This window comes from Haemaphysalis longicornis, unplaced genomic scaffold (genome assembly GCF_048455015.1).
Source record: "Haemaphysalis longicornis isolate Haplotype H1 unplaced genomic scaffold, Haemaphysalis longicornis Haplotype H1 scaffold_9, whole genome shotgun sequence".
NCBI lineage: Eukaryota > Metazoa > Arthropoda > Arachnida > Ixodida > Ixodidae > Haemaphysalis > Haemaphysalis longicornis.
This window is the reverse complement of record NW_027526460.1, coordinates 49,088,526-49,231,009: the sequence shown is the minus strand read 5'-3', so window position 1 is coordinate 49,231,009 and position 142,484 is coordinate 49,088,526. Positions and strand designations below refer to the sequence as shown.

The window sequence follows — 142,484 nt, the reverse complement described above, 5'->3', positions numbered from 1 at the left end:
ATTCAGCTTCCGTTAATTTAGTAAAAAAAGGTTTCACTCACTGCACAGTGTGATTCCCCGATACAACTCAACCAACCACCATTAGCGAATCATGCAGCGATTAAACCTTAGCCAAGAATACATCTTTGAAGTAATAAAGGGTGTGGTTAAGTGCATTTCACTTGTCTCTGGTTTCACTCTTTGTAGAGCCACGTGTGTGAATTCAGGTGACGTCGCATGGGTAATCGTTGTGGGTGTCGTTTACAGCTTCGCTTTCCAGCCACCTTAACGGGGTGGATTGGCACGCTTTATTTTTTACTTTTCCCTTTTACTTTATTTCTCCCTTCGTTTTCTTTCTTCCGCATCACTTCATACAGCGTCTCTCTCTCTCTCTCTCTCTCTCTCTCTCTCTCTCTCTCTCTCTCTCTCTCTCTCTCTCTCGCTCGCTCGCTCTCACACCCACACACAACCGGGGCATTCTGCATTCGTTTGAAACACAGGCCAAAATGCACCAAATTTTCTTTTCGAACGCAATAATTTACCGTGTGCACGGGAACCTTCCTAAGACATTTTAGCTCAATTCGCGCTTTTTTTTTCGTTTTGCTATTTTTGCGACGGGGGCCGTTTCTAGTAGCATGTGCTGTGTAGGGTCAAAAGCGGTTTGTTGTTTTCCGCACATGGAACTATTATTGTTTTTTTATATGCCCAGTGGGATGCAACAGCAGTAGGAAAGAGTAAAGCGAAAGAAGGTAATCGCGCTTTCATGCAGCGTATCATGTGGCGATCAAATCAAATCAAATCATCTTTATTTTTCCAAAGAACATTTGGAAGGAGGCCCGAACAATAAGTGGAGGCTGGTCCACTTGACAAGGGTTCGGGCACCCTTTACAAGGCACAGCGAGAGTAAAAAATCAACAAGCAAACATACAGCAGAATCAAGTGCACAGAGCAAGATACAGGCGTAACAGCGGAATCAATTACACACAACAAAATGATGACTTATCAACGATAACACTGCCATAAATGAGAAGAAAACATTTCATCAACATATGAATAAATTAAAGTTTTCTCTAAGATATCATTCAGCATGTAAAAGAAAATGTGCGCAGTTTTGCTTTACTGGTATTTTCTATTGTTATTGCCTGTTTGTGCAGGCAATTTATGAGCGTAGGGAGAGAACAGCGAAGCATTTGTTCCCCATAGGGAGTTCTCCAAAAAAGTATTGGGCAAGGTTCGGTGTTACGGGTTTTGTATATGGGCATCCGGTTTGTCAGATCTGCAAGGGACGCTAATAAATTTTCAGGGTTATTAATGTTTTGTTTGTGTCTCATCGCTAGATGATATGAGTAAAGACTGTGAGTAGAAACTAAAATATGAGAGAGGCAAAGAGCATTGTAAAGTTTTAGTTTGATCTGATGCGGTAAAAAGAAACGAAACTTTGCTAAAATGCCAACAAACCTTCCAATACGGGCAATAACATGATTGATATGTAGATCCCATGACATGTTTTCATGAAAATGAACACCAAGAGCATTAACGGAGTCAACTACTTCTACAATTTCGTTACCGAGGAAAAAGAAGACTTCCTTCTAACACAGCGCATGATTGTTTGGGTGAAAATTGAATTGCCTTCGTTTTGTTAACATTTATCTCCAATGAATCTAACTTGCTCCAAGAGTGCATTTGTCAAGACAATCGTTTATTTCGAGGTGAAGTGTCTTTATGCTAGAATTTCGGGACAGTACTGTTTTGTCATCCGCATATATAACAAATGTTGGTTTTGCACTAATTATAATTATGTCATTGATGTAAAATTTAAACAGGAGGGGGCCAAGAATGCTACCTTGGGGAACACCAGCATTCACACTTTTAAACGAAGAGCGGGAATCATCTATTTCTAAGGCTTGTTTACAAAAGTTTAGGCAGGTGCTGAGAAGCTGAAGCGGTATACCCCGTATTTCATACAGCTCTAGTTTTTTTTTTATCAACGTTATGTGAATCAGGCTGTCGAATGCCTTTGAAAAATCCACGTATACACCAACTATAAATTGTTTTTTTCTTCAAAAGCTTTTAAAATTATTTCTTTTTGGTTTAATAAGGCAAGTTCTGCTGATCTGCCTTTACGGAAGACGCGTACTGAGCACTAGTAATTAGATTGAATTTAGAGGCGAAGTTTTCGATTTTTTTCTAAGGCTTTTGAGAACGCAGGAGGAATAGAAATGGGGCGATAGTTAGAAAAAAAATGTTTTAATCACCACCTTTGTGAAGGACAATGACCTTAGAGAGCTGCATCCTTTTAGGGAAGTTGCCAGAAGTAATTGATGGTTATAAATATGGGCTAGTGGTGCTGCGATTATATCGAATGCATACTTAACGGGTTTTAATTGTATGTCGTCCGCGTCACAGACGTTACTAATATTAAGTAGGTTAAACGTCGTTATAACATCATTTTCACTCGTAGGGTTCAAGTAAATACTATTTTTATTACTCTGGATTAGGTTAACAGCCTCGGGATGATGCGATGTGTTCACAAGGTTAACAAATAAATCTTTGAAAGCTTCTGCCAATTCACTGACCTTCTGGAGAATATCATTTACAGTTATCTCAACTACATTGTGAGCCGCGGGAGCAGAATTCAATAATTAATTTACCTTTTTTTTTCATACTACATCCGCCTTTGCATTGCATTCCATGTGAAAAAAATTAAACAAATATTCCCTTTTCGCATTACGAACAAAGGTGTTAGTCTTCTTTCTGTGTTGTTTAAATAATTCCCAGTCAAGAGGACTCCTTGTGGACAAGAACTTTTTAAAGAGCTTGTCTTTCTTTTTTATCAGCTTAAGGCAAAAGTTTGAAATCCAAGGTTTCCGCGATCGACTGTTTTTTTTTATAGTAATTAAAGGCAAAGACTCATGGTAGGCTTTTTTAAACAGGCATAATAATTTGTCGTACGCTTGATCAGGTGTATCCGCGAGATATATACTGACCCAATTAATGTTTTTTAGCTTAGAGCGGAATGTTTCAAGTGTTATTTGATTGATGTTTTTAATCTTTCGATTATCAAAGTTGTACGCCAATCCTCTGGTGAGGGGACCTAGTAAGTAGGAATATAGGCAGGTGATCGCTAATATGGGAGGCGATAACACCGCCTATACTATCATGCGGGGCTTAATTGGTAATGAATAGATCGAGTGATGTGATCGTGTCCAATGTATTGCGCGTTTCTGTTTTAATTACACAGTGCAAACTTTTGGAATCTAAAAGCATCTGGAAAGTGCTCCGCGGAGTGGATGTTTCCAACATGTTAACGTTAAAATCTCCGCCGAGGATAAGTGTCAGTTTGTTTTGATTTACATACATAAACAGATATTCAATGCAAGGAATCAACTTTAGCAAATTCCCATCTGGCGGCGGTACATAACAGCGAACATATGATTATTGGACCGGGCTACAAGACTCAACATCATTCGATATTAATGAAAAGTTTTCCATCAAATCGCACTTAATATCTTTCACGTACATAAGCGATCTTCCACCCTTCCTGTTATCTCTACTCTTTAAAAAAACTACAGTAATTTTCATGTTTCGGAATCTCACATTCTGAGGTAAGCCACGTCTCAGTAAGGAATATTAAGTCAAACTTAAAATTGAAACTCTTTAACAGAATACCTAAATGCTCTTTGTTTCGTAACGACCGTATATTCAAGTGGAAGCATGTGAATCCTTGAATATTTTTCGAGGTGAAAATTCTATTTACTGCATCGGATTTCGGAATGGCCATTCCTTTGTAACCGGAACGAAGAATGCAGTTACGTCGGCTTAGTGGATCATATCGATGTCCCGTGCGTATTTGACTCGGATTACCTACTCGGGAGTCTTTATGTTCATCTTTGCGTGCGAGAATATGCCCATGTTTGACCTACACGAACTTCCAGTTAGACGTCTCTTCTTTTCAATGGGCAAGCCTAGAAGGCACTTCAAAGTTGGGCACAAATGTTCGTTCACAAAAATGGGCGTGTTTGGCGAGTGACCGAGATCTGTCATTGTAGGCCTAGCCTTTTTTTCGCCTTTCCAAGAAGGGCGTCACGCTTGCTGCGGATCTTAAACAGAACGACAATATTTTCAGGCGCCTGCCTGGTCGTTTCGAGTTTTCACTCTGAACGATTTCAATGTCGTCCAGCTTGACATTCTGCTCAAGCGATGTGCCAATTTGGCACGCAGTTTGTACAAGGTCTTCTTCTTTGTTTTTCTCCACTCCCTTGGTTTATACGTTACAGTTCCGGGAATATTGCTAATTAGCTGTAATCCTCAGCTCCTGCTCCTCTAGTTCCCTTTTCATTTTGGTGCATTCAGACATGAGAGCCTCTTTGGACTTCTTTAACTATTGGTTTTCATTTTCTAGGGCTGCAGTCTTTGCCATTACCTCTTCAAACGCGGCGTTGAAGTCCACGCGGCTTTTCTTAAAGTCGCGAAGTTGCTTCCGTACGTCCCGTTCCAGCTTACTCTTAAACTCTTTCATTTCCTTCCGGTACTCCTCTCTTAGCTCCTCGAGACGTAGAGCCATGGCGTTTCACATATAGTCCCAGTAAAACACAATAGAAATTATTGGCAGCAGCGAGTACGACAGGAAAAGCAACAGAAGCAACGGGCTTTAAACTGTAGAAATAAACCAACCTCTAGGGCGAAAACCAGATGAACGCTGAAATCTGTGCTCCTTCCCATCGTCTCGCTGCCGCCAAATGAACGCTTCCAACAACTACGGCTTTTGTAGTCTCCGATGGCGAAGGCGCACGCCCCCCGCCAAGGCACCGACGGTTGCGAGTTCCAACACAGCTGCGGGCCACACTGGTCCGCAGTTGAATTCCTTTCCGGGCTTATCTGGAGGGCGAAAAATAGATGCACGCTCAAATATGTGTTCCTTCCGGTCGTCTCGCTGCCGCCAATGACGATGCTCAATGTGGATCAGCCTCAAGCCATCGATTATGATGGCTCGCAGTAGCAGAAAAGGCATGTCTGAAGGGTCGCTCCGCAGCCGCACGCACATTGAAAGGCTGTTCAAGAACGACCTAACCTAGGTTAACCTAACCTAAACCTAACCTTGCGTAACTGAAACGCAACCTTAAACTAAGCTACACCTAACCTAGATTAATGTGACCTAATTTTACTGGAGTGTTTTTCAATTTAGTTTCACTGAAAACAGCATGATTTGGCGGAACGATTGGCAACAATGCTCTCCTGCATGAGCAGGCTGATGGCGGTCGCTGGCAATAGAATTGTCGTCTCCTGCATGCCTAATCTCCATTAGCCTAATCTGTATTGTATGGTCCACACGTACCCTGCGACACATCGTCATGGACATCGTAATTAGGTCCTCACGACGGCGGATTGATGAAAACGGGATTAAGTTAACAATCAGTGCGTCCAGTCCCCCTCCTCAACAAGTTAGGCGGACATTGAAGAAAGCTCGGCACGAGAGATGAATCCGTGAGCTAGAGTGGTTGTTCCTCGCCATGAGGGCAATGAACCCACAATTTTCGCTAATTAGGCTTCTCCTCCCCACCTTACAACCCAATTACAAAACACTCCTGAGACCCGTTGTACTGCAACGGCGACGACGTGCTTGCGCGCGCGGAACTCTGCGTTAGGCCACCTGAGAGACTCTCTCCGAATTTCTGGGTTATTGGATCTTTCGCAGCGCAGCAATTGGTGCGCACGACCTAAGCACACACAATCCATATAGATGGCTACCATGCAGTGTGCGAGCAAGCTTGGGGACATGTAAGGGTAGCCTTGGGAGGACCTTGGGGAAAACTTGCGCGGACTTAAGGGTGTCCTGCTCCTCGGCGTTTTGCGGCGCTTGCACAGTGTCGGCGTCGAGGCGCGCCAATGCTGTTTTTTACAACGAAACTGTTGACCCCTCGTCTCTGAATGCATCATCTCAATGCGTTCCCAGGGGTGGCTAAGGCGGGAAATGCGCGCAAACGAAAACGTGGTTGGCAGATATAGGGCACGGGAAAAGGGTGCAAACATACACCCTCATTTTCTAAATAAAGTTGAGGGAAGCACCAAAGCTAAAAGTGCGTCCAACCGGTCGTCAAACCTTCGAAGTAACCAAAATCGCAATCCCATGCGACGATTCCTCGCGCACTAAGTAAACGCACTAAGAACAATCTACATGTATGCCAATACGTGGTTTAAGAGATAAAGGTGATGCGTTTATTGTACTATTTGAAACCGCTCCTATTTCGCGATTGTCAAGTAATATTCTGACCCAGAAGAAAAAGACACGTTTTACCTGCACCGTAGGACTGATGGGTCAAGATTTTCAGTATGTTTATTGCCCTGATGCATTTATTCTTTAGTTGGTTATAGTGCCGAATTAAGGTAAGCTTGTCGTCTAGCACAACACCAACAAATTTATGTTCCTTCTTTGCCGGAATGACCGCACTCTTTAGAATAATATCAGGGTCAGGCCTTATACCACGCTTCCTCTACAACAAAACACAGGTACTCTTTTCGGGATTCACTTTAAAGCCATTCTCATCAGCCCACTTGGCAAGCCTGTTCACACCCAGTTGGACCTGCCGCTCACATATGTATAGGTTACAGGTTTCAAAACTTATATGTATATCATCCCCATATACAGAGCAAAAAATTGTTAGCCGCAGTGCCTTTCTGAGAGTGTTCATCTTAATGATAAATAGTGTACAGCTGAGTACCCCGCCCTGCGGAACCCCGTTTTCTTGTGTGTGTCTTTCTGAAAGTGCTGCACCAACTCTTACTCGGAAGTGTGTTAAGCATGTTTCTTGACTCACCGTATGACTTCAGGTCGCGCAGGATACCGCAACGCCAGACAGTGTCGTACACTTTTTCTAATCTAAGAAAATAGACATGCAGTGCTGCCTGTGAACGAATGTATCCTTGATGTACGACTCCAAGTCGTGCATCTGCCCGACCGAAATCTTGCCTGGCAGCTGTTGAGGATTCCGTGATATTCTAGGAAGTACATAAGTCGTCTATTAATCATCTTTTCAAGCAACTTGCTTAGGCAGCTGGTAAGGGCAATGGGACGATATAGATGAAGAGGAAGGATCCTTGCCTTCCTTCAGAATTGGTACTACTATGGACTCTCTCCACGCCCGTGGAAAGCGCCCAAAAGACCAAATTTTATTAAAGAGGTAAAGAAGAGCATCAATTGTGTCCGCGTGGAGGTTTCGTATAAATTTCGTATGAGATTTGATCTGGGCCAGGTGCTAAATTTTTACATGTGGTCAGGGCAGCATGAAGCTCCTGGAGCGAGAATAGGGAGTTGTAAGAGCCCTTCGATGGCTTGTTGTCCCGTATGGGTTTGTGCTCAGCGGAATTTTTATACTGCATGTGCTCGTGTAGTGCGACGAACTTGGTACGTGTTCAAAGTGTTTTGCAAGCGTGTTTGCCTGGAGTAACGCATGCGCAGAACGCTACTGGAAAAAGGTCCATTACGCTCTCCGGTTTTGGGCTGTTATTGTGTGCTCCGTGGAGCATCCGCTCGATGTGCGGAAATTGTACGCTGCTCGCAACGCTGGACGGAAACAAGAAGCAACGCTTCCGGCTTTACGGATGTCCGCTGAATGGGATGCTCGCAGTTAGAGAGTTCGCCGATGGAGAACCAACCAGAAAAAACGTTAACCTGAAGTTAGAAGAAAGCGAGAATGTTTCATTGCTTGCCAAGAACTGTACACGTTGTCAGCCTGTATGCCGCATTTCTGCTCCGCCCGAGTTATTCCTGACACGGTGCCCGCATGTAACGTACGAACTTCGAAAATATATAGGATAGACATCCACTTTATATGGCATCAACCTGTCTTCATACGCGATCGCCAAACTTGAAGCACCTCGCGACAAATTAAAGCAAATGTGAGACCAAAACATTAATGCCCTTCCACTCTGTGAAGAAGGATGACCTGCAAAGCTGGACGCAGTCCACGGAGTACGCGAAACAAACACGTTTATCGTAATTTGCGATGGAGCATATCTCCTAGCCAATTACATGAATGAACCTCTGGTGGATCCAAGCTTTGTTCTTGCAGATAAACATGGATCTGCCTGTGTCCCTCCCGCGTCGTAAGCATCTTACTGTTTGTGTAAGGCCGGGTTTAGACTGTTGCTGCAACAGTCGTAATAACTTTAAAGAATAACGTCATTTCACGTCTCATCCAACCGAACTGCGCGACATGGCATTTTTAAGTTACATAGATTACGATACGGGTTTTGCGTCGGTAATTTGCACATAGCCTAACACACAAACCCAATCCGCTCTACCACTAAGGACTCAGGATAGGTCTCATTGGGCCGTTTAACGTCCACGTTTAAACCACGCACCAGCAGAACGGACATGTCATCCATCGCTGCGGGCATGAAACCTATAGCCGCGGGTGCACGCCTCCCCTCCTCCCTCCCACTATTCTCCACTACAAACCTGCATACTCATAAACCGGCAAGCGGTCATATGCACGTGCTTAGAAGTGACTGACGCCGTCGAAAATATCCCCTGAAAGCCCTCTGAAGTAGCAATTATTGGCTCACGTTGGCGTTCCAAGCGGGCGATTTGCTGTTCACCCGCAAGAGATTCACCACTACTCGACGAGCTGAACTTGAAGCGGTAACGGCGGTGCCAGCAGCTTTCGGTTGATTTTGCATCCATTCGCGCTTGCGTTCGGGCCAACGCTTCAATTCTTGCTCCTCTTCCTCCAAACGAACGGCATGCATCCGTCCCATAATGATTTAAACCTGGAATCCCTTGAGCTCTACTCTCACGTACAAACATGTGGCTGTCCGTTTTCCTTCGCCCTCGGATGCATCTAACTGTGTGTGTATGTCTGTACAACACACCAACCCACATCCGAACCACTCGATGGAGGACAGCCGACTAACCGCATTGAGCCATGTAATTTCGACATGTAATTCTCCCACCAGCACAACGGGCAGTTCATCTGTAGTGGCATGAAGCCTAGCTGTGCGTGCACGCCCATCCTTTTTCTACCCGCAAACCGTGCACGCATAAACCGGAAACCATTGATGGCACATTCTTAGGTGTGAAAGACACCGGCGAAAATGTCGCTAGGAAGACCTTCCAAGCTGAAAAAGAAATATGGGCTCAAGCCAGCGTTCCAACTGGGGAAGTTTCTCTTCTACCGGGAGGGATTCGCAGCTACTTGGTTAAGATAACTTGAGTGGAAATGGCGACGCCGGGTTTCCGTCGTTTTAGGGGGCAGCCCTTTGGCAGCCGTTACATGGGCTTCGCGGGAGCGGCGTCTGTTTATATCCGCGCTACCGAGTGAGCAAACGCGAAAGCGCCGAACGAAAGAAAACGACGAGGAGCGTCTAGCGAAGTGTGAAGGGGAGTACGACACGTGCGGCTACGGCGTCATCTCTCTCACGCCGTTCCCTCACATGTTTCATCTGTCGCCACCTTGGAGCGCCCTCCAACTGACACTTTCCCCACACGCTTCTCCGTGACGTTTGCGCAGGAGGTTCAAACCGGATATGCAACAACATTCTCGCTGCTCCCTTGTGCGGCGATAATCCCAACCACGTGACATTTGCGCGGGAGATTAAAACACGATTTACAACATGCTCGCTGGCCGTGGCGGCGCACTACAAGGTATAGCAGCAGAGAAGCGCACGCCGCCGTACGTTCGCTGATCATGCGAACACTTCCAGACACGCAGCAGAAATGCGCCTCGACCGAGAAGACTGCAGCTCGCGCTGTACACCAATATCATATTAGCGAGGGAATAATTCGCCAATGCAGTTTTTTACGCCCATCCGGGCTTCTGTTTATTTTTCCGCAAATATCTGAAAACCGCACCACCGCCGTTAGCTTCCGACAGCGCAACTTGCCAAAGGGACATCAGTGGAGGCGAGGGGGAAAATAGTTGTGAAAGAGGTGTCAATGGTGGTGAGGAGGAGCCCCGGAGCGGCGCCGAGTAAATCGATGACACCGGAATGATAACTGGGGGGGGGGGGGGGGGGGGGTTAGACATATACTGCGTTGCAGTAAAAAATTATTTTCTGCGCCTCAATCTTCGGATTTGTTCCGACACGTAGACATCACAAGCATTCCTTAACCTAAGCTCGGCCATCTTACGTTTACGGCTGGTTTCCACTTAGCCAATCGCAAGGATATCGATTCTTTTTTTTTTTGCTAGAGTTTGCCTTACGGCGAACAGTTATATATACATCATCACATTGGTTTCACGCAGAAACGTCAGCAGAGGCCGGTACTGAGGGCCCCATATCCACCGCTGTAGATCATGGGGTCTCCCAAGATGGAGCCCGGTGCCCCGGAGGTGTTGCAGGCGAGGTTTGAAGGGCAGGGCAGGTAAATAGAAGGTGGCTCGTGTCGGCTTCGGACGCAGGGACCGTACAAAAGGGACAGGTGTCCGCAAATGGTGCGTGATACCGGGCAGGCCAAGCGTGGGTCAGTGCTGGGTATAAGGCCAACCCAACTCGAAGCCTCCGCAGCAGGACCTCCTCCCAGCGAGCGAGCCCACTGGGGAAGTCAGTTCCACGCAGTGGAAGTAAAGCACGCGTGGCGCGGCGGAGGTTCTCCTTTTCCAGCAGCAGTTCTTCTAGGGTGGATACCGGAAGATGTGGTAGCGGCCGTGGAAGGTGTATACGGGGATCCGCCGCTATGTGGGCAGAAAGCATCTCCCGGCGAACCCACAAAACACGCACAGGGCATGGGTATGTGTCCAGGATCGCGTGAATACGGGCCGACATGCTGGTGCTACACGCAACGCGACGTAGATCACGTATCGCTGTCGTTGAGTCCATGTAATATAAAATTTCCAATTTCACGCCGGTAGTTACTGTCGACGCAAGCGCTCGGAGGCCTTCCCGAATAGCAGTAAGTTATGCCAACAGGCTTGGTAGAGGGTGGAGGATCTCGTCGGCGCAGCACTGGTTTAAGGTTGGGTGAGAGGGACAAGCCAAGACTGTGGTTACGAGGGAGTCGTGTGCCCCGGCGTGCACGAAAGCCTGCATGACTCGTGGCCGCGTCGTAGGAGCCCAGTGACCGACATGAAGGACGGCTGCATCCGGAGGTTGATGAAGGCCAGAGGTTCGAACATGTCGCCTTGCTGTAGCGGCCCTGTTGATGGCCTCAAGCCGAGCACAGTCCGCTTGCGTCATGTGCTGGAACTGTGCCTGATACACAAGCCGTGGCTGTAGTACGGCGCGCACTATAGGAGACGGGCGATCGTCCAGCAGGCCCCGCCAGACTTTTGAGCGATGCGGCGAACGAGGTGTAGCATCTAGCTGTCCAGCTTTCTGTCGAGCAGATCGGAGCCCCTGGTCTGCTGATCCTGATGCCGATATTTCTAGTCCTAGGACCTGAAGACGGTCAACTGTGGGTATGTCGTTCCCATTCAGTTGCAGTGAAATGGGAGACACTGCAAGAAGGCGGCGGCCCCAAGCGTTGGCCACGGGAATAAAGCAGTCTTTTCTTGCGAGAGAGTGAGGCCCGCATACTCGCACCATCTCTGGAAGTCTGTTAGTGCTTGCTGGAGGCACTCGGCTTGTCGTGACAGGTCTGAATGTACTGACCACACCGTAATGTCATCCGCGTACATGAGGCAATATAGATCTCGGATTGAAGCAAGGTGCCAAGCTAGCGGCAACATGACGATGTTGAAAAGAAGCGGAGACAAAACAGACCCTTGTGGTACGCCTCGGACTGGTGTAATGTGACCGAAACTTGCTCCGTTGATGCGGATGGAAAAAGCATGGTGTTGAAGGAAGTATCGGACGAAATCGCAGACTCTGTCCGGAAGGTGGAGACCATATAGAACTTGTAGGATGGCAGCGTGACTACCGTTGTCATACGCCTTGCATATGTCCATGGCGAGAACAGATCTCACACGGTGGGATCGGCCTCCAACTAAAACCATAGATGAGAAGTATTCAAACCCATCCTCAGTACCGAGATAGGGCCTGAATCCAATTTGCGACGGGGGATACAATTTGAAGGTATCAAGTCACCACTGAAGCCGTGTTGCAAGCATTCGCTCTAACAACTTGCACAGCGTCGATGTCAGGGCGATGGGGCGCAAGTTGTGAAGTACATGCGGTGGTTTCCCGGGCTTTGGAATGGGAACAGTATCTGCCCGAAGCCAAAAGTCAGGTAGTTGACCGGAGAGCCACACCTGATTAACCGAGTCCAAAAGCGGCACGAGGGCTGGGTAGTCGATATTCTTGTACACCTCGTAAGTTATGCCGTCGGGACCCGGAGAAGTCCGCTGTTTAGCGTGATCGATCGCTGCCAGGAATTCAGCCCCTGTGAACGGTGCCTGAATTCCCAAAACGGCTTCATGAGTAGGCCGTAATCCAACGTTAGGCAGGGGGAACGGAGAGGGCATTGCCACTGGCACAGCATCAAATCCAGTAACAAGGCCCGAGCAACGTTGGGGGCAAATTGTGCCTGATCCTTGTTTGACGCAATACAAGCGCTGGCAGCTGCACCCGGAGGCCGACTGCCCGATTCTATGGCGCGAAACGTGCGCTAGACAGACGCCGTTGAGGAAGAGAGAGAGAGAGAAAGGACTTTTATTGGTTATCCTGCACTATCGGTGAGGGGGATCGCCACACAGGGTTCCGCCCTCACCGTCGGCTGTTGGTGTTAAGCCGATCCGGAGACGGGGCCACGTCCGGCCGGAGGCGTCGGCGCTGGGGGGTCCGACCATTGACGTGATCGGGAAGCCGCCCGCGCTTCTGCCTGGCCAGAGCTGTCTCCAGCTGCTGGATCACCATGAGTTGGAGCTCCCTAGTCGGGGAGTTCATATTTTGCACGACATGTTGTGGTAGTTCCGGTGGGTAACCCCTCACTCTGTGTTCGTCACACCCCCACATTATGTGAGGCAGGTCCGCGCGCACCACACTACACACACAGCACACGTCACTCTGGTAGAGGTCCGGACAGATGTGTCGCGCCAGAGCTGGCGTGAGCGCTGTACCAGTCTGCAGCTGCCGAAGAAACACTCCCTCACTTCTACTCAGAAGCGAATGAGGCTTCGGTGCTTGTCGGCGTTGTTCGCGATACCAGGCAAGGACTTCACCGAAGCTCAATGCCGGGTGCGGTTCGTTTTCCTCGTCGTTGCCTTCCGATCGCAAGAGAGGGGGCGAGGTGACTGCGCGGTGTGCGAGCTCGCGCGCAGTTCTGTCCGCTTCCTCGTTGCGGTTTGGCGTCCTTCCCAGAGTGGTTTCCATGTGCGCCGGGAACCACCTAATGTGGGCCCGCGCCATTCTATTTGTGGGCAGTAGTCCATGGGCGGGTCGCCCAATGATCCCTCTGCTGTAGCCGACAATGGCGGAGCGTGAGTCACTCAATACTGTGGGAAGACGAAGAAGACGAAGACCGGTTCGGCCGGCTGGTTGTACCGGCTCTGCAAATTCTTCGATTTTTTGTATTTGTTACGGTTTCTGTGCCATCCTCCTTAGCGCTGTCTCCTCCTAACCTTGCGGCGATCACCCGGAGGCGGGCCCACCGCATCAAGCGGCTTACCTGGAGCAGTGATCGGTCCCTGCGGCACAGCGGGGTACCCCCATCGCCTCCGCTCCATGCCGCCATAATGGAAAACCTCGACGGAAGCGTGCCCCACCAGCCTCCACCTGCTGCACCATGCGACCCCGCTATGGACCAACAGTGCCCGCCAGCCCCGAAAAAGCGTGCCGTCGACCAAGCTCCAGAGGACACCACCAGTTCTCCCGAGGACGTGGTTGAAATGGACCAGGTGGCATTCACTCCTGTCACATACAAGAAAAAGCGGACCACCGGAATTCCAGTTGTGTTTCAACCAACAGCAGCAGGATGCTCATTCTGGAAAGTCAACCCCAACATCTTGGCCTCAGAGGTCGTGGCAACCGCACAGGAAAAGGTCCTAACGCATCTGTTGAACAAAGACGGCAGCCTTATGGTCACCGTATCAACTCTTGCTGCTGCGAACCGTCTTCTCCAGACTTCCAGCCTTGCCGGTATAACCACTGAAGCCCGTGTACCTCACTCCTACATAGCGACTTACGGGAGAATCCAAGGTGTGCCCCTCGAGTACACGGACGAGGACCTTGGACGCTACCTCAGCAGTCAGGGTGTCATATCTGCCCGCAGGCAAGTTTCCTATGCCCGTAATGACGACAGTGTTGTGACTGAATCGCGCCGACGATCTGTGATTCTCGAGTTCAAATCTGACTCACCACTGCCAGAACGAGTGTTTCTCGGCTTCTGCAGTTTCCCGGTGACGGAATACATGGGATCAGCAACTCAATGTTTTAAATGTCAGAGACATGGACATATCTCCAAGAATTGCCGAGGACCAGTGCGTTGTAAAATATGCGCTGGATCTCATTCGCACAAGGATTGCACCTCTAAGACCCAACCTCGTTGTAAAATATGCGCTGGATCTCATTCGCACAAGGATTGCACCTCTAAGACCCAACCTCACTGCGCGAACTGCGGAGGTGCGCATCCCGCGTCGTACGGAGCTTGTCCCAAGAAAAAGGCTGCTACTCTTGCTCGCAGCGTCGAGCAAATCCAGGGAAAAGCTCTCAACCGACGTGAACCGCCGCCAAATCCTGAGGTTGTGTTTACACCGGTTACGTCATCAAATGACCCACCGCTTCACAGTTTGCTAACGGACAGGTCTTATGCGAGAGCCGTACAAGAACGGACCGCATCTACAAGTTCTCCAAACACGTCAGATGCTCCTGAGAGAACAACCTCTACGCAGCAGCGACGTACTCGTAGGGACCATAAGACGGCACACCAGCCCACCCAACCAGATGTGAGTTTTCTCATCCCTATGCTCTTTGCGGCTATCAAAGCCCTGCTGCGAGCCAACCCCTCCTCGAAAAGTTATCCTGAAGTCGAGGCCGTCTTGGCTTTGGAGCCCCTGGTTTTCTCATCCTTCAAGGCGTCGCTTCATGGTTGTGAGGTACAACAATGATGACTAATTTGGCGACCCCCCCTCCAACAGTGTCTTTAAACTCCAATCTCAAGAACTGCACAATATTTCAATGGAACGCCCGCGGCTTACGATCAAAACTTGCTGATTTTCACCAACTCGTATACAGACATATCAATTCCCGGTCATCGTAATCTCCGAGTCCCGCGTTGGCGTCCACTTTCGTCTCAAAAATTATTATTTTCTTCATTCGCACCGCCTTACCGGCATCAGTCGACTATTGATTGGTTTTCGAACACAAAAGTAGAAGCTTTGTTTATGTGTTGGCTTTCCTGATGCCGGTGGGCTGCTGTGCTCCCGGCTACGCAAATCATGCGAGCAAAAAATCAGCGGCATCAGGCTCTCCCGCGTCCCCAAAGGTAAATTTGGCTGGTATTATGGATGCGCGCAATGCGGCGAAGAGGCTGGCCGCCAAAGCAGTGACATGGTCTGCTCTTACTCATAACATTTCCCATTCTCGAACTTGTGCCGTTTTTCAAAGTGCAGTCATACCGCACACATTGGCAGTTCACGCTGATTTGTGCCATGAAACGATGCTGTTTGTCAACCATCTGCTATCATGCAGAAATTTGGTCGAGTGAAATAGTGCTGCGTGTAGGGGGCAGAGGGAAATTTTCTTTCTGCGAAATGTTGTCATGTTCTTACTTTACTAGGTAGAGTACTCGTATTAAAAAGACAGTGAATGCCTGACCTGCTTAAGCGACACGAAATAAATGTTTCGACGAGCGATCCACGATAGCCGCCTGTCGCCAGATCAACCACGACAAGTTTGGTCGTATGGGGGATCTGTTCAAGACGAACGAAATTTGTTGCTTGCAAGTGCAATAAATTTTTACCTTGATTAATTCTATTATGCCTTGATGATGTGGTTAAACAGATATGCTTGCCGTGTTCGCATGTAGCATTGTCTTCGCCGAGAGATGGGCCTCATGCTTCTCGAAAAATCAGTTCGCACTAAGTGAACTGACTCAGTGAATGTATTCCTTTGTTGCGGCCTTCCGACGCTGGCGTATGCAGTGGGCGTGCAAGGCCACTAACTTTAACTATCATGAAATAATGACTCCCGATAATTATTTCACTGCCACTGTCGCAAGCTATACATACTAACCATATGTTATTGGGTATAGCCAAACTAACCAAATCGCGAAACGATGAACCGTTTCGCGATTTCACTGGCTGGGGAAAACGGCAGCAAAACAAACGGCCACTTGCATAGAGCCCGACATCATCGCAATATTTTTATTGAAATAATTTTAGATGCAAATCATCTCTTGCTCTCGGCTCCGTCGTCCGCCGTCCGTCGTCCATCCATCCGCCGGCCGAGGAAGACACCAGCAACACTGCCGCTCCAGGAGCCCTTTAAGGGGAAGCGTGCTCGTCTCGTGCCGGCCCAGGAAGACACCGGCAACACTGTCGCTCCAGCATCTCATGGTCGGGGCTATGTCCCTCCCTTGTTGTGGCGCCGTCCACACCCCCACTGCGCATGCTCGACTCATCTCGGGCCGGCCCAGGAAGACACCGGTAACACTGTCGCACAAGGAGCCATTAATGGGTAAGACACCACCGGGCGTTCAGCAAGCCGAGCATGCGCAGTGGGGGTGTGGACGGCACAACAACGACAAGGGAGGGGCATAGCCCCGTAGCATCTAATAAAATTACACCATCTTCCCGTAGGGGAACCCTGAGTAGTATGCGAAACAGCCATGGGCTCAACGCAATTTCCCATTTCGTAGTTCCGGTAAGTGAAAAGTGTGGTTGTTACCATGGAAACCAAACTGTAAATATAACGGTAGCTACGTACCTCAACCTAACGGAAACGACGAACTGAAAACTAATGGGCACTTGAATCGACCCCATGGCTGCTTTGCATACTCTGGGTTCCCCTGCGGGAAGATTGTGTAATTTTTTTGGTTCCGGCTTTTTATATACCTTTCCTTTTTCCCCTTGACATGAAATCGTGCGTACGCCACTGCCTCCGGGCGACGCAAAGAGACCAAGAACAGGGAGCGTTTATGCTGCCTGAGGCACCGCACTCAGCTTAAGCGGACTTTAAAAACAATAAATGAGCTTTCCTTGGTATGGATCCGAACACGGAGCATCTTAAAAAAATCCTTCTTGGAACGCATCGCAACAGCACCAACCTCCAGAATGACTCGCTTAGCTGTTCTGTCGTGCACTGATTATCCGAAAGCGACACTCGTCAGTTGACCGTACGGTACACGAAAGTGCTGTGCAGAAAGCTACATGGAAGTGCGACGTACGGCCGCAGCAAGGATAGCTATAGTTCAAACCACAAGCTAGGTGCAGCACTGTGGAGGCTACAATGTTGTCAACAGTGCGCCCACTGAGGGCGCCTCACTCACCGTGAAGGCACGTGAAGGGGGTCCTGAAAGGACGTTCCCTTTTCCCCTCTCGGCAAGTGGAACCGCAAGGCACCGCGCCTTTTGTCGCTTTCTTTGCGGTGACTTAGGCGCCCTTAGGGGGCGGGCTGTTGACAACAATGTAGCTTTCACAGTGCTGCACCTAGATTGTGGAACGAACTACACACACCCCACCTGCAATGTAGGCGGCCAGCGACGGTCTGAACCAATGGCACATAGTTTCTTTCGGGCGCTGCAATGACGCAGTTGTGTTCTGCCAGTTAGGGGGGGGGGGTGATTTTTTTGGGGGGGAGGGGGGGTGTATAAATCTCTGGGCCTGGTACTCGTTGTTGTGGAACCTTTTCTGGCGGGTGTCGAATTCCTTCTGTGGGGAGGGAGGGGTTGGGTGGGTGTTAGGAGGGTGTGCATAGATCCATGACCAGGAATCGGGGCTTCAAAGAGCTCATGCGTCCACTTCACAAAATTCACACAATTATGAACGGTAAACGCAAAATTGCATATGCGAATACGTGATTCGCACCATTAGACGAAAAAACAAAACCGAACAGAGACACAAACACAGTGCAGCAGATGAGCTAGTCGAGGTAATTGGCGCCAGAAGACGAAGAAACGAAAGCTAAAGACCCGTTCACACATGCGACGAAGAGACACAAATTGTGCCGCAGCAACAAAAATTGGTCAAGACCAAATGACAAAAACAATAGGCGGGAGACTAAAGCGACAGAAATCCCGTCACTTCGCTCGCTTGCGTCGCAAGTGTGCACGGGCCTTAAGAAACATATGCAAATGCACATTTTTGGGCAGATATGAGGCGGCACGCTTTTCGCATCACACATTCGGTGGGGTACGCCCAAAAGAATGCTTACGCATTGAAAATTTTTTACCATTTAGGCGAAGCAGAAGCGTGAAAGGGTAAGGTGACGGTTCGCACTTATCAGAACATCCATGGGTATCGAAAATGACGCGCACTGATTGGCGTTGTTCGCGAGCTAGGTTTTTCTGGTAGCCGAGTTGAGCAGACGACATCACGCTTGGCAATGAATGACCACCTCAGTCAAGATCTTGCTTGTTCGCGAAATGAACTTGAGTTAAGTGTTTCACAGTCTCGCTGTTTAAATATATTGCACAAGTTTTCTTGCTATTTATTATTGTTTTGCTCAAAAATATAAACGTCACTTGTATCACGTGACTTCCGGATTCTAGACCGGAAGTAGAGACCAAAATTTTATGCCTCATACGGAGAAACGCGGGTCGCCGCGAGCAGGTGCGAACACTGCGAAGGCGCATGGAAGCAATGGAAGGCGGCGTACGAGATTTTCCTCCAGCCTTGCGCTCCCAGCCTCTTATGGTGGAAGTACTGCCGCTGTGGCATTTCAAAGCGAGGCGAGACGAAGACCGTATGCTCTGGAAGCACCCTCACTAGCTGCAAGCCGAATTTGATTTCTTAAGTTGGATCGATTGAACTTTGCTCTAACGCGCGGCCGTAACATTCACAAGTACGGAGCGGCCTACGGATGCATGGTGTTTGCCACGTTTGCCGGTTTGGTGCGACAGTTGCATTTGGCATTCTGCTGGGAGTTACCGCGCCATCTTTCTTTTGCATCACAGCGGTGTAACGAGGGTCCTATCAGGTGAGGCGTGGTGCGAAAAAATAAGTTTAGTTTCGCTCGCGTGCGCACTTGCGTTCGCCTTATCGGTGCCCCGGCGTTGTGGCACGTTCTATGTGGCACATTGTCGTGATCACGTTTGTGGTGCGCTGTTGTCTCCTTCAGCGCAATGGAAAACAAAAGGTGCAGAACCACCGATTTTAGGGGTGGGCACGGAAAGAGCGGATCATTCTCGGCCTCGCATCTCGGCTGCTTGTCCGAGGACTACTCAATCCATGCGATTCGTATATATGTGAAAAACGAATGAGAGATTATGCCTGGGAGGGTGAGTTCTGGACTGACTGCAGCCTTGACAATAAACGGTTTATTACCTAGAGCACGACCTGAGAGGCAAAGTCGAAAACATAAAATGATCAGTGCTAAGAAAGTGCACTGTGTGTTTTGTGAAATAAAATACAAGGCGCAGATGTTGCAAAATCTGTCATCTCCACTTTTGCACGGCGGCATGAACTTCGACGGATCCGAAAGCTCAATAAATAAAAATGTTCTCTCTGTCTCTGCCATGCAAAATTTCGATTTTTTTCGTGGGGGGGGGGGGGGGGGGGGGGTGTTTAAGTCCTCCTAGGGGAGTGTTGGGAGTGTGTGCATAAATCCCTGGGAAGCGTGCTAATGGTTGAGGAATTTTTTTGTTTGTTTGTGAGGGGGGGGGGGGGAGGAGGGGGTATCGAAACCGTTCCGAGGGGATGTGTATACATCCCTGCTGCCAACCACCGCCGCATTTTTGCGCCGCCACACGTCGCGCACGTACGCTTCGCAACGTCACCGAGTCTACATACAGGGAGAGGTTCATTAGTATTTGAACTTACGGATAGGCCCTCTCCACACCTGCTATACAGGGTTTTTGAAGACCCAGTGAGCAAGTTTTGTGGTGTTCTTGCTTCTTTCCGGCCGCCCGTGTTTACATTTGGGTTTCGGTTTTCACAGCGCGCGCGCGTGGGGAGGGTGGCGCCATCTGGTTTCTCCGCTAAACACCACAAGTGTGAATGCACGGCCTCCGCGATCGGCTGCCGGCGGCGCGCCGCCGGTAGCCGATCGCGGAGGCCACGGTGAATGTGTCACGTACGCAAGTTGGAAAGGAAGTCGCAACTACTAGCGTCTCTAGGAGTGAAGCCAGTGAAGCGTCCAGTCATACCTCAGCATTGGCCCCGGAAATGGCACACGATCATTCACAGGATTAGAACTGGATCGGCAAGAACCCCACACTTCCGCGCCACAAGATTCGGCAGCCTAGATGACCCCGAGTGTTCGCGGTGCTCAGTCAATAATAACATTGCACAAATCCTGTGGGCCTGTCCTCGTTTTGCCGACTGTCGCGAACAAGCCTTCAAAACCGTAGGTTTGGCAATCCCACCGAGCCTTAATGATTGGCTTTATCCAGGCAGTTCCAATCAGGGAGCCTGCTCGTCGCTCTACGAAACTTCGTCGAGGACTCAGGTCTTCGCCATTTCCTTTAATTCCACACCCAATTGGGTGTACCATTGGATGTATCCTACTTTTTCCCGAACTCATTACCTAATCCCTCTCCCCTAGACACCAAATTCGCTAAAGCGTAACATGACGTCTTTGTATCCCTTGTACGTAAAATAAATGTGTGTTACCACAACCGTGTGGCCCGTGTATCTACCTAAGTGTGGCTTTATAGTGTGCAGTTGTCTGTTTGGCACACATCCCTGGACGCACGCCAGAGACCACCAGAAGACTGCGCAGGACTTCGCACACAATGAATCTCGGCCACTTTGGCCTTTTTTTTTGCATTGGCCGTTATTCCCCACAAGCGTGGGTCACGGCATCCACCATGTTGATTAGCGTATGCCTTGATTGCGTCAGTTCATTATCTAGGGTGTCTGGCGAGTCTCCAGGCATTCTCCACCCCTTTGGTGGGTTGCCTGTGTCCATGCTGTGATGGCTCGCGCCGCCTAAGGTCAGCGGACGAGTGCCGATGCTGCTCAGTCGAGCCCAGAGGCTTGAAAAAGCGGCCGCCGCGAGCCCACTTCTACCTCAGCAAGCGTTGCATTGGCACACACAGGCTAACTGATGCTAAATGCTGCCCGGTTCTAGGATGGGCACATGCCGACGGGTGTTTGCTCCAAGGGCGTAGGTGCATAGTGCCGTGTAGCGTTTTTGTATCGTGGTTGTCCACGTAATAAACCCCTGTACTATGAAAGTTACCGCTTCCTTGCAAGGTGACAGATGCATACACCTGGCGAGAGCCGTGGCTTTCTTGAACCCGTCTTCGGCAATCTCTGAAGTTCAGTGCGGCGCAAGAGTAATGAGAATAACAAGGGAGCGTTATTCTATTCCTTAAGGCAAGGGTGAGCCCACAACGCAAGTTTTGTAGCTGCCGATGCCGGGCCTTACCAAATAGCCACAAGAAAAGACTAAATATTTGCCTTTCTTTCTCTCAGTTTATAAAAAAAATTTATTGCGCGACTCCGTGTCAAAGCAATCTGCAACTTCTTAATTAAATTGCTGCATACACTAATGACTGCATCATTTGCTGAGCTGCTGCTTGAGGTTCTCGGTGACTGCTTCAAGGAAGTCCATTGTGTTCAGGTAGTCGCCCTCCTTGACACTGCAAAAAAGAAAAGGGCCGTGTTACTAGGCACCTTGCTCCTCATGTGCCATCTATTGTATCATATTGTATCATTTTTGGAATGGTCATGCTGAAATGATCTGAAAAATTAGGCAATAGCTATGAAGGCAGTGCTTCTAATTCAAATATTTTAATTCCTGATAGCCAAGTGAATATTCTAGTCCCTGATAACAAACGCTTGAATAGTCAAAGCCTCAAAACATTTTTTTCCTATGCTCAATGCAGAATTATTAAGGGGCTGCATGTTAGCTCTAACTGGTATGGCAGCGTTTGAGCATGGCACATTTAAATAACAGCCTGTTGTTATGCTGGCGTCTGCTGTCTGCATACATACGTATTGTAAACAAGGCACTGTAAAGCCACCTGTTCAGTCCAAAAAGTAATAGCAAGTAGACAAAAAAAAAGAAAGAGAGAGAGCTTGGTTGAGGACCCCTTTGCAAGTGAACCATGGGCTGCCCTTACTTCTTCAGTCCATGAATGCAGCCAGCCAGGTCCTTAGTCATCTTGCCGGACTCCACCGTCTCGATGCAAGCTTTTTCCAGGGATGCACAGAACCTACGGAACAGGTAAAACACGACAGGCCTGCAGCATCGTTTTTTTAACCTTGGGAGAATAACATGCTTTTTCAATGCAACAAAAGCCTCGACTTATGTAGGGGAAAAGTTGTCTGTCTTGTTGCCTGTACAACTTATAACAAGTCATTTTCATTCTGGAGCTTTCAAATGCTCTGAAGAGCTGACCCTGGTGCAGAGATGTGCCAACTTGATGCGCAGACCTTATAGGTACTAACTACACTAAGTTGTTATACAGTCAAACCCCGTGACAATGAAATCCCGCGAGTACAAAATTCCCGCAGCAACGAAATATTCTCGCATCCCTGGTGAATGTCCATAGAAGCACATGTATTCCATATCTCGCGGCAACAAAATGTTTTTGGAAAGCGATTCCACGTTAATGAAATTTCCTGCAAATTTGGTTGGCATTTTATCTACCCATTTGAGGCTAACAGTGTCCAAAAAGTGCAGAAATGCATCCTTTTCAGGTTCAAAGTGCGTAAACTTCTGCCACAGGCTTGCATGGCCGCTGCTATAGCTGTTTTTACATAAAAGATCGCACAACACGAAGTCACGGAGGCAGCCTCGCAATGACACCACCAGGGGGCTACACATGGCACGTCTTTGGCTTGGGCTACACAAGCTGGCTACTGCTGAACAGCGTGCGTGCATTCGTTCTGCGTGAGGCAATTGGCATGTTAGCTCTCAATCAAAAGCGGAAGTTGTTATCGCTACTAGATAAGGCAGCCATCATTGCCAAAGTCAGTGGCCCAAGTGGAAGAAGGGGGGACAGCGCTGACGAATTTGGAACCGCCGGCAGCTCACTCTACCATTTTGAAAAGCAAAGATACACTCTTTAATGGTGCACATGCGCTAAACAAAACCGTGACAGGTGTGGCCTTTCTGGACGTCAACAAAGCGGTGCTCACTAAGTTTCGCGAACAGCATTGGAACAACAAGGTACCACTGTCTGGCAAAGTTCATCAGCAGACGAAACTGGGCTTCGCTTGCATGCTTGGACATACTCAGTGTAGAGGACCAAGAAGAACAACGTGCGTAGGATGTTTTGGATGCATTTGACACGATTCGGTCGTTCTTGGGTGCGCACGACTAGCAATGAGGCACTTCTTGCAGTGCGAGAGCTGAGCTGTGAAGTTACTGCAATGTAAGGTTCGCAAAGTAGTATAACAGACATTCAGAAATAAATTTTCGGTTTGCGGGCGATTTTCCCGCTGTTTGTTTCATTCTCAAGACGACAGTTGCGCAAAAGCAAACCGTTTGGCTTTCCCCGGCGGATTCGTTATTGCAGGTTCAACTGCATACCGCAGCGGCGTCAAGTCATGCTTACTTGTGAAGGTCTTTGTTCTGGTCAAGCTTGGCCCTGTGATCCAAGCCACGGGTCCATGCAAAGATGCTTGCAATGGGGTTTGTGCTGGTCTTCTTGCCCTGGTCGAGGAAGACAAACGAGAGCATGTGCAGATGAAAGACCCGTCGAACTAAGCGGTGGGAACCTGTTTGAATTAGTAAACACTTCAAACAGTAGTCAAATGAAGAATGGGGTGAGGTGCGCTTTAGTGAATGGCTGCCCATAGGATGACCAAGACTACTTAATAAAGGTTGCGTGTGCAAGCGTTCTGATCATGCGCCTCCATTAGAAGGTCAATTTTTACGAACGAGGATGCACTGTTGTTCTTGGTAACTAAATGCACTGGCCACCTGCATAATGCAGTTGCAGTCCTATACAGCTTTTGCAAAAGGTACAAATGTGCGAATTGGGACAAAATATTCTCACAGGAATAATAACAAAAATGGGATGCCGCCACCTGTTGAGTTCTTGACAAAAAGGGGGTGGCAGCAGTTGTGGGTCGCTCACCTTGGCACCATGTTAGCTTCAGCTCTCATCCATGAAGGTCTCAGGTCTTTGAACATTAAGCTAGCTGACCCAAGATTCTGGGATCACAAAATGTGAAGTCCAAACAAGTAAAGCCAGGATGTATGATTCAATTTTGTGTACGATACAGCACCTAGTGCAGTCCACTGTTTCACTTTTAACACTAGTGGCATTCTTTTTGAGCAACTGCTGAAGAGGGCCCGCTGTTCGCTTTTCGTAGCTTTGAGTTAGAGTCTTCCATTCCTGTTGTAACGACATGGGCTTGAGCCCTCGCAATCGTGGAAGTAGCTCTTTTTTCAAGTCTAAATGTTTATCTAAGAACATTCTAAATAGATACCTGTAGCCATTCTTCATTATATAGCGGTTCGGTATGTTTTAGATTGCATTGAACAGCGTGCAGCCTATGACAGTGTTTATTTGATGCTTTGCATTGTGCAGGAAGGGTCACTTCTGTATAGTTGATGAAATGTTAATTCAGAGCCTGAACAAGACGTGAGCAGGTGAGGGGAGGACTTGATGGGCCCACAGGTGCGAACAGGTTCACAGGCATAAGCTGAGAGGGTGACAGGTTGAGAGGATGAGGGTGACGGATAATGGTGACAAAGGAAACTAAAGGCCTGGAAGAATACGGTAGAGTACACATTACCGACTGGAAAATTTAGGTTACATAACATTTTGAAGCAACGCCAGGGTTTACAAACAGATTATTAGTAGCATTGTTTCATTCTTTCTCTAGTACCGTTCCAGTATGTGCGCGCATGGTAAGCAACATTAGATCAGATTGGCCATGTGTCTCGTGCACAACACATATGGGCAAACTCTCCATAGGTGCTTACTAGGCTAGTACACCATTACCGTAGCTTCCCACTGAACGGACCCCGCACGCCATTCCAGGCTTCACAGTTTTAACCGGATAAAAGCTTTCCTGAGAAGTACACTTACGTGCAAGACAATGTGAAATGAAACAGTAAACGAAAGAAACTTATGCAAAGTTATTAATTGAAGTTCCCAGCAGGCCACAAGCAAGTGACGTCTATGTCAATGTGACACTGGGGCCTGCTACCAGTTTCGGTCACCCAAAAGTTACATGATGTATTGCACACAACAGAGAGGGAAGACATGGCACGAATTGTAGTTAAGTACATTTTCAATATAACGGAAACAATTACAACACGAGTCTTCTGACTGGGCACAATTGTCTCCTTTTTAATGCGCACGAGTTTTTGTAAAGGGAGTTGTGGGACTGCACACAGGGCCAACCTTTTGGTGTTCCCTGTAGTGCCTGGTGACTGTTCCGTGAGCTGCCTCTGCTTCAACGGTCTTTCCGTCGGGACAGACCAACACACTTGTCATCAAGCCAAGCGACCCGTAGCCTGTTTGGGACGAGACAGAAAAGGTTGTGGAGGTGAACAGTGCTACACATACGACAAACATACCACAGGCAGAACGCAATGCGGTGCACAGAGTTTCAAGTAGAAACATATAGAGTGCCACCTCAATACAGGTAATCTTCCTATAATTAAAAACAACACCAATGCAATTTACATCCTTTGCGCAAACTTGCCGTTTTTTTTATGAAGCTGAGCTACGTGGACTTCGGATGACACGATCATAGCCGAAATACAAGTTTCGAGACAAATGAAACAAATTCTGAATATTTTCCAGCCTAATTGCATTGCATGGTCTGAATTTCGGCTATTATGAATGCATTGCAGAGCGACTGTAAATGATGCAATGGCGAGTGCTTCTACAGCAAAAATATGGCCATGATAAACAGCTCCAAATTGTGGCCTAATCCATGCATTTCAAAACAAAATTGTAGCACATTTTGCTGCTAAAAATACTATGATTTCACCCAGTTTTGTTTCATTTAATTGTAAAATGAAAGCTTTAAAACAAACGATGTAATGCCACCATTTTCATGCCCATTCAGTGGCTGCCACAGGAGCTCAATAAAACAGCTGCAAACTACGCTGTATTGCCAATTTCCCACAACAGTCTATAATATGTGCGCCCACCTATAGCACAGACTATTTTGGGTCACAGGCGTTGCCCAACACAGCCCGAAAAGGCTACAAAAAGCCTTACTTCGCTTTTTGATGGACACGGGCCTACCTGAAAGATTGCAGAGATATTACAGCAATGCAGCGTCCTATGTTTGATGGCTTCCTATGCATTTCGTGAAGATAGCGGAGCCCTGGCTGCCACTTTCTCGCACAATGAATGCAATGAGTAGGTATGCGAATTTTAATAATTTTGATGCAATGAATGCAGCTCCCACTTTCAATGTAGAAATCTTAGCCAAAAGACTTGTTTGCAGACCACTTCTTCCCTGTTTGCTTGCTGGCACTGCTTCGGCCAGTTTATTATCTGTTATCTGATAACGTTTGACACAGCTCAGCGCGACCTTTGAGTGGCATGATGTGCTAGCTTGCACGAAGACAGTGCAACTCTGCATACTAAGTAGAAACCGAATTTGAATTTGTGGAGAGGCAGTACCAGCAACACTTGCAAGAGAAGTGTCAGAATGGGTCTGATGTGTGAAAATCCACATGCCGGTATTGTGGATTAGAAAAATGGGGGAGAGGAGGGGAAGCAGCACAAAGGAAGACATGCCTCACACACAAAAGTGCAACTAAAATGGTAAGCGAGAAATGAGATGCATTTTCTGAGACTGTTAGTAGCCCTAAGATGAAGAAAAAGTGGCTGAAACTTTCTGTTGGGGAGTCTTCACAGCGTAGCATTCGTAGTTGAACCTTCCTATTGAACTTTCTTTTCAGGCTCTTCTATCCTACAGTTTTCAAGATGAATCAACACCAACTCGCCCAACTTTCCATCCTGTTAAGCTATCCTACAGTGCTGTCATCAGGTGACTGCGCTAGCTGTGGTGGTCGCACATTTCTAAAAATAATCCACCCCAAAACAAGACTTGAAAACGGGAATAAATAAATAATAAAAAAAGAAGAACAAAGGTAAGTCAAACATTTAGATGCAAAGTTGAGCCAGGTAGAAATCAAAAGTGCAGTACCAAGAACACAGTGTTCATTTGTAGGGGCCGTATTAAATGTTGCCTGACCACATTGGTAGTCCTCGTAGGACAGGACGCTTTACGGGTTGCCACAGAATAAGTCAACATTAGTGTAAAGCCATTGTGAAGAGAGAAACTCCCCAGACTGTCCCATTCACTCACAGCAATCACCCACCCCTGAAAGGGTACGTGGTGCTGCAAATTGGGGCCGAGCGAGTAACGTGCCACGCTCGGACGTTGCTTTGTTGCCTGTTACTTTGTTACTTTGTTGCCTTCATTAGTGCTTGCTCCTTCACTATTGGCATTGCCAACAACCCTGCTCGAGATGGGTGCACCCGCGAAGAGACCACTGAACACCTATTGTGCCATTGTAACAGATTTACAATGCCAAGGCAACAGCTCTCCACCACACTTCGCCAACTAGACAACCACCCCTTCACAGCACAGACTATTTTGGGTCACAGGCATTGCCCGTCACAGTCCGAAAGGGCTACAAAAGCTTTACTTTGCTTTTTGAAGGACGCAGGCCTACCTGAAAGATTATCGGGACATTACTACAGTGCAACGTCCTACGTTCACCAATTTTGTCAGTGTACCGCCTTAATTTTGTGCATTTTTTTTTTGAGTGCGTGCTTGGTACAGTATTTGTAGTTACCATGGCCACATCTTGCGTTTTTCTAATTTTCTACTTATTCATTTCTTTTTTATTATGCACCGGGGTCTTTTCATTCCATTTCGATTCCCATATCCCCATCCCCATGTGTAGGGTAGCCACCCGGTCATTTGCCGGTTAACTTCTCCCTGCCTTTCCTGTACTCTTCCTTCCTTCCTTCCATTCCTGAAAAGTGGCAACATTACCTTGAGCGATGATGTCGGACTGCACATCGCCGTCGTAGTTCTTGCAGGCCCAGACAAAGCCGCCGGACGACTTGAGGACCTGCGCCACCATGTCGTCGATGAGCCGGTGCTCGTACCACATTTTCCTCGCTTCAAACTTCTCCTTGTAGTCACTGCAAAATTGAAAACACAGCAACGTTTCAAAAAACGACACAGCTCGCTGTTCATTTGCACAATAATGACAGTGCCCATTTATAAAAAGAATCTCTGACAGCAAGAGCAGCTAAATTCAAAGCATTCCATCGCATAATATGGGTGGTGTGATTAAGATCTATGTATGTTCATCCTTGCTTTTGATCGCTGTCTTTTAAAATAGCTCCACTGATCTGTCGATGACGAATGCCATTACATTCAACATCAAATGCAGGAGATGAAAGGAAAAGAATTTATTCACTTATTCTTAAACTTCCTGTATGCCAGCCTTTGTGCATTCTCAACCTGCGTGCCTGGCAGAGAACCCACATCCACGTTTTCGCTGCTGGATTTACACAACCAGACCAAACCAGTGTGGCCACAGCCTGCTGCATCCCATCTCGCTAAATCATGAAGCCATAGTTCCTGCCTTTCTTTGAGGGTTCTGCAATAACTGCTTTACACCTTGGCTGTGAAGGCCATACATTCCGTGCAAGAAGGTAGCTAGCTGTTCTTGGAGACTCTCGGGCAGTTTTTTTTTCAAGAGCCAGCCTAGCAGAGCAACGTCTGGCCAACAGGCTTCCCAAATTGCAAGAAACTGCGCTTAGCATATGCCTACAGCGACTACCATCCCATGTCGACATCAAGGGCAACCTTCGCCGAGGGTGCTCACAGCCTTCACACCGCACATTTTCCAGGCTTCACCACCCTGGATGCCCCACAACACTTAGTGCATCCCGTCCCACAAGTGAAGAACGTGGCCCTAGGCACCACGAGTTATGGATTTGATTGATTGTAGGGTTTAATGCGCCATAGTGGAGGGCTCCAGATTAATTTTGACCACCTGGGGATCTATAAGGCGAGTTACAGATTTGCTGTAAATTATAGCTTCACACCGGGTAAGACAAACCTTCTCACAAGGACGAGTTTGCCTTTTCTTTTTTTGCATGGTGAGGACTCCAATATACAAGTTTTCAAACTTCCTCCTAAACTGTGCAAACTGTGGAGCACCTCTCGTAGATGCTCTGGAAGATGTCCTTGAAGCGGCCGTCGTACTGCTTGAGGATGGTGTTCTTGGTGGAGAGGTAGAGGGGCCACTCCTTCATGAGGGCGTACTGGAAGCAGGAGTGGGCAAAGCCCTCGATGGACTCGTCCGTGTTGTACATGGCCATGGTGACGCCGCCCGACTTCTTGAAGTCGAACACCGCGTGCCGCTGCTTCTCGCCGCCGTCGGCCGGCGTAAACACCAGCTCCACCTTGCCCATGCTGCTCACCACACGGTCCATCGCCTTGTACTGCACCACGAGAAAGAAAAGAATTCAAAGGACGGGACGAGACCGGCGCCCCTTTTCGAGGACAATTCCCGACAATGCTAAAGGCTTAAAATATCTTGTGTGCCGCTGTGGCCCATCTACCAGAGCCCCATTCCCCCTCAACTCCTCCTCCCTTTTTTACTCCTGGGGTCATGATATACATTTTTAGAATAAAACCCTGCTAAGCTTCACCATTTTGGCCTGTTACACACATACGCATGTACACGCAAACACACAGACAAAGGAGTGTGCAACCGAACTGCAGTGAAAAAAAAAAAAAAGCAGTGCTTTGAAAATATAAAAAGGCCTAAATCTTCTGCCTCATTTTTTTTGGCTTGTCACACAAAAATATTGGCTTTGAAAGAAGCATAGTGCATTGGGTGAACCAGTAAAGTGTTCTTTATATCCAGCTTGCATCTTTCATCCCCTGCCAGAAATTAGCCTCCGCAAGCGTTACAAGTAGACTAAAAACGAACACAATGCGAACACAAAAACAGCACCACGACACGAGCACCTTACACAAGCATGGCTGTACTCTTGCACAAGTGCTGAACCAACATTCACAAAGACTGTTACCAGAAAGCTGTCTAAGCATGGAGTTTCAAGGGCCCTCAACAATGTGCGACGGGATAATGTGAATCATGTACGCACACACAAGCATCAAAGTGCATTGCGTTAGGCTGCAAACATGCGCTGCAGTATCAAACGTCCCGGCTTGATACTGCAGTATAAGGTAAAAACAATTCTAGAGAAAACCTTATGTCTGGCTTGTGGCATTTCTGAGCGGCTACAATATTGTTATGTGGCAGCAGGAAAGATGACATGAACCACGGTTGATGGCGAAGTGATGTATTTACAAGGAGACCCAATCTATTGTATGTGCAAATGACCATGATAGATCCCGCCAAACTGTGAGCTGCCCACTCCTTCATTGTTGGTGATGGGTGAACATGGTGCTAAGGGATCCTTCCTCTTTCTTCTCTTTAGTATATTTAACCATTTATCATTCAGCTATTGCTGCAAAGAGCCACCAATGAGAAAAATCAGCATGAAACGCAGCATCGGGCCAACACTGCGCCAGAACATGCAGCAAGCATTGAGAGCTCACCAATTGTCGTTTCCAAAAGAAACGAACTAATTTACATCTTCACAGTGAAGTACACTTGCTCAAGCAACACTAAAGTTGCTTCAGCACCTTTAGTGGCACTATGATAAACACAGCCAGGCCATACTTAACTCCTGGTCCCTGCAAGAGACCACAGATGAAAGGGGGCAAAAACAAACACACACCTGGTCACCAAAGGCATGCCTTCCAATGACAATTGGCATGGTCCAGCCAGGAACGAGGCGGGGAATGTTCTTGCACAGGATGGGCTCCCGGAACACCGTTCCGCCGAGAATGTTACGGATGGTGCCGTTCGGGCTGGGGTACATCTGCTTGAGGTTGAACTCTGCAGAGACGGAGGATGGCCACAGGGGAGTGAATCTGAACGTATTTATACGCCTCGAGCTTCGCGATCGCTGCGCCGCCTGCCGCCGCTTCTCCGCGGCGTTGACGGGATTTGCGCTGCGTGGCTGATAGGGCCGCGTGCAGTGTTTAGGTTCTGTTTCGCTTCTTTTCGCCTTTCCGCGCCCTGTAAAAAACTTGTTATGGTGACGTCTACAGGCAAAGAGTACGTTTAGGTCACTTAAAAAGCAGCCGCGTCTTCGTAGAGTACGCGATCGCCTGCAAGAGCTACCCGGGGACGCGGTTCTGCGTGCTTCGTCGCCGCTCTTCCGGGCGTCGGCGACGGTAGCAGCATATCACCCCTGTCACCTCCAAAACATCAGGCATAAATGAATTCTACTGTCGCCTCGTTTAGACCTGATACTGGCACAATGAGAGGTTGGCTTCATTTTGCAGCGTCGACAACGAATGCGGCTTCGTTTCGAATATATACGTCGCAGAAAAATGTTTCGGGGATGTGATTACCAAACCCCGGACAATAACTTATGCCTGTTATAAGCATATAAACCATGCGAAAATGTTAAGTATATTCCAAGCCTAGCTGTGCGTCGTTAAATATGTGCCCACAAACCAAGGCAAGTTAATGAAACCACGGAAAAATAAATGCTGTGCAAGTGCGGAATTAAGAAACATAATTCTCTAACGGAAATAAAGAAAACAGTGCAGCTTCTGACATGCTAAAGACGTTCGTCGAAACTTAAGCCAGGTAGGGTTCACTAGACCAACTATACGTGAAATGCACTGCTATTTCGCAAGACATCGTTGATCATTGGGGGGGGGGGGGGGGGGGGGGGGGGGGGGGGGAGAGGGAGGAGGGGGACGCTGTGTACAAATGCGGAGCGGAACCAGGCAATGAACGTTTTAGTAATCACACACACACACACACACACACACACACACACACACACACGCACGCACGCACGCACGCACGCACGCGCGCGCACGCACACACGCACGCACGCACACACACACACACACACAAATATCGCGTTTACTTTCCTTTTCTTTTTCTACTTCAACGAACAGCTGATCATACGGCGGCCGCATTTTTGGAAATATACAGGGTAGGCTGTTCAACAAGCGATGGTGTCGTTGGAAGAGAGTGGTTGTGATAAGGCCCTCTGATTTCAGTTTCTGCTTTATTCTGCTGGCTCCCTGTGCCATGTGACGATATTTCGAAGAAGCATTAGTCGCGGACGCGGATTATATTCTAAGCCCGTCTCCGCGCTGCTCGCAGAGGAGCAGATGAATGTTTGCGGGCGCTCACCTCACGACAAGAAGACTTTGTCGTGTGCTGATCCCCGAGTATAATTACGTATGCATTGTCCATCGCACTTTTGTTGAATATTCCCGAAATTAACACAGACTGGCTTGTAAATGGTGGTGATCAATATCAAAGTTATAATATTGGCAAACGTAACTGGCGTGCTGTCAGGTATGAGAGCCCCGCTGATTATGTAAGCGCACAAAACCAATTTAAATCGTAGTGTATAGCCGTAGAAAGAACATCTGAGGAACCGGTGGTTACGGAGACACTGCTAGTAAATTCAGGTCAGTGTAACTACAATCGGCTCCATCACACGCCGGTTCCGCGTCGCTGGCCTGTGACACACACCTGGCGCTTATACAGATCGAATATACAACACTAAGATCGCGTCAGAAATATTTACACTCTTGAAAACACACCTCATTTGCGAACAGAAAGACTGCTCCACATAAACATGGATTTCAAACGCCCGCACACGGTAAATCTCAGTCGTGGACGTGACGCAAAAGCAGCGGCGGCACTGGGGAGCGGGACGCCGACTCCCGCGCCTGCTTTCGAAACGGGCCGCTAGGGGGATTTCAGTGGCGCCCCTACAGGCCGCGCTCGAGGCGTATAGCCTGGCCATGATGTAGTAGATAAGACGAAGCAGTATTTCACCATGCACATGAAAGTTGAGGACTAGAACGGATGACTGAGATAGGAAGCCAAAAGGCCTGCTGTGGGTGAAGGAAGTAGAGGAAAGTGGTTTAAGTAAAGCCTGTCTGTCTGTTCAATTGCACACTTCATGCTGGTTATGCTTGGTGAGAGTTTGCGAACACGCACTACAGATGATGAGGGTGTCACCCAGGTGTCACAGGTGTCGTTTTGAGAGGCAGAGGGGTGACGATTTAGAATCGTACTGCTTTATACATGCCTTATTTTTGTGATGGAGGTCTGCGAATTTATCTATTTGAAAGTTGTCCCTGACACATTGGACGCATCCTGCAGCTGTTGTTTATTGCCCTGGGGTTGCAAGGTGCTGTTTGCGGCCAGTTGACTGCCATAGTATACTGCCACAGTACTGCGGCCTGCTTGACTGCAGTTGACTGCTACAGTATAAGCACTAAAACCGAGTAGGGCACCTGGGAGTTGTCCATTTGGAGTGTACGTTAAGTCGGGGTTAACTTTATCAATAGAGATTTGTCCTGTTCAGGTAGGGACTGCAGTGGAGCAAGGAAGCCAGGGGATGAGGCCTCGGCAAGCCGTTATCAGCTGAGGGTCACAACTTCGTAGGAAAAGTTACGGAAAAAAAGACTGCCCTGTTGGCATTTCCTACATTTATGGCTGCATTAGCGCAGTTAATAGTTCATGTCGCACCAACTCTAGCCTCTTCTTATGCCCTAGTAAAAGGAGCTCCAGCAATGCTCTTGAACTGCTACTCAATGAACACTGCCCCCAACAATCTACAAAATTAATGCCACTGGGTACTGACCTTCAACCCTGGCCTCATCAGGCGTGATGGTGGCGCACTTGATGCCCACATTGTACTTCTTGATGGCATGTGCTGCATCGTATGTCACCTTGTCGTCTGTTTTGTCACGGCTTGGGAGGCCCAGGTCGTAATATTTACAGTCCAGCTTCAAGAAAGGGAAGATCAACTGCAAAGCAAGGCAGACAGAAAAAAAAGTAACAGAAACAATGTCAGACATCAGCGGGCACAAAGTTCTATAGTGAAACCATAACTTCTCGCCAACATATTGGCCAAATAGAAAAGTAAAAACTGGTCATTAGTGACAGACACTAACCTGACAAAAAAAAATTTGCATGGCTCAAGTTTAAACTTACGAAAACTACTAAACAGAAGCAGGGTTTGCTAAAACGATAAAAAAAGTATCTGGTATGTTACGTAATGTGTTACAGCTGAAGCCGTGCTTTGAGCATGTCACCCAGAGTCGAAGGCAAAAAAAGCTGAGCTAAAGATGAAAAATGTACATAACAAGTACAAAATGCAATAAAGCTCATTGTACAATACTTAGTGAAATTAATCGAAACAACAGCAACCAACAACCGGCGGAGTAGTATAGGCCGCTTGCTGCTACATACACCACAAGCAAAAGCAAGAGTACCTCTTCCTTGATCTTCTCCCATATGATCCGTGTCATCTCATCACCGTCCAGTTCCACCACTGGGTTCTGCACCTCGATCCTCTTGTCTGATCCATCTGTGGGAGGATTAAAGTGCTATACAACAAGGCACATGGGCAGCTATGCTCATTAGCAAAGAGAAATAAACTAATGCTGATGAGAAACTTGTGCTGTAGCAAGGCATGCTGATGACTATGCACCTTATGCAGCTAAGAAAAAATAAAAATCAATTAGCACCGATCAGCAACTACAGTGGAACCCTGCTCGTGCGTTCCCCGGACTTGCGACGACCCGCTTCTTACGACGGCAGCACGCTCGGCAGCGCGCTGTCCGCTTCATACGACGAACCCTGATGCGGACAAACCAGTGTTTTTCCCATATATTACACTGCTGCGCCGCCTCGTCCCGACCTTTTTTATTACAAACCCCGTTTGACACAGCTTGATGTGCAGAAGTCCACATGCAGGCCAAACCTGCTGAACAGACACAAGAAAGTAGGCTGGTACTTGTGAGCGGGAGTTAACCTTCGAAGGCCCCACACAGCAGCAGTACGGCAAATCGCCAACCGCGAGAAGTCGAAGTTTAGGTGGCAGGCGGACCGTGAATCTGAAGCTCCTGTTAGCCGCTGGTGTATGCAAAAACACATACGACGCAACCCCACGGCGATGACGGAACAGCCACTTTCCCAGCTCGCTCGATGGAAGTTTCATCCGTTCACGGCGCTTTCTCTCCCTATATCTCCGCTTTCTGCTTATCAGTGTCCTTCAAAGCCATGTTGTCGCTTTGCTCCTTTCTTTGCTAGGGTGCCTGAATTCACAAGCGTGCGCCTCAAGTGTGGAGACACGTATACGTTGGCACCGCCATTTCGGGTCACTCACTGGCCGCAGCAGCAAGTCACTGTAGCAAGACCGCTCTATAATTTTTGCCGCAATACTGTTTACCCGCGAAGTTTGAATCATCTTATTTATTTCGCGTAGCTGCATCTTTTGTGAAACGAAAACAGCTATGTGTTCAGCACTTTGACCCAATATCGACAGCACAGTACCGTTCAAAGGGTGTCCCTACCATGTGCGGTAATGCCTTTTTTTTTCATCTCCGCCTTGTACTATCGTTCGATTTTGCGTGGCCTTGGCAGTTTCATGCTCTCCTTTTCCCCTCTCGACTTTCTTGGCCACGTCCTCCTTATCTCTCGCGCGCAAGGCGCTGGGCTGGTGGGCTAGCTCAGACGCTGTGGAGGGGAGGGGAACAGCATAGGCGGAGTTTTGTAGCGCAAGCTACACTACGCTACCTCCAGCAGTTTTCGCGGGGTGTCCAGTTTTGCCCTTGAGCGCTGGAGGTCTAACCACGCCCTCTTCCGCAAGCGCCTGGCACGGAGCGGCGGCCCCATAACGGGGAGAGATGGGCGAGGAGGGAAAGGAGATATGTGGGGGACCCGTGCGCGGGACGTGGCGGAGGAAGGCGAGGAGGCACCAGCCGTAGCGATAAGCACGCGCCACGAAGGAAGGCCATGAGGCCACGTGCGGCGCAGAACCGTGTGCGATAGAGGAAGACGAACATCCAGCTTTCGTCCCTCGTACAGCGGCAAGGCTTAAACAACGCCGTGAAGCAGAAAAGAGGAAAAACGCTACTGTTGCGTACAGGTTCGCTACCTTAAAGCCTCACGCATATTTGTGAGCTCCCTTCAGTTTTTAAACTTGAAATTTCAGCTAAAGGTACGCAAATCACGCGAAAACGCTCTAAATATACTAATTTAAATACGCCCTCAGCCCACCTGTCTCGTGAGACCGTCCACTAGGCCATCATTTGCCCGCATCCCGGTCGTACGACACCCCGGTCATGCGACGCTTTCTCGCGGTCCCTTGAAAGTCATATTATCGGGGTTTCACTGTATTATACCTAGCATATGCTTTGACCATGTGAGACTTTTTTTAAGGGTACTGTAGCTTCTACATGAAACCAGACTTCATGATTTCCTACAGATCTGCTCTTCCACTAGACCACTCTTCTCGCTTTCCCTAACATCTTTTATACCCCCCCCCTCCTTATCTTACTTTCCCACCACCTTTTCTTTTCTTTTGCCGTTCGGTAAAATCACGACGCATAAAAGAAAGTTTCATTCATAAACTCAACTGATAAATCAACAACGTGAAATATCATATTATGCAACAATACAACTTCAAAAAAAGTTTCTTTCCCCACGTACTGCAACTTTTAACACAAATAATAAAAGAAAATAAGTGCCAAAATGGTAGCAGATAACTAAAAAAATGACAAGATTTCGTTATAAGCAACATTACATGAGTATTTTTCCCCTCTTCTTTCTTTCTTTTATCGGATAATGCTGGAAAGAATGCTCAGCGCGGCATGGAGATGGGCTTCGCCGCATTACAAGAAAGCCACAAGGCGAAGCGCAGTTTGACCAGCCGATGTCCTGCTAAAAACGGCTGCCCCGCACCGAGTCGGAGGGGGAGGGAGTGAGGGGAGGGGGGGGGGGGTGCGAGCGCGTCTTTGTTTGCCCTACTCATCAGCACGCAGCAAACCGGACGTACGGTCTTTTTTTCTCGTTCACTCTCAGCTTAGGCCGCTCTATCCCAGGGTGTTTATAATTTTATTTTTATGTTGCCGACAGTTTATTCTGCCGGATGCTACGTTTACCTACACTTCCGGCCGCTGCAGAAGATTACGCACGAAATGACGAAAGACCGACGCTCGGTGATAATTTTGTTCCCGCTGAATTACCTCCTGGGCGAAATTCGCCCCTCGCGTACTCCGGTCACAGCATGCCTTTGCACAACTATTATTTAACTTGTATTACGTTATCGCCTACCGTGTTAACTCGGATATAAGTCCAACCTTTCTTTCCCGCCCCAAAGTTAGGGGCCCCGCAAGGGTTCGCGTATTTTAAGATAGGCTTCACTAGTGTCACTAGATAAGGTTTTATCTAGTGACACTAGGCTTCACAAATTAGAAGCCTCAGCTAGCCGGAGAGGGGAAATTTCGCAACCGAGAATAAGGAATTCACTGCATGTCAGCAAATAAGGCCCAATCCGTTCTTATCAAATATTTCCTACCCGCAGTACAGCTTCCTTTCGTGCTCGACAACAGATTGCGGGGGAGTTCCTTTCGATCATCTCTAGACGTGACAAAGGGGCCCGCTGCGGAGAGGTGCGGGATGAATGGAACGCGGAAAGTTTTGCCGCCAGAGACAAAAACAGCTGGAAGCAAGCGCATTGTTTGAATCGCCCAGGCTTGGCGTAATGCTCCGCACACACTGCGCAAGAGAAGCCTCTTGCGCGAAGACTATGCATTCCTCGAAAGCGACCGAGCGAGCGACGGTAATTGCGTTAGAGCCGCCACGAGGCCAGAAAAACAAGAGAACTCTTGCAGCGACTGGCGCCGTGCGGCGAAGACTCCACCCTTGAAAGCGCGAACCGTCTTCGCGGGACTGAGTTCGAAAATAAAGCGAACCACAAAGCATCATCGCTACACAAGCTTGCTGCACTTTAATTAGAACCATTCTCAACTGCGAGCACGAAAGCCAGAATAATATATTACGAGTGGAAGAGTTTATAAATTTAAACTCTTCTCTGGAATGAACATTATTCTCTCTCTCTCTCTCTCCCTCTTCAACCTCCAGTGTGTGTGCGTGAGAGCGTATTAGAGGCGAAGCACCTAGGGGCTCGGGCTGTCGACGTCTCCTCTCGTCTCAAGTAGTGATCACAGCACTAAAACACCGAGTAACTCGTTTTCCAACGCCTCGTGTTAGAACGCATGCTGCGGCGTATGACACGAAGACAACTTACGGCCAGTCGGTTTTTCATTTAATTGCTTAAATCCGCTCCAACGCAAGAGAGGGCGCCACCGCCTCAGCAAGCGCGCGATTGCTCCTCCCACTGGCGCTTCTCCGGAGCCCAATCAGCGCGCGTCGTGTGACAAGAGAGACTTGCAATCATTGAATACACGTATGCACTGCATGATTCGCCCCTTCCCAGCTTTCACGTTAGTGGGGATGGCCCGGGATTTTTTTTATTAGTCCTCAACACAAGTTTTCCAGAAGCTACAAGTTGCAACACTAAATAACCACAACTTTAAATTTTCGAGTTTTTAGCCCCCGTAATCAACAAAATTGCGATTCACAACGGCTAAAACCTCGCTATCAGATGGTTTCGCTACACTTGTACTGGAAGCGATGTTTAAGAAAAGCAGCTAAAAGGTTCGCGGTATATACGGCAAACACAAAATTGTATCACCTGGCTGCTCCTTGCTGAGAGGAATTGGATAACGGGATTTCAGTAGAACGGAAAGTTGAGCTAGTTGGATCTGATTCATGTTTGTCCTCTTCTTGCTTTTCGTCTGTCCGCGCTTCAAACACGAACGGGATTTCCTAAGGCGAGATCCAATTACGGAAAGGAAAAGCCAGAAACGGGAAAACGGAAGCATCAGGGGGTCCGAGGTGCAGCAAATGAATGACTCAGAGAACCGGGGGCCGCGTCCAGTAATAACACGCACGGGTCGATGATGCTATTTCAGCGGTGGGTATACCTTGCTGCGCAGCGGGCGGTCAACCCAAGGCCAACGGTCGAGGAGTATACGCCTGTAACACACGCAACCTGCGTCTCCACATTCATTACCGCGCACTCATGATCCACCCATAATACACTGTATACAAGTAAACACGCTTCGCGTTCCGTTCCTGCAGCAGCACAAATTGAGCGACTGATTGATCTGCGCAAAACGGAGCTTGGAAACTTTTGGCGCCTTTATTCCGCAATGTTTATCGTACCAGTCTGGCTGCGCGCATTAGCCGCTGCTGTCGTCTGCAGGTCCCATTCCCACGCGTCGAGAGCTTCCATCGCCGCAGTCCGGACCGACTCGGATTGCTCGCCAACGCGCACATTGTGTTGGGGGGGGTCCGGTAGCCGATCACATCGCTTCGCTGGTCGCGCAATACGCAAGTCACACGGGATAAAATTACGTCGCGGACCAGCATGAGATCAAGCACAAATAAATAATAAGCCCGTTGTGATAGAGTGGCCTACGCTGTGTGTGTGTGTGTGTGTGTGTGTGTGTGTGTGTGTGTGTGTGTGTGTGTGTGTGTGTGTGTGTGTGTGTGGAGAGAGAGAGAGAGAGAGAGAGAGAGAGAGAGAGAGAGAGAGAGAGAGAGAGAGAGAGAGAGAGAGAGAGAGAGAGAGAGAGAGAGAGAGAGAGAGACTACATCCGGATTGCTTCGACGTTCCGATAACCGTGAGACACGCAAGCAAGTTCACGCGCACACTAACACTGTATGATTGATTATACAGGGATTACTTAGTTCATACGGGTGTACTCGCGCGTAATGTTAGTGCTGGTTAAACAACGCAACGAAGTAAGGTGTTACCCCACCGTACACGTCGCGTGTGTGATTAGTGTTAGAGGCGTTAACTACACGTGGCCGACGAATGTTGTCAAGCACACTATGGGATCAGCGAAAGCGGAAGACCAACATCTGCTCATTAAATGCTTATGCTATGTTCCGTATTTGTAGTCTCTTACTTGCTGGCGGTACCATTCGCAAATTATTTTAGCAACGTTAGCAGTGCTTTCTGGTCACTGAGGTACACCTCCGTCACGCACACCACGCCCGTGGTCATGGTAACGGTACTAAAACGAAGGCAATATCCGCGAGGCATCATGCCGCAAGAATAAAAACTTTCGCTTCTTTAACATTCTGCCGTTTATAAGAACATTTACGGCTTCACAAGTCACCTAAGGCGAGCGGAACGCAGGCACACAAAACGGCTGCCGTTAAGCTGAGCCGTGTTTTTCTGTTGCATCAGTTCGTAAAGTCACCCGAGCGCTTCGTTGCTTGCTAGTTACGAAATGCAAGCCCGAGCAAAAGAAGAACGTAAAAGAAAAAGCTATTGCACAACACGGTGTTTACAAACCAGCTCTCCGAGATTTGTATTGCGACAGCAGGGCTGGTTCAAGAAAAAGAAGTCGAACTGCTTGCTGGGCACGTCGCAAATTTTGTACGAGAAAATGACAGGTTCTTCCAGCGTAAAAAGAAATGGTAAAGAAATTCTGATAATTGTCTACTGTATTATACATCAGAACGCCTTCAAAGTGAGCAACACTACTATACTAACATGCGCTGCTGGGAAGACATTTCACCAAGGGCAATGTAAGAAGACGTATGAAAGAACGAAGATCCAAGGTTGGCTTCACCGCCAGGCTAATACGCATTGCTGACGAACGGCCGCTTGACTCACTGGGTCGTTTTTTATTATTATTATTTAAAGTTTTTATCGATTCTGACGGCACTAATCTAAGTTTGAGCTATTTTACATGGTTCATGTGTTAATTTGACCAAATGTGCATTTATTTTGCAGATATAAGGCGTCCCGCTGTTTCGATGGGGTACTGGCCAAATAGTCCTTACGGATTAAAAAAATTGATCACTGACTCCTTGCGTCGGTTCTCAAGAGAGAAACGAAACGCACTTCTCGCATACTTCTTGCTATCATATATAATCACCGAGAGGTCCAGGAAACCGTCCCAGGATACGAACGGCTAGAGTGGCCGATTACGCTTCCAGAAGCCGGATTTCGAGATTGCTATTGCGAAGCTCGCCGTCTGCTGGTCCAGTTATTGCTTTCGGGAAAGGATGAGGGGGTGTTTTTTACGATCCATTGCTGTTTTATGCGCTATCGGTTTGGTGTCTTCTTAGGTACCCTTTTTTGAATTTGTTTCTGGCGATAGATATGCAGAAAAAAAAAATCAGGTGAAAAGTTATCGCTGCTCGTGAGAGTAAAAGCTGATTTACAGGTTTCAACAGCGCGAACATGTACACCCTTCGTGAAAATTTTATAGGCCAATCCTAAGCCTTCCGACTACAAATAATTCAAAGAATAAGCGTTACCTTTAAATGTGACAGAAAAGTTTTAGGACATCAAGAAACGAAGGTGTCTTCTCAAGCTTTCCGGCATAAAACGTTTGAGCCTCGCTCGGGACGTTAGCTTGTACACTGAATTCTTTTTCTGCGGCCAGCGCACTCTCGGCTTGGCCTAGAAAAATTTGACAAAGACTACCCGTCGGCCGAAGTCGATGCGGCAAACTCCGAAAACCTTAAAACCACCAAACACGACTGTGCCTTGGACGTTGCTGTGCGCAGACCTCGAGACATGTAAATCAACACTGTTTGGGGTTGCAAAATTAGTTGGATGCAGAGTTTGTGTGTGCGTGTTGACAAGCGGCTTCTCTCACTTGGGCTAATTTGATCCACGCGTTTCCCCCACAAACTCCCGCGTCTTTTCCCATGCGCACAGCTGAAATTTACAGCAAGGAGCGCACGTGTGCGTGACATGATTACGGGCCCTCCGTGAGAGCGGGACCCGCGTGCGCGAATATAGGCCGTCGCTGACTTTAAGGAACAGACATCTCTGCTGCGATATATTTAGATTCCTGGGAAAGTTGATGGTGCAACCTCAAATATTCACAGACAAGGCCACAGGAGAGGAGGTACACCACACAGCGCTGCGGTCAAAGCGCCTTTAGTGTGCAGTGGTTGCGTTTTACAGCAAAGCCGTAATGGAACGTTCATCAAAGTTTGTGTCGCCACGGCAAAGCCAACTTTCAGGCGTGAGCACCGCGGCTTACAATCTAATGTCACAACTACAAAAAATATCCCAGTGCAACTGACCACTAAGACGACTTTTAGTGTGCCGAGTCTCATTTTCTTGTCATGAGTGGTTTGTTCACAGCGGAGTTATGAACATTTTGTTTCTTACACTCGTTTGGGCTTGCGCTCACCTGGACACGGTACCGGAAAATCGTATCGTAAAACGAGTGGCACTTTGAATTGAAATTTTCGTTGCCTTCACTGTCCATTCATTTCAACGGATATTAACGGATATCAATGTCAACCAATTTTGTTGCGTTGTTTCTGCTGCACATGCGACCGACGCGGTGGCCTACGCGGACGATGGCACAGGTCAATCGCTTTGCGCGCAAACGGGCACGTAATTAAGGTACATAACAGCTTAGTCGTAGCTTCGCAGACGACATCGGTCGGTACCAGACAATAGAAAGTTACTATTTGTTGGGACAGTGGACTACATGGCAGGCCGATTTGCTTTTGCACAGCGGCAGTGGACTGACATCTTCCAACAGGTGGTGCCATGCAACAAGCGATCTTGGTCAACGAACACCCTAGCCGCCCATGACCATGAACCGGTAGTCAACTTTTCAGCAGCCGTCAATGAGAAAAGGATGGTAGCCGTTATCCACTCGAACGCTTAAAACTGCCCTCGTAACAAGGGTATATAAATAGGCCTCTTCCCCGTTTTTGCGCTATTACTTTCGACTCCTACACGCGTCCTCTCCGACCACTCTCGCGTTTGTCGTCTGCTACACCGGCGTGACTTCCTGGACTGGTCGGACGAGGCGGATCCGACCGGCACTCTTGGCGAGGAAGTGCGCTAAAAGGAAGACGCGAGAATAAACTAAAGAAGAAAAAAAATAACGAAGTAAAGCTTGTCGGCGGGTAGACCCTAAAATTGGACCGGCCGGGAGAAAGTCGGCCGCCACGACCACGAACCAGAACCACTTGCTCTCAGCACGTGCAAAGAAGCCGATGCGCGGTGGTTGTAGCGTGCGAGATCATTTGCCGCCACCAACGCGCGAGTTTGTACGTTCGCGGCGCACTCAAAAAAGAAAAAGAAAGTGAAAGAACTAGAGCAGACGTGTAACCCGGCTCAAGGCATGCTTCGAGTAGGCGTTGCTGACAGGGCAGAGAGCGCGGCTCATTTTTTTTTTACCCCCACGAACGCGATAAAAGGAGTGGTTCGGGAGCGCTGCTGGCTGTTCCGCTTTGAGGGGTGCGGGTATTTTTGCCGGCGTGCTAACGAACGGGGGACTCCTGTCGATGCGCTGCTCGGAAAGCGGTCTTCATTTTTTAAAGCCAGAAGGGAATGACGGCGACACGGTTTGCAGCTGTTTGCAGCAACTTATGTACACACCGCAGGCGACAGGATTTAATTTTCTCACGAAACTCTCACATCTGAGTCCCAAAAACATCTCTGCACGTATGAACCTGTTCGCCCGCTGTTCAGCACCTCTCATCCTTCCTGAAAACGCACGCGCAAACTTGCTCAGTGAAGTCCACGCGGCCATCGAAGGACTATGCTACGGCCAACTTTCGGCTTTCGACAAAGTTGAAACGGCGACGCCAGTGGAGTGATTGTCCCAGAACGTGACCTCCTAACAGTATTTCCGCCTTTTGCCTCCGCCGACCGGTACAACGTTTCACGCAAAACAATGTAGAACTGTGTACTTCCGCCATGACGTGCGCGGTTGACGCGCGTCTGCACTTCTGCTGTAAAAGAATCACCTGCACGCCGCGAACAACAAACGGGGGCCACGTGAACGCTCTCTCGCTCGGCGGCAGAAACCTTGCAAATCGAGACGGGCACGTGACTAGAGGGATCCCGCCGAACGTAATCGCGCTCCCGTTTTAGCGCTCAACAAGCAAGGCTCGTCACGCTTGCGCGAAAACTGGGTCGCTATCGGAACCGGTACGTAGACACTGGAGGGTGCGCGCTGCCACGTGCCAACCCCTCGCGCAGCTTTGTCCGGTTTCCACCTCGGGTGACAACTACCCGGCCGAAAACAGGTCTCGAGCAAGCACGGGCCAAAATAATAATCCTGTGCCTGCCCTCCCATCTTCCGCCACGGAACGATTTTCAGTGTGCGAAATGTGTACGGAGCGTTATCCCGCTCTCGAGAGCGCTGAAGACAACTTCCACGAGCGCGCACGCACGCATTTACCTCGCGGGGCTGCACTAATGGTAACAAGTGTGCTGCTATAACTACTTTTTTTTTTTTTTGCACTTTGAGCAGAACCGTGAGTTGGGCAATTTGTTTGCAGTTTGTGGTTTTCAACAGTGCACGAGATAGGGCGAAAGAGAGCTGCTTTCGTCCTTTTATGCGACAGGGCAGTTGCCAAGCGCTCTGCAGACCCAGTATGCCACAAATAAACCCGCCCCTATCCCTTCCCCCGCGTACACGCAAGGAGGTTGCTAGCTTTCCCACCCAGCCAACGACCTCCTCGCGGTTACAGTATTTAATTTTAAAAATTCAGGACGTCTCATGCACGACCCTGAAACAATACACGCCAATGCGAAACCCGGCACCATGTGTTTTTCTCGTTTCTAAGCTGACTCTATATGAAGCTGCAGCCACTCAAAGTTCCAATGTAATTTTAAAACTAAAGCGCGGGGCACAAGTCGAAGCTGCAACGTGGTTCTGTGGGGTGCGCCATAGCCCACGGATGCGGGTTTATCTAGGCGGGCTACGGAAACTCCATTAGATTTGAAAACGAAATGCGTTACATTTTATATCCCTCTCTTCCATAACGATCCGTCGCACGATTGAAACAAAACGCTAACAGCTGGGGGGGGGGGGAGGGGATGATGCACATCGACCTTTGATTAAAGAAACTCCAGCGAATCCGACCATGCGATCGCAAATGAAACTCAATGGACGTGTGAGAAGACGCAGTGACAGTCCTTTCTCTTTCCAGCTTTTCTTATTTTTAGTCTATGAACTGGCGACACCGGCCGAGCCACGAACGATTTCGATAAACGCACAACTACTGCGCCGTAAAAAGAGAAATACAAGGCACGCCACTTTTTGCGCGACAACACGCGCACGTGCGCTGTCGCTCGGAGGGGCTCCCTTGCCCTGGAAAAGCGCAGCCTCCATCATCCCCGCCGCCCATCTCGTACGGCGGAATAATCCAGTGCGAGCTCTAGCCATGCGTGGAATTTCAAATCAGCTCGAAGCGGCCGACGAAAGTCAACAGCCCCGGTGGTTGCGCATACGTACCGCCTGCACGATCCGGTTTTCTGGACGTACAGGCGCTTCTCGGAGGGGTGAGTGGAGTGACCGAATCGAACCTTGGCAATGGCCGAGATGCCCTCACGTTCCGAGTGCATCCTAGTTTTCTTATGCAGAGAAGAGCCCCTCGCAGGCGCGCGCGCTTCCACCGCGGCGCTGATTGCGTGCCCGAAGGTCTAAGGAGACGGAAGATCCAACAGTGGATCTCCCGTATCGTGGATATTTCGTTTAGCTGGATTTTCAGTCTCGGTTGGATCTTTCGTCTCGTTGGACATTTCGTCCCGGTAATCACGCCACCAGTTGCATATCTCATCTAGGTGAACCTCCCGTCTCGGACATTTTGTCTCGCCAATCACGCAATCAACTGGATCTTCCGTCTTGGTGGATTTCTCATCTCGTTGGACATTTCGTCCCGCTAATCACGCCGCCAGTTCGGATCTCCCGTCTCGGACATTTCGTCCCGTTAATCTCGCGATCGACTGGATCTCCCATCTCGGTGAATTTGTCATCTCGTTGGACATTTCGCCCCGCTAATCACACCACCGATTGTATCTCCCGTCTCGGTGGATCTACCGACACGGACATTTAGTCCTGCCAGTCATGCGATCGACTGGACCTTCCGTCTCAGTGGACATTTCGTACGCTTAGCACGCGACCGATTTCATCTCCCGTATCGGTGGATCTTCCATCTCGTTGAACATCCCGCTTAACACACCACCGGTTGTATGTCCAGTTTCCGTGGATCTTCAGGTCATAAGCGCGCGGGTACTCAACTCGACCCTACACAAGCGGTAGATCGGACGGCCAGCTGTGGGCAGACGTCTCAGCAGAGACATGATGCAAAAGACAGAATTCCTCCCACTCATCGGTGGGAGGAATTTATCGCCAGGCTCCGTCCATGCACCAAATACTTGGGGTATATTTTAACCCACGGATCTGCCCGGTAAAGGAGAAAGTGAGTGCACATACTGCAGTATCTCGCTCGATTCAAGCGCTATGGCGGGGTTTCAAGTGGGCTCGAAATATTAGCGCTTTTATCTGCCACGAGGCGGGCAGGGCTTGACAAGAAGGCGCTGAGCTATTTTAAAAAGCAGCGCAGTGAAGGAAACGAGCAGCAGTTAGGTCACCGCGCGATAACAGCTCTTTTCCATTTTTTTTTTCGCCGAGACGAGTGTTACGAGAATAAAGACTGCAGTCCGCCGATTACGCAACACAAAGGTCGCCACATCGTGATGTCGGTCACGTACACCGCAGTGTGGTCGCGCCGGAAGGTTTACTTAGCTTTCTTCTGAAGGCAAAGAGGAGCCCATCTTCGAACCTTTGTGTACACCGGAAAAAGAATTTGCAGCGTGCATAAAAAAAAGCAAAATTTATGCGATGTCAGTACAGGTTTCTTTTTTCTTCTAAACTAAATTGCACAACGCTCATTCGCAGAGATTAATCTATAACCGCACCTAGTTTAATATCACTAACATAATCAGCAAGTGTTCAATACAACGCCTGATATATGGCACCGTTCCAGCAGTCGTTTCGGGAGAACAGATGTGGATTGAAATGTCATGCGAATTTCATAAACGAAATTACAGTCCGCTGGTGTAACTCTACCGAATTTGGAAAATACGGACCAAATATGAACAAACTTCGATTAGCCCGGCATTCTTCTTAACTTTACCGAGAAATAACCATGCAGGTCTCAAACTCGGACGCCGAACTTGGCCTCACCGATCCAGCGGGTGCTGACCTCCACGTCTCAAAAGGATAAAACCTTGAGTATGTCAGCTTCTTTTGTTTGTGCCACTTAGCCACGTGCGCGCTTTTCACGGCCGCGAAGAGCAATACAGATAACAGGAATAGCCAAATGCTGCCGCCACAAAAAGTCATACACCTGGGAATACTTATGCAATCTTTCACGAAAAAAAAAAAACCCATATCAGCCCTTCCACTCTGAAGGACGAACAGCGGAGCTGTGGTGTGTTTAATCTCAATCGACGCATACAAGCACGAAAGAAAACACGTTTGTTTGTAACTTGCGATTGAGCGTACTTCCTAGTTGGTCAGCTTAATGAAACTTGGAAGAACTGCAGTTTTATTGCAGCAGACAAACATGGGGCTGTCCGTCTCAGTCCCGCAAAAGCCCGTGCACTGACAGCAGACGGTAATTCTGTAAAGTTGGCAACTTCACTGCGAGCGAACTAATTATGACAAGCAAAGATAGTCGGCGTAATGAATGATAGGGTCGTCTTAGCGGCTAATTTTAGTGCGATGCGTGCATAAGATTTACAGCTAGAGAGCACCCGCAGGAGACTGGACACGAATTTGTTTTTCGAGTAAACGAACGGACACCGCCAACCACGGGAAGGTAGCAAAAAAAAAAAAAAAAAAAAACTGGACACATTTTGGTTCAACAACAGGGGCTCGGGAAAGTTGCACTGGACAAAGGGCACCCTTTGAGGCCGCATAACCCGCACACTTTTAGAGGGCACACAGTGGCAGTGTTTGCAAAGTGCATGATTGACGTTTGGCTTGGCGGGATACCAATGCGTGTCGAACGGGCGTCAGTAATGGCAGGGCCCAGACACAATGCCGCAGCTCCGGGCTGTGACATTTCTTGACACGACGCAAACAAGTTCACGGCCTCAGCCGAAGGTCGCCATAATGGAGCTTCAAGGGAGTCGTGACTTGACCACACAACGGTAGACACGCCACGCCTCCCTGTTCGACGCTGCAAACCTGAATGTGAATTAAACGGCCGAAAATGCAATTCCAATACAATGAAACCCAATCTGCCACTGTACTGGTAGTTTGAATAAAAAATGGGGTGTGTGTGCGGGAGGGGGGGGATTCACGATAATTTTAAAACGTATTTCACTTAAGTCTTGCTTGTAATTAATACGATTACTTCAAGGTATTTTAGTGACAAGGCGGAAAAACAATGAACACCGCGAAAGATGACAGCCAAGTATTTTCATCAATTTAATTTTTAATCTAAATCTAGCTCCACAACCCCGTACTCCATGCGGGGAGCAAAACGGTTCTGTAAATGTGCAGAAAGTCAACGGCCCACTGCTTTTCCAGACGTAACACGAATAGACTTTCTAACCACTGAATGAAAGCGTGCAGCGAAAGGTGCAATACTGTCAAAGCTGATGTAAAATGCTTTGAAGTGTGCTAGTGCGAATTGTGTTAGCATTCCTTCAAAATTTTGGAGTTTTAACGCGCCGAAACTGCGCCCGGGCTATGCGGCGCGCCGAAGTGGAGGGCTACAGAACAATTAAGGCTACCTTGGGATCTTTTTTCAGGGCGAATTAATTTCCGGGGCAAGCGTCAACCACTTTTGGCATGGGCGTCGGCAGGATTTTGGTTTGAGAGGTGGGAGGGAGAGGGGTGGGGGAGGGGGGGGGGCAAACCGATTGCATAGAGAGGAAAGAAAGAGGGCGACGGGGCAGGGCAAGTTACGATGGGGGAAGGGGGCTTTGGGTGGAGGGGGAGTGAGCCCCTTTTGCACCCCCCTACGCCCATGACCTGTAGAGCCGTTTCTCTGCCCGTCTGAGTGTTGATCTCTATCAATGCAGACAAGATGGTTGTGGCTCTATTCGTTACAGGCCGATCCCTCCTTCAAAGAATCGTCGAAAAAAGGCCATTAGGCTCCGTAGGGTAAAACTGAATGCAATACATCCTACGGCAACATTAAGTAACAGTCGTCGTGATTGGCAAAAGTTCACTTAAAATAAGCCCTGCGACAACACTCTTGAAGTGCGGTCCGTAATCGCTCCTGGGCTTTCCCGAGTGACGCCTCACTACGACCACCAGCTGTGGAGATAAGCAGTGCGATGACACCAATTACAAAGCTCGCGACGACACTCTAAGCACCCGGGCCGCTGCCCTGTGTGCGACTGTAAAGGCCCGTTATCTCGAAGCGCGCCTCAGGAAGCGTGCATGATAACGTCCGATAAAGCAGGGAGAAAAGCCAGATGTGTACTTTTTTATCGGCGAAACTAGTGCAAGTCATTCGCGGGAGACTCACCGATAAAATATCGGGTCAAAACAAACATGCTGGTAAAGATCTGGGATGCACCGTCAACAAGATACGCGCGGCCAGTACTCCCAGCGGGCCGTCATGCTGTGCGAGGTGCTGACCATACTGAATGTAACTAAAGCCTCTTCACATGAACGGGCTTCAATATAGCCTGAACTGAATGAAAGTGAACATCTCTTTCCCGCTTACGCAGCTACGCCACAACTTTAGGTATATCGAAGTGAAGCATACGTAGCTGGGAACACATCTAATTACCCCCATCCCTCAATCCTGGCGGCGGCCACTTCTCCATTCAGCCGTACATCCTCCCCCATGTCTGCACTAGAGCCACTAGTGACACTAGTCTACACGGGTGGGCAACCACCGGACGGAGAAGGCAATGTCCGGAACACCCTCTCCCCACCCTCAAGTTTTCCAGCCCATGTACCCTCACCCCAAAATGTACCACTTGCAGGAAAAAAAAAAGAGAAGAAACTCCTGGCCACGTCACAATACGTGCACCCAAGAATGCGCCGAGAAACTGGAAAGCCTGGCAATTAACAAAAGACATGCTCCCTTTTACAATTTAAAAAGAAAACACACTGGGGGCTGTTACAGTGAGTAGTATATGCCGCGAGTGTCTAAGGTCAGTGACCGTGCAATACAAAAGACTCCGAGAGAAAGGATACACATCGTGTATGTGTACCATTGTCCAAATAGTAGCCTCGTTATTTATACAAGTGCGGCACGAACAATGAAACGAAAACAAACGCGAGGCATTACAACATCGCGATCGTGAGATTACGCGCGGACAGACAAGAAAAAAATTCGCGGGTGCGTGTCCCCACATGTTTCCAGAGTGCGCGCTTTTCTTTTGTAACAAAGCTGCATCCGTACGCACGAATCTAACAGAGACTTCGATGTAGACAAATGCCGATGTCAAACGAATGCCACGCAAGATGCTCGCGCACGTGGTACGCAACACCCCCCGCCCCTGAAAGGCGACCACGCCGCCCGCACGGATTCACAGCATCCTGCGCGGATGTGGACAGCCGGGAGCGATGCGCCGATTTCGAGCGGAAATAAAAGCTTGGCAGGTCGCGCGCGCGCGACGCAGGCGCGTCAAAAAGCAGCTGATTGCTCTCGCTTACTTACAAGACCTGTTCTGGAGGACATAGGAAGCGGCAGGAGATGACAGGCTGACTTCCCTTTGGAGCAGGCGCGAAAATTTGAACACCGCTCGTGCCATTGTCTCTGCGTGCCAGCAACGACGGACTCCACCACACTGCGTCCACGTTTTCCTGAGCTGACACAAATGCAGAGAAAGAGAGCGCCCAGAAAAAAAAAAAGCCGCTCCGCCGCGGCAACAACCAATGGGGGGCGACTTTCGCCGGGCGATAGCTGCGCCACCATGGTGTGTAAACATTATAGTGCACCTACCATAATTATGGTTCTTAGGGGTGCATTAGTAGAGGGCGCAGATGTCTGTTAACACCACAGCGTTGATTCAACCTTTCAAAACTGTACGTGCGCCGCTAGCGTCACCTGCTTGTAGAAAATAAGAGTAAACGGTAAAGTTGCTTCTCTGTCTGCAATCGGACGCGGGTGGAAGCGCCGGGTTTGGCGAATGGGCCGTTTCGCTTGAGTCTGATTTCTGCTCGTGGGGTAGCCGGTGCCGACGGCGCGTCAACAACGGTGCAGTGCGGCTGGCGCTGATACCTACAAACTGCTAGCTCTCCTAAAAAAACAGCTCAAGTTGCAGCGTGCGACTAACGCAATGGTAAGCCGACCAGCATGCGGGCGTTTTCGAATTTGCCGGACTGCTTTGCGTGTAAGGATCGCTAATTGCCCGTCAGTGCTGGGTGGATTATTTACTGTGTACTGACAGCAACGCTGCTCGCTAGCCGCGGAAGCGCGTTCTAATTGCGGAGCCTACATCGATTCCGTTGCTCTACCTAACTTTCGCAGGACTGAGTCGTGTATGCGGGTCTCGAGACACGCGGCCGCATTTCGAAAGGCAGCTCGCGCTGTCTATATTTAGCTGAAACAGGTCATCGCAACCACTGCCCCGAGCTCACCGGAGGCTGGTGTTGTCTAATCAGTTTCACTGCCTTGTAAATAAATTTTGATGTGCACGCTTTGTCGATCTTTGTGCCCTCAATGACCCGGTCAGTGGCACACATGCTTTGTGTTTAATTTTTTTTTAAAAATAGTGTACTCTGTAAGGAGTTCGAACGTGCTTTTGCGAAAGTTTGGACGTATTTTGGTGCAAAGTGCAAAGTCACTTGGTTCGTCACAACACTTTTTGGATGATAGCGTGCGACATTTTTTGTAGCAACTGCCGAGTCACACTTGCAGTCGGTGACCGGGCCACCGGGCGCAATGAACTTGAGACCTTGAAGTTAATCAGCTGTCAGAGAAGGGGCTACTGGATTATTGCCAACCGGTAACACGGATTGCTAGGAGCCCCACGTTGCAGAGTTCTGACGCAGGAGAGGAGTCCGCTAATCGTGTTTGCACGTGTTCCCGTTCCTACCTTTGTTTTCCCGGGCGCCCATCCCAAACTCAAAACAGCAGAGATGTTACAACAAGGGATTCGTTTGCGCTGCTACAGTCGCTGAGGGGAGCCTCGTTCGGAGCGCCTTTTTCTGGCGTCGACCCAACTGGCTGGAGAGTGATCGTAATCGTGTCACGTCCCGACGTAGCTCGGCAGCTGCTAGGCAGAGCGTGGCGAGATGTTCAAACATCACCGGCTCAACTCGGACCTGCAAAAGCATCTGAATGTTTTGCTCTGGACTGTTTGGTCGTTTGATCTTTTCATTGTGAGAAGTGCATAACCAAGGAGCAGTCGGGGGGTAAAAAACGTAAATAAAAACAAAAACGCGTTGGTCGAAACTTTGTCTTGCCTCTTACTGATAGCTTTCACAGTAAAAAAAAAAGTGGAAGAGGTGTTGAATCTACACTGCCGTACTATTGATCAATTAATTACCAGCCGGGCATTGAAGCTTCTGCTTTGCACTTGATTGCTGGCACATGTTGGCCGGTTGCTTAATGTGGGTGGGTACAATTTAACGCGATATTTTGCTTTGTGATATTAACCAAAGTCCTAAGCCAATTTTTAGAAGCAAAAAAGGCTTTTATGTGCATAGGTGTTACGTTTTTTTTTTTTAAATTGTTTTGGGCAAGAACGTGTCAGTATCTAACTGGGATATGGTGGACCTAGTGGTGAACCTTTTAAAAAGGACACAAAAAGAGCCTGTCATTCGCACATGAATTGCCGGTAGGCAACACATTACTGTTTTATACCTTAATTTGTGGTTTTGGGTGTGGACGCATCTGTTGGATGTATCCGGCCTGGGCACAAATGGGGCTTCCGTATGATTGTGCTCATTCAAAGCTTGTTCAGAAGATGCAGCTGGATTTTGCCTGGAGTTGGCTGGATCGCGGAAAGTGCACATGTGGGCTGCTTTTTTGAGAAGCCAAAGCTCTAGGTAGAAGCAAGGACCAAACAACCTGTGAACGTTTAATGGTACATCAGATAAAAAAAAAAAAAAAAACAAGAAACACATTGTGTCAGCGACCTGTCTGCCTCCCTTTATGAGAGCAAGATAAGTTTTTTTGATGCCACACGTCCTTAGCCTGATAAGCGGTATTGTCTAGATGTGCGCTCGGTTCGTCTGCTCATCACTCTACTATTTATGTCTTTGCAAAGCAACCAAACTATTTGTGAGTAGTGCTCATTCTATCCCCTCTTACATGTTTTTTTTTTGTCGTTTTTAGTGCTAAAATGACATAGAAATGGAACACACTCTTCTTGAGACAGTGGATCTTGTTACGGTGCCCATAGAAACTGACGTTTGTCTTTGTTGTCTCTCTCGTTCCAGACAAGATGCTTCTAGCTCTTCAATATTCAAAGCTCTCCTTGGAGCACGCATGCCTAGCCAAATCCACGAAATGGCCGCAGCTCCGTCGCGCATTCAGCCGGACCTGTGCCCGACGCACCGACGGCTCCAGTGCCAGCGAAGCACCCAAAGGGATCCCCTACTCCAAACTGTCTGTCGGCGTTCCCAAGGAACTTTTCCAGAATGAGAATCGTGTAGCCCTGAGCCCTGTCGCCACTGCGGTGCTAGTCAAGAAAGGCTTCACTGTGAATGTTGAAGAGCAGGCTGGTGTTGCAGTGAGTGCTTTTTTTTTTTTTGCTTTATTGCTGCGTGATTTTCTAGTGCTTTGTTCTGAAAATCTATCTGCAGCGCGTAAGGGACAAATGAAAGTTTTCCACGCTCTGTAGACACTAAAGAGAAAGAGTTAAGTGGTATGTAATTCATTGGTATTGTAAAGTGCGTGCAGGTGTTGGAGGGAAGGGAACTTACAGAGAAAGGTAGAATGAAGGAATTCTGATTAACTGAGGTAAATGGAAGACAGAAGTAGTGAACCTGGTAGAATAGGGAGAAGAGGGGTGAGAATGGAGTGTATTGATGGTGTAATGAGATGGGCATGAGAGAGAGAGAGAGTGGTCTTTAATGAAACTGACGAGGTTAGCCTGACATAGATGCCTGACATGCTAGGCCAGATGGTTAACAAGAAACTGGTGATAATGAAAGATAAGGTGCCAACGACAATGATCTGCATCATTAGTTAGAGCTGCCTATGTTCTTGCAAATCTCGGTTTCTTGCAGGGTTGGCATGAAAAAAAAAGGAAAAGCAAGCTTTAATTTTTTTTTAATAGTTCAAACATGGCGGCAGGTATTAAATGTATTTGTGTTAAATCAGTATCCCTTAGAAAGGTGGAAATCATGCCTTGCTTCTTTCAGATGTGTGTAATTTATAGCCCCTTCTACTTATCTGCCAATAGGGCCATTTTTTAATTTTTTACCTATGCTAGTGGAGCCAGTGTAGCATCAGATGCATTGGCCCCAGTGCGGGGTAAAAAAAAACTGCAGAAACCGTAAGTAGGAATTGTCGGAAGAATGCATAAGGACCTTCAAAGTTGGCTTCACTACCATACACAAATGCACTACTGGCAAGTCATTTTTTCAGGGCCTATATAAGAAGTCGGATACCAAAACATGAAGTCCCTAAGGCCTTTAATGAAATACCTCCATCTAACACCATCTCTCTGACCCGTTTAAGTCGGCTTCACCGCTGTGCATAAATGCAATGCTGGGAAAAACCTTTTCTATGGGAAATATAACAGGACTTGTGTGAAAATTTCCAGCCCCTAAGGCCTTCTGTCAGTAGCGTTTTTATAGCATTGAAAAGTATGATAGATTAGTGTAACAGAAGGACAGACTGGTTTTCTGTATGTGTCCGCATGGGATTGCTCAATAAGCATTTTAAAATGCCCTGCTGTGTCTTATGAGGAGCCTTCGAGTGAGTGCGACCTCACCGTGTTGCATGGCTTGAGAAGCTGACGTGTGGTGCAAGCTTATTCGTCCTCTTAACCACCTCGCAGGCAAAGTTCAAGAACGACGACTATGCGCAGAGCGGGGCCCGTATTACCGACTGCAAGACCGCATTCCAGTCAGACATTGTGCTCAAAGTCCGTCCCCCCGTAGAGCTGGACAAGGGGCACCTCCGCGATGGCGGCACGCTCATCAGCTTCCTCTACCCTGCTCAAAACAAGGCGCTCGTAGATGAGCTAGCCCAGAAGCGGATGACAGTGTTTGCAATGGACGCCATTCCGCGCATAAGCAGGGCGCAGGTGTTTGACGCCCTTTCTTCCATGGCCAACATCGCGGGCTACAAGGCTGTCATCGAGGCGGCCAATCACTTTGGCCGCTTTTTCACTGGTAAGTGCTAGTTGGTGGTAAACAGCAGTAATCATAAAGGGATGATAATCTATGGGTAACACTTTAAAAACTTTGGCTTTACTTAATAGATGATGAAACACTGTGCAAGATGTTTTGCCACCAATGTCAATAATGAAACTGCACAGCCGTCTTAAAAAAAAAATCTCTGGTTTATAAAAACTGGCTTTTAAAAATTCAAAAAAAAAAAAGAACTATAGCCAGAGTTTCTGAAAGGTTGCCAACAATGTCCGTTGGCCTTTGGAACGTATTTTCAATAGTAATTGACTGTCAAGAAGTCCATTGGGCTTACTTTTCATAGCTACTTCTTAGTGCACCCAGAATGTGCTGTGCTAAGTTTGAATCAACAGGTGGTAGGTGCACATGTTGGCAAAAACCAACCGCGAGTGATAACGCTGATAATGTTGCTTATTGATGCTTTTCTATCCACTCAGTTATATTGGTCTTAGTTCAAAACATTTGTGGCCACTGAAAAACCTCATCTGAATTGAATATGAAATGTTTGCAGCACTGCGTGTGTGTTCTAAAACCCTGCAAACTGTTTTTTATGTTTGTGTGCACGTCTTGTTTTTCATAAGGTGGCAGAATTTCCATGAGAAAATTTGCTTATATGTGTCCTGTTGTCTTTGCACCTAGCAGCAAATCTGCTGTAAGTATTGGTGACAACCACATATTTTGTCAATAGTAATAATTAGAAACTGGATTTTAGGCAAATGCTTGTTTTGTTCCTTGCACTTCCAATGCACCATTTTGATATATGGGCATGATTTAAGGTTAAGAAGGGCCTTTGGGGTGTTTTTATAGTGCCTATAAATGCCTATTTTGGAGTTTGTGCCTAAATGCTTATAAATGCCTATTTTCTGAAATTGCCGCCTTCGTGAACACTATTTAGCTCCAAGTTTAGCTTTCAGGTGCAGTCTGAGATCGTTATTCACATTACCGGACACCATTGACTGTCCATAGCTCAATAGGGTTCAACCTAGTTCTCTAGTTAAACCAACTCCCGGAAAACAATCAACACGAACGGTCATATCCTCGTTTCTAAAGGCCTACTCAAATCCAACTCAATTTTCAACGCAGCGGTTGAGCATTGGAACCCGCTTATATTAGAAAATAACTGCTATGTTGAAGATCCAATGGCAAAACATCACTGTGCTGCAGCTGCATTTTATTACGCTATAAATTATAATTCGTACTGCTAACAGGCACTAAAACATGCTTTTCAACCAAAAATCTGTTTGGCTGCTAAACACCTTTCAAAAAATGCTCCTCAAATGTGTGGAAGTGCATTCGGCAGTGTTCGGACGTCTTGCTTGTAAAATTCGGGTAACGTCTATGAGGAAATTGCTAGAGTTGTACCTAACAGTCCTCGTGTAAGGACACGTCGATTTCTTAACAATTCGTCATCTCTCTTGCGTTTATTATTTGTCTCCGTTTTTGTTGTGTCGTGATTAATTGCATCAGGCAGACCCAAAGCGCCACTTTTTGTAATCACTATTGCCAGCTTTAAATATTCATTTTCATGCCTGTTTCACTATGTGCGACGCTCGAGCAAGCAACAGTGTCAGGTGAGCATGAATGGGAGCAGTACCTACGCTTGTTGAAATAAGACAAAGGATCGTTCGTCATTAGTTTCGCAGTTTCAGCTTTATACTCTGCACGTTCACGGTTGTCTGCTGTCCCGTTTACATTGCTGACCTCCTCACTGATTGCTGACATTGCTGACCTGTGATTGCCTCCTTGCAGGTCAAATCACTGCGGCGGGCAAGGTGCCCCCTGCCAAGGTGTTGGTGATTGGCGGTGGCGTGGCCGGTCTGGCGGCGGTCGGTTGCTGCAAGAACATGGGGGCCATTGTGCGAGCCTTCGACACGCGGGAAGCTGTTCGGGAACAAGTGGAGTCCTTTGGCGCCGAGTTTCTCACTATCAGCATGGAGGTGAGGCGCCTCCTTTTCGATGCCTTACAGTGTATTCGAAATTCTCCCAACCAAATGATCGGGCTTCTTGGGGGTCCAGCACCAATGCATCGAAGTCATTACCCAGCCTGATATTTGGCAAACAGCAAAGCTTTCACGAATTCCTAATCGTTCAGTTCCTTTAACCAGAAACAGTGGTCACCCCCTCTATTTTTCTCTTGCTCTCAGATAATAATTTTATTTTTATTTTATGGTTACATCTGTGTTGTATTAGTGGTAATGTGTCAGCAGTTAAAACTAATGTCACTGGTTTATATGCATGCTCTAATGGGCAATTTCAGTGGTTGTCATTTAAATTAGGCAGCCATTTTAATTGGCTATGCATGTGCAAGAATGTGGATGTTTAGAACAGCTGTTCAGCAGGCAAAAAAAAAGCCTGCCACGTCCTTAACTTAACTTAACACGTCCTTAGTCGGCCTTGCGCCATAAAAACCCAACCATCATCACACGCAGGAATCTGGTGAAGGGGTCGGAGGGTACGCCAAGGAGATGTCCAAGGAGTTCATCGAAGCCGAAATGGCACTGTTCGCTGAGCAGTGCAAGGAGGTCGACATCGTCATCACCACTGCCCTCATCCCAGGAAAGAAGGCGCCCGTGCTGATCACCAAGGTGAGAGGGAAGAGGTCACCTGGAGAGGCCTGTGCGAGTCCACAAAGACACAAAGGATGTCTCATCTAGGGTTTGTTTGTCTTGTTACCTGCGCCAGGCCACAAGGGGCTATCTTATCCTCTTTGAAAGCTGAGCTACCTTATCCTGTCAAAAGTAGACCAAATGGCTATCTTATCCTGTCGAAAGAGGAAATATCCATGTGAAAGTAGACCATCTGAATTGCATTCAGCGTTCACCCAGAGAATTTCGCTTTTTTTGCCAACATCTGTGATATAATTGTGAAATTATAGAATGAACTCCAGTAACATAAACACCAGCCTCCACTGTAACGTAACGACCAACTGACCATCACAGAGTCGCAGTCAAGGAAGGCTTCTTGATCAGACTGAGATTCTCTTGTCTGCCAGTGCTTAGTAAGCTGCTTCATTCACATTTACATGCCACCTGGTTTGGTTGCAGCATTGGGCAAATGTTGCAGCAGTTTGGTGACAGTTTATAAGCTGACTGCTCTGAGTTGAGCGGGGGCCTTGTACTAGTGTTGTGCATACGTTAAACCAGCTAAATACTGTCAAAACTTGATCTAATAAAACCCGGTCTTATGAATTCCTGATCTAACAAACAAATTTGGATTCCGCCACAGGTGCCTATTATGTTCAATGCTTCTATGAACTTAAACTAGCGAAATAGATTCAGTGCCATTCCTGATTTAATGCAGTATTTCGAGAAACAGACATATCTAATGAAGCAGCAATTCCGAGTGTGGTTCATCAGAACGCCACAGAGATTGTTGTGACACGTCAGAAAGAAAGAAAATGAGGCATCTAGTTTTGTTTTTACAGAGCTCTACAAGATAAACTCAGTAGTCTTGTGGCTGCAGGCCACGGCGCCCCATCCAGCACCCTTTTCACAATCTTGAAGGGAAAGAATGCCGTCATCTATGCCACTTCGTTTGGAATTGTGTCGAAGAAAAACATCCTCAAGACCACCCCGCACGATAAGGTGGAGGAAGCCATGTTTACATGGCTTAATATGAAGCCAAAAGCGTTCCGCTCAGCGGGGAAGTGGTACAACAAAAAGTGGTGTGTTTTGCGGGTCTGCTGGGTGCTACAACTTCAGGGCAAGCCCTGCTGGCATATTGTTTTCACCGGGGACTTTTAGTGCATTGCTAAATTATCGGCAGTGCCACGGCCACCGAAATTGCGATGCCATGGTAGTGGCTGGGATGTGCCTCCCTTTACACATCGAATTTATGGAATCAACTGCTTGTAAACAGACGGCCCCAACTTTACGAAGTTCTCAATTTACCGATATAATTTGCGGTTCCCGGTGACTTTGTTGAATCTAGTTTTAACTAATTTTTTTTACTTATTCCATTCATACAAGCCCTCTGGCTTGAGCAAGTTAAGCTCAACAGGCGCCCACTGCAGTTTTCTTGTGGTGCGTAGTGAAACCCTTAAATTAACTTAACCTTTATGACGTTCCACAGGAAATGGTGGAGAGCATGAAGCCCGGTTCGGTCATCGTCGACTTGGCGGCGGAAAGTGGCGGCAATGTAGAGACCACCAAGCCCGGCCATCTTCACGTGCACAAGGGTGTCGTTCACATCGGATACACGGACCTCCCAAGCCGCATGCCGACGCAGTCCTCTACGCTTTACGCCAACAACATCTCCAAGTTTCTCTTGTCTATTGGTCAGTTGATTTTTTCTTTGTAGGTTATGCTTTGCATGCATTTCTACATTTATACTGTAGAATCGGCACGAAGTTCATCGCATGTTTTAGCCTTGCACTTTGCTTTGAGGTTTCTCGGCGGCCCTTGCTAGAAAGTGCATATAAGCCACATTGTTAGACCCTTGTAACCCGGGAATTTATGCACCCAACTGCATGAGACTTTGCAGTTATTTCAATGTTAGTTAGCGTACCTGGGAAATTTTATTGTCATTTCTAAGAATAAAAAAACTAGACTGCAAGGGCAGCGCCCCGCTGAAATGACGGCAAGGTTTTTTATAGTTGTTTCATACAAGAAAGGGAGGGGATGCAGCTCAGTTTCCGTAAGAGTCAAATGCCAAGTTTTTGTGACAGCTGATAGAAATGGGAGCTCTGTTGACTGCGGTGGTAAGAGAATCTGCAAACATTATCCTTTTTTTTCTTTGCAACTTCATTAGAGTTCAAAATTTTCGAGTTTGTTAGAATGTAATTTTTTGTTTTACAGTGAAACCGCGATAGTATGACTTTCAAGGGACCGCGCTAAAGTGTCTTATGATCAGGGTACGGGTAAATGACGCCCTAGTAGATGGTCTCACGCGACAGATGGGCCAAGAGCTTATTTAAACTACTATATTTAGTGCGTTCTTGTGTAATTTGCGTACGTTTAGCTGAAATCCGAAGTTTCCAGAAAAACCCTCACGGCGTCCGAGCTAGGCCGCCAGCCCTGTGCTGCGCATGCGCGAGGTAAGCTGGGAAAGTTGACACCACCTGACACGGCCAAGGAAGTTATGAGGGGAAAGGTGAGAGTGTGAAACTGCCAAGGCCAAGGGAATGAATGATAGTGCAAGGTGGCAATGGAAAAAAAAAAAAAAAAAGCGGGAAAGAAAGGAACGGAGCGACGACGCACCTTTGAAAGACGCTGATAAGCAGAGAACAGAGAGAGGGGGAGAGAGAGTGTTGTGAAAGGGAGGAAGTAGGATCGAGCGGGCAAGGAAAGCAGGTGTTTGGTCATCACCATGTGGTTGTGTCATATGTGTTTTCACGTTTGTTGGCTTGATGGTAACTGGTAACTTCAAATTCACGGTTCGCCAGTCACTTGGGCTTTGACTTCTCGTAGTTGGCACGTTGGTAGTCTACTGCCATGTGCAGCCGTCAAAGGTTAACTCTCGCCCGCCAGACCCGCCTGCTTACTTGCGTCTGCTCAGCAAGCAAGCAGGTGCAGCTCAGCAAGCAGGTGCTCTGCTTGCATCAAGCAAGCCTGCTTACTTGCTGCGTCTGCTCAGCAAGCAAGCAGACACAGGTGCTAACCCGCCTGTGGACCTTCGCACATCTAGCAGTGTTAAATAGGGTTAAGAATAAAGAAGGGTTGGGACGAGGAGGTGAAGCGGTGTAAAAGATGGGGAAAACACCGGTTTATCGCTGCCAGTGTCCTTTGTATGAAGCAAACTGCGTGCACCCGAGTGTGTATAATCGGGGGTTTTTAATGCATTGTTTCTATGGGGATGTTGCCGGAACTGTAGTGATCTGTCGTAAGAAGCGGGTTGTCATAAGACGGGGGATGTGTATCATCGGAGTTCCACTGTATAAAAGTACGACTTCGCTATGGAATTGCACTCTCCTCACTCTAAATATAAAAATTATATTCTAGATGCAACTAGCTTCATTTGACGTTTAGCTTGCTTGCTGAGAAGAATTTGTTTTGTGGGGTGTGGGAAAGCGTGCGGATTTGATTTTTTGAATGCATTTGTGGGCCGACAAACTGACATTGTTGCATTTGCTAAGTCTGTAATCTCGTTTCTCCTTGCTTTCCCTTGAATGAAATGGGCCTGCTAGAGAATGTCGGCTGAAATCCCCGCACTTTTTTGTGAGCCTGCTGCTGTCCTTCTTTCTGTAACCTCTTGCAGGCCAACGGGACCACTTCTACATTGATCTGAACGATGAGGTCGTCCGGGGATCCATAGTGCTTCAGGAGGGAAAGCTGCTGTGGCCACCGCCTCCACCCAAGGTGTCCGCACAACCGCCACCACCCCCTCCTCCAAAGCCGGTTGTGGCAGGAGCCAAACCGGCTGCGCTTGATACGAAAGAAGCCCAAGTACCCGACTACTTTAAAGCAACGCTCAAGAACTCGCTTGTCTACACAGCAGGTCAGTCTAATTTAGAGCTTGCCCTCCTCTCTATGTTCGTGATGTTTTTGTCAAAATTTTCAGCTTGTTCTGTAGATTTTCAGAAATGCAACCCGAGAACAACCAGTGAACTGACCTATTAATGCAAAATAGGGGCTCTGCCGTATGACATGTACATTTTTAACATCGGATTTTCTAGAACATGCGAGCTGTGCCAAACAGCCAGACACACTAAAGGTTGCTATAAGGATTTTGGCAACCTTTAGCTGCAGGAGTAAATGGCTTAATTCACAATATGACATGGATCAGCATAAGTCAGACAGAAAAGGCGGGCATTGAGTAGAGCTGTGGATGACTTAGCCTCCAAGTGAAATTGTTTGAAACTATGGCACCGATCAACATCGTTCACCGTGGCTTCCTCCATCATTTTTTCAAGCCTGAAAGGGCACACGGTTGAGAACTACTGGGTTAAGTGATTCCTACTTGTCTGGGCAAGTCCAACTGGAGTCAAGCCCACTTGTAACAATACCATTTATAACGATATATTCAATCTAATGGTGGAAACCCGCCACGATGGCTCAGTGCCTAAGCTGTTGTGCTGCTGAGCACGACGTTGTGGGTTCGATTCCCGGTTGCGGCCGCCGCTTTTCTGATGGAGGCGAAAAGCAAGAACGCCCTTGTGTACGAAATTTTGGCGCACGTTAAAGATCCTCTGGTGGTCAAAATTAATCCGGGATCCTCCACTACGATGCGTCTCATAGCTTGCGTTGCATCGGCGCGTTAAACCCTACAATCAATCGTGGATCTATTGATGAACAACTATATACATGCTGCAGACAGCAGTGTCGATGACAACTCTGATGATGCGGTTGAGCAGCCTACTCAGGTAGTGTCTCTGTGGGAGGCCCAACGCATGATACAGTCCCTTTGGGACATTGTTTTTGCCAAGGGCCTTTTGTTCAGCAATGTGAAGCACCTAGATGCTCTTTAAAAAGATGTGCGCCGACTTCGCATGATGCAGACAAAGATAACCGACTATTGCAGTCAAAGATAACCAACCATGGCTTCTTTTCTGTAAATAAGTAGTAGCAGTACGACATTGACTGCATGCGAATGAAGTGTTTTGACCTCTGTTTTGTCTTTTTTTTTTTCTTTTTTGCAACTCACTTATAACAGTTATTGGTTATAACAATGGAATTTTCTTGGCACTGGAATATTGTTATAAGTGGACTAGACTGTATTTGGCTTGAGCAGGTCTGGGTGTCAATCATTTTGAAATGCTCTGGTCAGTGCGTACATGTTGCATATATTTTCTGCTGCGGTATATTGCTTCAAATGTGACCTAGTTCTCATTGTAAATTGGGGTGTCGCAGTGAACTGTGTTGTCGTTTAACTTACTGGCAAAGCATTCTGTTGGAAGCTTTTTAACGGTGAAACTTCCCTTCGTTTGGTTGCAAACAGGTCTTGGCACCATTGTTGGCCTCGGCGTGGTCTCTCCGAACCCCGCCTTCACAACCATGACCACCATATTTGGCTTGTCTGGAATCGTCGGTGAGTTTTCGCCTGCCTAGTTGCGTTGCTGTACCTTTTCTCCGCTTGTATGGAAATGTACTCGGCGAGGAAACGGAATGTACTATATGCCAGGTGTTGTTTAGCATATCAACACAGCTGCGAGGTGGTGGGAAATAAGAGCCGTGGTACTCCATTCAGAATAAAAAGAAAAAAAAGGTCAAATTATATTTATTGGTGTGTTTATTTTTTGTCGAACTCTCAACACATGTGCGTGTGGATGTTGTCCCCGTTGAATTGCACCTGTCGCGCATGCGGTTCAAAGGAGTGAACCAAATCAAGATCATTGTCACATTTACACTGCTAGTTTTATTTGAAATGTGCTGCTCGCAGTTTATGATTGAGTGTAATTGGGATATGTTAGTTTTTTAAAATAACAAAACGTTGTCATTAAAGAATGAAGCGGATGCCAAAAATTTACTTTTATTTATGTGAGTTGCTAAGCCTGTCTAGCTCAGAAATGTCTTGGGGCTATCAGATGAGCATCTTAAAGAATGTGCTGACATAAAATGGTTACTTTATTTGAGGAAATAGGAAACGTATTGGTCGCATGCTTACCCTCAGTAATTTTTTAATCTCTTACAAACAAGGAAAAGATGTGTGTAGCGAGGCTATTTGCCTTGTATGGCTCTGTTTACTATCACGAAATGTTTTTTTACCATAAAAAATATATGGCCCATGACAGCAAGGCTGTCATGGGCCACATTAGGTTTTAACTTGTTAATTATTATTGCTATCGTTATCTTGTGTCACCATTCAGTATTTGCTATTTCACGCTAGTTGTGCATGGGAATGGAAGATGCAACACTGACCATTGTATGATTTGGAATCAAGAGAAGGCTCTGTTAATAATTTACTAAAATCTTGTTTTCCAAGAGTAGACATGTAAATAAATGTCGTCAAACTGTATTGACCCGTTTTGTGTAATCTACTAGAGCAGTGGTTCTCAAATAAGGGTCCCTCAATAAGCCTCCCTCAAAACTTTTTCCCCTGCCACTCTTTCCTCGATTTTCGCCAGCACTTGCAATGCAAACGGGTGGCTTCGCCGCATTACATGTGCGTTTAGTTTCTCCGCGTAGCATACATTTTAACATCTGCTTTTTGCACAGCACGCCAACTATGAGAAAGAAAAAAGACAGAAATAAAAAAAAAGGCAGCATATAGGTCTTTAGAAGACTTTTTAGATTCAAGGGCAAACTGTTTAACATTATGACATGCATTGTCATTAACGTCAAGCAGAATAGGCGGGCATGGGGTAAGTGTGTGGGCGACTTAGGCTGCAAGTGCATACTGTTTGGACATTATGACACCTACCAACCTATGCTCCGTCACGGGGTCCCCCATCACTTTCGTAAGCACAAAAAGGGGTCCCCGGGGCAGTCACGGCTGAGAACCACTGTACTAGAGTCCTTGGGCCAAATCCTGCGGGGTGTTTGAAAACTTCCGGCAAGGCCGATTTTTCACATGGTCTCTGTCACGGATAAATGTCACGGATAACTGCGTGCAGAGCCACTCACATGAGACAGCGAGAGAAATTAACCCTGCTTGAAGTAGTCTGGCACCCCATAGGTCTTGGCCTCTGATCACCCAGTCAATGTTTTTGTTTGCCCCTTCCAATTTCCAGGCTACCACACGGTGTGGGGCGTGACCCCGGCCCTGCACTCGCCCCTGATGTCGGTGACCAACGCCGTGTCGGGCATCACGGCCGTCGGCGGACTGCTGCTCATGGGCGGGGGCGTGATGCCGGGCACAGTTCCGCAGGCCCTGGCCGCCAGTGCGGCCTTCATCTCGACCATCAACATCTTCGGCGGCTTCCTGGTCACCCAGCGCATGCTGGACATGTTCCGGCGGCCAAACGACCCCAAGGAGCACAACTACCTCTACGCCATCCCTGGTAAGAGAGGGGGATCTTGGGTCTCCCGGAGAAGGGGGGGGGTGCTGAGTGGGTGGTGTGTGTAGCTTAGGGAAAAGGAAAAGAAAGGGGTGCTTTCAACACACAATAGGCTTATATGTGAAGAGAGAACTTACTAAAACTAATCAGGGCACAGCAATTAGTGTTAAAAGTGTTGCCCTAAAGAACAAGGGTCCATTCATTTGCAAACAACTCGTGCAGTCTGCACACTACGAAAGACTCGCCATGTGGAGTGGGAAAAAGGACAAGTTAAGAGTAAGTACAGGGAAAGTCTTTTGTTGGGACAAAAACAGAACTTGTGAGCTTATATGAGTAAGTGTTTTTTGCACATTCCTAAGTGTTTTAATTATATGCACATAAAACGGCAATGGCAACACTGTAGTTAAATGTGCCTTAAGCCCAAATGCAGAAACGTAAACTTATAGGTGTGGATGACTCCCTCTGATCTCCGACTCGATTCGCTTCGTCACGTTGCCCCTTCTCTACCCCCCTCCCTGTGTGCAGCGCTGGCCTTCCTGGGTGCATACGGCACGGCCGTGTCCCAGGGCTGCAGCGACCTGGAGCAGATGATGTACCTGGGCTCCTCCCTGTGCTGCGTGGGTGCCCTGGCAGGCCTGTCCTCCCAGAGGACCAGCCGGCTGGGCAATGCCCTGGGCATGGTCGGGGTGTCCAGCGGAATCGCGGCCACCCTGGGCGCCATGGAGCTCACCCCGGAGCTGGCCACCCAGGTGGCTGCCTGCATGGGCGCAGGTCAGTGAGCATGCGGAGCAGCCGATGGCGTCACAAAGTGGATTGTGCGATTACAGGGGCAGTGACGACAAAGTACACAACTTTGTTGTTCAATTTTGACAGGAATGATCCGAACTTGTATTTTGTCGTCGGGGCCCCTTCAAGGACGGAATTTTGAGCTTTGTCCATTTCATCTCCTTTTCAAGGTGGCCACTTTGAGCGAGCTCTGATGGGCTGAGGGTAGGCAACGCAGACATTACGCGAGACAAGCAGGGTGGGGTTTCTCCTCTCCGCAATGGTACAGGCTAAAGTCCTCACAAGTGCAACCATGTTACGTCTTTAAACGGGAGTGAAATGCACATTTTTGAAGTGGACACAATTCGGAACTCATCCCCAGGCGTGAAAATAGGGTATTCGTAAGCTTTGTGCACCTTTATTGCCCAAAGCATGTGAGAAATTGTTTGGAAGGAGGTCAGTCTGTGTAGTTCCGTTACAAGCGTGGGTATGCAAGGTGAGTTCGGGAGTGAATGTGGCAGAAAGATGTTTTGTAGCAACAGCTGTCAAATTTGGAATCGCTGTATTTGTGATGTCTGGCATTTCTGTGTTCATCAAGTTGATGTATGTTCGAGTCAGGTGTGCCACAGTGTACACATGTAGGTAAAGCAGTGCATGCCTGTTGAGGGAATTGCACAACACTTGGTGATACAGCTAAGGAAATGAATGAGGTTAGTCATGGGAAGTAGCAGTGCACAAGAAGGCATTAGCACAGTGCTTTGTTCGTGCCTTTCTCATCTTGTGTCTCATGCACTACTATGTCCCATCATGCTATAACAACTCGCCCAAGCTTTCCCTGCTGCAACGTCAACCAGTTGCTCTCACTCAACACTGCCAACGAAGCAGTGGGCTAAAATTACGCCCACCTCCCCTCACGGGAACCCTGGTGTGATGCAAACGACGCTGAGGGGGGTTCAAGCGCAAGCGGAGAGCAACCGTCGACCGAAAGGCCGCCGGAGAGCGGCACACCGGTTATATGCGCAGCGCGCCCGAAGGAGGGGAGACTGCGGAGAGAGAGAGTACTGCACATGCGCAGCACCGCGTGCAGCGCCGCCCACCGGCAAAGTGAGAGCGCGCTGGGCTGTACACCCGCAGATGTTGAGAGAGAGTGTTCGCTCTCACCTGGGCACGCGCCGGCGCCAGTGCGTCTGCCGCGGCTATGACGCAACACAATTCAACACAATCCACTTTAATCCAATCCAAAGCCAAGCCAATCCAATCGAATCCAATTATATGCCCCTCGCGAGAGAGTGTTCGCTATCGGAGAGGAGAGGGGGTGAGTGGAGGAGAGTGCCGATGACGACGGACGCACGCAGGAAGGTCAGGGCCGCCGACCAGAGATGCTCTCAGCGTCGCATCTAATAATTTATAGGGCTGTGCGAACGCTCTAAATTTAGGAGCACCAAAGCAGTCATATGATACTCGGGGCTCTCTCCAGAGATTTGTAAGGTAGCGGACCGTTTGAGAACAAGAGGGGACAAGATGTTAAATTGAGGACTTACAAATTTTCGTCGCACAAATTTAGCAACTCTGATAGAATATTGGGTATGTATTATGGTGCTGCGGTGTGGTGAAGAGTGGAAGCTCTTATAAGCACTGGCATCAAGATTTGCATGCAGCTCAATCTTTCAGACTGCAACGCCGCTTGTTCAGGCTCCTTTTCCTGTAACCACATGGCAGGAGGTCTGGCCAGCTGCTGTTGCTCTCGCACAGTAGCCGTTTATTTCCTCAGGTGCACATTTTGAAGTCACATAACTGGGTGGTCTACAGAAAGCAGTGGGTAGTGAAGTGGAGGAATGGGTGGCATTTCTGCCGCCGTCACCGTGGGGAGAACCCTGGGCACTGTTTCAACAGGAATTTGCAGCACACCTGTGTGATCGTGTCTGAAGCCTTTCGTTAAAGCATTGCTCCTGCATGGTGTGGGGCTATCCTGCCACCTGTCAGCCACCTGTCGAGTTTCTCAGCCTCGTTGTTCTGGTGTCCCTCTCCCTCTTTCCAGGAGCGGGCATCGGCCTGCTGGTGGCGAAGAAGATCGAGATCACGGACCTCCCCCAGCTGGTGGCGGCCTTCCACAGCCTGGTGGGGCTGGCCGCGGTGCTCACCTGCCTGGCCACCTACATGGTGGACTACCCGACCTTCGCCACCGATGAGGCCGCCAACGTCATCAAGACGGCCCTCTTCCTGGGCACCTACATTGGTGGCGTCACCTTCAGTGGATCGCTCGTTGCCTACGGCAAGCTCCAGGGTAGGCGCTTCTTGCCCGTCGTTTGCTTGTTGCCCGCCGGCAGGTCTCATGAGAACATCAGTTGAGCGAATTTATTGTAAGTTGCTACTTTGAGTTCCAATTTCATCAGTGTCAGCAAGGCAGTAGACTAGGCTGGTCAGCCCTTTCTGCAGATATGTGTCATTTTCTTTTGCTCTATTGTAATCTCCTTGCTGTGCATTATCTTTTTGAACCCCATATTTACACGTGTTTTTTCCGTGAATAGGGGTTTGAAAAGGGCTGTTGTGTTTTACGGCTGTGCTTACTGTCGGCGACGTACCTTGTGAGTCCATGCAGCTTATAGGCTGCTGCTAACCGGCTTTTCTGTGTTGGTCCGCTAATTCTGGTGGTTACGTTATAGCTAAGCGTTGACACATGCAGGTGTACTTGTCTTTGCTGATCTGATACCTGGTCATGTGCATTGAAATGTGGTCGACACAGCTTGTTCAAGTGTAAAAAATTATCAGAAATGGCCAAGTGGGAACTGTCGGAATAAATGCGCAAGCCACTGTTGTAATACATCGAGCTTCTTCAAAGCATGCTTCACTACAGTACACAAATGCATTGCCGGGAAGGCGTTTATTTCTATCAATGTAAGCGGCTTTTGCGGAAATGTGGAGGCCTAAGCACCTGTTATAAACAGCATTGTTAATAACAGCAGAAATGCTCGTGTTGTTGCCTTCTGTTCGCCCTGCCAAGTTTACGCTGTCTTGTCATTATGAATGTACACCAACTAGCCAAGTTCTCAACCCTGTAGCATTTCCACATGTGGCAAAAGTATGACAGATCAGGCGTTACAGACGAACAAGATGGGCTTCCTTGCAATGCTTTCACGTTTAATTTAAGGGGGGAGACTAGTTTTGCTGCATTATAAAGCTTATGAACTGGACAGTGCAATAAAACCACAAAAATATAGAATATCTTTTTGTTAGCGCAATTTTTTATGCAGTTAGTTTTACGAAAACATGGGTAATAGATGACCTGGCATTTAATAAGTTTACACCAATTGCAGAAACAACGCTAAAATTATTGAAGTAGTATAGTTGCACTCCCTGGTCCTTCTAGAGCTCAAAGGGATAAAAAATGCTCGAGTATTTCATTGGTAGATCATGAAAAAATTGCCCGAAACTGAATAGCATGACATGTCACACAGCTTTGCACTTACACCACATAGATGAAAACTGACTGCATATTTGTGCTCGGGATGTTAAAATACACTCCATTTGTAAATCTCAGGCACACGGGGTAAAAAAATAACAAAAAAACTTGTTTCTTCTGTCATAGGAATCAGTAAAACACGAAAGTGAAATGTGCAGTGAAATGTGCGGGCGTCGTCCTGCTGGCGGGTCACTTCGGCAAAGATGTACTGGCGTCATTTCTGTGAGGAATAGGACGTCAGTGAAATCTTGGTGTATCCCGGCATAAAACACTTTCATGTTAAAATACAAAACCCGAAAACGAACAACCAGAAGTATAACGTACTTCTTAGTTCTAAAGGTTGCTTCCCCGCAAGAAGACCCTGTGTGCAGGGGTGCACCCTTTACAGGCCGCTTGCTTCGTTGTACTGGCATCATTTTCGTGACGGATATGACATCAGAGAAATCTTCGTGAATCCCGGAATAAAACACTTTCGTGTTAAAATGTCCTCAAGGCCAGTGTGCTCCCTTTAAACTTGCCTTGAAGGAATGCTCACCTGAGCGGGGTTCTCTGCGGTGTTGTGTGCAGGTCTGCTGAACTCGGCTCCCCTCCTTCTGCCGGGACGCCACGCACTCAACAGTGCCCTCCTGGCGGCCAACATTGGGGCTATGGCGTACTACTTCATGGACGACAGCATGACCGTCGGCCTGGGCTGCCTGGGCACCACAGCGGCCCTCTCCACGCTCATGGGCTTCACGCTCACCTCGGCCATTGGCGGTGCGTGTGGGGTGTGGGCTCTCCTGCGCGATCGCCCGTGCATGGGGATTACGGCTGAGTAAACCTGGCTAGCTGACTTTGCCTTCTACTATTACTATTGCTAATGCTGGTCTTGCTGTGGCTGACAATGCTTTTGCTTGTTACGCCGCTATATCAAGAACGGATTCAAAATCTTGCTGTGACCTGGAATGACCAGGCAACTTGGTCCAACTTTTTTTTGCATACTCCCTCTGATGCGTGTAGGGTCAAGAGAGCTTGTTATCCACTCCACAATCTGTGAGGTGTTTTGGTCAATTCATGAGAGAGCTTTTACCGTTTCGTTATTTTAATGTCACTTGGAGGCAGAAAGAGAGAATAACTTTAATGAAGACCAGTGACGTTAGCTGAGCCGTCGCGCTGGCTTGTTACGTTAGGTGAAGGAAGAAAAAAAAGTGAAACCGAAAAGATTTCATTTGATGCACCCAAAATATTCAGTCACAAAACTTTGTCCAGTTCTGTGCTTCGAATAAATTCCAAGAGAGCTTCGATTGCTCATGTATCCTGACTGGGACCGGACCAAGGACCCAAAACAGCCCTCTGCTCAAGCCCCGTACCAAGCTGCATGCAAAAAGATAATATGAGTTTCTGTCTGTGCACGGTGTACTTTGGACACACGCATATAACATGATGAATGTCTTCTCGTGAGTCACATGTGGAACAAACAGGTGAGGATGCCTGCTGGATTTTGTACAGGTAATGTCCCGTGTAGGCCACATTCAAGCGCAGCCTATGCAGAATGGCTTCCTCGCACTTGCTAAGCCCAGGTGGCATTCTGAAGGTGCACTTGGGATCAATCATGTGAAGAGGTGCGTATTGCTGCCTTGCATCAGTCCAGATAGACATCTGCGCTTTCCATGCGGTTGATGAGGCGAGTATTGCCGCATCCCGTCACTTGGAAGGTCTGTCTAGCCCTTCCTTTCACACCCTACAAAATGATGTAACGTTCACTTGACCAAGCTGGCCAAGTGCAGTAATGCTTCGGAAGCATTGGTGGCTATCCAAATTATGCGCTCACGCAAAGCAGCAGTGTGTTGCTCTTCTCTTGTCCTTGTTGACATGGTGTTGTGCCATGCTGAGTTGCTGCTTGTGCGGCTTCTTTGCAGGTGCTGACATGCCCGTGGTGATCACGGTGCTGAACAGCTATTCGGGCTGGGCCCTGTGTGCCGAAGGGTTCATGCTCAACAACAACCTCATGACCATCGTGGGCGCCCTCATTGGCTCGTCTGGTGCCATCCTCTCCTACATCATGTGCAAGGTGAGTCTACCCTGTGAGCACTCTACCCGGAAGTAGTTTTCCCACTGTATTCTTTTTTGTTTCCACCTAGAAGCTGAGCTTTTGTGTCCGTGGGTGGGGGACAAAGAAAGAAAATCATCTTGACGTGGTCACTGTTATTGAACTGGTAAAGCTTATAAGTACAAGTTGAACCCTCAAACTGATACTATAATGAACGAACTTAGGAACACAGACATTAAGAGTCTTATTCTGAGTGCTTGGAATCGTGCACAATGTCACAGTGCGTGATTAACCTCTTACGACCGATTGTCGTGAATTCACATTATACCAATTGTAGGCTGCGCAACCAGAACAAAGAATTGGTAGCTGCTACGCCCGCACTCAGACCGAATCTCCACAAGGATGGCCACATATGACAGAAGTAGCATCACATACCTCCCATTCTGTAAAGTGCCGAGTGCTGTCATTTCTCCACTTTATGCCATTGATCACCGTTCATCTGTGGTCATCCATTGAAACTCGTGTTTACTAAATGAATGTAAGTCATTTGGTTGGAAAAAAAAATGTTGCGCAATAGGTACTTCATTGGATAACACATGGACTTGGCATAAATAATTTGTTCATGAAGAAAATAACCATGCACTGGTTTATTATGACCACTTGTTATGTTTTTGTGCGATAGTCGTAACTTTGTTGTTTCCAAAATCCCGGCATGCGTAAAAGTTCTCCTGTGGCTTCCTTATAAGCAGACTAGAAAAAGCGAATGCAATAAAAAAAAAAATTGTTCCTTACGCTAAATCAGGCTAGAAGAGGTTAAGCAGGGCTTCAGGCAAAAATAAATTTGCCAGTGGTTCCCTTTTATCGAGTCACCAAGTTTAGTGCTAGCTATCAGACTTCTGGGCAATATGAGATAATCTACGGGTTTGCGAATTCTCCCAAATCTGTCCTCCTAGGATGTGAACCCTACCACCGCTTCTTTCTTGCTGCAATTCGCAATGCGCAGGCCATGAACCGGTCGCTGCCCAATGTGATCCTGGGCGGCTACGGCACATCGAGCACGGGCGGGGGCAAGCCTATGGCCATCACGGGCACCCACACCGAGTGCAACGTGGACGAGGCTGTTTCCATGATCCGCAATGCCAAGGACATTATCATCACCCCGGGCTACGGCTTGTGCGTGGCCAAGGCCCAGTACCCGCTGGCCGAGATGGTCAAGACCCTGCAGGCAGCCGGCAAGAATGTCCGCTTCGGCATCCACCCGGTTGCCGGTGAGAAACCGGAGACGGCCATTATTTTGGGTTCTTTATCTTATACATCTTTATCTTATACCCCTATCTTAAACATCTCCAAACACCGAAGTATAAACAAAAAGGCCGCAAAAGGACGTCAGAAATGCGTATAAGAGTAGCGTAAATGGGCAACCCTTGCTTCTTCGGGAAAAAATCAATAATCAGCGAAGTGAAGGCACTTCGTTGCTATAATGGATTGGCAAAAAGAAACAAAATAAAACTAAAAAAGAATAAGATCCAACGTCTTGTGCCACTCATAGCAATATTTGACTGTAAGGAACTCGCACTCTAGACAAAGCGGCATAAGAGTGCTATGCATTAGTAGACAGTCCTCTGAATTTCCACAGATTTTCGTTGTTGTGCTGTTGTGATGAGACTTCCCTCTGAAACCAGGGGCCTCTGTGGGTAGGCATTGCCACCTTGTCAACACGCAACCTTTGTGACGCAGGCCGTATGCCAGGCCAACTGAACGTCTTGCTGGCCGAAGCCGGCGTTCCCTACGACATCGTGCTCGAGATGGATGAGATCAACGACGATTTCCCCAAGACCGACCTTGTCCTTGTCATCGGGGCCAATGACACTGTCAACTCCGCCGCCGAGGAAGACCCCAACTCCATCATCGCAGGCATGCCAGTCCTGAAGGTCTGGAACTCCAAGAAGGTAATGCGGGCAATGTTTTTCCCTCTGATATAAACTTCTGATGCTATCATTCCTGCCTTATGGGGAATTTCTCATGCTGTTTGGAAGCTCTCGGAGTGGGCTGAGATTATGCTAACTACATCATACGGTTTACGTCAGTTACAACGGACTCTCTTAATTCGGAAAAAAAGCGTCCGCTGCAGCCGAAGTATGCAGTATCCAACAGGAGGGTGTATAAGTGCAAAACTGGGTACTTGGACCGATATCGCATATACGTAGTACAGAAACTTCGTTCTTTCTACACGTCCGCAGCACCTCTGCACAGTGTTCGCGTGAGGGCAAAGAATTGCCCAAAGACTGTTTCCAAAGCTTAGTGCCAGCACTTCGAAAAGGCCTAGCGCATGCAGTCAAGTGTGTAAAGACGCATGATTAGATGAACAAGTAAAGCACGAATGTAACTAGGAGCAGTTATTAACGAGCTACGAAAATCAGTTGTGGCCATCACAATTAGCTAGGCACTTTTAAATCCCTTCATGGCGAGGCAGGTTTCCCCAAAACCGTTCGTCAAACAAATCGGATCGCTGCCTGATGTTCCCGCAAGGCAGCTTTTTACATTTTTTATGATTTTAGTCTAGTCATTAAAACAGCTGATATGAAAAATCTGATGAAGGACAGCTGTAAAATCGAAAGTTAGACCAGTTGGACTGTGCACGGCCACTGGCAAATTGCACACAATGGATGGGAACCATCCCCCTGTTTGAGGTATTTCTTACCTTTGCGCCTAACGGAACTTGAACGATGCATGCTTGGGAATAATAAAGACCGAACTTCGCTGAACCTGAGTTCTTTATTACATAAAAAAACTGTGACAAGGGCAGACTCGACCCCGGGTGGACCACTTTGCGTATTCGATAGCACTGTTGTTGTTCAATCTCGCCGGAGTCACGTTTATCGACAGTGGCCTTGTTCGTGACAGTCGAGCGGACCGTCTGCTTAGACAGGCCTGTACTTCTGGTGACATTGGCTTGTTCTTCCCACGTTCAACAGCATTAATTATGCTCAGTTTATCAGCCAGTGAAATCGGCTACCCTGCTGCTGATGCCGCTGGTCGTACACACGCACACACACACACAAAAAAACAACGCCACTGGCACTGGCTTGGCTGCGTTAACGACCTGGCTGCCAACAATGTTGCCAGACATAAAGTTTTCTTGCCAAACTAAACAAAGCAAAAGTACATCAGGTGCCGGCCCTGCGGAAGTCCGCTACAAACAGTCAGTTGAAACAATTTTCGCCTAAAATTTATTCTGTTGTAGCCGATAGCAGAGTCCTTCAATGCTTTACTGGTCACGAAACTGCTCCGTAACTCAATGGGAGAGCTTCATATGCTGCATTTGGCCGCCGCGCGGTGGCGCCACCCTCTCACTGAGGTCACTCCTCAGGCGGCGTTGCGCTGGCTCGAACGGCGGAGCCGCGGCGAGTTGTGTTTGTTTTGTGCGGGAAAAAAATGTAACGTGCATATCGCGGTCTTGTGATGCGACTTAAGTAGTGCACCGACGATGCCGAACATGTGTTGCGTCCCGGGATGTCGTTCCTTGTTCTGTTGACCGAGCGACGGGCAGCTGTGTGAGAAATGGAGGGGTGTCATTCCAAGGCAAGCAACTGGAGATTTCAGCTTCGATTATACGTGTGCGACAGTGTGTGGAAATGCACTGTGTGTGAGAATGGAAAAAGCAATGTACCCTTTTGAGAGCATCGTGGGCCTAGAATTGTACAAGGCTAACTTAAAGCCGGATTTTTGTCATATCAGTCAGGTTGTAGCGGTGCTTCATTACCTGTTTGCAAACTTGTATTACCTTGCGCTCAGGCTCGCGTGTAAAAAAGCTTTGGGACATCCTTGTGCTTTTACTTTTCATATTTCCGCAAGTTATCCCTTAGGGTTCGTTTTGTTTGTTTTGTAACCTTGCGTGGCCGATTCCGGTTTCTTATCATGCGTTTCAACTGGAGCGCCCGTTTGCTCTTTTTGTCGTACGTCCCATCGGGCAATATTGTTTGATGTGGAAAGGGTGCCACCTTGTCGCTAACTTGATTGATTGTAGGGTTTAACGCGCCGACGCAACGCAGGCGATGAGGCGCGCCGTAGTGGAGGGCCCCGGATTAATTTTGACCACCTGGGGATCTCGTACACACGGGCGTTTTTGCTTTTCGCCTCCATCAGAAAAGCGGCCGCCGCAGCCGGGAATCGAACCCACCACCTCGTGCTCAGCAGTGCAACGCCTTAGCCACTGAGCCACCGCGGCGGGTACCTTGTCGCTAACTTGATTTTTTGTTTCTTCGACAATGTTTTCGATCCTATTTCCATGGATCTGAAATTAATAACGTTCCAAAAGTAGTGATTTGATTGTAGGGTTTAACGCGCCGACGCAACGCAGGCGATGAGGCGCGCCGTAGTGGAGGGCTCCGGATTATTTTGACCACCTGGGGATCTTTAACGTGCGCCGAAATCTCGTACACACGGGCGTTTTTGCTTTTCGCCTCCATCAGAAAAGCGGCCGCCGCGGCCGGGAATCGAACCCGCGACCTCGTGCTCAGCAGCGCAACGCCTTAGCCACGTTCCAAAAGTAATGCATGCATAGCAAACGCCGCGCAACTCACTTTATCGACGTTCATCTGTTCACATCACACTGCGGACTGCTTCTTAGACGTTTGTGTTTCATTCTAGTCTTTTGTAGTGCAGGAGATAGCTAGCTCGCTGTGTTCAGAAAAGCTTTGCGTCGTTCTTGGCTACATGGCAATATTCTGTTTCCTCCGTGTGGTGCACATCGCAGCGCGAAAAAATAATTTTTTGTACGCTGGACCACGCTCTTTTGTCTCCCTTCGTAACATAGAAATTTTTTGTTGCGTGTGATAAAATCAGTTTCATTGTTCTTTTTTCGCTTCCTGTTTTTGCAAGGATTGCAAAGCGTGGAAGCAGAAAGACACATGGAGTAACATATATCTCTTCGTGTTTAGATCCTTCGCGTTTCTGCAGCGTTTTTAGATGTTCTCAAGTATGTACCCACTCATCGAAACGACAATACTATTGGGCTATCTCTTTTAGCGTTCTGCGCATTACAGAGAATCAACGGATTCATTAAGCGTAGTCTGAACGATGCGTACTTGGTTTCTTTCAGTTTTTAATTGTATTATCGATAGGCCCGCAGCAGTCCGTCACTACACAGCTACCGTATGTGTTGTATTTACAACTTTGCTTTAAGAAAAGAAGCAATATAGATTTAAAAATCCGTAACGACGGGCAGCGCTTGTGCCAGAGCACGCAGAAGCCGTTGCCGTTCGCGGCCGAAGTCTATGGTAACTTACTTCGAAAAATAAAACCCCATTGAAGGCAGGTGATAAACAGAATTACTGGACTATTCATCGCTAACTACTACAAAAAAAACACACTTAATCAGCGCGCAGACACCAAAAGCAGCGAGCGTTTGCACGCCAAGAGCTGGCAAATACGTCGCACTCGCGGCGGCTGGATGACCTTCGTGCGGCGGTAGCGCCTGTAGTGGTGCGCGCGGTCCCTATTTGAAGCGAGCGCCGAAGTTTCGTGACCAGTAAAGCATTGAAGGACTCTGCCGATAGTCTGCTTTAGCGGGGTCCGTTATGAATGGAGTGGACTCCATTTTTAAAATGCATGGGGACCAGACAAACCAGCAGAAATGGTCTGTTGTAACCGGAAGTCCGTTGTTGCCAGGTCCGCTGTAACGAGCATAGACTGTATTAAGAAATGTAAGCTTGATAAGAACAGTTGACTTATCTGGTGGGTTGCAAAATTTTCATTTCAAATTTACAAAAAAAGAAAAAGGAGCAACTTTTAAATTTCCTGCTGTGTTTGAGGGCATTTTCCAGTCGTGACACACACCCAGTCTTCCTGGTTAGGACGATCATAAACTTTAAAGTTGGGCGAGCAGGTCATTTATTGGAAAGTTAGCTGAGGCCTTAAGCTCTACTGCTGCTTTCTTGCTAGGTCGCTGCGGTCCATTGCCCGGGAAGTCACTCTCGCTAAGTGGAATACACCTGAGTTCTCAAACGCTCGTCTTTACTCGCTCGACCCAGATTTGCAGCGCCACCTACCTAATAATGTGCCAGGCCCGGACGTCACCTTACTTTGTCGCCTGTGGCTAGGTGTTGCCTTCACCGGTGCTTACTCCTACACCATTGGAATGGCCAACAGCCCTGCTTGTGATGTGTGCGCCACCAACGAGACGATTGAACACCTTCTGTGCCATTGTGACCGATTCATAGCACCAAGGCAACAGCTCTCCACCACACTTCGCCGACTCGACAACCACCCCTTTACAGCACAGACAATTTTGTGTCATAGGCGTTGTCCGTCACAGGCCGAAAAGGCTACAAAAGCCTTACTGCACTTTTTGAAGGACACGGGCCTGTCTGAACGATTGTAGGGACATTACTACAGTGCAGTGCCCTTAGTTCGCCAATTTTATCAGTGGACTGTATTAGTTTTGTACATTTTCTGGTTGTGTGCGTTGTCTGTACCACCTTTGTAGTTGCCTGGTCACGCCTTGTGTTTTTTCTAGGGGTGTGCGAATATCAATTTTTTAATTTCGAAGCGAATTCGAATAATAAAAACAAAGTTCGAATCGAATCGAATATTTTTCGAATATTTTTCGAATACGAATACTTATTATTTTTTGTAAAATTAAAGTTTTCACCATCTAGAGACACAAAAACTGCAACTTTATTGCACAACAAATAATACAAAGTAAAATTAGAAATTACACAATACCATTGCACTCAACAGGTTAAGGTCTGCACTCGCTTAAATGTTAACATGGAGAAAGGTTAACTGCTCGACATGTTCGGGGAGCAGTGACAACCTCCTGCTCGTCACGACTCCACCTGATACCGAAAGTAGCCGCTCACTTGAGACACTAGTGGCTGGCATGCCCGAGCCCGTGCACATTGCCGCGCGCTGATACAGTAAAATCTCGATGATACTAATCTTGCGGGACCGCGAAAAATATTCGTATCGTCCGAAATTCGTATGAACCAACACAGACCAAAAAATTGAGCGCTGAAAAAAGTTCATTTATTTTTTCTCTTACTTTCGCGTGAAGAAATTCGTGATTTTTTCTGCTTTTTTTTTAACCCCCATGTCGCAAAGCAGTCATTTCTGGAGCACGTAAAGCTTCGCGCTCGTCTCCTCACTCGCTGTGCCCAAGCTCGCTACACGGCTACACGCCGCAACCAGGGTTGCCACTGGTGGCGACTTTTCGCCAAATTGGCGACTTTGAGAGGCCCGTGGCGACCGAAAATCACGAATGGCGACATGGCGATTTTATGCCGAATTTCGGCTGGGGACTCTCGCTCCCCCACTTCTCTTTCTCCGTCCGTCCCGACGGCTCTGCCCAACGCCACCTAGAGGAAATTATTTCCAGTCTAGGTGGCGTTGCTCTGCTTAGTCGGTGTTGCTTTGACCTTTGACACGGCCGCAATACCTCTGCGCGTGATGCGGTCATGCGGTGTTCGAAAGTTTCAGTCGTCTCTGTTCAGTGTCTTATTTCGCCAGAGGCGTGGGCATGTCGAGGCGGCGGCGTGGGGGTTGTCATCGGGGGTCAGAAAGCGGGATCGTAATGTCGATCGTAATTCTGGACTTCCGAAGAAAGTCGCGGCCCACAATCACGGGGACACTCTGGCTTGGCAGGCGGATAAAACGACATCGACTCCTCCGCCCGTACCATCGAACTGTCAACCTTGCGGCGCCGCCGGCACGCGCAACACCACTGGCAAGGCTGAACGCAGCTCGGCACTCCCTGAGGCGAACAGAACGCTGTTGCAAGACGTACAACATTTCGTCTCCGAACAAAGCGCGAGCTCTCGTGTCCAATAAAGCCGGGATTCTCGGCCCGCAATGACGACACTGATGAACGGAGCAGGCCCTCCGACGTGGTAACCCGGGCGGCCTAGGGAGGGGCCAGAATTACTTCGGCCGAACGGGCTTTCCCGCTCGGCCGGCACCTGCGTTTCCCAACTGCGCCGGCGGCTGGGAGCAGATGCGCTTCATGTGGCCCTCTTTTCTGCAACGAAAACAGCGCAGCCCACCACGGGTTTTCCCGCGATTGGCATCCCTTGGAGTGTCTCCGACTGCCGCCGGACCTGGGAGTTCAGGGCGGTTGTTGCAGGCTTTTTCCTGGCATTGGCCGTGTGGCGTCCGTAAGTGTATGGGTCCAAAGCTCGTTCGCTAATTTCCAACAGACCTTTGTCTTCCGCTCCGACTGCGTGGGGCCGTGGGCGGCGTCCGGCGGGTGGCGAGAAAAAGAGGAAGCTCCCTTCCACGCGCAGCGGGTCTCAAGAGCCTTGCTTGCCGGAGGAAGAGGGCGATACGCTATAGGGAAGCGAGTATGTGGCCCTGTATCCGCTTCGCCTCAGCGGCTCGCTCCTCCAGGTCGCGGAACCGAGCGCCGCGCAGGTACGCCGCAAAAGTGGGTTGCGCCTGCCTGATAACCCTCTCGACGTGTTCATCGTTCAGGGCTGTCGGTTCGGCGATTTGATATAGCTTTTCCATACTCCGCACAAACACTAGGAGGGATTCCTAGGGAGCTTGTGTGCGCAGCTCCAGTTCACGCCGCGTCCTCCGATGGCAGTCCACTGGAAGAAATTAGCGACGGATTGCCGCCTTGAGTTCAGTGAACGTGGCGGATCGGTGACCGGCAAGCTGGTACCACTGCGCTGCTCGCTTCGTAAGCACGACTGGCACGACACGAGCGAGCATATCGCTGTCGCTGGCTGATGGTATCCTCGTAACCGAGGTAAACTGGTATTTCCAGCCTCACCAGTGGCCTTGACAGCTCGGTGCCTCCAGGGAAACCTTTAGAGCGCCTGAAAGGGACTCCATCAAGCTACTGGCTTGCTGCAACAACGAGGTTGCATCTCGGGGAGCATCTCCGTTAGGAACGACTGAGTGCTCGGCGAGGGGTCCGCGGCGGGGCGAGAAAATTCTCGCTGGTCGTTTGGTGGCTCGGCGGCCGGATTGTCCGGAGATTTTGTGCGCCCAGCCCGCTGGTGTTGGCGAGTGGCGCTTACCGAGCCTCCGCTGCCCCCGCGTAGGCTACGACAGCGTACATGGTCTACTGCCGCGTTGCTCCCGAAAACGGGTGGCCTGTGCGACGAGAGACGTAGCCGGTGTGAAACGGCGCGGGGCCACCGCGCGCCCCGATAGTGGCGAGTACGGAGCGCACAAGAGTACGGAGAGCTTCCGTTTGAGCCTCGAAGAGCAGCGCGCTCCCCAAGCTGTGGTTGTGCTGGTTGTGCCACAGTCTCACAGAACAGGGAGGATTGCTGCACCGCGGCCGCGGCCGCCTGCGCGCAAACGGCCGCCAAAGTCGGCTTTTCCCGCCAGTGATGATGATGATGATGATGATGATGATCAAAGGCCTCCCCTTTGAATCGACGTAACGGCATGCGCCATCTAGCCTATCTTAGTAACTTAAATTTAGTTAACCCTCAACTCAGATTTCTTTTTAATTCTGCCCTGCCGCTACCCCTGCTTGGGATGACACTTTATAGACTTCTCTGTTTCGCCTGCAGCGAACCATGTACCCTGCTCCACACAAAAATCTAACCAAAGAACAAGAACACCACCTTCGAGGTATCCAAACCAATACCTTTCCCCACCCAACTAGAGCCCACATTCTGGCTCCCACCCTCTACTCCTCGCAATGCCGCTTCTGTGAGGCTCTGGGCACGCTTTACCACATTGTGTGGGGCTGTGATAAAAACCCTGACCTACCCCCTCTGCCCTTCCCCTCCCCTGAGCACTGGGAGAGAGCACTGTCCAGCTCGGACCCTGATGACCAGCTTTGGCTGGTGAAGAGAGCCCAAGAAGCCGGACGGTCTCAAGGGGTCCTGGAATAAGGACTCTTCCCCAAGGCGAACTTCTTCATAGGGACGTTTATTCCTCCTCCTCCTCCTCCTCCTGCGGCGCCGGCTAACGGCTAGTCGAAGAACCAGGCATTATAAAGCATGGGCTCCGCGATCGGCTGCCGGCGGCGCCGCCGGCAGCCGATCGCGGAGGCCGTGTTATGAAGCGTCCCATACGACTGGCATTGAAAAACATGAACGTTGCTGATATTTATGGGGTTATACAAAATTGGGAGCTTTTATTTTTAGGCATTGCCGTAGATATTTAGTGTGGCGACACTGTTGGCGAATTCTAAAGCAAAAATGGCGACATTCGGCGACTTTTTGCTGGCCGTTTGGCGATATTGACCCAAAACTCAGTGGCAACCCTGGCCGCAACAGTCAAGCGTGAACCGCATGGTGCGTTCTTGCACGCGATTCGCTCGCCTCGGCTCTGCGAGCGCTGTATTTTCACGCCCGCATCGACGATTTCTTGCCCGCGGTAGCGCCTACCTCGGTCAGAAAATGACGCACGACGCTCGCGGCAGAATGTTGGAGCCTGACTACTTGCGATGAGATCGAGACAGCCGGCTTGGCTCCGCCGGAGATGGTTAGGCTTAACACCCCGGCAAATATTTTATGGGCGCTTTCTAGCGGCGCGGATGATGTTTTATAGTGCCGTTTTCGCATGCATTATCAGCTCCTTTACCGCACAAGCAACTTTGTGTCTCCCTTGAGCCGCATTTTAAAGAGCGGTTAGAAACGGTCGCTCGAGCGCCCGCGCCACTTCGCGGCTGGAGCCGAGGCCATGTTGACGCCGCCGGCCGCGCCGCGCGCAGCGTGGGGGTGGTTTTCCGGCGGTGTCGGCGTGCGCAGAGCGTTTTCGCTAGCAGAAAACAACAACACCGATACAGTCTGCGAAAGCACGTACCATTCGCCGTGTATATGCTTCGCCACTTTGCTGCTGAGACACGCTCTGATTTTTTTTTTTTAAGAGCGAATGCTCTTTATAAGCGACCCCAAACCATCCACCGCCGGCGGCGGCGGCGTCGGCGGCGTTGGCGTCCGCAGTGCTCCTCTACATTTAAAAAAGAAACAGCATCCGGCGCCAGGGGCCGTATTCTGCTGGTCATCCGACGCGCGCCGGAACGATTTCCGGCGCCCTTCCGACGCGGTTGTTTAGAGAGAGGAGAAAGTGGGCTCTCACGATTGGCTCGGAGCGGAAAACGTCAGCCGGCCTACGTCACGCGGCTATATTTTGGCCATTTTTTGGTGACGTCACGTAGCCAAAGGCTCCCGCTCGTTCTCCCGCGACCGGCGGGTGAAATCCGGCGCGGTTAAGAGCGCATCGGATTGTACGATGGCTGCGTATATGCCGCCTGTGTTCGCACTTTTGTTGGAGCTGCTGGAGGAGGATCCCGTGCCTGAGCGTCGACTGAGTGACTGCGACTTTCAGCGCCGTTTCCGTGTCAACAAGGGCCCGGCGCGGATGCTGTGCGACGCACTTAACGAGCACGTTAGGCCTCGAGGTGCGACGGGGCTATCTACGGAAGCGAACGTGATGTGCGCTCTGAGGCTCTTCGCTACCGGCAGCTTTCAACAGATTGTCGGTAGCGGTGATACTCTTGGCATGACGCAGCCGTCGGTCAGCCGCAGCATTCACGCCGTTGCCAAGGCGCTGAAATTGGAAGCCCTTATCGGCCATCGAGGTGCAGCGAAGTGTCAACAGATACGAAGGTGCTGTGCGTGCTGTGTCCCTCTTCGCAACTGACAGTTTGCAAAGCGTTTTCTGCCACCATGAAACACTGTCGCACCCCGACGCCAGTCGCAGCGTTCACACTGTGGTGTCGGCACTGACGGAGCTCCGACACACGAGGGTTTTGGATACCCCGGCGACGTAAGCACGGTGTAAGTACTACTTGTTTCTGGCTACGTTTGTTACGGAAGCAAAAAATTGTTTTGCATCGAAGGGAAAAGGAGCGCGATGTCTGAAAAGCAGTCACTGAAATGCGTTTGTTTTGAGCGGTGTGGTGTGGTGGCAGTGATCTCCCATAAATTTCGCAATTGTGCATGATCAAATAGTGTGTCAAAAAAAAAAAAAAACTTAGCAGATGCATGCATATGTAATTAATCTTTTAACTCTCCGGCCTATGTTCGCTTAAGTGAAATGATATCGAAAAGGTATGTCAATAAATGTAGCTAAAATGAACACGTTCAGAGGTATCGAATAGGGTGGCGTCTTGAAAGAAAAAAAGCTTATAAAGAAAGATAAACAGGTGTATTGTGTTGGTCGTCTAACTGACTTCATAAAGAACCGTGTAATATATGCGTAACGTATATCGCCCTCGCCCCGCCCCCATCGTGTGTCAACTGCTTCGGCGCCTTCACTTCGGCTGAGATGTTTCCCCCTGCTTGACACATAGTGAATAGGTGACAAGTTCAGCTTGTCGGCTCGTTTTAAGGGTTTATCGATTTCGAAATGCGGGGTGGGGAGGGGAGGGGTTGTATTTCGCAGTTGTACCGCATAGATGGGTGGGAGGGCCCTTATCTATAGTTGTAAGTAACCAATTTTCCTCTCAGGTCGCCTGCATGCTCTAATTCCCCTGCTACGCGAAACAGCGACGATTAAAAAAAAGGCACATACAACACGGCGATGTCGTTTGTCGTTGCATGCAGTTGCGGAGTGAATCAGTTCCAAGTAACCCAATTCTTTATATTCTTGCTCTTGTTTATTACCTTTTCCTTTTTTCAAACTGTGTACTTGTTTAATGCTTTAGTACATATTTGTGTTATGTATTTCTTTCAGGTGTGCGACGCAAGTATGAAGGCCCTGACCGTGACTGCCGACTACAGTGCCTTTGTGTGACTGGCTGTTCACTTTTGCCCGTGACGTGTAAAGCCTGGTGAGTTCTGGGGTTGACGGTGGCCACCTGCTCGAGTCGTGGCTCATGACACCCCCTGCTCGTCGTCCAGGCCCCAGACACCTGAAGAAAAGTACAATGCCGCACATGCTTCGATGTGCTCAGTCGTGAAGTGCAGCATTGCAGTTCTCAAGAGCTGTTTTCCTTGCCTGCAGTAGCACCAGCTTTTCTTCATAGGCCTCTTCTGGCAGCCAACATTGTCAGTGTGTGTTGTGTGGCTGCCTGTTGGAACGACTGACGACCTGCAGCAGCACCAAGGGACGAGGGCAGTGATACAGACGATGCGGCTGATGAGGTGCCTGCCCCCGACAGGAGCAAGAAGCTCCTGAAGGACAGGGCAACCAACGCATCTTCAGACAGCTTTGTGGCACTAAACATGTCATTTTTAACTTTCGTTTCTGATTGTGTGTGGTGTGCGGTGTTTGTTTTGTCGGGAGAAAATTGTTTTGTTGTTGTTTCATGTAGCATATACTTTGCCCTGACGCGACATTGTTTCCTGTAGAGAAGCTTCTTGTCGTTTTGTGTTTGACATGGTTGTGTGAGGACAACAGAGAAAGTTGCTTTGCTTTCGACCACTATATACTATGTCTTGACACGGTGTTGCTTGATCTGGGATAGGCCGTGACTACTGTTTTGATGGGTCGTGAGGCCTTGTTGTGGGTATAGAGACCGGTGAAGATTCTCTTGAGAAAATTCTGTTTATTACACTGTAACCGTCATTCTGCTGTGAAGCAAAGAATGATGATGCATGTACCACAAACAAAAAAAAAATAATCAGTATACTGCGGAATCTTCTGGACACAATTAGTTCAATCCAGTCAAGAGTTATATTATGACATAGCACAACCATTGCACGGTGACTTTGTTTGGAAATCTCTGACAGATCATTTTACTTAAGAGAACACGATATGCCAGTATGCATCTCCACTGTTGATACAAAAAGTAAACATGCTTAAAATATTGGAGGCTGTCTCTTAACAAAGAGTTCACTGTCATGGTTTACTCTGACATTCTCATGATAAGTGGAAAAATGGTCACAAAAGTTTCATTTACCCCACCATTGCATGTATTCTAGCACTCAGTGCTTTGATGACTGCTTGCTTAGATTTTTAAAGTGATATTGCGATTTTTTCTTTCATGAAGGACACCTGCTTGTAAAAAATAATTATGATAAGCCAACAGCAGCATCTACAAAGGCGTATTGAATTTTTCCTCAGTAAATCAGGGTGTTACAAGTTATGTTGAACTGTTTCCTTTTCCCCTGCATGCAGCAGCACCGTCCAAGAGTAACCAACACTGGGAAAAAATAATCGTGACAAAATCAACTATAGCATTTCTGTAGTACACAGCCTTATTTAAAGTGCACAGAAACCAACATAACTTCATTGCAAAAATAAAGAAGGGCACATTGATGTTTGTGATGCAATGCCAAAACTGCTTTCTCTACTCCAGCTTGTTAAAGTGCTCATAGTTGGCATCTATTCTTGTTGAGGCCCACAGTACTGGTTGTTTGTTCAGGGCCTTCCACAACCAGCAGCTCTCCAGCTCCAGTGTGCCTGAAAATGTGTTCATTATGAGCTTAACGGCCAAAAAACAATAAGGGGTTGAAAATTTGGTCTCTATCTTAGTTAACGAAGCGTATTGCGGTATACTTTACCTATTTAACCCTGAAGGGTAGAGGCATTAAATAGGAAAATGGAATTACAAAATATGCTAACGTAAGAATACATTGCAGGTGCTCAATTACAAAAATTGCACCTCATTGCACAGTCACTGAGTTGTACCTATGCTTGTAGAAACAAGTGATTATTGTGGATGGAAACAATACCTGCGGGAAGGCGGTTTGATTCTCGGGATGTTTTAAGAAAAAAAACTGAGCAAACTACTTCAAGTTGCATGCTTAAGCACCAAATTTGTGGGCGTGGTCGATTTGACGTGATACAGGCTTAGGCTGTTAGAGCAGTTCGTCACGCAGAATAGCATATTAATATAGCTCATGAAACAAAGCTAGGCAGGAAACGTATCCTCGGGTCGCTAAAGTCTGGAGGTCAGTACTCTCTTTCATTGACGTTGCACTTGCACCCCTGCTTTCATTAAAAAAAATTAAAACGAGCTTGCCGTGATATTACCGCGAACCATGTATGGGTTTGTTTATTTATTGTTTGTTTTTATCGCCCGGCCACGCCTGGCTCTGTTATCTGTGTCCGCGAAGCGCGTCTTCCATTCTTTATTTTTATGCCGCACGGGCTATCTCATTCAGATAAGCAGACTGTTTCGCCCTAACGGCACTAGCCCAGAATAATCTTCTCTGATCTACAATGTTCTGTATTTCAATGGACGGTTCGAGAAACATTTGCGCCGAAAGATAAAAGCGTGCAGAGCAGACGCCGCGGCATTCGATTCGACGACACTCGTCTGCACAAGTCACTCTGTTGACCGCTGCTTCGCCGCCTCTGTATTCTTTTGAGTTGTTAGGGGAGCACAAGCTCGCCATAATAAACTTGTTTTTCCTTCAAGACAACTGCGTCATCCTTGGCTTCGTGACAATATAAGTACGTAATCTGATCGTGCGCAAAACGCGCACACATGCGTTTTGAAAAACGGGTTTAATTCACTGCACAAGCGAGAGTGGCCGAACAATGACATGGCGTTAGAAAATCGATCAAAATATCGCACTCACGTCACAGCCGTCTTATATATAACTGCCGGGCAACAGCGTACCGTTTACGTCGCTTTTCGTCCCAAGAGAACGCCCTTGTGGGACGAAATTTTTGCGCAGCAACTGTACTGAGCGTTCAAATATGCCTCCTTTAAAAACAGCTGTGCCGCGCGCAGCGCTCCCTGGCGCCTCATAACGGAACAAAGTAAAAACATAAATGCGTGTAAACCTGTTAAACTAGCATTAGCAGCAACGGCAGTGCCCGTGAAAACACACAAACAGGAAAGGCTTTGTTATATCTAAACATTTTTATTAATTTCGCTTTAGCAGCATTTGAAAGTTATGAGATTGTCCCCGAAGGCGATGACGTACTTCCCGCGATCTTCGAGGGCGGGGCGGTTGGCTATTTGCACGTCATTTTGACGTCACGAACTTCCGACGCGCGTCGGAAGGGCGTCGGATAGCAGAATACGGCCCCAGGTTTCGATCCGAGGACTTTGCGGCCGCAGCGCGACGCTCTACCGACCAAGCTACGGACGCGACGGTGATATCAGTGTTAGACGCGCCTTATATCTTTAACGCATTCAAACTACGTCGTCAGCGGCGTGCGTTGGCGACTCAGCGGCGTTATAGCGGCTTGATAACTGCGTGGTGTACACGTGATACTACAAACCCGATGGAAGAGATGGAAGAGAAGGCGGTGGGCTGCGGGGGCCGAGCGCAAGCGCCGCAAGCGGGCCGACAACCGTGCATTCGCACTTTCACATTCTCCCCCTCGGGGAAATGCGGGGGAATTTTTTTTTTTTTTTAGTTTTGGGTGGTTCGAATATTTCGAACCATAAAAGTGTCATTCGAATCGAATCGAATACCAAAAAATTCGAATCGAATATTCGAAGTTTCGAATATTCGCACACCCCTAGTTTTTTCTACTTTTCTTTCTCTCATTTTCTCCTTTAATATGTACCGCTGTCCTTTCTTTCCCTTTCATTTCCCGTATCCCCTCCACCCTGAGTAGGGTAGCCAACCGGACAGTATCCTGGTCAACCTCCCTGCCTTTCCTGTACTATTCCTTCCTTCCTTCCTTCTTGCTCCACTAGGGCTGGTAATGGTTACAGCTTGCTTTGGTGCATGCCTTACAGCCCGTGTCTGGCTGTGACATGTAAAAACAATTTAAATTGAGCATTAACTCGATTAGACTTATTTTGCAGCTTCGTTAAGCATACTAGTTCTAGATTAAAACGGTAGGTCGTTGTCACTTAGCCCTGCCATATCAGCGGCTTCGTCTGGTTTAATTGAAAATCACATTTAACAGATACTTCTAGAGGTTTGTAAATAGCGAGCTTTCCTAATACATGTTGCTGACCGACAATACCCGGTTTTCTTTTTCACCCCCAGGTGATCGTCATGAAGAGAAGTCTTGGTGTCGGATATGCAGCTGTGGACAATCCAATCTTCTACAAGACAAACACGAACATGCTTCTTGGAGACGCCAAGAAGACGTGCGATGCCCTTCTCCAGAAAGTTCAAGGACTGTACCAGTCCTGATGTGGCTTTAGGTCCATAATTCGATATCCAGGAATTGTGAACGTTGTATGTCCTTTTTGTTTTCATTTTTTTTTCTTCCTTTTTATACGAAACCTGCGGCACACAGCCCAAAATGGCGTTAATGTAATAGGTTACGATGTGTTGAAAAAAAAAAAAAAAAACACTGGTAAAAGTACCTGATTAACGATTTTTGAAAATTTTGTATGACAATTTCTAGATTGCAATTTTTGTATGCTTTGACATCTTATTGTGGTCCTTTGGTTGAACGGGATTGGGACAGTTAGGGATAGGTTTATTGTGGCCCCTATTTTTTGTTATGAGCCTACCTGCCTGACTGAGGCTGTCCTGCATTTTCCTTTTACAAATGCCACGTCAGCTCTCTTTTGGACTGATCTGTGGTCTGTTGGTAATTATACAATGGCCGTCAAATAAAGAATGAAATGTCGCTCCCATACTTCCAGGCTGCTTTGTAGGTAGCTCGGTCTTGATTGCTGCATGCAACTTTTATGCTCTGTTCAGCAGTGGGAAAAAGATCAATTTTTCCAGGGTGCCCAATGGCCACATGGGAGAACTAGAAACGTGTGCTTTGCTTGAGCTTGCAAACAAAAAACTTTGCCCACGGAATGCTGACCAAGACTTGCGACCATCTGCATTGAACTCTCCGGGTGTTTTAAGCTTCTGTAAAAAAGTTGTAGGGCAGAAGGTAAACTAGGGTTGTGGGTTGGTAAGTACAACTGAAGCTTCTGGTGGTTTTGTTTCGGGCTGTAGTCTCTTGAAAGGTGAGTCTTCTTTGGGCTACCTGAATGCTAAAATTTTGTTCTATCACTCAAATCAGCCAGGAATGTTGTACAGTTGAACCCCTTTATAAGAGACACGTACCGGGGAGCCGTTTCTGTCTCTTATACGAGATGTCTCTTATAAGCAGGGAACCATGTTTTCACTTACTAATCAGACCCTAGTTCAATGTAGGCACCGTACAACTAAAATAAGCTCAAAAGAACACTAACGCATGTTGCAAAGAATTTATTCTAATTTATGTTTGGCCCCCAGAATTTATGAAACAGTTCTGAATTGGTTTTTTACAACCAATTCTACAAGCTTTTTTCCTTTCACTGTTTGTGGAAGATGAATTGTAGATGTTGAGTTCACAAGCCCGATGAATAGCCAGAGCGCACAGCTTCTTCCACTGTGTGCTCATGCTATTCATTACGCTTGCAGGACCCAACATCTGTGATGCTTTTTGATTGGGAGCAACGCGAGTGGGAGAGCCCGCATGTGCGATCGCGCTCCATCCAATGGATGGCAGTGGGCTTCAATCACTTCTGTAAGTTGCATTTCCATCGGCAGGGCTTCTCATCGTCATTTCATAGCTGACTGAACCACTTTGTTTGCTGAAGTTGTAATAAATAGCGACTGCAGGCGTCTGTCGTCCACCTGTATTTCCACAATGGAACCAACTGCAATTAGTGACTGGTGGCACTGCATCTGAAGTTAAAATGTCTGTTATGAGCGAGTTCATTGATTAAAGTTCAAGGATGACTTGTCCCTTATAACCAACTGTCTTCTACATCTGATGTCTGTTATAAAAGAGGTCAATTTAATGGGAAAGATAGGGCAGCCAACCATGTGGGTGAATAGTGTCTCTTACATCCATGTCTCTTATAACGAGGTTCAACTGTAGTGAATAATTGGGGAAAGCATTACAGGAAAGCAGGGAGGGAGGCAGAACAGTGTGGTAAAAAAACTAGCTGGAGTAGTTAGAAGTGGTGAGGGGAACAAGAGGAAGACTGTACATGGGGGTGCAATGGAGGGTAGGAGGGACAATGAAACTGGCTGAAGAGGGGACAGGACTGCAGGGGAATGGTGGGGTGAAGGGGAAAAAGTAGTACTAATGGGTAAATTGGGGGAGGGGAGGGGGAAAGGACAGAAAATGGGCAGTTGGAGGAGCGAATGATGTTGGGGAATAGGAGAAAGGGGATCATGTGAGGGTAAGAAAGTGGGAGACTGGAGGAGAGGTACAGGAGGTGCAGAAATGTTGCTAGAGGAGCAATGTCCTAAAAAACCAGCTTGGCCTGGTGACCAGGGCCATTCGAGCTGCAGCTGGTCATGCCATCCTGGACTAGGGACGCCACCCACCATGGATGACCGAGAACCATCCTTCACTCTTTTCTTCCCATTCAATGGGAGCAATAAATGTTTTTTCCTCCTCCCTGTAGGGGAGCCTGTGGGGAGCGTATGTGGCACTATTACTGTACTTATTTGTTCCTAAGCATCCCACTCTTTCCATACAACTTAGAAGTGCCGAAATGTGCTCACATCCAGACCATAGCCTTTCTTAAAAATGTCAACATTCTTTAAACTTCATTTGCCGGATTTGAGGCAAGCGTTTGTAGTCGAGACAACACGGTGTCTTTGTGCTTGTAATGCACTGTTTACATCATTTCCTTCTAATGGCCGATAATATAGGTAGGAATGGACGACGTGCAAGCATGCAGTACTACTGTACACGAACAAATCCTTCTGCTATGACAAGTAGATTGCACAAATTTTTGAACAGTGGCATTATATGGGCATTGGGAATGCACTTGTGCCATCACTTGCTCTTGGACATTGGCGATGAACAATTGGACTGAGTAGTGTAACCTCTTGAAGTCTGAAAAAAACAGACAGCTTGGCTTCTGTTCACTGCCCAAAGAAACCAGCATTTATTACTATTTCTTAAATTCCATTGCCAATACACTCGTTTCACATACGTCTTTACCACCTTGAACAGGCCTCCCGGATGCTGCATCATTGCATATGTATTGATAGCAGTGAAAGTTTAGCAGCTTAAGGGCTGCTGAACACTTACTCCTGATGATAGAAACGTTTATCTGCACTCTCTAAGTTTTATTTCCTGTTATAACGATCATAAGAAATATTGAGGGTAGACCTACAAACATATAAAACAAGGGTTTGTAAAACTTTAGTTCTTCAAGGAACATTTCAGTGAGCACGCACGTATAAAGCAGTAAAACAATGGTCACAACAAAGGGGAGACAGCTTTATTGCAGGCACCAGACGTCCACAATGACACATTTCATCCTGGTGCAGCACAATAAGAGTTGATGATGGCTTATACACAATGTACAAAGCAGCACTGAAGCTACAGAAAAGACTGGTGTAGGACTGCAAATAATGCTTACTCGTCTTCCTGGTGAAGGGGCAGGCAGGGTTGCAGTGGATTGACCGTATGAATGTGCAACACATGAAAACCTTCTCTTTTAACAGAACTATGTTGTAAACAGACTGATGAGATGGCTTGGCCGACTTCATTACTACAGTTCCCCGAACAAAAAAATTACAAAGGCTGTATCTCAAGTGAGATTAAACAAGTGCAGTAACTAACACCAAATTGCAAAACCTGCCTCAAATCTAACTTTGAAGCTTAAATTTGTTCACGCTGCATTTGAAAACAAAGGAAGGTCCATGTGTCGTCGCGTGACAAGCGAATCCACCGCAACCCCTGGCATGTCTTTTCACTTGCCAAACATCGAATGCATCATCACTGCGTGATTACAGGCGGGCAAGCGATGCAAAAGACTGTGCACTCTTGAAGAAACGTTTCCACCCAAGGGCCGCCATCACTCCGTGCAAGACAACCATGAATAAAAGGGAAACACCACACGTGTCCACACTTGAAGCCTCCTGCTCCTCACATGAGTAATGACGGCACGGGCTTCTTTCCGGGCCACGCCTCCTTGGCGTACTTCTTCTTCTTGGGCTCCGGTGGAAGGTTGGCCTCCGCGGCTGCACGGTGCGTGGCAACCACTGGGGCAGTGGCGGGGGCCAGTTGACCGCCGCCACCAGCGGGCTCGATCTCGGGTGCAGGGTTTGGCAGGTGCAGTCCCAGCTTGGCAGAGAGCGTGGGCGAGAATATGGTGCTGAGGTGAGAGACGTGGGTCGACTCGGGCTTGGAGTACGCGTGGCTCATCTTGTCGGAGTCGGGTAGCAGGGTGCCCAGTGGATCGCCACCGTCCATTTTGGCTTTCTGTGGGAAAGAATGAAACGATATGACGTGTGATCTCGGTCAAAACATCCGTATTAAGTTTAGCCAGCACAATTACACTTGGTACTAGCGCTTACTATCGTAAAAACCAACTCAAACTTTGCGCTAAACAACAGGGAGATGTATGACAAGCGCCAGCTGTTCACGAGTTTCGAACGCTTATGACTATAAACTGTTGGGCTTTCGAAGCCTCTGGGTTACGCCGCGATGACGGAACGCCATGCGGCTCTCATTGGGTCCAGCGAGCGAGCTACAACAAGGCGAGCCCCTAAAGTGGTGTGCACCTAAAAAATTGCGGGACAATCGATGGTGATTTGTTCTAGGCGCGCAAGAATGCCTAATTTTGCTCATTTCTGTAACAAACCAGGGCCAAATTAATCTTGCCGTCGAATTCACCACATGCGCATCAGACTCTACCTGAATTCCTCGCTACATACACGCAAATTCTAGACACTTCTGAGGCTCCAGAAACGTGCACAGATTTCTCGAAGTCTGCTTCCCCAGAGCTTATGCACTACAAAGTGCAGCATACAACCTTAATTAAGGCGCAAATGACTGGAATTCTTTTCAGTGAAATAATTTATTGTTGGATCCAATAGCATTTCTATAAGGTGCTTCTAAAAAGATTGTTCAGCAAAAGCATACTTGAATGACACTTGTTTTAAGAATATTTGACGGTAAAACATGCATAACACAAGCACATGAGCGAACCCCTGTAAGCTAGAAGGGATTGCTTTGAATGTGTCCCATATCAACATACTTTCCAACTGGCTACTTCCATACCATTCGCGGTTTGGAAGCACCGCAGTGGAAGAAATCTGCCTTGCATACAGCAGAAAAAAAAAAAAAAAAAAAAAAAAGTCATAATCACCACACCTTGTTTGGGATGACAGCTGTGTGGACCAGGTTGCGGAACCTTCCAATGGATGGGTCGACATCCTCTGCAATGACAACAGCGGTGTGTTTGTGCAACTTGTTAATGGCATATAACAATGGTTGAAAGGAAACACTGCCAACGCCTCCCCTTGGTATAGAATTTACGAACAACCTCCTATGCTACGTCTACGGATGGCACTTAATGGGGGATACTGGTCTTCTGACAACTTCTTTTAATTTTCAAATAAACTTCGTGAAACTTGTCAGACTTGCTGCTTTTCCCCCACTGATTTCGAATATGCCATTATTTTTTCAGTTGGCCAATTAGTTCCCAAGATAATGAGAGATAATTAGCCATTTTTGGTCAAACAATAGACAAAACAGTGTTGGTCATAAACCTGTAATCTTTATATTTTCCAATACTATGAACCCTGGTGAATGCAATAATCGAAGAGATTTTTCAATGCATCGCCGGGAACTAATTTTACAGCTCATTAAACTTAGATGTTTGAAATGGGCACTCGAAATGGTTCCCTGCCAATGGTACCACCAAAGTTAGAGCAGTAAAATTTAGTTCCCGGTGATGCATGAAAAAAACTGCCTCAATTATTCGATACTCGCCGCGGTGGCTCAGTGACAAAGGCGTTGCACTGCTGAGCACGAGGACGCGGGTTCGATTCCCGGCAGCGGCGGCGGCTTTTCTGATGGAGGTGAAAAGCAAAAACGCCCATGTGTACGAGATTTCGGCGCACGTTAAAGATCCCCAGGTGGTCAAAATTAACCCGGAGCCCTCCACTACGGCGCGCCTCATCACCTGCGTTGCGTCGGCGCGTTAAACGCTACAATCAAAATCAAACATAGCATGCATCCTTTGGTGAGTTTTCCTGCACAGCTTTGGTGTCGCGCAGAAAAGCCTTGTGCACATAAACCTTGCAGAAATGTGCGAAAACTCTGGTGAGAGTTAGCAAAACTGGAGCACTGTTCAGTGTTTACATCTAAAATTCACGAATAAAAATGGTGTGTTGCCAATAGAGGCACGAGTGAGGAATCGAGAGATCCTGGCTGGTGGCTATGCCAGCAACGAGCTATGTGATCACACGATCATACCAGCTACTAGCATACCAAGCAAGCAGGGTGTCGAACCGGAATTTTTTCGGGTTCGGTTCGGGTTCGGGTTCAAGCCTTTCGGGTTCGGTTCGGGTTCAGTTCCAGAGCACCATTCCGTTCCGGTTCGAACCGGTTCGAACCGGTTCAAACGGGTTCAAACGGGTTCGAAGAAAAAAAGCAGGAGTGATTTTTCTGTTAATTTTTTTTTGCTCGTTTTTCGTTTCCTTATAAAGTCGGCATAAAAACAGTCATAATGAAGGTTTCTTTGTCCAAATATTTTGTCTTCGCTAAACTAATGCGACCGTGCAACACTTCTTTCAACTTTTTTCTAAATCTTGAGTGCTTGCAGAAAGTAGCCAACCAACACATTAGATTATGGGGTCGCAATGTGCCTCAGCCAAAAATTACTGCTACCTCCTCGTCAGATAACTTAGAAACTTGCTCAAAATTTTTTTCTCTCCTTCCCGGTCTTCGCATTCTTCGACCGCTGAATGACGTCATTGCAGTGGTGTAGCGGCTGTTTGCCGGCTTTCCTTAAGTTGCAGAATAGAGCGCATTTGATAGCCACTTAAAAAAATGCCACAAAAGCGAAGCAGAAACGGAAGGTGTGTCCGCAGCGACGAGCAAATCACGCACTGTTGCTCTGTGCTGGCAATAGCTATAGTTTTCACAGTGCTTCCAGATGCGAAGAAGAGTGAAAGCGTTTATGGAAAGTGTTGATTTATTTATTTACTGCTTTTTTATTTATTTATTTATTTATTTATTTATTTATTTATTTATTTATTTATTTATTTGTTTGTTGTTGGGTTTAACGCGCCCACGCAACGCCGACGGCGAAGCGCGCCATAGTGAAGGGCTCCGGAATAATTTTGACCACCTGGGGATCTTTACGTGCGCCGAAATTTCGGACACACGAACGTTTTCGCTTTTCGCTTCCATCAGAAAAGTGGCCGCCGCAGCCGGGAATCTAAATCGCGTCTGTGTGCTCAGCAGCAACGCCTTAGCCACTGAGCCACCGCGGCGAGTTTATCTAAAGTGTTGAAGAGCTCCTTTAACTGTACCTGCAAAATGTTTTCTATGGTAGTGTGACGAGTATGTGGCACCGACTGCCAAGCGTGGGAGGTGGCATTTAGAGAAACTTCCTTCTGCTCCTCTTTTATCTGCTAACAGAACTGTTAGAAAGAAAGAATGGATACAAAGACTCATTGGACGGCGTGTATAGGACGGCATTGGATAGGGAAGCACCGGAGATAGGAACTTGCTAATGGCCCTTCAGCGACTGGTGACAGCAATTGGGCTCTAGGAAAGATGATAGCCAAATGAAGTCACAAGCAACAGTAATGATCACTTGTAGAGAGAGAGAGAGAGAGAGAGAGAGAGAGAGAGAGAGAGAGAGAGAGAGAGAGAGAGAGAGAATGAAGTTTAATTCAATCGAGGCAAAGTTTCAGAGAGGCGACCTCATTCGAGGGGGCTGAATCGACAGCCGTTTCCATCAAGAGCAACTGATCTTCCAGGCCGGAGCTGGCCATGGCTGTCTCCCAATTCTCTATGAAAACGTGGAGGTTGGATGGATCTACGGCACACTTGTCGCAGCCGCCTACTATGTGTATGATGTTCCCAGGCTCTCCACAGAAGCAACAAAATGGAGAGAGTTGTGTCCCGTCAAAGAGGTGAAGTCTGGTGTTGTGTGGGAAGGTGTATGCCCACAGGGTGCGGAGTAATCTTTCCTGGTTAATCGGTAGCAATTTGTGCTAGGAGGAATACGTTCTATGGAAGAGGCCATAGTGCGGAGTAATTTCCTGGTCTATGACTGCAGGATGCATGCACTCGGGCTGGGCTTCATCAGCGCTGGCTAAGCGAGTCAAATCTCGACCCACGAGGTTGGTGATCTTGTTTGCCGGGGATGCCAGTATGAGCTGGTGCTCATACAGTCGTGACTGGTCACGTTGGTGGTCTCTAATTTATCATCGGAAGTGTTGTAACATGCAATCGACCGTTGGCAAAGTTGGGCCATGCCTGCTAAGAGTCTGTTATGAGAGTTTTGGCGCCGCTTTGGCTAAGCGCACGTGCTATCGCCGCTTCCTCAGCTTAGAGGGGGCTGTGTTCGGGGGTTGAGATGCTACACGTGTGGGAGGCTGCAGAACGGTAACACAAAGAGAAGGTATTAAAGAATGCTATCGGGCGTCTTTGCATCAAACCAGTAGATCGTCCCTCCCTTTTTTTCTTGCAGTTTAGTTTCTTTCCAACTGTCTCCCCTCATATATACACACGTTTCGAAAACCATTTAATGAATATAAAATATGCATTAAGCAATTAGTTTGTAACTTTAGTCCGGGATGTCAATGTTAATATAGCAAAAACCTAATAGCGCAATACGGGCATAAAGAAAGACTTTTATAGCATTCAGGCGTCGTCACATAACTTTGCGGATACTTTGTGCGTCACAAAATTTCCTGATTTGTCGAGAAGGAGAACGCTGCAAAATTTCTAAATGCGAAGGGCCCCAAAGATATCATGTTTGGTCCGACCATCGAATCCGCCTTAACTGACCCGCTAATTCCTTTATTCCAAATTAATCAACACACCAGTCCCACTAATTCACATTAGCTCATTCACTCACCTAATTCACCCCAGTCTACCCGCTAACCCACACTAATCGACTTCAATCCATCCGCCTCGTAAGTTTAAGGTTGAGCAGATTCAAGATAACATGAAAATGCTATCAAATATACTTTAAAAGTGGAAATTAGGATTCCCCATTTTTTTATATCTCATGTTCTCTTAGAGCAGTAACCAAAGGACACAACGGCTCTGTATACAAGAAAAAGTGACGTTAATTTTGAGAACTGCGATTGTTGGTGTCTCAGTGCTGTTTGTATATAACTGCCCATTCAAACTAGAATAAGTGGAAGATATGGATTTATTGTTGACGGTGTCCCTGAAGGCCTTCACAAGCGGACAGGTATGCCTGCGAATTAACAACACATTAAAAAATTTACACGATTTTAAACACCATGTAGATAGAAACAATGAAGAATATTCCATGATATGTTGCCTCGCAATATGCGTTATAACTTAAGTTAGGCTAAATGTAAAAGATAATTGGGAGTGATGGGCAGTACCTAACGCAAAGTGATTGTATATACGGACAACTTTACATTAAATTGAGGGCAATACCGTAATTACCCGATTCTAACGCGCACCCGATTTTCCTGGCAAAAAAAACAAAAAAAACTAAAAAACTTGCACCTCCGATTGTAATGAGCACGGAACTTTGTGGGCAAGAAAAACGAATGCGATAGAAACGGGCGATTTATTTTCCGAAGTAATCTCACTCATCTCACTCCTCGCCGCTCTCCGCTGACCACAACATCTTGTCCTCGGTGCCGTCAAGCGCGTTCGCGACTTCTGAACGAACGTTCAACCATGGTCGATGGGATCGTGGCCCACGCCTCGCACGCCTATCCCGCGAGCTTCTCCAGAGGCGCACGCTTCAGCCGACCGCTCGTTTTAAACGCGTGAGAGCCGCTTCTGCCATTGCTGTTATCAAGCGCGCAAGTGGAACGATTTGACGATTTGTGTGAACGCCGATAGAAAAGCTTAGGCGCCTATGCTTCCTGCGTCCGAAAAATCGTTGCTAAAAGTAGCTTTGGCGCCATATTGATATGGCGATGGTGATGGGTGGGAAAAAATGTCCGCTGTTTCGGCAGTTTCGGTTTCGTATCCGATTCTAACGCGCATGCGATTTTTCGACCTATTTTTCCGGAAAAAAAAGTGCGCGTTAGAATCGGGTAATTACGGTAATTAGAAGAGAACATGATGGGCCTTGGGAACTGCAGACTACGCAAAATATTTCATGGTTCTGTCTGGCGAGTGGCAAAATATCTTCAGACGCAAGGTAGGGTACCGAAATGGAAAACTAGAAATCGCATTTTTGAGGCCCCGGAACCGGTTCGGAACGGTTCCTTCGATTCGTTCCGGTTCGGGTTCAGTTCCAAAATGGCGGAAAAAATACGGTTCCGGTTCAGTTCCGGTTCCGGGCGAAAATTCGGGTTCGGTTCCGGTTTTCGGTTCGGTTCCGGTTCCGGTTCGACACCCTGCAAGCAAGTGCCTTTTTTTCACAATTTGGAGGGATTACAGCAGGCCAAAGCCTCCTTGTTGGGACGGGTGCATTTCTACATGACATCGTTCATGAAGATTTCAACTCCAATAACTTCTGTGCCATCTTGTCATCACTTTTTTTTTTACACATTCTTGTACCATTTTTCTCATCACACACTAGTTGTGAACACACTTGCGCTAAAGCCCTGGCACCAAATTATTTTTTCTTTCACAGCTATGTTCAGAAGCTCCATTTTTAGTAAGGCAAAGCAAACATTTTAATATTAAAATTAAAATTATAATTATTAGGAATAATAAAGACAAACGTTTATTGCTGTAATTAGTGGCCTGTAGAAACTTATCTCACCAAGGGGCCCAAGGAAACTTATCTGAGAGAGAGAGAGAGAGAGAGAGAAAGAGAGAGAGAGAGAGAGAGAGAGAGAGAGAGAGAGAGAGAGAGAGAGAGAGAGAGAGAGAGAGAGAGAGAGAGAGAGAGAGAGAGAGAGAGAGAGAGAGAGGTGGGGGGGGGGGGGGGGGAGGAGGAGGTGACAGGATATGACAGGATACTACCTGGGTTGATAACATCTTCCTCTTCATTAAACTTGACGCTGAGGTTCTTCTGCTTTCGGTTCGGAGGCTTGAGCTCTTCATCGGGGATGCCAAGCATGGTTATCCTCCGGTTGTGGGCCGTGTTGTATTCTGTCAGGTTCTGAAACACCGGTGGCAGCCCGCAATTTGTCGATTACCCCATCTGGCAGCTCTAGCAGCACATGAATTTCGCAGATTGTGTTCATGTTATGTGAACTGCACTGACTCACTCATGGGCAACCGTGGTCGCATCACTGTTGATGCACAATCGTTTTCAGAGTTCTTGTAATCGCATAAACCCCGCATGGCTAGCCTCTGAATTCCGATGACAAAAATGCTTCTTGGAGCTTGCCATGACATTTTAATTCTACCTCAAACTGTGTGTCAAGTCATCTTTTGTGGGCTATTTTGTTCAACACCGACCTCAGTGACGGAACTTACTGTATAACTTTGCTATTTATCAATTGAATAAATGCGATTTCGTTTGCGGGAATGGCGGTGGCCAATAATAATAATAATAAAAAAAATCTGCAGGCATGAACCTGAACAAAACACTCTATAAAAGGCAAATTTTTTTGTTTTAAATAAGGCAGGTGGTGCTGTCATTACATAAAAGTCATTTTTCTGCAATGGCTACCACTACTCTCATAAATGGAAATTGTTTTTATTTGACTTATATATAAACAGTTACGTTCCATTCCTGATGTCAGTATTAAACAGCAAAAAGGACAATAAAATTCAGTTTTTGTGTTGTGTAAAGCTTGCGATCAAATCAACAAATCATTCACGCCTCCCCCCACCAAAAATTTTGAAGTCGCTCATTTATTGTTACAACACCCTGCATTTTCTATCTCAATACCTTTACTTTCAAACTTTGGTTATAAATTTGTTTAGACTTCTGGCAGCTAGGAGCTTCGTCAAATGTCTCACTCTGGGCAACGCATCAATGCGTTTGTGAATCCATGAATTTCCCACAAGGGTGCACATACCACACCAACTCTTTCACGTCTACTGCCGTAACTGTCTGGTATATTACATTGCATACAGCAATGGCATTTAGCTTGGCAGACTTAGCATGCTTTGCTACTCTCATTTCGAAGCCAAAATGGAACATGCTCAGAGCAGCTCAAGCTTCGTTAGTGTGCAGCACTTAAGCGTCCGCTTCTGTGGTTTGGTGGCTTTGTCGGCCTCGTAACTGAGCGAACGAATGGGACACCGAAGACAGAAGGAAAACGGATGAGTTAAGGGTGGCAAAAGTGTGAGGGGGAGGGCGGTATGCCGAGGCGGCGCCACAGAACCCAGCACGTGTCGCATGATGCAGGTACATAGGTCCTTAGGCATCCTCCTCGCTGCTCCTTTCTCATTCAGTAAACAGGGTGTCTAGTGATTGGGATAACAGGGAAAACCGGGAATTTTCAGGGAAATGTTATCTACCGGGAAAAATCAGGAAATCGTCAGGCAATATTGTCAAAACGCTAACCCAGTCAGAGAAAATGACCTGAAAACTTGATAGGGTGAAAAATGAATAAATTCTACCTAGAGTGGAGCGCGGACTCTGCTCACCCAAATCGATGCAAAGGGAACAGCCAATGCGGACAAATCCAATGTAAGCCAGTGGGGCAGGTAGCAGCGCCAGGGTTGACAAGTTTTGCCCCGGAAAAGTTTGTCCTGAGACCTCGTTTGTCTGGCAACCTCGAGGAGTGCGCGCTGGGTATACGCTTTTGATGTTTTTGTCCTCGGTCTTCTGTCTGAACGGCGCTATTTTCCGTCAGCATTGTGCTTGCATCGTGCTTCCGCAAGTGAAGTCTCTTCAATGACGATGTCAGTGGCAAAAAAGTGCTCCTTTCATCCGGACTGGACGAACCCGAACGGATTAATTAGACAGAAATGCAGGTTAAGTCGGACGTTGAGAAAGCCAAGAAAAGTGTAGCTGCTGTTGTCAAAGAACTAGAAGAAAAGAAGCAAAGGCTGCTTAGATAATCGCCAACAGAAGCCAGTCTCCTGCCAAAAGTAATGCTCTTAAAAAGTAAGATGCGTGCTTCGAGAACCCTAGTGAAATGGCTCTTAGACAGCAAAAACAGATTTGTGTTTGCATAGACCTTGTGCAAAAATAGACACTTATGTCAGAAGCTCTAATCTGTGGTGAATAATTTATGCTTGCATCGTGTAAATAAAACAATGCTTTGTGTTCTATGCTAATGGTCTTACATATATTGCCACCTCTACTGCAGTCAGGGAATTTAACCTGAAATTGTCAGGGAAAACCTGGAAAATTCAGGGAATATAATAATTTGCTAGACACCCTGATAAAGCAACTCACTCTCTCCTCTTCGTTGCGTGGCTCATCCGCCCTACGTGACATTAGCACAAGAGGTTCAAACAAGATTTACAACAACATGCTCGGTGACAGCAACGCACTGCGAGATAACGGCAGAGTAGTGCGCACCACCGTGCGTTCACTGTTCACGCAATTCCCTCCTGAGACACAGCAGCTATGTTAATCATCAGCCGTTTTTTTTCCACTTTCATTAAATTACTGCAAACTCCCACGACTCGCTAGAGTGAGAGAGAGTTAGGCATGTATATCGCGGTACTCTGCTCACATCAAGCTCAGTCTCGGTCTCTGGGAGACCCAGGAGTCCGCCCTCCACTTCATCGGAGGTCTTGTCTGGGTCATCTCCCGGCCGGGAGGCCATCTTCTGGGGCCGCTCCCGCAGGATGTAGAGGCGGGTGGAGGCACCAAAGTGGAACTTGCTGTCCACGGGAAGCTGGGTCGGCTTGTGCTGTTCCAGCCGGATGCTGCCGATGTAGGTGCCATGCGCTGCGTACCACCAACCCCCGTGTCAGGGTTAGTGCGGCACCTGGCCGGAAACTGCCCGGTTGGCCGTAATGGGGTTCAGTGGTGTTTTCAGTGGAAACCAACAATAAGGCAGATGAGGATGCGCGAAACTTGCCTACGGCAATTCAGTTTTGTGTGAAGAGTGTCAGTGCTCAACAACTAGTTCAATCAAAGCGTTTCGATTTTGCTTGCATGTTGTCTATCAAAATTGAATGTTCATTAGATTAAGTTTGGTGAGTAAGGAGCATTCAGAATGAAGAAAGAAGCAGAGATAAGATATGAATCAGGCTTTTGTTCACTTCAGGGTCGTCTTCCACTAGGAGTACCAATCCGACATGCCAACCACACTCCCATGAACGTGCAAAGCACTCAATACTTTTCAACATGACCTTATAGTAATGTAGCTCTACATAGCACCTCATTAAATTGTCAATTAAAGGGGCCATGAAGACAAAACATAAGTTTGTTTTATTCGAAAGATAAGGTGTTTTGTAGTGTCCCAAGTGTGTGTCCAGCAGCAAACGATGCTTTATTCACTGAGAAATTACACAATCTAAGGCAAAATTGAAATTCCCCCACCAAATTGTGTGCTTCATGACATCAGCGATGATGTATCCAGAGCAGGTATTTGAAACGGCTGTTAGTACTGTGACTAGTGCTGCAGTGAATGGCCAAACGTGTTTTGTTGCCTCATTTAACATTCGTCCTCTCAGATAGCGCCGCGATACTTTTCAAGTCCATTGTCCACACTCGCTTTGTTTTTGACCAGATTGTACCTGGCTAATTTTTGTTACGATTGATAGTACCAGTCCCGTGACACATCAGGTATGCTCAACAAACAGAGCCACAGAAGACAATGTCACTAATGCCAGTTGGCCATTGTAAGCCCAAGATGCCAGCCGGCTGTGCAGATATAACCTGCAGAACGCACCACACACTAGTGCTTCTATGTTCATGTGCGCCTTCATAACTTTGTTTATCCCACCATTCTTACTGCTATAAAAAGAATATGCATTAAATCTAAGCGCAAATAGCTCATTCCGCAAGCTTGTGCCCTGCCTAGCTTGCGTTTCCTTTTGACGGCCTCAGCCAATCGCAGTGCTGCCCATAACTATATGTCATAGGATCTAGGGCGAGTCACATGGCCTTTTGTCATAGGGTTCAGTCATATCTCATAGGGTCTAGTGAGGGTCACATGGCCTTTTGTCATAGGGTTTAGTCATATGTCATAGGGTCTAGTGTGGGTCACATGGCCATTCTGTTTTCCTCATTACACAGCTTATTTGAATGCAGTTTGCGTTAAAAGTGGCGTTAGTGTTATTCCAATGATGCAACCTTTCAAATGAACCAAACTCACATTTTGTCTTCATGGCCCCTCTAAAGGTTGAATATCAAAGTGGCATTTCTGAGAATTACAGATACAATCAAAACCCAGCTCACAATCAGTTAACTGGCCTTCGAGAACAGCTGCGCCGTGCCCACAAGAGGTGTGTTTTATAAATCTGTAGTTGTCCTTGGCTTTACACAATTTATCATGCAACAACTGGACACCTTGGCACTCGTGCAACATGAAGAGTGAAGCACTCACTGCTTCCGAGGTCCACCAGAAATGCTCGCTGCAGGTGTTTATGGTAGACAAGTGCCGAATGGACCCGTGAGCATGACTGGTGGTCAATGACAAAGTCGTTCAAATCTGGGTTCCGTCCAAACAGGTAGCATTTCTTTTCGTCTATCATAAGTTTCTGAAAAAGGGGGGTTTCGACGGTCACTCCTGAAAAGCAGTTTCTCATAAAATACACTGCTTTCACGTTTAAAATGGCCCATCTATGACATCAATGACGTCCCTTGTCAACGCCTATGACAGCACGTAAATAAGGATCATGCAGCGAGCCAGGCTATTTTAAGTGCACAGCACTTTAGGGTCCTGCCTTGTCGTCGTAGCTCGTTCGCTGTCACGATGTCTGGTCACTGCCACAATCAGCCGAAGTAGCGACATAATGGACCCAAAACAGAGTCCCATGGCGTAATGACACAACATAGAAGCCTCAATAAACAAGCGGTTTATATAGTCACAACCCTTCGAAACCCATGAATTGCTGGCACTTGTCATACATCTCCCCATTATTCAGCGCAAATAAAACTGCAGGTACATTTGAGGCAAAATCTGCGTAATTAACCAGCAGCCCCCGCGTTCATTTAGTCAGGAACGTTCGTTGGGTTGGTTTTTACAATAGTAAGCAAAAAAAGTGGCCACGGAAGACACATGTTCAAAACTGCGCAGTAAGGCTGCGGCACGTATGAGATGAAAGCAAGCACAAAGAGGACAGAACTCCCGCTCGTGCTGTTTCAGGCAGAGGGTGCACTAGCACTTCGAAGGCGGGAAATTTGAATTGCGTTGAAGAAACCTCTGCTCAATTCATTAAAAGAGTAGTGAGACCACGTTTTGCTTTGTGTGGGTCATGTGGCGCTGAAGAATGTATCGACAATTTCACATGTATAAGCAAGAGGGGGCATTACAGGTTCAATCAATGCAAGGGTGTAGGCAAGAGATGTGAGCACCCAGCCACACTTTTATTGAAAATGAGATGACAATGTGAAAGATCGTCTGGGCCGAAAACTAGTCTGCTATGCTTGCACATGTGCGCAAGTGCAGCTACATGGCACCAATTGCACTGGCCCACAATACGCTGTATTAAAGACGTTTAGAAACAGGCTTGTTCTCAACCTTCTACGCAATAACTCTGTACATACGTACTCAATTTAGTCTGGTTTCAAACTTATGATGACTGTTCCAACCATTACACAAACACTGCACTTGCACGCTCTATGGTCTACGACTCTGCAGTCGTTGCTGATACCAGCAAGACCACATCCACAAGGCAACCATGGTTACAACCACGTCACGGGTAGGAAAATGAACAAATCGCTTCCTTGCTCGTCCATCGTTCGAAAGTGTTTGTCGCCATGTAAAACAAATGTAGCCACAATCGTTTCAATCACCTAAATTGCTCAAATGCGAGATCCAGAACTGGTGTCAGGTTATACAGGCGCTGGACAACAAAAAACCCAGCGTCTGGCATGCACATACTAACTACACAAGTTCTGTGGCATATGGTTGTTATCTCTTAACCGCACGTGATGGCGAATGCGGGCTGAGTTTCAGGCAGTTTCAACATTCGGTAATCGACACGCACTGCAGCGAGACATTCAGGTTACAATGCATTTTCTCAAATGCCACACAGGTCCTCACGTAACCGGACATGTGTTACGTGTGCCCGAATCAAAAAGCTGAGTTCTGTTTTCTAGAGCGCAACAGATATTGTAATAAAAGGCGCGCCACGACCAAGGATGCCTTTGAAAATCTGGAATTCGCGGGTGTTTATACCTGTATCATCTTTTCACCCTTCAAAACGTCAAGGTGGAGGCCGACAGGGGGCTTTCCAGCCCTGAAAGAGATAGAGACAGGTGTAAAGAAAAAAAGATTAGGCGAACGGCAGGAGTTCCCCGCACCCCGCAGCAACGATCGAGCAAGACCGAAACATTCGATATTGTCAACGCGCCGCTACTCCGCAGCGCGAGCTCCCTCGCTCAAATACATGATTGCGGAGGCAAGGCTAGACGTTCTGTGAATCAAGAACTTATTCAGGGTCCTTCGGTGTTTAATAGGATATGGGTGATCCACCGAAGCACCGACAAATGAGCTAATTTGCAATAAACATTTGCTTACCAGGATGGCACCTCGTAGTGATTCGCCATCTTGCATTTTGGCCACCGTTGCCGACGCTGTTTTGTAAACTCGCGCTTAAAGGAAGTCAGCTATTTTCTTAGACAGCAATAATTTTTAAAAAATTTGTTTACGTTGTTTTTAAAAGATATTGGTAAAATAATAATAGAGTTCTAGATCGAAAAATTACTGTTGGTATTTAGCAGATTATGTAATTTAAGAGCTTAAATATCTAGTATGTATTAAGTATATTTTTATTATAACTAAAGTTTTATAACAATATAGCCGCATATGTTGCACATTTAGCATGTTTAATAAATTTAAGGCTGCAATGATGCAAATGACGTCATGATGACGTCGAGCAGCATGCGCATTGGGGGTGTGTTATGTGCCCGTCAGGGCAACAAACAAAACCAATAAAATATACCGGAACGGTGTGGTATACATCTGCTGTTTTCGTATGTGTTTGTGTGTAGCCCGCGAGGTTATCAAAATAGCCTAACTGTGCTGGTATAAGGAAATATGAAGAGACGGAATGCCGAGTGCGGGAAAATCAGACGACCCGGCAAGCGAGCAAAAATAACTGAAGGCATTTACGGCAGGTAAGACCCGAAAACCACTGCTTAACTATAGGCCTAATGGCGCTCAATACGGCGCGTCTTTCCACGGTTACGCGAAGCTCAGCCGTCGTTCCGATGCCGTAGTCGAGCTTCGTCCGAGTCGTCAGCCGCGCTCAAACGACTTGGCGATTGTTGAGGGCCTGTACGGCCGCCTCAAACTCGGCTGCCCAGCGGTCACGGAACGGGTGCGCGAAGCTGCGTTTGCGTGCTTTGGCGGCTCCGCTTGCTGTAAACGGCACCGTCGCTGAACGTCAGCGATGCTGGCCGCCGAATTGTGTATCTGGCGACGTCCTAACTTAGTGTCGAATGGCCTGGTCCGTGATTTCGATGTGGCAGTGGCCGTCTGCACGGCCAGTTGCCACGGGGACACACTGCATGCACGGTTCGCGGGCCAAGAAAAAAAAGGGGGGTATTGTTTATCGAGATCTCGCCTCCTCCGAATATACTGTTGCGTATAAACTCGCCGGTTAACCCGGAAGCTCGAAATGTTTACGCACGCCGTTAGAGTTATACTTTGCGTGGATGTAAACAAAGAAAACGTGCTCTGAGAAGCACGCACGGATAACGGTTCCTGCGTCGGTGGAGCTTCACGCGCTAAGCCAGATATCTCGCGGCACACACCGGTCCGGGACCCTAGACGTTTCTGCTTCTGAAAACCTAGTTGCGCCTGGTGCGCCTGGCTTTTGTAGCCGCCGCACACGCTATAAAAGATGTTTTTGCCGTAGCGACCTTATGCGGACCGACTGCCGCGATAAGCGCGATAGAGGTTTCCGTTTTCAAAACAGCTGCGGGGGGCCTGGGAAGCTCTCGATGTGCGCTTGCAGGTTATATATTGCGACTCTCTGTGTTGTGATTGCTTTTGCGGGGTCGATGCTCCTAAAGCTACGCTCATAGCGGAAGGGATCTTTCGCGTTCGTTATCGGTGACGGTGATGCCACATGCAAGCGGTGACCATTCACACGAGGATACCCGCATTCTTTGCGCATTGCTTGGCAGTGGGACAGTGGACATGCGCTATTTTTGCCTTTCTATTCTTCATGTAACTGTGCTCCACAAAAAAGAAAAAATCAGGTGTGATCAAATCTGCTTCCACACATTCAGCAATATTTCATTTGTTTCCTACCGTAAATACAAACCCGTCCTCACACTGCTATTGTTCTGGTCGAGTGAACAAAAGCACAATGGAATCAGAGCCAGGGCGCAAAATCAAACAGCTGCGAGAGTGTTCTCTTCCGCCAATCCACAGCTTGTAGTCTGCAAAGACAATTTCATCGTTAATTCAACACTTTACCCGGGGTGCTTTGTAGATGCATCATAAACTTCCACGCTTCTTGGATAAGTGCACGTTCAACTTTATCCTTGCTTGAGATATTGAATGCTTGTCTCAGTGACGCTTTATGTCTGTCATAAAAGAGGTGCCATTTCCTTGTGGTCTTGCATATGTGTGGCTTAAATAATGCAGCGTCTGGAGTTGGTTGGAGGCTTGTATTTTTAAGGTTAAGTTAATTGGCACTGTTCAGCTTGTGCGGTATGGTTGTCTAAGGGTAATAACGTCTTCGGTTTGGGATAGGTAGGGCAAAAATTTTATTGTGGCCCAGCACTTTTTTTTTGTTATATTTGCCTGACATTTCAATTGGTATTGTTTCTCTGGTTATGGCATGACTTTATTTTTGTTTTCACTTGCTAAGTGAGGTTTAAAGATAGTACAACATACGGAAATTCAACCAAACAGCGCTTTAGCCCGATTTTCTACCCCCAAAGTCTGCATGAAAATTGTTCTGCACTCCCTCTGGTGTCAATCCTCATGCTGGGGCACCCTTGAAGCCTGTATCCTGCATTTCAACCTTTTTCGATAGGCACCCATGGCCAACCACCGAAAGTCCATTTTGCTTCTTTTTTGGCCATCACAGCAGGAAAAAGAAGTCAGTTCTTTGAGTAAAACCGAATCAACGAAAATTCCAGCTGTGAATGTGAATGTTTTTCAGTTTTGAATAAACTGAACATGTGAAGCCGTACTTACAGTAGGGGTGGGTGATTTCACTTTTCAATGTTTTTATCCTTTAAAATTGAGGGTTGTAAAAATTAGGTGCTGTTTTAAGAGTAGCTAACTGGGGCGAATCCATGTGCTTGCAGAAATTTTGGACTTTATTTTTATTAGGGAAAAGAACAATTATATTCTTTTTTTTTTCTAATTAAAGTAAATTCTAAAAAACTAGTCAGCCCTACCCATAAAGGCTCTTGTCGGATGTACCTATAGACAGCAACAGGTACTGAAAATGAAGACCTAGATATGAACTAATACAAAACAAAGATGCAGAGTAGTGTAAACTGTGACATAAACCATAACAGGAACTAACTAGGAAAGCAGTTTGTTCTGACGTACAGTTTGAGTGCACACCTCAACGGGATACAGTAAATTTCAGTAGGTGAAGAATTAAAAACATTTGATGTTTAACAAATAATAATTTGGTTAATAAGGCAAATAATCATTAGCACCCCTAATTCCTAAGTAAAATATTTAATGCATGTTGAGGCTCACTAAAAAACTTGGAACGTGACGTAAGCTAGGTTTTCAAATTACCTTTCTCTCTCCGGGTATTTTAGGCTACTCATGATCACATGAACACTGAAAGCAGCTTTTATTTGTAGTTAGAATGAAGGGAATGTGGCATCTCCTGTAGACTGGTGTAAGAGCGCCTATAATCTATATTGCCGCAGGAACATGCCTCTGTTTCCTTTACTTATCTGTTTTGTATGCAGTCTCTGGCCGCGTCTGGCGGTGTTATCTGTGTTTGAAACGGAGCGTGTGTTATGGTTCCTTTCTCTTGTATGCCACGCAGGCTATCTAATTTTGTGGGGGAGAGTGTCTGGCCCTGTTGTGGCTCGACTAAAATAATTGCAAGTGTTCTGATCTCATTCGACGGTTCCAGAATGTATACATGGAAAGATAAATGCTGAAAGAGCAAACGCCGCGGCATTCGATACGCCGGCATTCGCCTGTGCAAGTCAATTTGTTGACTGCCCCTTCGCCATTTGTGTCATCTTTAATTTCTTAGCGGAGCAAAAGTTCGCTCCAATAAATTTTGTTCCTTGAAGAAACCTGTGGTATGTGACAGTATCAGCTGTAGTTGTCAACAAGCAAGCACAAGTTAAGCTCACTCTCAACTAAGCAAGCTTTTGTAGGCTGTCAGTGAGATAAATACCTTTGCAATTGTGAGATCATCCTGCGGCAATACTTGGTCTACATTTTGGATCACTCCCTCGCTGTATGTACTCATAACGTTTTTCATTGAAATAATTGTGTTTCAGGCAGTGGCTAACCGCATTTGTGACCATAAGTATTTCTTTTGATGGCAGAGTTTTAGAGAGAATTTGGGATTAACCCTATTTGCATAAGCATTTGAGGCTAGGATATTGGACTGTGTTAGGTTTTACCTGAAAGTGGCGAATTTGGGAAATGAGCAAAACGTTTGGTGGCATCAGTGGATAGAGATTGCCCTGGGCATAAGGTTTCCAGTCCCCTTCCCCCTCCCACGCACGCACACGCGCACACACACATACACGAAAAAAATCGCTGCAGAGCCAATTGCTTGTGTATTGAAATGTATGGGACCATGGAAATTTCTTACGGTACAAGAGGTGTCTTCGTTGCAGAGTTTGTGGTGCCAAACAACTCCAATTACGGAAAAAGTGGCAGATTTCCTTGAGTGCTCAAGTTTGTTGGCAGTTTCTCATTTCTTCCGGCTACTACCCACTGCCTCAATGATTTTGATTTCCAGATCAACCTTCGTTTTAAGTCCTTGAGCTGCCTGCATTCGTTGCGATAGGTCACAAATAAAAACAAATGGCTTGATAAACTTTGCGCAGTGCGTACGTAACAGCAGGCAGAGCAAGCAGCCGTCTGTGAAATTGAATAGAGCATATGCACTGTTCGGACTGCAACATGGTAAGGTGTGAATTAAAAAAAAATTTATTCTTGAGTAGGAGATAGCGTACCATACTAGGAACCTAAAGAAAGAGGCTTTACGCTGCCTTATTTCGTTTTACATTGAAAGACTGGTATTTTGTTCCCCTCTCCCCCCCCCCCCCTCCTTGGAGCCTTTTGGGCCATGTTTAGGTCGTGCGCAGCCAAGACAAACACACTTTTATTGTGTCAGCAATCGTATCTCTTTGTACTAAAATGGAGGGTGTGCTGAAACATTTTGTTATAGTCGTTTTCATTGTTAATGTCTTATTGCATGTAGAGCATCCACAATTCATGGTTTGATTGGGAAATTGGCTAGGGCTTAGCGTTTCCAGTGCCAGACAGGCTTTGTTTTGTAGCAGATGTAGAGGCGCTTGACTGTGTCTGCAAAAACAGTTGTCAAGCTTGGTTTTAAGGGAGGGAAAATATTGCATAGATCCAAGTAATCGCTATGGTTTTTCCTTTTAGTTTGACGACTGCACAGAGAGAAGGTTTTTTTTTTCAGTTTTATTTATTTATTTATTTATTTTTCCAGCTTGCGTGTACATAGAAAATTTGGCAGAAAGAAAACTTCGTTTTCACCTTTACAAGCTCATCTTGATTGGATGTCTCAGCTTCCAATCATCTTCCATCTGATGGATATTGTTAAATTTTATCATTTTAAGCTCTTTAAAAAGGGGGCAACATACCAGGCTTTGGGGGTTTATTTGCCCATGCACAGGCAAATAAACAAATGTTCAAAATGAGTCGTATATCTGGGAGTGGCACCCCTTTTTAGCCAACCACTGTGTGTTGTGGGTATGTAGTTGTTGCCCCCTGCTCGAAAACATTCGGGTTTGTGTCTGGCTCAGGATTGAGAGAAAGCAAGGAATTCTAAGTTGTTCGAGCACAGAAAATTTTACCGTGCCACCTGCCAACTGTAACTTAAAAAGGGGGGCCGAGTGCTTCTTTTTTGCTATGTGAAATTCGAGACCAGCTGTTCAGATATTTTTTATGTGAACCTTGTATGCCCAGGGCACCGTGTATATTTTCCGTCTGCATATTTTTCCGTGTATATTTTCCAGTGTAGAAGTGCGAGGTTTTCTGTAGGGCGAGGTGTTAAAAAACGAGCGTCAGGATGTGTGTCCACTTATGTTTGAAACGGCCTAAGATTTTGATGGTGACCGTGCAGTTATAAGACACACCCGGGTATTCGTTTTCCTCACGAAACGAGCTTGGAACTTGGCCTTGAGCACGGCATGCACCCTGAGTGTGTTGAGAAAGAATTTCTTCAATTGATGCTACTTAACTTGCTGGACAAAGTGGTCCCTGTGCAAGAGGGACACAGGCTAAGGTTTGATGCCTTTTTATTCAGTGTGTGGGAGAGCACCCGGCGGGAAAGCCAACTTTATCGCAAATGGTCAGCAGAAAGATGCTGTAACTGTATGCATCTTAAAGCTTAAGGGTGACTGCCGTCAGTGCTCAAGAGAAACAAAATTTCCTCATAAGTATCATTTAAATTCTGTGTCAGCTGTGTGTCATTTGCTGAAAAGCTTCGCTGGCCTTGACAGTGTGGAAGGGCTCATGAATTTTATTGTGGTAATATGGCTTCAAGTCAACGTGTCCCCAAAGACAGTCAGAACAAAAATTGAGACATGTGTCTTTGTGTAACATCTTCCGAAGGACCCTATCTACTGGCACATTCCTGTATCGCCTGGGAAACTGATTTACTTAGCTTACTACTACCAGCTTACTACCAACACTTCCTTAGCAGTACAAACACCTGGGGTGGAACTCTGAGTTTCCATTTTGTGACGTAGTTCCAGTTTTGGGGCCTCAGACCTAAAACGTAAAACAACAGTGCTTCTTTGCACCACATCCACTTTGTCTGTCATTGGTGCACCAGGGCCATTCAACGCAGGTGCTTGTGAGATGAATGCAACTCAGAATTTCGTCCCTAGGCTGCTTGGAGAGATGACTCGCTCTGAGCTTCCGTAGCAATTGAACTCTCCGAAACTCGCTTGGCAGCACGTACTTTTGTCGCAACCATAGTGACGCCTTTGGTTGTGCAGTCAGCTCCATGGTAGCACTTCCAGCAAGAAGTACCAAGTACCAATGGCAGGACGCTTCTACTCTGCTTCCCTCCTTACTCTCAACCTTCCTTAGCTTTCGCTCAAGCTACCACTGCACCCCTTTCCTTGGCTGTCCTTGCTACACTCTGTTCGCTGTTGCTGTGCTTTTTTACTCCACTGTGTGTTTGCTCAGTCGCACCACCAGAGCCCACAAAGTGTTGCACTCTAAAAATGCGCAAGCTGTTGCAATTTCAAAGGTGTGGTGCTACCAACTTGTAGTTGCAAAACCCCACTTTGGAATCTAGGCCATGCAAACACTTTTGCTTTGTAGTAAATTAAGAGCAAAATTGTTTTTTCAGTACTTAGGCTGTGGCAAGATGGCGCAATAAACAAAAAGCATATTGGTGCGGCATCTATGCGAGGAAACTAAACTTATCCAATATACTTACTTTCCAGATGAGGCAACACGGAATTAGGAAATGTGTCCTTATGTTTTATGGCTTTTTTTTTTATGGCTTTTTTTTTTTTTTTTTTTACTAGCAGAAGCCGGAAAAATGCCGCAAGGCAGGGGCCGAACTAAAGGTAGCTTTTTGATAAATAGGACCTACAAGAAGTTTTCAGCTCCATATATTCGGTAACTGTGGCTCCAGCAGCAACTAAGGCTGTGTTTTAATTAGCTTAGTAGACAGCAAAGTACATGGAGCCCTTTAAAACTTTTAAGCTCGACGAGACACCATTCTAAGCCCGCAACAATTTGCGATACCTCGCTGTCTGAATGTTGAAAGCTTCGTGGGCGATAGCGTAAAAAGAAAAAAAAGTTATCTTTAAATAAAAGGTTTTATATAATTTCTTATTTGTGCAATTTGCTCATAGCTACTTTTTTATTGTTTCATATTTTCATACGTATTGTTTTGTTGCATTTGTGTGCCTCTACTGGCATGTGGGTTACAGTGTTTTCATCTGCAGCGGCGGCAGTGGGGCTGTTATAGTTCTCGTTGCTTTGGTGCCTATTAATTAAGACACTTTGTTTGGACTGCTTCCTGAGCCGTTCAAACAGGTCTTGGAAAAATGCCCATTAGGGAATTAAAGTTGGAGAAAAGGTTGTGCAGAAAATTGAATTAGCGTCTCGAGTGGGGCCAGTTGGTTCATTCTGAACATACAAAACAGCACAAAAAACGAGGACTAAGAAATGTTTTCTTATAACATTTTCATTGGCAATAGCTCTAAAGCGAGCGGATGCGAAAGGGAGGCCTGTTCCGCCTGATGCAGCAGCGCTTCCTTGCCCTCTCCTCCCCCCCAGCACGTTTGTGTACATCAAGTTCCTGCTCCTGTGGGCCCTGCTGCTGCTGGCCGACTTCATCCTGGAGCTGCGCTTTGAGTTCCTCTGGCCCTTCTGGCTGCTGCTGCGCTCCGTGTATGATTCCTTCAAGTACCAGGGACTGGTGAGTAGTATGGACCAGGAAGTGGGCTGTCGCTACTGTGGTGGTGCGTGCGTGTGGCTTTTGTGCCTTCTATATGTTCTCTCTCTCTCCCTTGTTCAGTAGTTGAGTTTGTGTGTTGCCAAGAGTAGTGAAGCAGTGGGAGTGCATAGAGAGTTTTCATCTTATCATCCTTATGCATGATTGCCTTAGCTTCTGTTATACACAGAAAAAAACGTGTTCGTGACAGTTGTTGAGAGAACTGCGCTCACTGCTGTTATTAACTCCTCGACACCTCCGAGCTGAAAGCCTTACCGTTTTGCACAGCGTAAAGTTTGCTCCCATGGGCTTGCTTGCTTTTTATTAAGAAGCGCCATAAAGGAAGAGGGGGGCATGAGTGATGTGTCCTCTCTCCCTCTCTGCGCAGGCCTTCTCGGTCTTCTTTGTGTTCATCGCCCTGACGTCAGACATGATCTGCTTCCTGTTCCTGCCCGTCCACGTCCTCTTTTTTGTGGCCAGCACGTATGTGTGGGGGCAGTACGTCTGGCACACAGGTATGGCTGGTTAGTGCAACCTTTCTCCTCTTTTGTTCCTTGTCACCCGCCACGACTGATGCCCCTCCTTCCTTCCCCCTCTCTTCGAAGCCCCCCTTGGTTTGGCCAAGATAAACCCGCCCTCCCACCTGCCCCTCCACGCCCTTTTGACGCCAGGTTTGCCCACCCCCCCTTGCTTTTTGCAGTTTGCACTCCTCCGCATCCCTCGCCCCTTTTTGCTTTTCTTGCTTAGCCGCAGCAAACTGAGTGCCGGTAATGCGCGAAAGAGAAGTCGACTCTTGTTAAGTCAGATCTGCAGCAACAGCAGCTTTGTGCCCTTCAGCGTCTCCCTCTTTATTGAACTGCTGAATGCCTGCTGATCGCTTTTATCAGCCCATGCAGACAACGCTATGTTTTTTTGCTTGCTATCCCATAAATGTTGGTGTGAGTTCAGTGGGCCTGTGGACTTCTTTTTGCGTTGTTTTTGTTGGAACAGTGAGCAAGCCTCGTTGCCATGGCAAAAAGCTGCTGTTGGTGGAAGTTGAAGGGGAAAGTGGGGGAGTTTGACAATGTTGGGGTGATATTTAGCCAGTGCCTGCAATGACTCTTGTATTTACTGCACTCTATCAGGCCTACCTCAGTTAAAGCCGTGTGCGTAACCAGTTAGCATTTAGCACTTGCCACCTATTTAAAGGTCCCCGTGGAGTTCTTGCTTTGGCTTTTCTAGTCTTATTTATTCATTTTAGTTTTTTTTTTATTATTTTTTTCAAATGCAGTTGTTTTCACTTTATCCACGGCAAATATTCTTGGTGCATTTCAAAGCTGTTCGTTATTAGCATGCCGTCACTAGTTGGGCACGGATACACTTTTTTGATGGCTTGAAATAGATGGTTTTTAAATTGATGTACTCAGAATACTGGTGTAGTGTTATGTTGGTTGGACTGAATGGTAGTTCTTACTTGTGGTGTGTTTCCTGTGGGGCACAGCAGATGTGAGGCCCATGTTGAGTTGATGTGTGCCCATGTATAAATTTGTACATCGAAAAATAAGCATGCTTGAATACAGGGGAAAAAAAGGGGGGGGGGGAAAAAGCGCTGCACGAAGTAAAGTCTCCCCCTATTTTTACCGTAAACAAGTGCTGGCATGCTTGCTTCAAATGCACGTCGAGTGAAAACAGTCACTATAGTACTTCGACTGAGGTAGATAGATGTGTGAGATGCTTGCCCTCCATAGTGTCTCCACACAAACTGTGGTGCCATCTCGCAGAGATTTACCGAACCGTAGCAACTCGCTAATTCGTTTGCCTTTCTTGCCGCATTGCAGAGCGGGGCATCTGTCTTCCCACGTTGTCGCTGTGGCTGTTTTTCATGTACATAGAAGCAACAGTGCGGCTCAAAGACATAAAAAACACGGCCTTCCACTTAGACCTGTGCAGGCCATTCGCAGCGCACTGGTGAGTGGTTGATTGCTTGGCACGTTCGTTAGGGGCTCTTGATGACTAAGACTGTGTCAGTTGGAGTTTGTGAACTTGGCATGCCAAGTGACTGAAGCCTATGAACTTCCTTTCATTGGCCTCAAGCTCTGTTAGCTCTGAGAAAGAAAAAAAAATTAAAGCAGTTCCACTCAACGCGAAAGCTGTCAAGTGCAGAGCAGTTATCTACCAAAAGGACTGTGGCATCCATATGACTAGTTTCAGTATTGTCCTGGTGTTGATACTGACAGTAGTCAAAAGAGGGCACCGGAGCCCCTATAAAGAGACACTGGAGTGAATTTTAATTAATTGGGAATAATTAAGGAGTTAATTCATGTTTCTGTATTTTATATTATCGTGTACGTATTTGCGGCCCAGCAACACCTAGCAAAGATCACCCCTCTGCATATAAGTAATGTGTGCCTGTGTGGTGCAGTGGGATTGACGTCGGTTTTGTAACACGAGGGACCTGGGCTCGATCCTGACCAGGGAAAGCAATGATCTTTTCATAGCCTCTGTTTGGGTTTTTGTGACGCCGCATGATTGCGGTGGCTAGATGCCGTGGCCTTGGACGAGCGTGGCCCCTAAAATTCTCCGCACTTCAAAAAAAAAATATATTTCTTTCCTTGTAGTTCTTTTAAGCGTTACAGCATGGATAGTGTTGAGCAGAGCTTTTTGGCATGCGGGTGTTAAAGTTTAAGAAAAACTCTTTGTTCCTTTTCCTGGAGCTGTGTACCACCCAAAAGTGAACAGCAGTGATGCTTTTGTTAGAGAAGGGAGGCTGACCTGTGTGTATGTGCCTGTTCACTTTCCAGCATAGGGTATCCTATGGTTACAATGAGCTTCTGTGTCAAAAGCTACATTGGCTACAGGATGCGGCTTGTGAGTACAACCCTCTTGTTTATTTGTCAGGTTTCTCGCATTTTGCGCGAGGCTTTTTCTTGCTCGCTTATTGGGCGCCAATAAATTGGTAAGCTGAGCTGCATGACTAAGGTGGTACTAGGGGGGTAGACAGGACATCTTTGTTTATTGTGCTTGAATGCCTTGCAGCTTTGACTATTCTGATGAACATGATGCAGCTGAAGAGAAAGTTGCATGTAAGAAGCAGGTTTCAAATGCCATTAAGAAAGGGCTGTAGCTCTGTTGCTAAAGTTCCAGCCAGGCTGCAGATAAAAAAAAATGCAAGTTATTTTAGTTGTAGGTCTTGGATGTCCTACACTTGATAGGACTTGAGGACCTGGCTTCAAGCTGAGATTTGCTCAAGTGTAGGCATAGGCATGTTATTTAGATATGCAGGCACCACTGAAGATATGTAAATCGGCATTTAAAAATGCATACACAAGTACATACATGCACAGGAAAATGTGTGGTTTGTATTTGCTAATGCATGAATACACCTGTAAACATATTTTCCGTGACCTTACTGGTTCCTTCGAAGGAGTAATCAAGCCCAAACTTCTTTTCCCTGCAGAGGAAGCAGAAAGAAGTGGCCAAGGAAAACGATTTCTACATTCAGCTCTTACAACAGGCGTTGCCTCCAGAACCGCCCAGTATAACGTCAAGCAGCTCAGACAAATGTAAGTTGCTGCTGACGTTGGGCTGCTTCCGCCATTGTGCCTGGTGCTGTGTTTGCTGTGGAGCTCGTGCTTGTGAGCAGTTGCAAGGGGCCACCCAAATGCAGCGCTGTGTAATGCTGGTTGTTTCAACTATTTGCGCCAGAGCTTTCCCACAGGAACACACTTCAAACTGTAGTGTTTGGGCAGCAAGGTTATTGGAGACAGCGGTGGCTCGTAAAGATCTCTTTAACTAGCGAAATAATTACTATTCACCGTTTGTTGGCTGGGTGGAGCAGTGGTTGAGCGGGACAGCCTTAATTAGAGGTGTTCAATTTCATAAAATCTCGACGTGCAGAAATACAGTGGAACCCTGATTATATGTCCCCGGGTTTAATGACATCCTGGGTTTTGTGACGAACAAGTTGGGTCCTGGCGAAGTCTGTTTAAACAATGCCTTAAAAACCTCGGTTATCCGACACCGTTTCATGCCTGACCCGCGCTATCCAATGACCCCCGCAAAGTGCGCGACCAATCGGTGGACAAAATGAAAGTGGTGCAGGCCTGTTCCGCAGACCTTGAGCCCGCTCGATCGGGTCTCTCCAGCATGTCTTCTCTGTTTCATCTCTCATTTCTCTCCCCTCCAGCAGCGGCCCGGTCCTCTGCACAATCACTTACCCGCCGCGGTGGCTCAGTGGCTAAGGCGTTGCGCTGCTGAGCACGAGGTCGCTGGTTCGATTCCCGGTCGCGGCGGCCGCTTTTCTGATGGAGGCGGAAAGCAAAAACGCCCGTGTGTACGAGATTTCGGCGCACGTTAAAGATCTCCAGGTGGTCAAAATTAATCCGGAGCCCTCCACTACGGCGCGCCTCGTCGCCTGCGTTGCGCCGGCGCGTTAAGCACTACAATCAATCAGTCAATCAATGCACAATCACTTTCCCCCTCTTTCACTGGCGTGTCGTCTTGTTGCGCTGCGGTCGCAGGGGCAGTGTGCAGGTGTTCATTTTTCCCATTCTTCAGTGAATTGCCAATGAGGTTGCGCTGACAGGTTTAGGCTTCACGTATGTCGTGATCGCATGCGCCATGATTCGCTTTGGCTGGCGTGAATCACGGCAGTGGACTGCGGTACGTTTGTTTTAATACAGCATGATTGGCACCTGTACTGAATTATTCTTCTCGCGTTTACTTTTTTTTTAAGTGATTTGGGTTTCCGAGCCCTGCAAAGCATTAGTTTGTAGTTTACATTAGAATTTCTTGCAAATCTCTCGCATCGAAACTGTATTTATATGCGTAATTGTTGTTATTCGGATTTTATGACGCTTTTTCATGGTCCCGAGAAAGTTGTATAATCAGGGTTCCACTGTATGTGGAAAAAATTTATGCACAGTGCTGTTCAATAATTAAAGGACTGGTTTATTAACTCTGAAAGGAATACAATTCTGAAATAATTGCATTGCTGCGGAGCTTCTGGTAGGTCCACACTTCGTTGTGCAGCCGTCCCGACATTGAAGTTCCAGCACATGCCCACAAGTTTTGAGGGCATGCATGCAATGTTAAAGCGTACATACCTAGATAAGAAATCCGCACGAAGGATATTCATTCTTTTCATTTTATTCAAATTAAAAAAGAAAAGGTAAAAGAACTAGTTTTTTTCCCCTGAAATTCTCCGTGTTTTTTTCCGGCCACCTACTTCTTATCTCAACGCTTAGGCCTGCAACTGGTGAAAATTTTATTGTTAGAGATGTTGTAGCAGAGGTGTTTTCTTTTGCAGCAACAGTTAGAACTTGCTAGGAGTCCATGCGATCTGTGTCTCTTAGCTACACAACTGTTTTAGTAGTGAACAGAAAGCATTAACAGTTGTTAGTAATATGGTCGATAAAGAATTCTCTAGCTTGTCGGAATATGCCCACATTGACATACTGTGTTCACTTTTGATATCTTTTCAGCTTGAGGCCATGGTTAGGGGTCAGGGCTATTTGAAAACTACTCCGCGATTGCATGTGATAGTGATCTCTTCTATGCTGTAAGCTGTGAAGTAAAAGTGGAATTCACGTGAAGTTCACTTGATGAGTGCTCTCTGTGCAGGGAATTATTTACCTTTCACGCTGCACATATTGAGGATGTAGTTCCTCTTTTCCTTAAGCAAGCAGAAAATCCTCTGAATAAAAAGACTTCACATCTTAGCTCGTTGAGCAAGTGATTGAAAGTGTGCTCATCCATTTTTTATGCAAGTCCCAGTGGTTCTGCCTGATGCGAATCTAGCTAGTACAGTTCTAGTTGCTCTGCTTGTAACCTCACTAATGCCCCCCCCTTCCCTCCAGCATGCATATGCCAGAATGGTGGCTTGTGTGGAGGAAAAGGTGTGAAAGGACCAGGTGGCTCTAAGCCTGAGCATATGCTATTGAGGCACAAGATGTGTCTTATTGTGGTCTGAAGCGGTTTGTTTTTGAGACTGGCTTGTCATTGCGAGCAATTTTGAGACCACGCAACTTTCTCCGAAACGTGCGCTGATGATCATCCACTGGTGTAGCTTTAGTCTAGTCATTAGCTAGGTTTGGTACATTCGTGGCTGCTGTCGCTACAATCAGTGGACTCAGCAGCTAATTTGTAGAGATTGTGGAAGCCTAACGGTGCACTCTCTCCCCCCAGCGCTGTGCAAACTTGGCGAGGAGAGCCCTCCCCCGCCGAGCAATGGCTTCCTGGGCAGTCGGAAGGCACGCTATGCGGAGGCGGATGTCAAGAACCATCTGGCGGCGCTGATGGACAAGCACGAGTTTGAGTGCCACACGAACGAAGAGAACGGTCGCGCGACGAGTGTGAACGATTTTGACGCCGCCACGGACGAAGTGCGCGACAAGACTGCTTTCAAAGTGAACGGCGTTTGTGGCCACAATGGGGGCAGCGGCCTCCTCACGCCGGCCGTCACCTCTTCTTCCTCGTCGCGGTCCTCCAAGTGGGCGCAGCAGCAGAGTGCGAGGGAGGCGACGTCATCTGCGGTGAGCGGTGGTGGAGGAGGCAGCAGCAGGCGAGCAGGCAAGAACAACTGCACGACGACAAACAACAACCTGAGTGGGACGTCGTCACTGACAGCAGCGACGCCGCTCGCAGTGGTTGCCCACCATCCGAGGGACGACCATTATCAGAGGTGGGGGCTGAGTCTTCTACTTTGTCTTTCTGTTATTACAGTCTTACAACGGCCGCAGTTATAACAAATGCCCGGTTACAACGAGCGAACGCGGCATGGACGTCACAGCATGCATTGAGGCAATGACATTTTGTTTCAGCTATAATGAACTAGCGCGAGGGTGCTACTCAGGTACAGCGTTCGATCGACCTCACCCGACCACACCTGGCATTCGCAGTCGCGACTTGATCGGTTTTCCGCAAATGCAAAGCGTCAAATGAATGCACCGGGATCGCCCTTTTTCAACAGAACTGATTGCAGCCAGCAAAAGAAAACCAGAAGGAAAGAAAGGGAAAAAGGACGTCATTGTCATGGGGTACATGTTGCCCCCTCCCCCTCTTATGCTGTCCAACATTGTCTGCATAGGCAAACGGAGAGAGCACACAATGGAAGAAGGGTGATAGGGGCGGTAATGCGAGAGACGACGGCGAACTTGCAGAAAGTTAGCGTGGCATGCGTTTCTCCTGTTGAGCCTGTCTGCGGGTGAACAAATCGGCGAAAGCTATTTCAGAGGGCCACAAAATTAGCTAGGCATAAATTTCAGCAGTCCCCGTTCATGCTTGCTCACGCTTTCCTCTCCAGTTAGGCCGAGGGGGGCATACCTCGGCAAAGTTGGCGCGGCTCACTCAAACTCACTCACAATTTTTTTTTTCGAATCACCACTCACTCAAACTCAGACTCAATGCTGAGCAGCACATCTGCGCTCACTCAAACTCAAACTCACATTGAGCTCAAAACTCAGAACTCACTCGGACTCAAAACTCAAAATGTACTCAGAACTCGAAGTGTACTCAAACTCAAAATGTAATCAAAACTCAAAATGTACTCAAACTCAATTTGGACTCAAAACTCAAAATGTACTCAAAACTCAAAATGTACTCAAACTCAAAGTGTACTCAAACTCAAAATGGACTCAAAACTCAAAATGTACTCAAAGTCAAAATGAACTCAAAACTCAAAATGGACTCAAAACTCAAAATGTACTCAAACTCAAAATGGACTCAAAACTCAAAATGGACTCAAAACTCAAAATGTACTCAAACTCAAAATGAACTCAAAACTCAAAATGGACTCAAAACTCAAAATGGACTCAAACTCAAAGTGAACTCAATACTCAAAATGTACTCAAACCTCAAAATGTACTCAAACTCAAAATGTACTCAAAACTCAAAATGTACTCAAAACTCAAAATGTACTCAAACTCAAAATGGACTCAAAACTCAAAATGTACTCAAAACTGAAAATGAACTCAGAACTCAAAATGGGCTGAGAACTCAAAATGAATTCAGAACTCACATGGCCTCACAGAGATTGAGACAGTCAGAGAGTGAGAGTGAGAGTTTGACAGTGTGAGATTGAGAGTGTAAGAGTGAGAGTGTGAGTGTGAGTGTGGCTGAGTGAGAGTAAGAGTGTGAGTGTGGCTGAGTGAGAGTGAGAGTGAGAGTGTGAGTGAGATTGAGAGTGTGAGTGAGAGTGTGAGTGAGAGTGAGAGTGCGAGTGAGTGAGAGTGGGAGTGAGAGTGGGAGTGAGAGTGGGAGTGAGAGTGTGAGTGAGAGTGAGAGTGTGAGTGAGATTGAGAGTGTGAGTGTGAGTGAGAGAGTGTGAGTGAGAGTGTGAGTGAGAGTGAGAGCGCAAGTGAGTGAGAGTGAAAGTGAGTGAGAGTGTGAGTGTGAGTGAGTGAGAGTGTGAGTGAGAGTGTGAGTGAGAGTGTGAGGGTGAGTGTGAGTGAGAGTGTGAGTGAGAGTGAGAGTGTGAGTGTGAGTGAGAGTGTGAGTCTGAGTGTGAGTGAGAGAGTGTGTACCTTTTGCTGTATACCTTTTGCGATATCCTCATAATTATAACCAGAAAGCATTTTCATATTTGTCCCACGTGACCCCCTCGACGAGACCTTTAATTTGATACCCCACACACCCTAGCAGGGTCATATGGAATTCATACCAGTCAAACTAACCATGACTCATGACTGTAACCAGGACGCATTATTTAGGTGTCCGACATGATTCCCCTAACTGGAACCTTCAATTTGACGCCCCACATGCTTCAGCGGCCTCACCTTGAATTTAACCCCATCTATGACTCATAATGACCATCTCATGATTCGAACTACGAAGCCTTTTTTTTATTTGTCCCACGTGATTCCCCTCTTCAAGACCGTAAATTTGATACCCTACACTCCCTAGCGGGGTCACTTCGAATTTTACCCCAATATAAGACTCGCCATGACAATCTAATGGTTATAACCAGGAAGCATTTTTGTATTTCTCCCACGTGATTCGGCTCATCAAGACCATTGATTTGATACCCATCACATCCTAGCGGATTCAATTTGAACGTTAAACCAATCAATGACTAACCATGACTATCTCATGATATAGCCCTACCACATTTTTGTCCCACGTGATTTTCCTTATCGGAACCTTCAATTTGATACCCCGGACACCCAGTGGCATCATTGTGAATTTTAACCTAATTTATGACCCATTTTGACTATGTCATGATAATAATCAGGAAGCACGTGATTACCCTCATCGAGACCTTTAATTTGATACGCCCTAGCGTCATGAACCTGAATTTTAACCGAATCTTTGATTTACCATGACTACGTCATGATATATCCATATCTCATGTTCGTCCCGAATGATTCCCCACATCAAGACCTTGAATTTGATTCCCCACATGCCCTCGCAGCGTCATTTTGAATTTTAACCCAATCTATGACTCATTATGACTGCCTGATGACTACAATCAGGAAGCATTTTTTTTATTTACCCCGCGTGATTCCGTTAATCCGGACCTTTCATTTGATACCTTACACGCCTTAGCCTCATCAGTTTCACTTTTCACCCAATCTAATGTGGTCATTATTCTGTCTTAAGGGGCGCTGCCCAGTCAATTCAGCTAATTCATTTGAAACAGTAGAAAGGACAGCCCCCGCCCCCATTTCCCCCCGGCTCTCACCTCTTCCTTTGTGACCCCTAGTATATCAAGCCGTTAACAGTAGCAGGCGAACAACCAGCACGCCAGCGCCGCCGTGTGCTTTCCCACCACCCTTTCCCATGCTCTTAGTGGATCCGTCAGGAGGAAAAGTTAAGACAACCCTTTTTTATGACCTCACCAGTAAATTATCACTCACGCGCCCAGCCGCGAAAATTAGGTATACAGCAAGTGCTTATGGCCATAAAAATTCAACAAGAAACTAAAAAAAAATCAGACACCACCTCCCTCCCAACCGATCATGCAGATCGCGATTGGTGCCATACCCGCAGGTAACTTGAATTCCGAGCCCACAGTGACGCATGAAACTTAACAGCCAACCATAGCTGCCTGCTAGGCTACTCATATGTACTCAAACTCCAAATGGACTTAAAACTCCTATTTACTCAGAACTCAAAATGTACTCAAAACTCAATATGTAATCAAACTCAAAATGTGCTCAAACTCAAAATGTACTCAGAACTCAAAATGGACTCAAACTCAAAATGGACTCAAACTCGAAATGTACTCAGAACTCAAAATGAGCTCAAACTCAAATTGTACTCAGAACTCAAAATGAACTCAAACTCAAAATGGACTCAAACTCAAAATGTACTCAGAACTCAAAATGGACTCAAACTCAAAGTGTACTCATAACTCAAAATGGACTCAAACTCAAAATGTACTCAGAACTCAAAATGGACTCAAACTCAAATTGTACTCAAAATGTACTCAGAACTCAAAATGGACTCAAACTCAAAATGTACTCAGAACTCAAAATGGACTCAAACTCAAAATGTACTCAGAACTCAAAATGGACTCAAACTCAAAATGTACTCAGAACTCAAAATGGACTCAAACTCAATCGTACTCAAACTCAGTCGTGATCACTCGGCTCAAACTCACCATGCCACACTAGCCTCGCGCTCACTCAAACTCAAACTCACGTGTGAGTTTGAATCCAAATGAGTCTGAGTGAGTGGACTCATGAGTGAGTTTGCCGACCTCTGGAGGGGGGTGCAAAAATTCGAGGAAACAACCTGAAACACGTGCTAACCTGAAACACGTGCCATGAAGCCAAAACGCGTCGAGTGCCACTGAGGTGTCGTCGGTCGTTTTCTTCGGACATTGTGAACAATCTTATGCAGGGAGCAAAAAAACTGCAACATGGTTTTAAGAAGTACGATCTGTCCAATTCGACAATCTCTGCAATTTTTAAAGACAAAGAAAAGATCCTGAGCTCCAGGATCAATGCCGACCCGTTAACCAGAAAGCGCAATGGACCCAATGAGAATTCGTAGGACATTTATGCATATATCATGAGGCAATTTTCTGCTTGTATAACTTCTTTTTGGGCCGGGAATTCCATTCCGGCAGGCAAGCGGCAATCTTCGCTTCATGGCTGCAGCCAGCACCCAGTTATTGTGCATGCTGTCCAGACGATGTCCGCGTCTTGTCAGTTCCCGTGCCATGTGCATGTTGACTCAGAGAAACCGCTTATTGCTCTTATAGCAAACTTTGGGTATAACGAACAAATTCATTGTGGTCAAGTTCGTTATAAGTGGGCTTGTCTGTATTAGGCATGAGAGCGCCAGTTTTTGTACATGCGCGCTGGACACTTCTAGCGTGGATTAGAAAAATGAAGTACGTTTTAAGGGGACACCGCAGTGATTTGTAAACTATGTGGGATTACTTATGCAAATTGTAGTCTGGAGTCCCTAGGCCATGTTTTGACTACTCTTGGTGAATTTATTTAGTACAAAAATCAATTCAAAGGTGCAACCCTCTTTGCATTCTCCTTGCCAATTTTCAATGACTGGGGGTGCAACAGCTGCACCAATTGCGCAATTTCGATGCAATTTTATATTTTTGAGCCAAGCTCTGCCAAAGCCATAAAACTCGTGTAAATTGCGCCACGTTGCGCCAACATGCCTGACTGCAAAATTTCCCAGTTTCGCTAACTTTAGCGAAGAATTAAGTGCACGTTGGAAACCTGAGGTTTGTACATCATCCAATCCAATCCAGCTGCTCAGACAGTGAGACAGACAGCCCATGCCTTCATGCACAGTCCATAGCCTATGCCTGATATGCTTCCAGTACACTGTACCTATGCCGAAACTAAAGAGTGAGGCGTTTCGGCATAGGTACCCCTGTAGTGTTAAACACTGGAAAAGGGCAGAGGCGCGATAGCGGGCACCAACGAGTGCACCAATGCGGCTTATCGCCGAATTCCTGATTTCGATAAACATATTCAGCTGTCTGCTCGGAAGCACGTGTGGCACAGCTCTGTTGGAGCTGCTGTAAATGTACTGCAGGCGGATAATAGGCAACATCCAAAACGTGGAATTCATCGCCGCCTCCTTGTGCATGACCGTGAAGTGCACCATGGAGGCATGGAGTGCGTGTCGCTTGCAGTAATCAAGGCAGCTTGCCGTATGCACATGGTCGCATGCGGAGCGGGTGAGAATATAATTCTCACACAGCAAACGCACTGGTGCAGTTCATACAGCAAGCGCCCCGACGGTGATTTGTAGACAATGCGCTGCACGAAACCAGCGAGCGATTTGGAAGCTTTGAGCAGACTCTTCAGTAGCTTGGTGAACTGGAAAATATTCAAGGGAAAGCATTGACGTCATACCGATGACGTCTGCACTAGTCATGTATCTGCTGTTTTTCTTTCCAATACATATATCACTTGTCATGTATTGAAATGAAGTTTTTTTGTTGTTATTTGTATTCAGTGTAGCCAGATGCTGCTCAGGTGGGAACGCTATTTGTTATGCAGTTAGGTTAGGGCTGGTCATTTATAAGGGCACGTACTTTAGAGTACAAGAAAAAGTATCGTTGGCAGCTTTTATACCTTTCTTTCTTGTTTTGTTTTCTTTTATTGCTTGATCTTGATGAACCTGTTACGCAAATTGGCACGAATGCACCATGCCCTTGCGACTTTATGGAGAATTCGTTGGTAACGTTTGCACCAATTTTAAATTGTTGGCCCATCTTTTATAATATAAACTGCTCCAAATTTGGGATTTGGTGCTCCAAGATGAAGGTATATTTTTGCTGTAGCCTGCTCCAAATTTGAATTTTCCTGCTCCAAAACTAAGATTTACTTGCCCCAAAAATTGCTCCAGTCTAATTTTGGCTGTTGCATCCCCTGCATGGCATTTCGTATGACACTTACTCGAAGCAGGTTTGGCTTGACTGTGCCTACTGTGTGGCCCGCCAACCCTCCGACAGAGTCAGTCGGCCGGCTGCCATTGGGTTGTCACAACAATTCGTCACAAGGCAGGGCAACAGTCTTTGAAGTTAAAATAGGTATTACGGAACTAACATCAACTGAAATTTTTATTGTAAAGCATAAAACCAAGGTATGGGGAACACTTTTTGTACTGGGGGAACTAGCACAGTGGTCAGCAGCACGACCACACATTTGCGATCGCTTTTCCTGCCTAAGGAATTCAGTCACTAGAGATAAAATATTCGTGGGAGTTCAACGCTTATTGCACTAGCATTAGTAAAGAAATAGTCAACTAATCTCCCGGAAAATCCAAAACTAAAAAAAAAAAAAAAAGAAACAGGCTGTACGATATATACGTGTATTTCCATCCCCGACAGAGCTGGGGCTATGGCTAAGTGGTCGAAAGCACTGGGCGTAGTGTGTCACAATTAGCAAGTTCAAATCCCTGATGAGATTCTTTTAGTTAATTTTTTTGTACTTACATAATGTTTTATATACTGAATTCACCATTTCGCATTGCAACCTTCATTCCTCCATGAGCGAGTTGGCAGATTGCGTGCAAACTGACACTGATGCGCTGGCGAGTTCTAGTCTGTGTGGTGTTGACGTAAGCACCAACTGCTTGGGGGCACAGTGCCAAATCAGTTGACTCTTGGCCTGGTGTGAACACACCTCTTATGACGCAGGGATGAGCCAGGAAAGCTCCAAAGGTGGAGGCAGTGCACCTCGCGGTTTAGCGTACCGATCAGGCACAGGCACGTCATATGCCTCAGCTAGTGAACGTTACAATTCTAAGCGATGCTGGCAGCCTTATCTGACCAATTCTACAGGCATCAACATGGCAGAAGAGCGGTGTGCCGATTCCTGAGATATTGAGAATGCCCAACCGACGCTAACATTGGATGCCGAGCTTGTTGTTGCACAGAATTGAAACCGAAACTGGTTTGAATTCTTCTTATCTTGGACATCGTCCAATCGCAATGCAACTCGAATACATGTCACTGCTGTTGTTGCGGCCGCTGCAAATGTTTCATGGTATTTTTTCTTTTTTCAGGCGTTAAAATTAAATACTGCTTTATAGACTGGATAAACGGGGAAAAGTGCGTTCATTTGAGCCAGTCTATGCCATGCAAACAAAAACAAGTTTGACAAATTCACTTCACTGTCCCTTTGGGTATTTAGATGTCAAACTCGTTTTCCACAGCTTTTGAAGCAGAAATTTGAGCCACTCGGCCCCCAGCTCGTTTCTCATGCTACTGTGGGGCTTTATGTGAGAGTTCCGCTCTAGGGAGTGGCAACAGGCACGATGATGTTGCCGCGTTGTACGACAATGCGGTTGGCCTCAATGTGCAGCTGCGCAACCGCCAAGCACGCGAGGAGTTTTTTTTGCGTGCAGAAAACGCTTCATGCTTTCAGCATTATCTATCCCGTCCAAACCATGTATGAAATCTGCAAACTCAGCTAAGCTATTGCGGTAGCCAACAATGTTGAACAGATAAAGGAGCGGCAGCCTTTGCTCCATCACAGGGTAGAAGAGGAGGTAGAGCAGAAAACTCATTAATGATTCGGCGAAGTCAAATGTCGCAGTAACAGGTTAGCGTGTTGCCACCGCCGCCAAGCAGCTTTCATGGTTAGGGAAGGGAACGGCTTCTGCTGGGCCTGCTTTTCACTGAGAGTCTTTCAGAACAGTTATGGCTACTATTCTGCAAACCAAGCTGGGAGTTATTAATGTAAAATTTTGGGAGAAACTCATTAACGACTCTTATTTCGCAAACATTTGAAATAATGAATTGTTTGGAAGGCTCGGAAAAGTTTTATGCGTGTACCTATGAAAACGAGCACCTCGCCTTCCCTGCGTTTTCATTCGTGTTTTCGCAACAGACCGTCCGCTACAACTTTCACAGTGGCAAATTACCCACTCAGTCAACATGCCCGGGCGCTGTTAACATATGTACTGCTACTGCAAAAAAATAACCTGGAAGCGCACTCTCCTTACCACTTGTACTTATGTAAATATCTACTGTTGGTCGCTTGTCAGCGCTAGTCTTCTCACTTGCTTATAATGAAGCACAGCTGCAGGGGAGGAGGTGCTGCTCTATTTGCTCCACGTTGCTCCAATCTGCTTTTCTTGCGCCATCCTGGTCCAAAAAGCAGAATGGCGCCGAAGCTGCTCCAAAGCAACGCCGCAAGGTGTGAGGCAACTGTGGGATGACTTTCAATACCAATCGCATCCAGCAGGGAGTAGTGGGGTGATTCGTTCAGCTATTATTCACGGTGTGGTGCGCTCCGGTGAACTTTGTACAGGATGCTTGGAGCTTGGAATTACTCGTCACAATTTCCCTGTCCAAGTGGTGGTGCGGTTTCACGGGTCTTGGGAGTGACCTTGGGGTGCGGGCAATGCGCGAACTTTGACCCAAAAGGCAACTTCCCCTGTGATGCACGCTGTGCCGTGATGCACGCATCGGCGCCAGCCGCCATTGCAATCTTTTTGTTTATTGGCAAAAGCAAAAAAAAAAAATACTTTTATTGTTCAGTTGGACCCTCACCTATTATTTTATTGTGAGTGCGCTTGCCGTTCCAAAGGTTAGATGCCCCTGTGCCCTGTTGACTAGGATGAGATAAGAGGCAATGCCCTGGCACAAGTGAGAGGAGAGATTCTGTTAAGCTAGCACCCAACACTGCCTCTTTCTTGCGTGCGGGGAGGGGGGGTGTCCTCTTCCCTATTCTATACCTCCAGGAAGCCTGCTGCGTACGCTTGAAAAAAAAACAAGTTGATAAACACTGGTACGTTCGTTATGTGGATAAACACGACACACTTGCACAGTATTATTGCCTTATTAGAAGCATGTATATTACTTGGTCGATAATGCGACTAATATCTATATTTGTTTTTTCTGTTTTGTGAATGTGAACATTTATTTTTGCTTTCTCTGGCATCTAGTCAGGTTTAGCTCATATTATCTCTAGTTTCCTATTAGTTTCTCCTCCTCTTAATTTCTTACTCTGAAGGTAAACCTTATATCATTTCGCCTAGCTCTGGTCTCTTCTTGGTTGTTTCTCATGGCTGTAAGGGTGTTATTTTTTACTCATCTGACGTCTAGTTAGGTGCAGCTGTTCAAAGCATTGTTTTCTCGGTTTTTTTTCTTGGTGATTGCTCTGTCAGCTGTGGTGCCTTATTACTGGGAACGTATGTTTTTCTAGCTTGTAGAAGAGGCGGTCTGCTCGGTAGTGACTAAGTTCAGTAAAAGCCATTTTAATTTTTTTTTGTGCTTCCCAGAACTGAAAAATTGCAATTAAATGACATTTGGCTCTAGAAATCTGCTCCCAAACAGACTTAAACTGCTCCGAAATTTGCCGTTTGGTGCTGCAACACTCCTCCAAAACCACCCTTTTATTGCTCCAAGGCTGCTCCAAAACAGCGTTATTCCTGCTTCCTGAGCTGCTCCAACAGGCTCAAGCCCGCTTCCACCCCTGCAGCTGTCTTAGCATCTTAAACTAAAGGAGTGAATTTTGACTTTCCAAGCAAAGCGAAAGAAGCGAAGTGAGAAAAGCGAAGAGAGTTTCGGCCAGAGCGGCTACCTCGTAGACATAGCACTGCATAATGAAGAGAGCAAACCAAAGAAGACGCTTAAGAATGTGATAGACATGCCAGGCCTTCAGCTGTGGTCTTCCTTAAAGGCTGTACTCCCCCACGCCGACATGGATTCCTAAACGCCGTTTCCTCCTCCCTAGTATACTTTTTAAGCTCTATGCCACCACCTTCAGTTGATAGCAAAACAAGCGGGAGAAGTTGTTTATCTCTCATTCTTAGTGGAGCGAAACCGCGCCTTTGCACCCCAGGAGGCCTGCCTGCGTGGGTTACCAAGCCTCTCTCACCCACAGTGCTTCTGTCTCAGGTCTCAGCCATCGTCCTCAAGGTCACATTGTCATTGCAGGTCAATTTTCGCAAGGTCACATTGTCATTGCAGGTCAATTTTCGAGAGGCTTTGTTGTATTGAAACTACAGCAACAGTCACCCATTATATAATGATTTAATATTTGTGGTTTCAATGAGGTATTAAGTTAGTTATTCTTTGTGACTTCGTTATTGTAGTGGGGAGTTTTTTATATTGAAGTTAATTATATCGCATTTTTACTGTATTTCATTATCGTTTGTATGTTTCACTCAACTGGAGGCAGTGAGAGCATGAAGCAGGCTGTTGCTTATGCATATTATCTGTGCTGGTGATTTTTTGGCGGCAGAGTTGAGACGCAGCCAATTCTTTTTACTAGCCTGGTGCAGTGTAGCTCTTGAAGTGGTGCGGATAAGTCAAGGATGGGAGATAGCCTTTTAGCTTTACAGAAAAAACAAAAATTTAAGTGTCCAAGGCACAGATAAGGCACTGAAGGTAGATTGTGACTTTAACTTGGTGTGTGGCACATTTTCCGTATCCTTCGTGGAATACCAGTGTGCTGTTGGCTTCTGTCAAAACACACTTAATGTGAGGTTCATTTTGCATTACAACGAATGTGTTAAGGGCTAAGATTCAGCTACAGACCGAGCGTAGACCAACAGTTTTCAGCTTATGGAAAAAAAATCATACAGAAAAGATGCCAGGGCCTCTGTATTTTGATAAAAAAAAACTGCGTAAATTGCCCCTGAAAGGACGTCTGCCCAGCAACGCGTTTGAGCTTGGAGGTGAAGCCAACTTTAAAGGGACCGTCGTAAGCTTGGTCTGCAAGCAGGCTTTCCCACATTGTGTGTTGCCTAGTGAAGCATGGCCATCTACTGAGGGGGTGTGGTTAAAGCCCCACTTTACACTCCCCTCCACAGCCGCCGAAACATAGCGAGTGCCCAACATAGTTAAACCCCAACATAGCAAATCCCACCAGGGCACCAGCTTTGCTAAACTTCCCTCTTAATGGGTGGAAGGGCCCTGATTTTTTAACCTTTTCAAGGTCAGATTTTTTCGCCAAATGCGACCCCCCCCCCCCCCCCCCCCAGGGTAATTTTTTTTTATTGCTGATTTAAATTCTTCGGGGGAATATTTTAAGAAATATTGTTGTGATTTTTTTTTATGGTATTTATAAGGTGACACAAATATTGTTTGTGTGCATACTTACGCGTTGTTTATTCATGAGTAACACAAGAAAAATTCTAAAATCTAAAATTCTAAAATTCTAGCCATCAGTTTTGCAGGTGCAAGGAGCGGGAAGTGCCCAGAGGATGGAACCGAAGCTAGCCTCTGCGCGCCCACACGTGACCGATAGATGGCGCGCTGCTGTAGTTAAAGCATCAAAAAAGAAAAGAAGAGCCATTGGCGCAAGAAGAAAATACCACGAAATTCCACAGTGTGCCAGTATGTGCCATGTGAGGGAAATAATTGAAAAAGGCGCGCTTTGTAAGCATACAGGTGACGTACATGTAAGTCACTTAGGGCATTGTAAGGGGGGGGGGGGCAATTAAAGAAACCCACATGTTACATGCCGGGCACCTCTCACCAAGTTGTGCAGAAAGTGTCCGGGAAAATAGAATGTACATTTCTGTTTGCCTGGATAGGAGGTGTCTGCTTTGTGCCACATGGTTGCCCAAGCTAGTGAAATTCTGAACAAGTATTTCTCTAATTTTTTGGTAACGGCCCTGAAAGTAGCACTTGTATAGGAGGCACTACACAATAGGTGGATGGTTCTCGAGATAGTTGCCGTGTTCTGTCCAGTGGAAGAACCTAGTTCTGCTAGATGTGCCACAGTTTTATTGTCCTCATTGTGGTGCAGCCGCACACTGCTCTTCAATTGTGTGCTCGCTTTCTTCATTACAAGGCACAAGTGCTGCTAGTGCGTGCACTCTCAGGAAGTGCCCCTCCCTCCTCCTCCCCCCACCAGGTTGGAGGCGGACGTGAAGCGGCTCAAGACGGACCTGCAGGCGAGCCGGCAGACGGAGCAGGAGCTGCGGTCGCAGCTGCACAGCCTCAGTGCGGGCGAGCGGTCCGTCAAGAGTGAGCTGCTCCAGCTGCAGCAGGACAACGAGAACCTGCAGAACAAGTGGGTGTGGTGCTGGTGCTTTGTGGCAGGGGCACTGTCTGTGGTGGTGCTGGGCTACTCTCTGTCACCACCGTAGAGTTTCATACAATAATGGCTAGAGAAGAACCTGGCGCAAGAACTCTGAGATGGCGGCTATGCTTCGATGGCAACATTGGGTAGTAGTGAAAACAAATTGCACAGGATCGAAACGTGGCTATGGCTGCGCATGTTGAGTTTTTCTACCAGAAAACATTTACTGCGCGGTTTGCTATTTACAAATTACCCTGTGCACAAAAAATTTATTTCCTAAAATTTTGTGTTGTACAAGTTAAAATGGCGTGTTTAGATAAAAAGCAAACGCAAAGTCACAGTGGTTTGCGGAGCATTTTCACCATTTGCTGCCAATTGTAGTGAGACGAGGACATCATCAAAAACTATTTGTAAAAGTCTCAACTCTGACAGTTTGTGTTATAACAACATTTTTTCTGCTAAAAAAAAAAAACATTTTACCTCTAAAGAAGTTATTTTAGCCTGAACCCGGGGTGTTCACCTAGCTCACGTCCCACATAGCTGTGTTCCTACCAGCCGCCGGTTTGCCCGTTCTACACCATTAAAACGGCATTCGCACAAAATGTTTGGCAGTGGCAAACCTTCTGCAGTTTGCCTAAGCTGCGAAAATAGAACGCTCTGGCACGTGAGCAGTGCCGCAACAGCTAGTTTGCAGGTAAATTCACCGCCATCTGTGTTTTCATGCTCGTTCTGCCGGCAATGAGTGGATGACAACACACTTGACTGGCAAGTCGGGTTATAGAACAGTTTCACTCGGCACGACGCCAGCGCACATGCGACACTGGGTTCAAAGGCGAATGCATTTCCGAAAGCTTTTTCCTAACGCGCCTCGTACTACCTACAGTAGCAAAGAGGATCAGGCAAGAACACCATGAAAACAAAACTGGCTGCACAATCCAATAGTATTTTCCGCGAGCCACCGAGCACCAATCTACCACTTCTACCCATCGCGGCAGACGATTCCTCTCTGGATAGTATTGTATGAAACTCTATAATCACCACCACATCTGCCATCAACCTTGTCTGTTGCCAGGGGCAGCACTAGTTCAGTCCGCTATTTGGTGCACATACACTTTACGAGTAGAAAATTTATGGTTTTACCAACTCTTTTGCCGTAGTACTGCCGGGGAATGCTGTTACAATGGGTTGATCCTTGAATCATGTCACGCGAGTGCCTTACTTCAAACATCTTGTCAATGCTGCGGCAGAGCTTTTAGTTATGTGAAGCGTTTCTTCTGGTTTGTTCCAACTATATTTGGGAGGTGTGGAGCCAACTTTTTTTGACCGTAAAGGCTTTACAGTTTGGGATGAGTTTGTACTCATTACGGAATGAGAGTTCTTTTGAGCTAGCGGTGTGACAGGATTGTATTTCGAGGTTTGTAGGTTTGTGCATTGTTGGTAGGGGTGTCTTTTTTCAAGGCTGTGTAAGTCCCGTCTTGCGGTACTACTCGTGGCTGCATTGTTTCACTTTTCGCTATGGTTGTTCACTTTTTTATTAAGTTTGAATCTTGTAGGGAGGCGTTGATGCTAGCGCTGTGCCCTCTAGTAGTCACCACAGCTTCGTGACAGTGGCAGGCCTGGACTGTATAATATGGTTTAGTGGAACTCTAGCATTGCAGTGCTCCTTTCAGTAAGCATTTATGAGGTTGAAATCTCGTAAATGTTCCTTTGTGGGCATGGGTGGGAAACCTGGACTGGGGGACGAAGCTGTTATGTGGTTGTTCTGCTGCCTGTCCTGGCATTCCACGTTGGTGTCCTGTGCTGTCCTGGTGCAGGCTGCACAACCTGGTGACGGCTCGGCAGCAGGACAAGTGCAACGTGAGCCAGCTGGAGAAGCGGCTGCAGGAGGAGAGGAAGCTGCGGGGCGTGCTCGAGACGCAGCTCAGCCAGGAGCGCAAGGCCAAGAAGGCCGAGGAGGCCGCCGCCGCACGCGCCGCCCTGGCCATGGCCACCGCCAGGCGAGTGTCCTACTGCAGACTCTGCTGCATGGCCGGTCTCGGGGATGTAGGGGGGGGACTGAAATAGGAGAGAAGCGGGCAGGTGGCCGCACTGTGGGAAATGGTGGAGACGGCAGTCAGTCAGGTCACTGCCAATGCCGAACCACACACTGCGGGTGGCTCCCACAACATTAGGAGAGCTCTGTTGCGAACTTGTATTGACAGTGGTGGTAGGTTCCCTTGAAAATTAAATGTGCAGTAACTGCATGCCTTCAGTGACGTAGGTTGTCACACCGGATATCTAGGCCTATGCCATGCTATCGATGTACAACCAAGGCACAGTACTTTTTTTTCTTTCTCTTCCTTTTGGTGCATAGTGCATAAACGGCTTGCCAAATATAGGAAACTGGGTAGCCGTGCTCATGGTCACAATTCGATGCAAACATGGCCTGTAGATTGATTGATTGAATAAACTTTATTCAAGACAGCAAGCGCGATGTTTGGGAGTCCGCCTGGTGAGATTAGAATAAACTGTGAAGCAGTACTTTAAACGTTTCATTTGCTCCAAGAGTGCATATTTCAATGCAGCTCTGAAGTGCTGTGCCAGTCTCTCACAGGAGTGCAACAGCTCATTCCCAAAACCTGCGTGCACTATTTCTTTTTTCTTTTCCGATATTATAATGCCACAGTTTTAGGAAAGTATGCTTGTCTTGTCATTTGTCAAAAGAGAAAGAGTATTTATTTTTATGCCCAAATGAGTGCCCCTTCCCCCTTTCCAAAATGAATTGTTTGTGTGCACAGATATCACAAGCAGAAACTCTACAGCTACTAACGTACAGATTCTGATTAACCTTGTGCTGCGGTACATGCATAGTTGCCCGCAGCACATAGCGAATAGTCTGCTACAGCCCAGTCTGTTACAAGCAAATGCATGAGACCAAACAAGCCAACAGAATGGTCTGTTGTAACCAGAAGTCCATTGTTGCCAGAGCCACTGTAACGAGTGTAGACTGTACCTCTTGTGAAAAACCTGTGAGAAGTGGGCTGTGATGGAGGCCAACAGCTTTTGACTACTGGGATTACTGGGTGCTGAAAATTTTGCAGTGGCAGATTAAAAACCGACTTTACATAATTGACGATAAGGCAGGCCATTTTTGTGTGCCACCTGTATGTACCGTATTTTCGCGCTATAACCCGTGCCAAAAATGCGAAACTTTCAGTGGCAAAGTAGGGGTGCGGATAATACGCGGGTTTTTTTCTTTAGTGCAGCTTCATGACATTGCGCGTTCTGCTGTGAAGCTGCACTCCACGTTGCGCCGTGAAGACCTTGCGTACAACAGTGAGAACTGCGGCTCAATTTATAGCTCTAGTGAGAGCAGTGAGACTGAGTGAATTGTGACTTTCGCCTTGCAGTCAGTGTATTCTACTTGCTAGATATACCCTTTTTCTGTTTACGTAGTATGTGATGTGTTGCTTCAGCAGTAGCTTTGGTGCAGCCTTTCATGTATCAAATGTGTGGACAATACGCGAGGATTTTTTTTCTTTTCCGGCAGGCTGAAAGTGGGGGTGCGGATTATATGCAGGGGCGGGTTATACGCAAGAAAATACGGTATCCTGTTCAGGTCACGCAGTGGTGTGATGGCGAGCTGTGTGGTGTCGCTTGCGCACAGGAGTGAGTGCACAGAGAGCTGCAAGGCGCGGCGGCGAGACCTCGAGAACGACGTGCGGCAGCTCAGGAGGGACTTGAAGGTCCGCGAGGAGCAGCTGCGAGCCATGGAGAGGGAGGCACAAGTGAGCTGCTTTCCTCCTCTTTCTTCGTGTAGATTTGTGTTTTTAAAAGCAGGTGCAAGTGGAAGAATGGTTGCGTGGTTTCATATTTTTTAACAAACGTAGTAGCTTGCTGTTTCTGGACTCCAGCTCACCGTAATGGGCATTGTTCTGGTGAGGTCCTTTGTGCCCTCGACAGTTGTCCTTAAAGGAGTGGATATGTTAGCAGCATGCTTGGGGGAATTGAATCTGAACCGAAGCACATCTAACTGATCTAACGAAGCACATCTAATTGCACATTCTGTGTTAATAAGGTGAGAGGCCTACTCTAGCAGAAGTGGCAACTATGGTCATTTTAAGTGCTGCTTAAAGCAATTGCAAATCGTGCCTTGCTTGTTAGTAACAGCATTGAGTGCTTCTACATTCCCCAATGAACTATAAAAAGAAGACAGGTGCTGACAGTAATAGATGTGAGATGTGAGGAACGACGACAGTGGAACAGGTGAAAAATGGTGTTCGCATCTGCTACGCAGTCTCTGCGGCAGTACAAGGACTCCATCGGGGACACGGAGATCCTGATGTCGGCGCTGTCGGCCATGCAAGACAAGAACGCGCACCTGGAGAACTCACTCAGTGCGGAGACGAGGTTAAAGATGGACCTCTTCTCAGCCCTCGGGGAGGCCAAGCGCCAGCAGGAGATCTGCCAAGGTGGGTGTGCAGCTGCTGTGGTGTGCTCCTGGAGTTGTGCGATCCAGTGTTAAGAGTCAGCCTGGTTCGTCTGGCCGTTAGTTACCGTGTTTGCACGATTCTAAGGTGCACCTTTCTTCACTAAACCTCACCCTTAAATCTGTGCGTGCGTTAGAATCGGGCTCAAAAGAGAAATTAACTGTAAAGCAGCCAGCAGCATTGTCGTAGACTACCGAACTCTTTCTGAAATTCAGCTGTATGAAATCCAAAACATTCCGTCAACATCGCGTCAGTAAAGTCAGCCTACTTTAGCTGTAGCCAGGTGTTGCATGGCTTGCTGGTGCTGCGGCTGCAAGCACCTCGTTTGAGTCGTTATGGCTCCAAGAAGGTGCTACTCTGAAGCGCAGTTCAAGCACGAGGTTATTTCATTTGCCAAGATCGAGGGGAACCAAACGGCATCACGCACAGTGGACGTCCTGGAGAAGCATATGCGATCGGTGTAAACAAGAGAGGGCCAAACTTTAATGCAAGGCTTCACTTCAAGGGAAGCATGCACTGGGCCGAAGCACGGATTTTTTTTGAGAACTTGAAGGCTCCGAGGTGGTGGAATTTGTAAAGAAGCTACGAAGGAACCAACGGCCCATAACTTCCGAAAGTATGAAGGTCAAGGCACCTCATGTAGCAGGTGCTTTCAACGCTCCCCACTTTAGTGTTTAAGCCAGCGGGAACGTGATAAGCAAGTTTATGAGGCTTTATGGATTTTGGCTACCACAACTGGGTGCGTCAAATAAAAACGTCTTTTACATCTGCGCGGTAGAATCGGTGTTGAATTACTTTTTCAAATTTCTGTGAATAAAATTACCTGCACATTACAATCTTAGGCACATTGGAATCGTGTAAATACAGTACCTAATTGGAGGTGCGAATCAAAGAAGCACAGAGGAGGGAGAACAGGGAAATGGGTGCCGCTGTACTGTTCTCTCAGGTATGATCGCATAAATGATTGGCGGCGGAACCAGGCACGTACGGTCAGTTTTCATATGATTCATATCATTTACCAAATGGGAAAGTTTAAGTTTTGTCTGAGGAAAGTTTCAATTTGTCTGAGAAGACGCAAGGTGAAGGAGGTACAACTGTGGCACTGTCGTCCCTCCCTCATCTCGTGTTTCATCAAACAATCGCCGTTCTCATTTCCTATTTGTAATTTGTCCGTAATCATTTGTGTCGAACTTCTTGCTCTAGAGCCATTTGGGCAGCCTGTTTGCCAGGTGCTTCCCATTTATCTTAGCTCGCACAACACTTATCCGTGCACGCAAATCGGTTTCCGAATCTGTAGCGCTCTGGTGTTTCCCCTTCTCGTGCAGCGATGCTGACGCACAAGGAAAAGGAAGTGGACGATCTCAAGACCAAGATAGCCGAGGTGATGGCCGTCATGCCGGCGACCAGCACCTACCCGGCCGTGGCCCCGCCCGCGCTCGACTCCGAGCTCGTCTCTTCGCTCCTCTACAGCCCCAAGTTCATCACCGGCCCCCCGCCGGCCACCGCCGAGGAAAAGAAGCTCCCGAAGTCCAACTTGGACCCCAACGCCTCTGTCTACACACCCAAGATGGTCCCCTCCGACCACTGAGAAGCGTCTTGTCTCCCCCTCTGAGTTTTTTCTCTCTCTTTCTCGTGCTTTCCCCTCGGGGGGAGCTGGCTGGAGAGAAACGCGACGTGTATCATTGTTAACCACCCGGCCCGTCGTTTCGGGGGGAACAGGCTCAATTGGCTGCCGGCAGGATCCCTCTCGGGGTGGTTAATAGTCATGACCGTTCTCACTGTTGTAACTCCATCCTCTTCATTAGCTGTCGCACCAAAGTTGTGGTGGGGAAGACGCGTGCCAGGTTTGTCGTGGGTGATATGCTGTCGTTGCGAACAATCTCCAGAGCCGTGCGCCACACCAGTTTTCAAAACCCTCATGCGTGTGTGCCTGTGGAAAGAAAAAAAAAAAAAAAGGATAATCCCTTCCACCTGCAGCCCATGCGAAAGGTGAATGTCAAAGAGAGAGAAGGCCTGCGTGACTTCATTTTATTCTCATTTTTTCCCCTCCCAAACTTTAAGTGCGTCCTGGGCTTATCAGATAAGTCCAAGGTGTTCTAATCAGTCTGCTCACCTGAGCGGGCCGACAGGTTGATTATTTTTTTGTTCCTGGCATTTTGTTTTGATGAGGCAGAGTGCGGCCTTGCTTTCATTCGATCGCTTGCGTTTTGGTGCGTGTCGCTCGCATTTATTTCTTGTGTTTTTACTGGCGGCAGTGTTTGTTCCGAACATGCGATCCTGGGTTTGGAAGCCAGTCCCGGTTAATATAAACGACTGGCCATCTCGCATCAGCTGTTTGTTGTGCTCGAGACATTTCAAGAACACAATTTAGCGTGGCTCCTGCTGTGTTGTCGCCTACGGGCTTTTTGTCTTCCCAGAGTTTCTGTACCATGGTTACCCTTTCCCGCACTTCCTTTGCTGCCAAGAGTGGCGTCTTTTTCATTGTTTCCCGCTTTTTCATCAGGGTCTGGCAGTGAAAGCATTTTTTTTTTTCTTTTCCGCACGCGCGTTTTAGCTCGTTCACGCATCTTGCCTGATGGTTGTACAAAAGGGGTAACTTATTTTTTTGTGTTCTCATCATCGGCTCGTGCCATTGAGAAAGAAAGGAGCGCTTTGTAGAACAGGTGTTGGTTGCCTGCGACGCAAAAAAAAAAAAAAAAAACTGTGCCAAGACGAGCTTGTCGCACGCTGCTAGTGGTTTTGTTTCTTTCTTTTTCTTTTTTTTGACAGACTTGCGGTTCGAAAGTCGTCGGCCCATTTGTGAGAAGAGTTTTCTTTTGCATTTTCAGAGAGGTTAAAAAAAAAGGGGGAGGGGTTACCAGAAGTGTTGCCTGGGAATTTTTAGTCCTCTCTTTTTTTTTCCCCTCGTGTATTTCAGTTGTGTGTCGCTCTTCTTTCATAGTTCACGCTCTTACTTTTCGTAAGTTTATGGTCAGGTCACGATCTCATCATCACGACACCATCACGTTTCATGTACAATATGCACAACATCCTCCCCTCCCCCGTCCTTCACCTACCCTCCACGACCTCCCCCTTTTTTGTCTAGTCCTGCCCTCTACAGTTTTGAGAGGTCACATTTTTTGTGTGCGCGCTCCTTTTCTTCAATGGAAACGGCGCTACGAGTTGATACGGCTCTTCTCCGATTAGCGTCCTGCGGAAAAAGAAAAGGCATCTGGCAAAAACGTTAGATTTAGATGATTAATTTATTTAAACAAACTGCGCAAAGTTGATAGCTCTCGCGTCAGATTCGAGCCACTTGTTTTTCATTTCTGTGCGTCTTGTTCATAGACGCGAGACGCTTGATTACGATTACGACACAAGGTATCGAGTTATGGCAACAGGTTCTGCCAAGGGGCTCTGTGGCAAGCCCAAATTTTTCTAGAGACTCGACGTGTTCAGGCCAACCTTGCCAACGTTTTTCTTCCCCCCCTTGAGTGTGTTTTGGGGCTGGGGGGCCACCCCAGCCCCCTTCCTTCCCCGACCCCTCGTTCCCCCTACTTACTACGGAGCAGTGGGTTGTTCCCAGCCATGCTGACGACGACATCTGTCTGTGGTTTACGTGATGCGCCCTAGAGTAAAGAGAAAACTTTCAAGGAGGAATAAAACGTGGCTTCCTCGGCTATGCTGCTGCTGTCGTTTCACTCTCGGTGTCGGAACATGTGCCACTTTCTCTTTACACGGCACACTTTTGTCGTCGAATGTCAGCAGACATGCGTGGCAGCATACAGGACCTGCTTCTCTTCATGAAGTGAGAGACGACGTGTTTGTTTGTGAGAAGTGGGTGGACCTGTGCCATTCCGTAGCTCATGAAAGTGGCGCATGAGTGGATGCTGGAGTGACCATGGTCCCTCTCCTTTGAAAGAGAACGGTGCAGCGTGCGCTGTCCACTAACAAGAGTGAAAGATTGGCAGTATGCGTGTGTGTGAGAACAGACCCATTCTTGTTGTAACCACTGTTCTTGCTGATTCCTTTGATGCTTAAGCACAATTTATTTCTATACAGTAGAACCTCGTTACAACAGGTATTTGGATACAACAGACTGATTTGCAATGTTTGGTTGGTCTTCCTGTCTGTGCCATTGATACTTCCTTTACTGCAGATTCTGTTACAACATACATTCGGATATACAGTAGAATCTCGATGATACGAATCTCGCGGGACCGCGAAAAATATTCGTATCATCCGAAATTCGTATGAACCAACACAGACCGAAAAATTGAACGCTGAAAAAAGTTTTCGTTTATTTCTTTTCTTACTTTCGCGTGAACAAATCCATGATTTTTTTCTGCTTTTTTTAAACCCCCACGTCACAAAGCAGTCCTTTCTGGAGCGCGTAACGCTTCGCCTAGCTTCGCGCTTGTCTCCTCACTCCCGGTGTCCAAGCTCGCTACACGCCGCAACAGTCAAGCGTGAACCGCACGGTGCATTTTTGCACGCGATTCGCACGCCTCGGCTTTGCGCGCGCTGTATTTTCAAGGCCGCATTGACGATTTCGCGCCCACGGTATCTCCTACCTCGGTCAGAAAAAGACTCTGACGACTTGCGAAACGCTCGAGACAGCCCGCTGGCTCCGCCCGAGATGTTTAGGCTTAGCACTCCGGCAGATATTTTATGGGCGCTTTCACCAGCGGCGCGGATGGTGTTTTATAGTACCGTTTTCGCCAACGTTGTCAGCTCCTTTACTGCACAAGAAACTTCGTGTCTGCCTTGAGCGGCATTTTAAAGAGCGGCTAGAAGCAGTCGCTCAAGCGGCCGAAGCCACCGCCATGTTGCCGCCGCCGGCCGCGGCGCGCGCAGCGTGCGAGAGGTTTCGCGGCGCACATGGGGCGTGCGGGGCGTGTTTTCGCGAGCAGAAAACAACAGCCCGGCCGTTTCTGGAGACAGAAGAGTGACAAATGGGGAGAGAGAGCCGTCACTTGCTTGTTCGGCAGTCGGGCGCCTCGCCGGCTCGTTCGTATCATCCGCCGGGCCGCGCAGGTCCGTTCGTAACAGCCGAAATTTTTCCCATTGAAAACAATGCAATTTTGCCGGGACTTTTCAGAAATTCGTATCGTCCCGAAATTCGTATCACCCAGAATCGTATCATCGAGATTCTACTGTAACAGACCAGTTTCGATTTCGGCGCACGATAAAGATCGCCAGGTGGTCAAAATTAATCCGGAGCCCTCCACTACGGCGTGCCTCATCGCCTGCGTTGCGTCGGCGCGTTAAACCCCACAATCAATCAAACAGACCAGTTTAAAAGGTTAACCAGTCCACCTTTGCATCTCTACAGTGGACTTTTCAAGTGCAGGCAACCAACTATTCATTTGTTAGGTACATTTCCAGAGTTTGTGTTTCTACCTCACAGTTGTAATTAAACGAAAACTTGAAACAAGTGTGATGTCCTGGCAGTCAAGTGATAGGATTTAGAATTTAAGCGTTATGGTGCAACAGATAAGATGCTTATATATGAAAGCTACCATCATTAAAACAAAAAAATGTATGCCCTCATACATTATAGACGGCTAAATCTCCAAGTTTAGCAATGAGACCTTTAC

General features: G+C 47.3%; 4 protein-coding genes and 1 long non-coding RNA gene across 9 annotated transcripts; 3 read left to right on the top strand and 2 right to left on the bottom strand.

Moving 5' to 3' along the window:
* Positions 1 to 21,417: 21,417 nt before the first annotated feature.
* Positions 21,418 to 50,548, bottom strand: LOC144152302 (isocitrate dehydrogenase [NADP], mitochondrial-like). Its single transcript, XM_077683550.1, has 10 exons — positions 50,377 to 50,548; positions 34,314 to 34,408; positions 33,680 to 33,845; positions 30,725 to 30,885; positions 29,133 to 29,416; positions 27,951 to 28,102; positions 25,325 to 25,437; positions 23,522 to 23,619; positions 22,082 to 22,174; positions 21,418 to 21,598 (listed from the first exon to the last, which is right to left on the bottom strand). The coding sequence occupies exons 1-10, from the start codon at positions 50,468 to 50,470 to the stop codon at positions 21,517 to 21,519; spliced, it is 1,338 nt and encodes a 445-aa protein (XP_077539676.1). The 5' UTR covers positions 50,471 to 50,548; the 3' UTR covers positions 21,418 to 21,516.
* A 289-nt stretch (positions 50,549 to 50,837) lies between these two features.
* On the top strand, positions 50,838 to 88,571 carry LOC144152300 (NAD(P) transhydrogenase, mitochondrial-like). The gene is made up of 16 exons (XM_077683549.1): positions 50,838 to 51,001; positions 53,106 to 53,398; positions 54,674 to 55,010; positions 56,775 to 56,962; positions 57,455 to 57,610; positions 59,097 to 59,301; positions 61,221 to 61,460; positions 62,901 to 62,990; positions 64,633 to 64,902; positions 65,425 to 65,670; positions 67,703 to 67,948; positions 69,692 to 69,880; positions 71,023 to 71,174; positions 72,157 to 72,421; positions 72,891 to 73,102; positions 87,968 to 88,571. The coding sequence occupies exons 2-16, from the start codon at positions 53,111 to 53,113 to the stop codon at positions 88,115 to 88,117; spliced, it is 3,234 nt and encodes a 1,077-aa protein (XP_077539675.1). The 5' UTR covers positions 50,838 to 51,001; positions 53,106 to 53,110; the 3' UTR covers positions 88,118 to 88,571.
* LOC144151390 (uncharacterized) lies at positions 82,113 to 85,092 on the top strand. The gene is made up of 2 exons (XR_013318860.1): positions 82,113 to 82,900; positions 83,799 to 85,092. It is a non-coding gene; the product is annotated as an uncharacterized LOC144151390 (long non-coding RNA).
* A 2,575-nt stretch (positions 88,572 to 91,146) lies between the features above and the next one.
* On the bottom strand, positions 91,147 to 105,494 carry Nipp1 (nuclear inhibitor of protein phosphatase 1). 2 transcript variants are annotated; one of them, XM_077683806.1, is made up of 7 exons: positions 105,404 to 105,494; positions 105,062 to 105,122; positions 103,265 to 103,418; positions 101,441 to 101,658; positions 98,820 to 98,958; positions 93,042 to 93,106; positions 91,147 to 92,147 (listed from the first exon to the last, which is right to left on the bottom strand). In XM_077683806.1, exons 1-7 carry the CDS (start codon positions 105,430 to 105,432, stop codon positions 91,812 to 91,814), a joined length of 1,002 nt encoding a protein of 333 aa, XP_077539932.1. In that variant the 5' UTR covers positions 105,433 to 105,494; the 3' UTR covers positions 91,147 to 91,811. The 2 variants fall into 2 exon arrangements, with proteins under 2 accessions (XP_077539932.1, XP_077539931.1); XM_077683805.1 differs by lacking the exon at positions 105,404 to 105,494 and adding an exon at positions 105,187 to 105,332.
* A 298-nt stretch (positions 105,495 to 105,792) lies between these two features.
* On the top strand, positions 105,793 to 140,564 carry LOC144152513 (macoilin-like). 4 transcript variants are annotated; one of them, XM_077683801.1, is made up of 13 exons: positions 105,793 to 106,002; positions 113,336 to 113,477; positions 113,881 to 114,007; positions 114,098 to 114,163; positions 115,310 to 115,439; positions 116,273 to 116,339; positions 116,929 to 117,034; positions 119,658 to 120,153; positions 132,269 to 132,427; positions 134,251 to 134,433; positions 136,083 to 136,203; positions 136,713 to 136,887; positions 138,231 to 140,564. In XM_077683801.1, the coding sequence occupies exons 1-13, from the start codon at positions 105,923 to 105,925 to the stop codon at positions 138,491 to 138,493; spliced, it is 2,115 nt and encodes a 704-aa protein (XP_077539927.1). In that variant the 5' UTR covers positions 105,793 to 105,922; the 3' UTR covers positions 138,494 to 140,564. The 4 variants fall into 4 exon arrangements, with proteins under 4 accessions (XP_077539927.1, XP_077539926.1, XP_077539930.1 ...); XM_077683800.1 differs by having other exon boundaries at positions 113,881 to 114,016; XM_077683804.1 differs by lacking the exon at positions 114,098 to 114,163.
* Positions 140,565 to 142,484: the final 1,920 nt, after the last annotated feature.

Bases quoted from the DNA above. Each gene is read 5' to 3' on its own strand.
- LOC144152302 (XM_077683550.1), bottom strand. From the start codon at position 50,470: ATGGCACGAGCGGTGTTCAAATTTTCGCGCCTGCTCCAAAGGGAAGTC. The intron at 30,886-33,679 runs GTCAGTACCCAG...CCGTCTCTGCAG, and splicing joins TGATGAGGCCAGGGTTGAAG to AGTTCAACCTCAAGCAGATG. The intron at 29,417-30,724 runs GTGTGTGTTTGT...CTCGTGGTGCAG, and splicing joins GGCATGCCTTTGGTGACCAG to TACAAGGCGATGGACCGTGT.
- LOC144152300 (XM_077683549.1), top strand. From the start codon at position 53,111: ATGCTTCTAGCTCTTCAATATTCAAAGCTCTCCTTGGAGCACGCATGC. The intron at 59,302-61,220 runs GTCAGTTGATTT...AACCTCTTGCAG, and splicing joins CAAGTTTCTCTTGTCTATTG to GCCAACGGGACCACTTCTAC. The intron at 64,903-65,424 runs GTAAGAGAGGGG...CCCTGTGTGCAG, and splicing joins CTACCTCTACGCCATCCCTG to CGCTGGCCTTCCTGGGTGCA.
- Nipp1 (XM_077683805.1), bottom strand. From the start codon at position 105,218: ATGTTTCGGTCTTGCTCGATCGTTGCTGCGGG. The intron at 105,123-105,186 runs GTGCGGGGAACT...TATCTCTTTCAG, and splicing joins TGCTCGATCGTTGCTGCGGG to GGCTGGAAAGCCCCCTGTCG. The intron at 98,959-101,440 runs GTGAGCAGAGTA...CCGGTGTTTCAG, and splicing joins AGACCGAGACTGAGCTTGAT to AACCTGACAGAATACAACAC.
- LOC144152513 (XM_077683800.1), top strand. From the start codon at position 105,923: ATGAAGAGACGGAATGCCGAGTGCGGGAAAATCAGACGACCCGGCAAG. The intron at 106,003-113,335 runs GTAAGACCCGAA...CCTCCCCCCCAG, and splicing joins ACTGAAGGCATTTACGGCAG to CACGTTTGTGTACATCAAGT. The intron at 117,035-119,657 runs GTAAGTTGCTGC...CTCTCCCCCCAG, and splicing joins GTCAAGCAGCTCAGACAAAT to CGCTGTGCAAACTTGGCGAG.